This window comes from Cricetulus griseus, chromosome 5, assembly GCF_003668045.3.
Source record: "Cricetulus griseus strain 17A/GY chromosome 5, alternate assembly CriGri-PICRH-1.0, whole genome shotgun sequence".
NCBI classification, from domain to species: Eukaryota; Metazoa; Chordata; class Mammalia; order Rodentia; family Cricetidae; genus Cricetulus; species Cricetulus griseus.
This window is the reverse complement of record NC_048598.1, coordinates 45,050,114-45,194,292: the sequence shown is the minus strand read 5'-3', so window position 1 is coordinate 45,194,292 and position 144,179 is coordinate 45,050,114. Positions and strand designations below refer to the sequence as shown.

The following is a 144,179-nucleotide window of genomic DNA, read 5'->3' as shown; positions in this document are numbered from 1 at the left end:
AGAGGCCCAGGCTTTTTCTCCTGTAAGATAAGGCCATGCGAAAATACATGGATTATTAGAAAATGGGTGGATAATTAAGACTGAGCTATCCTATAAAAAACCTTAGCCAATGGCCAACAGTTTTATAACTATATAGTATCTGTGAGCTTCATTGGGGCAGAGAAGGGCGGCAGGACCAGCCAGGACAGAAGACCTCACATTACACATCTTGGTTGTTTTTATGTTTTGGCACTTGTAAATTAAACTACCATTAATATTTGTTAATGTGTGTGTGTAGATGTATGAAATGATGAAAGAACATAAATTTATTCAATTAAAAATAATTAAAGATAAAAATTAAAAAATATATACTAAACTGTGTTAGCTTCAGGAAAAAAGTAAAAGCATTTAACCAAGCCTAAAAAAAGTGTCCATTCGTGTATCTGTTTGCTTGTTCCAAGAACTGCATCTATATCATGGTGTTATATTAGCTGTTTCCTTCAAAGAAGGCTAAATGGTATGATATGCAGCATCCGTACATATCATAAGTGTGTGTGAGAGAGAAAGAGATAGATAGATAGATAGATAAATAGATAGATAGATAGATAGAATTATACTCCCCTGCTTAGTTAAATTTGTGTTTCACAATAATGAAATTTGTGATACACACAGAATAGCTTGTATCATTTGAATGCTAACTGCTATTCTAATTTTCATATGTCAACGGTACCTTTTTTTACAATTTTCTTCACAACATTCTTTCCTTTATGTTTCCTCTAAATCTCTGGATTCTCCGTGTAGTTTATGATCTTAATGGTAAGAATGTATATTTCTCCAGAACCAATTAAAGAAGATTCTTTGCATGGGTTCTTTGTTAATTATTTGTTGTCTCATGTCAGAATTTATCATGTATTTTTACTTTGCTATTTCTGAAATGAAATAAATCCTAAATGATGTGTTTCTTAGTGAAGACAGGATGAAGTATTGATGATAATTTCAAAAAAATTATCTAATAAATAAAGAAATGAACAAAATCATTTGATTCCATTAAAATAATGTAATTAACCTTCATGGAGATAACAAATATGTTAAATGATTCTGAGGAATTATATATCATAATTGTAAATTTATTATTGTTTATCAATAATGTAAAAATACCTGATTTATAAGAGACAATAATATTAGAATTTTTTAATTGAGTGAAGTTGTATTTACAATAACAATTTCCTTGCAGAGTTTGACTAAAGGAGTACTACAATACCAAATCCTGTAATCACAGTCCTCTCTGCTTTGCCATCATAGACTCTATTAAAATCCAATTGTTTTTAAAATGAATTGAATTGAATTTCAGTATTGTGCTAATGGGAAGCTACAGGGTGTCTGCTAATTGGATTTCAGATAATGTAGAATTTCTTTCACTGTCTACTTGCAACATTAGCTATGCACAATATTCCTTTCTTTGAGATCTATAAGATAAATCAGATTACAAAACATGCATCATCAGAGTAACCAAAATGTCTAATTTTTCTTTTCATTTCTTCATGTCATTTGTGAGACGTGAAATGAAAAGCACAGTGATCTTTTTAAAGTTCTTAAACATAATTGGCATGTTTAAAAACTGCAGCCTAAATGATGGCAAAGAACCACTTATGATTTTTGTAATATTCTTACCAATTTTACTTAAAATTTAAGGAGAAGTAAGGTAGAGAAGATAAATAAAAAATGTTTCATAAGAGTAACTTAAAAGTATTCTAGAGTAATAACAAAATTGAGGCAATCAGCTCTCTGTTTGCCCTCTTCTGAATCATGTGCAAATGATTTGGATATTCCCATAGCCCACACTAGATGCACCAGTTACCTTTTAGTTTTTTCTTTGTCATCTAGTTTTATTTTCAACAATAATTTGGAGAAGACAAGCCACAGGTCTCACTCCGAAGTGGAAAGAAATAGTATTCTGATTCTTATGTTTGTGAGCATGACCTGGGAATATAGATGAACATTATTTCATGTGACATGTTCTGGTGTGGACATGGTCGCATGAAACTTTATAGTCACTGACAAAAAGATGGTTATAAATCAATTCATTTACCAGATACCTTATTGGAGATTCCTGTTAGATAGGCTATAGGGAAATGTCTGGTAGGGATTCTACATGTTAAGTGATGTCATTCTTATTCTTTGCTGCTGGGTTGATGGAAGCCAGTGTTCTGCTTAGGGTACATTAAAAAACATGAAATTTACAGAGAAATGTTTTAGGTTAGATACAGAGGTAAGTAATAAATGCAATTAAGGAAAATAGACATAGTTTGAGATTTAACCAGGAACATCCATATTCTGCATGATTATAACCATGAAGTTCTAATTAATCCATAGTATGAAAAATCTACATCATAGGTATGAATTGTTTAGGGAACCTCAAAGATCAAGAGCATGGTCTAGGATGGGCATTGGTGGCTCATGCCTTTAATCCTAGAATCCGGGAGACAGAGCCAGGCAGAACTCTGTGAGTTTGAAGCCAGCCTGGTCTAACAAGAGAGTTCCAGGAAAAGGCTCCAAAACAATACAGAGAAACCGTGTCTCGAAAAAAACAAAAAGAGAAAAATAAAAAAATAAAAAAAATACATGGTCTGATTTTTTTTTTGGCCCTGTGTCTGTCATGGTTGTTACTGCAGATATGTAGGAGGAGTTTTATATCTGAATTTAAAAAAATCAAGAGTACAGGATGGGCTCGGGGAGCAAAAGTAGCACAGAAAGAAAACTCAAATTTTAATTGAACAGAAAAGCCTTGGTATGTTTCCTCATGCACTTTAAATACATATTTTAAATTTATCTTCATTAATAAACATTCTATTAAATATTTCAATATATGTTTGAAGTGTTTAAAATGAATTATTATCTTTGTTAAATATCCAGTTTTTTGCTTGTTTTTCTATCTGGGCAATTAAATTTCATTGTTAAATCTTATGTGAAGAGGATTTATTTTTAATTATATAAATCATCAAACTTGATATCTAGATTTTTATACATCTTATTTTAGACTAATAATTTAATTTTTGGTATTATTTTTTGCTACAAAAGCTTTTCTTTTGGATAATAAATTGCCATACATATTATGGAGAAAATAAGATACCATCATAGTATAATTTTGATTTTTTTTCTCAAAAAGGCATCCTTTCCTACATACAACTACTATCTGCAACAGAAATGCAAAAGGCTAGGTTTCTGTTAAATGAATGGTCTACAGGTTGTTGTGGGTTTAACTATACCTAACTCTTTGCTTTAAAATGAAAACAGGATTACAAGAGGTATTTCTTTTGTAGAATATTCATCTACTGTTCTTTGACAATATGAGTTATTTTGTATTTATAAATACCCTCCACCTATTTTGTAAGGTATCTTGACAATACATTGGCTAGGAAACATGGAATCCTAAGGTAATTTTTATTTTTTATATTTTACTTTATATATGTTCTTCATCAAAAATTACTGTATTTCATAGCTATGCCTTTTAAATTTATTTTAACAAATTCAGCCAATCCTAATATTTATTTTTGTTTGCTTGCTTGTTTGATTTGTTTTAGAGACAAGGTGTCTCTATGAAGCCTTGATTTTCTTCGAACTTGCTATGTAGACAGGAGTGGTCTTGACTCATTGATATCTGTCCAATTCTGACTTCCTGTTTTGGGGATATTCTTAGTTCAGTGCCAACACAATATATCTCCAGTGAGGTCTGCTTTTACTTGGTCAATACTTGACAAAGTTGGACGTCTCCTCCTCCCACAAGAAGAAGTATTGAATGCTGTCTCTACTAAAGACACTTATATGCAATTTGAGTAAATAGAGTTAACTGGAAAAAATTTGAATATCTGTAACAAGAGTCAATACACAGAGATTGCATAGTATTATGTATGCCATTTTAAATATGAGTTTACCAAGATGCCCCTATAAATTGGTGCTTTTATAGTTGACAGGTATGGCTAGGCCCTATTATTGAAAGTATCCAGCCAAAATAATAAAGCATATAGTTATCAGCACAAGTTAGGCTGTGAGAGAATAACCATATGCTTAGGAATTTGTTGAATCTTGAGATTTTAAATATCAACAGAAACATGGGAATCCAACTGGGTGAACCCAGTTAATAGTCTCATTTTTAGCAATTTCTTTATTTTAGTTAATATTCTTATTTTTGTTGTTTCTGCTTTAAATCTATATTGGAAATATTCTTAATACATAGTTCCCTTTGGAAGAGTTAAGACAGCACTCTTGTCAGTTTCAATGCTGACATTTTTAATTCCCATTTCACTCAATAATGAAAGGTTATTTATGAGAATGAATTAAAAAGGAATATTTTAAACATGGATTTTGGTCCAAATGGAGCAGTGTCCACAATAAGTAAATGGTCATATAATAGCATGGTGAAAGAGAGGACATGATATCATCCTTATTTGTGAATGCACTCAAACCAGGGTGAGAATTTCAAGTAACTGAGATATCAATGACAAAGTTTAAATATATGAATATAATAGTACATAAGAAATGATTTTGTAGCAAAGTAAGAGCACCAATGTTGCCATAGTTATATGGGTTCAGTTAATTGGGTTGATATTTACATTTGCATGTAAGATGAATATTAACTGTTCACAAGTCTTTATGGATCTTCTCTTCATACAAGCTTCATAGATATGTAACCTCATACAAGTGACACACAGTTGAGGTGAGAAATACAATCCAAAAGGTTTTATCATCTAATGTCTTGTAGCACATAACGAAGAACAACTTAGGATTTTTTGTATGCAGGCTTAAGATGGTCTTTTTCAGTTCACATTTTAAAGTAAAATTTAGTTACTTACTTCTTTTCCCTTTCCTCCCTCTAGCCCAACCCATGTCCCCTCCCTCATATCCTTCCCAGGCCTTGCCTCATTCACATTGATACCTTTACACACACACACACATACACACACACACACACACACACACACACACACACACACCTTTTACCAAGTCTGTTTCTTGTGTGTGTCATATGGTTTTAGAGCTGATAATTTTGCACAAGGAAATCAATATTAGAGGAAGTCCCAGAAATACAAATGCCACATGTTCTCTCTCAGGAATTCTACTAGATTTAAACTAGATTTAAACCTATAACTCTATACTACGAGGAAATGCATTTTCATTGGAGTTTTGTGCCTGGATTGATGTGCACCCATTTGCATTCTTTTACATGCAGTTACTTTGTTTGACTAGTACTATGTATTGAGGAGATTGCATATTTGCCAGTGAGTATTGTTTACTTCCTTCTCTAAAATGAAGTGTCAGTAGGTGTGTAGAATTATGTCTGTCTAAGAAGAATATAGTTAAATATTTAAATGGAAGTATAATTGCTTGCTAAGAGAAAGAAAAGAAAGAAGTAAATTTAAATGATTTATCAGAAAGACTGACAAAATATAGTTTGGTTCCTAAAAATCTCCTGAATCATAAATAGAAAACAAAATCTATTTCTTTTCATATTCTCTTTGTTGTAAAGATGACCAAATTTGGGATTAAGATAATACAGAAGTGTCATTCTGGAATATGTTCATAGTAACACATCATTTGTATTAAGTAGACGAGGCAATTTTAAAGAAAAATAGCCCTTGAGCTCCAAAATACCTCAAATCTGAACCAAGGAAGCATAATACAAATGACATAAAATTTGGCGTTCTCTGGCTCTTTGTGTGACACATGTCCAATGAATAGTCTCAGTTTCATATACCTGGAATGGTGATACTTACTGCCCTTAGAATAATTCAAAACATAAATGTATTCTACATTTTCTTTAAGTAAGTTAGCTACTCCTTTCATAAATTAAAGTGTAAAATTTGTCGCTATATTTTCCAAAGAATTATTCCAGAACCCTCAGCCAATCCATTAATACAATGATAAAAGGAATCAGAAACTCAAGCCCCAGCCTAGAAACAGCAAATAAAAATCTGAATGTTTGCAACATCTCTGGGGATTTATATGAGTATTGATTCTATAAGAAGTCATATTATGCTATTAAGTTATCAGATATTTTTCATTAAAATGATTCTAAATATTTAATTGATTTCAATAAAATTATTAATATTTAGTAAAATTCTTTGCAGACATTTTATTAACTTTCGAATTGAATTTTATTATATTTATTCACTGAATATTTATTGAAAAGTTTAAATTCTATGGGACAAGATTACAAATGGGTATAGCAAGAATGTCTTTCTTCCCTTAGTTCCACAATGTCTGAAAACTTGATGTGCAGGACAAAATTTAATTTTCTTTATGTTTCTCATAAATGATGATGACTATTAACTAAGAAATAGTTTAAACTCCATTTTGTTTAATTCTTTATACTTAGCATTTTATTCTTTAGGTTGTCTTTCAATTCCAAATGGAACTTCTATATTATTTAATTTTCCTAATATGCTTTTCATTTGCTTAAAAAAAGCATGGAAGTAATATTAACTTTCTTTATAAATTCCCTTTCAATGTTAATACTCTGACAATGTTAAGTTTACACCTTTGTTTCCTTTTATTAAGTATAGAGTTGCTATTATATTTGTAAAGTGAGTTTTGAGCAAGTAAGATAACAACAGAAGGCTGTTTAAATTCTCTTCTATCATTTGTTTAACTCCAATTGCATGTATAATAATGAGCAAGCCAATATCAATTTGTCAACATCATGCATCATTTTATTTCAACAAGATTATGTCATAAAAGATAAGGTTTGGAATACTTCCTAAAGTTCCCTTAATAATAATCAATTCCTACATCTTGTTCAAGTAGAAGATAACACAATACCCTTAATTATTTAGTGGAAAGAACTGCTTCTAAGATATATTTATTTTATTTAAATTGTAAAAACATGCTATTACCATTACTTTGTTTATTCCTGGAATATGATATTTTGTGTGTTTGCATGTGTTTCATTATTTTGTTTTAATTATTGAGACAGAGCCTCACTGTTAAGTTCAGGATACTTTCAAGCTCTGATGAAATGATTTTTGTGTGATTTGAGAAAGGGTTTCTTTGTTTAGCCTTGACCATCCTGGAAGAACTCTGTAGACCAACCTAGCCTGGACTGCCTTACAAGCACTGGAATTAAAGTTGTACACCACCACCTGGCTTATTTCAGCTTTATAGCCATCAGTTTATATGTGTGTTCTAACACAGCTGGCTCAAAATACTAGCTATATGGATAAAAACACCAAATTACAGATAAATTTTCCAAAGAGGAAGAGGCTGGTATTGTGGGAAAACAAAACTTTAAGGCAGGAAAATCTCAGCATAGAAGAGGAAAGAGAAACATCAGTTCCTGTAATGGATGTGATCCAGATAAACCTACCACACACCAAGAGAAGTCTCCATCCTGAAACCTGATGATCAACAAAAACTGGATAAATGGGCAAAGAAGAAAAGAGAAGAAAAGCTGAAATAATATCAAAGGAAAAGATGAAAGGGCTGAGAAATTGGCAAAGGGAGGAGTTGGGGAATATACTCATATATATTGTATGAAATTCTGAAATAATTAATAAAACTATCATGCAAAAACCAATGGAATCCCAGTATCATGCAACAATGAAAGATCTAAAAATCATTTCTGAATATAAATTTGAAAGTGAATAAATTTGCTCACTCATCAGATTCTGTATTCCTCTTCTACATTCTGTTTAGATACTAAGCCCAGTTAGCTTGACGGAAGTTAGCCATCATTCAAGCCTTCATTGGAACATGGTACATTCTGCAATCACTGTGCCCTTCTGCCACAACTCCAAAAACCTGGAATTGCATCAGTGGCTATGATTTTATGTGTCTGTTAATTAAGATAAAAAAAGAGCAACTTAATGAGTGCACTTGCAAGTGAATTTCTTCACACAGACCATGCATATGGCATTAGATAGAAGGAGACATAGCCCTCCCCTGCATAGAACATTTGCTAATACATCTTCTCTCTAGTGGCCCTTTATTAGCACTTTCATTTTTTGAATATTATTTCTCCTGTGTTGCTCATCTCCTTCCCACCACTAAGACTGATTGTTTTCCCACTCTGTCCCTGCTACGCTCCAATGTGTAAATGAGGCTTATGATATTTCCCATCTACTGGTGATATTTTCCATTGTGCAGGTTAACAAAAGAGTGTTGTTTGGTGTTCCTGATACCTTGCAGCAAGCTTAGCTGCTAATTTCTAATATTTCTTTATTATATAAAGGTGAGAAAGAAATTTGGCTGCCTCTATCTTCCCGTATTTAGCAAAGTTTGCTACTATAAAGTTGACCAGTTTCCTGGCCCTGGCTTGTTCACTTCAATCTTCTATTCCCTTAGAGTAGCTTCTTTCCCACTATGTTTATTAAAAACAGTGAAAATTAACTTCAGGCAGATTCAATTCACAAAGTATTTCAAATGTGAGGGGGATTTTGGAAAGGTTATGTCAGTCCTCCAGAAACTAAGACTTCTAAATGTAAATGACTACCAACTCATATATTCAATTGGAAATTTTATTTTAATTTACACTGCATTTTCTTATAACTAACATTGACAAAATGTTCCCCATTCATATCTGTGTCAATAATTTTCAGTTTAGTTTAAAAACAAGTTCCTCTATGATTGCTTTATTGTATATTTAGCAAATTTATTCTCCATATGATTCACTTTGTGGGTGAAATAAAAATTTGGAAAATAACTATATATATATAAGCTTGAGTATGTCAAAACATATATTTGTTTGCTTGCAGATTTATATAATGCATTCTGTTTATGTGATCTTTCTTATTCCTTCATGATCTGAGAGCAGAGTGAACTGCTCTATGTTGCTCAAGAATTCAGTTCAATTTGTTAGAACAAATATAATTTTTTTGTGATCTACCCTGACAAAGTAGAAAAAAATTTGTGAAAAAAGTAAAAAGTAATCAAAATCCAGCTAAACTAAATTATTCAAATTCTATTTAGAAAAACGTATTTAGCTTACATTGTAGCCCTGTGTCCATTTTAAACATACAAGTATTTTTTTTTTCATTTTCATGTACCTCATATGAGAGTTAGCGTAATGGAAGAATGATAGGGCTGATTTATTTGAAAAAATATAGAATAAAACATCTATCAGGAATTATCTCATATTTGGGATATTTTAAGTATAGAAAATACAAAAGGATTTTTTCTGTAATTCTAAGCTAACACACAAGCCGTTATACATAAGGTCCAAATTTCTTTTTTTTATTAGAAATAAAATTATTTTACATGTCATTCGCAGGTCTCTCTCCCTCCCCTCTTCCCCTGCCTCCCCAAACTAACACCCTACCTATCCCATACCCTTTCTGCTCCCCAGGGAGGGTGAGGACTTCCATTGGGGGGATCTTCAAAGTCTCTCATAGTCTTTGGGATAGGGCCTAAGACAACCCCCTTGTGTCTAGGCTCAGAGAGTATCCCTCCATGTTGGATGGGCTCCTAAAGTCCGTTCTTTTGGTAGTGATAAGTACTGATCCACTGCAATAGGCCCTGTAGATTTCCAAGGTCTCCTCACTGACACCCACATTCAGGGGGTCTGGATCAGTCCCATGCTGGTTTCCCAGCTATCATTCTGGGGACCAAGAGTTCTCACTTGTTCAGGTCAACTGCTTCTGTGGGTGATCTAGCCAAATTTTTTTTGTATTCTTGAATCCTCTGCTTAATCAGAGGACAGGGTCAGTACATGCATGTATGCAAAAACATGCATATGTACATGTGTGTTAATTTGAGATTTGATTTGGTTTTGTTTCTCACTCCCAATATTCTATCATCCATATCAGTCAGTAGCTGGTTTACCATATCCACTCTCTTTTACATCAAGTCCTTACCCACCCAACTTTTGGGCATGTTTTTTTTCTTTTCACCTTCTCATGTAGTCCAGTTTGTATGCTCAACTCCTCTTGGGAATGGGGCTTTGCCTAAAGTGTGGTCTAACTACTTGGGGTCAGATCTTTAGCTTTTATGTAAATCCATATTACTCCAAGTGTCAATTAGAATTACCCAAAATGTAATTAAATACTAATTTTGTTTTAACCAAAGAGAAATATTTCCTATAACAAGTTACCCTCAAGGAGCAGAAGCTTCCTATTATGTAGTTCGGGGGTTCAATATCTATCTTACTTATTTTGAAATCTCTTAACAGAAGAGTTTAACTGGGTTTCCTAATCAGAAGTCACTTACTCCACATAGTACAGCAAGCTGGTAGTGCAGACATATATATGGCAACATTGCTGCATTCTTTTTGATGGTCTTGGTATGTATTTCTCCATAGGTGCAGTTTCCATACATAGAGCAGGTACAGAAACTCATTTGGCTCTTAAGTGTTTCTCTTTTTGACCTTAGAGATGGGTTTTAAGTTTCAATGTCATCTTCAAAATGTCAAAGGTAAAATTTTGCTTTTGATTTAATATCTAAGAATAGCATTGTGACAGAAATACAAGCTACCTAATTATTTTCTTCAGTGTTCAGGACATCTAAAACTACTTTTTGTCCTAGTCATCAAAAAGAAATTTAAATAGAGAAAGAAAGTTTTTTAAAAATTATGCCTTTTATTCAAGTAATACTCTGAAGGGAAAAAAAAAGCATTGCTGAGATTAGCCTCTGAATTATTTCTGTATGGCAAATATAAGGATAATATATAAAATACAAACGAGATTGCTGAAATAGGAAGAGATTTTAGTTATTTTTTCGGTAATTGATAATATTTTTCCTTGATTGTTTTATTTAAATTAGAAACAATCTCATTTTACATATCCATCTCAGTTCCCTCTCCTTCCCATCCTCCAAGCTCCCCACCAAATCCCCCATCTCATCCCCCTTCTGCTGTCCAGGGTGGAAGAGTCTTTAGTTTTATTTTATCAGCAACCATCTGTACTAAGTTACACAGTGTTTCTTTATTTTAGACCTTGTTTATACTAACAAGAGATGGAATCTATGTTTTTACACTATAGTTCTTTGAAGAAAATGATGAAGCTATTGTAGTGGCATTGAAAGGTGACACAGATCCAGGTTGAGAAGACAAAATGCATCCTTACCCCCAATTTAAAGAGAACCATATATTATTTATGATCTTTGAAAACTACACTGAATGTTAAGAATGTAATTAGGAGTCATATAAAAATAATTGATTTATTTCACATGTACTTTAAGTGACAAACTTTAAGTTTCTAAGCATTGAAATAGGAAAATAGTTAATTACAAGAAAATTATCAGAAAAATCTAGTTAGCATAATGTTCCAAATAGAACAATAGTGGCAACAGGTATGTGCAATAAAAGTTAGTTTAAATACTCCTCAGGGATATAGGATTTCAAGATTACTAACAGTGTGGCAGACAATGCCTGTAATCTCAACAGTGTGAGTGATGATGAAGATTTCATATTTTAGTGCAGCATGGTGTACATGGCAAGACTTGTCTAACATTTCACCCTATCACCACCAGAGAAAATTGAATGACAATTCAACTTCTTACCTACTTTATAACTTTCATTATTTTTGGTTTCCCTGCTAGAGCTATAAGTACAACTATCGGTGGAAACAAGTATTCTCCTCCAGTTTCTTTTCTTATCATGCCAGCAGGATGAACTGTAGGGATGATTGACATCCCAGTTAGATTTTATATAGTTGTTCAGTACTATATTGTTAAAGCAATCTTCCAATCTATATATGTTTACTGTATTTTAAACATTGTGTGTGCATTTGGAACACTTAAATGTGTGCAAGTAGGAAGATTTCAAAGGCACTGTAAATCTTTAATACTTTATGAGACTATTGTTATGACTTGACATTTTTTATTTTGACTTTTATTGAAAATAGATTCATCATTGAAGTTGGATGGAAAAGATCTGTAAGAGCAGGTAGAAGAATCAGATACCCACTTGACCTCATACTCAGTAGTCCTAAAAACCACTAAGCTAAAAGTTAGTGTGTGTGTGTTGTGTTTTGTGTGTGTGTGTGTGTGTGTGTGTATGTGTGTGTGTGTGTTGTGTTTTGTGTGTGTGTGTGTGTGTGTGTGTGTGTGAGAGAGAGAGAGAGAGAGAGAGAGAGAGAGAGAGAGAGAGAGAGAGAGAGAGCGTGCACAAGTACACATGTGCGTGCGTGCATACAGAGGACCTGATGCAGAGCCATATAGGCCCTGTGCTTGCTGCTTCAATTTCTATGAATTCATATGTGCCTTACTTAATTGTTCCAGGGGAAATTGTCCTACTGGTGTCTTCCATTTATTCTGGCTTTTATATTCCTTCTGCCTCCTTTTCTGTGGGGTTCCCTGAGCTCTGGTGGAAGAAAATTGTTGGAGACATCCCATTTAGAGACTACATATAATGGCTATTGGTGGGTGTCTGAATCTGGTACCATCTGCTGCCAGAAGAAGCCTTTATGATCATGACTTGATAAGGCACTGAAGCATGAGTTTGGCAGAAGGAGCCATTTTGTTGATTCTTTTTAAAAATGTATTAAAAAAAATCAGACCAGTATTGTTTGATTTTACCCTATGTCTCTGTACTATCTAGACTCTGATTCTTGGTTACCAAAGCAGAGTTGGGTATGGGTTCCTACTTGCACCATGGGCCTTAAGTCAAGTCAAACACTGATTGGCTATTCCCACAAGTTTTGTGCCACTTTTGACCTAGCATGTTTCATAGCCAAATAGATTGTTGGTCAAAGGTTTTGTGGTTGGGTTGGTGTCCACATTTCATTTTTGGTAGCCTTCAAAGTACCTATCCACATCAAACACATTAGAATCTATAGGTGAAGGTTCTGCAAAAGTACCAGCTTGACTCCTCCATGTACAATGGGTTCCTTGTGTGTTGTTCTGTGCAATGGAACGCTGTTGCCATTTTTTATAGAGTACCCTATTATCTAAAGCAACTGCCTGGGTTGTTTGGAGATTTCTAAGTGAACCCTCCCTTGGCCAACAGCTCAACAGCATGCAACTCACTTCCTCTACTGGAAGCATGAAAAGAGATGACCACTTAAAGCTCTGTATCCCCCATTATTAGGAAAAATCATTAGGATCACCTTTATAGATCTTAGAATTTTTCCACTACACTAGGTATCCATTTCATCCCATGAATGCCCATCAATTCCAGCTGTCACCCCTCATTTTCTCCCCAAACCCTATCTCTTCTCCCATTCTCCACCTGATTTTCCAGTTTCCTAATTAGCCTCCAATCTTCCCTTAATATCTATTTTATTTTCTCCTCCTAGAGATATCTACGGGTTTCCCTTACACCATTATATACCTAACGTCGTTGGGTTTACAAATTGTATTTAAGAGCACTCTCTACTCTTCCAGAGGACCACAGTTCAATTCTCAGATCCCTTTTAGTTGCTCACAATTTTCTCAAGCTCCAGATCCAGGGCATATGTCTCCTTCACATAGACATACATGTAGGCAAAACAACAAAATGCATAAAAGTAAATTACTTGACTTTTAATGAATCTTATATAATCATTCAATTTTGACAGCTACTAAAATCAATTAAAGCAAGGAATTATATTCTTGAGTTTCGTTTTCTTGTGTTTTATGGTCTTCCAAACCCTAAAATTTATTGGTTTTGTTATGTTCTTTTTATTTATTTAAAAATATTTTTCATTTTACATACCAACTCCAGTTATCCCTCCCACCTCTTCTCCTGTACCCTCCAACTCCTCTGCTTTCCAGCAACCATCCACTCCTCAGAGGGGATAAGGCCTTCCTTGGGGAGTCAACAAAGTCTGCCATACAAAGTTGAGGGACCTCACCTCCCTCCATATCAAGATGGAGCAAGGTATCCCAACATAAGGAATGTGCTTTAAAAAGTAATTTAATAAACTAGTTTGGACTATTTAAAAGCAGGCTTAAACTATAAAAAAAAATACTATAAAGATCAGAAAAACTGAAACCAGGCATTTAAAGATACCCCATTGACAATCATGAAAGATAGATGATATTGATCCCATTTTCAGATGGAAACAACGATTCCTTTCAGATCACACAATAGGCACAAAGGATAGAATTTTAGCCTGCACAAGCTTCCCACAGAAATGGCTTCTTTTATTCTACAAAGTCCCTTCTGTGGACTCTTTTTAAAAAGCTTTATTATTCATTCATTAATTCATTTGACATAATGAAATCCTATTAAAGCCTCATGTAAACAAAAAATAGAACTTATTCTTAATGAAACATTTATATTTTTAAGTTATTAAAATTCCACAATTCAAAATAATCCTTGTCTTTAGCACTTCTTAATTTTTAGTACTCTAGATTATAAAGGCGATTTTTAATTAAATGAAATTATAATTACTATCTTATTTAAAAATTCAATTGATAAAGCTATCATTTCCAAATGAAATGTTATATAGTTCCATTATTTCATGCTCACGTAGATGAATGGCATGTTATAATGCCACATTTTCAGCATCTCTTCATCTTAACAGCGACAACATATTTATAACATAAACAGGTTAGAATTTTGACAGCTACATGGCAAATTAAGTATTATTATACACAAAATTAAACTGCTTTCCCACCTGTCATAATTAGATATTTATTTTTAAATTTTTTTTGAAATTACCAGTAATCAACGCTTATAAAATAAGCTTGGTATTCTCATCACTTTAATTTAATATAATTTATTGCAATAAAATCAAATATAGCTGAAACTGCACTAATTATTGGGAGTGATTCTACTTAAGATATTGACCAATCCATGCATGAATTAGAAAAAATGTAAATCTAGGCTTAGTTTGATTGTCAAATGTATTTTAACAAGTCTTCAATGGCACAGAATTTGATCTTCCTCCTGAACAATTTAAAGCTACTATTTCATTTGTTTCACCCTTACAACAATGACAAAGAATCAGAAAAACTTCCTAATTGCCACTTTTCTTCCATTCATCTTAAGTGGAGGTTGTAGGACATAAAAATAACTTCAAATCTAAGAGACAGAAGCTGCCAAAGAAAGCTGAGATTCAGGTAGTATTTTTCATTGTAAAACCTATAAATCCATGAGAGCATAGCCAAAAATGTGAATAATTGCTTAAGGCCACCTAAGTGTTAGTGTGAAAGTCTAAGGCATCAAATGCTCTTACTCTCTTCTCCACTGACCTCATCGACTTGTTAAAGAAAGGCTTCGACAGGACATTTTCCAGAGAAAGTCTTCAGTGAGTAAGCGGCCAGGGCATGGGGACACTTGCCACTCAGGGAAAAATGGTAAATAACCTGTCATACTTTTCCTTCCCAAACTTTATTTACCATTTTCACATTTAAACTTACCATGTACTTGAAACAATTGTTATGAAGTAAGATCTGGTTCAGTATCTGTGTTCCTTTGTTTGGTTTTCAATACAGATATCTCACCATCTTTAAATCAGTCACAGAAAAGCTATGCTATATCCATTCAATTGCCTTGGATATTTGAAAATCAATTCATCACACACATACACACCCCCACCCACACACCCCCACACACACCCCACACACAGACTTCACTATGTAAAGCTGTTCTACTTTACTTGTAAAGGGCAAAACAGCTTGTGCACACAGACAAGCACTGGAGCAGCCAGGACAGATAAACAAAATGCTTACCTCTTCAATGGAATGAGGTGTCTAGCTACTCCTCCTGGAATGCCAGGAATGATGTATCACAACCTGGTGATCCTTTACTATCTGATGCAACACTATCTGTTCTTATCTCCCCGAATTTATGTTCTTACTTATCCCAGAACCATTCCCTTAAAACCTTAAATATTACTTCTAGGCCATAAAACTTGTAGTTATGAGAGATATCATTTGTTCTTTACTATAGCATAAGTTATCTATGTTATCTTAGGGCCACACAGTATGTTTACCTCAGTCATTCTCTCTAGCCACTTATCATGAACATTGTTTCTAAGTCAACAAGAACCAATCTTACGGATGAAGCCATATGTACTTTGCTAAAAGTTTCCATGTATCTATGTCTTAAGCTTTGTTATACTTGTGGTTTTGAGTTAATTGGTATTGGAATACTCCCAGCCCCCAAATTGTGCTGTGCTTAATTATGACAAAAGTGAAATGATCCATGCCAGGCACTACAAGTCCTGGTCCAACACTGGTTACAATAAAATCAGGCTGAGTTTAGTTTCATGCTTGTCTCTTCTTGGAACTTTTTTCTCTGCCTATTGTGAAGCCAGGGGGAATCACCGTATTCACTGGTGTATATAGGTATCCTCCCATTTATTTTACGTTTTTTTTCATTTATTATTGCCTGATACTAAATCATAAAGTCAAGAAGCATCGAGTCTTCATGACTCCTTTTAAATAGTTTATTTTTATTCTTCTATGTCCTCTGTATTTCCTTATAAATTGTAGAATGAGTTTCTCAAGATTTATAAAAAACAATCTAACATGTATACTTAAATTTTAATTAGACTCACGATAAGCACATACGTTATATAAAGGATAATGGATACTTCTTTAGGATAGATTTACAATATAATAATTACAACCTTTTTATATGTATCTGGAATTTTTGGTGAATAAAAGCTAAAATCTTGTGAATAAAAGATAAAATCTTTATCATTTAATCATCTAGTTTACACTCCATTAACTTTTAAAATTTAATAAACCTAAATAATATAGAGTGTCCCCTTGACCACTTCATGTGTACAATTTAACACATTTTCAATCAACATCAAATTCCCTGACATGACTGTATAATTTTGCACACTGTCTATCTTGAGTGAGTGACATAGTATTTTTTAACAACAGCAAATATCTTTTCTTTCATCCATATGATCCTGGTTAATATTGTGTCTACAGCATGAGCTGGACTATTTTCTGTCCTGTTAGCAATAAACAAGGGTTCTGAATCTCTCATGTGCTTACAAAGATGCTAGCGTACACACACACACACACACACACACACACACACACACACACACACACAAACACACACACACAAACACACACACAAACACACGAACACTTCCTCCCTCCCTCCCTCCCTCTCCCCTCCCTCCCTCCCTGCCTCCCTCCCTCCCTCCCTTCTCCCTCCCTCTCCCTCCCCTCCTCTCTCTCCCTCCCTTCCTCTCCTTTTATCAAGACTGAGTTTCATTATGTTCTCCTGTAACACGTTGTGTACACCAGGCTGGCCTTGAACTCAGAGATCTGCCTCCTTCTGCCTCCAAAGAGACGTGATTAAAGGTATGAACCACCATTCCTCCTTATTTGGTTTCTTATTAGACACTTGCATAAGTGTTTCCACAAAACTCTATTTCTATCCTTTGCCCATTAGATAATGATAATTTTGTTTTATTTTTTAGTATAACAATCATTTATAATATAGGTCCTGTATTAGTTACTAGAAAACCTGTGAATATTAATAAAATATATGGTTTATATGGTTAAACCTCATATAAAATCTGGTGATATCTGTAAATAATTCCTATTCTCTTAAATATTTTATTTTTGGTTTGGTTGTTATTGTTTTGTTTCTTTGTTTGTCTGTTTTTTGGGGGGGGTTGTTTTTTTTTTTTTTTTGAGACAGGATTTCTTTTTGTAGTCCGGACTCTCTTGGAACTCACTCTTTAGAACAGACTGGCCTCAAACTCAAAGATCTGCCTACCTCTGCTTCCCACGTAATGGGATCAAAGGTATGGGTAATCCACTGTCTGACTTTCCTACACACTTTCAGTAATCTCTTAGTTCCTTATAAAACATAGTTAGGTATAGTCATAAGTAGTAATTACATTAAATGATTTAGGATATACTGCCCAAGAAAAAGTGTTTGTGTACTTTCTGCACAGATAATGTTTTTGACAATAACTTGATATCTCAGATTGAATGTATTCTTACTCAATTTACTGATAAATATAGATACTACAATATTTTGCAAGTCCTATTTTATCGGTTGACTTTTCATTCATTTGATACATCTCCAATTTAAAAATAATGTTATTGTGAGTAAAAGTTTAGCATTTTATTTTAAAAATACATGAAGTTTATTAAATCTTTGAAGATTTCTTATACATATATGGAAGTATTTTATTAACTTGACTCTCCACTCTTTATTTAATCCCTCCCATTCCTGATTCACCATGTTAACCTCCCAACATTTCTTTTTCAAAATGCTTATGATCATAATGCAGCATAGCTTTTTGTCTTATGAAAAGATATATTTTCTGTGTGTTGTTCTGGTTTATAAGTGGTGACAATGTTTTCAGATTGGAACTCATTATTTCTATAGGTAAATGTTCAGTGGTGACCTGCCCTTTATATTAAAACTATCATCATAGTCTGTTCTGTACTACAGCATATCTGTTTTTAAAACATAATAAAATAAACATATTTTTACCTTCATGGTCTTACCATGGATGCATGGTGATTTGATTAGATAAAGGAAGCTTCACAATTCTTCATTTAAAGTTCTATTCTTGTAGGTGACCTGAAGGTAGAAGCAGATAACCTTGAAGCTAATGAACATTAAGTTGCAAAGTTCCTCCATGGAACAGCGGTGGGTGATTGCTTGAAGCTCCTCTTGGCTGTAGCCTATTCTCTCAGAAGAAATGAAGACAGATTACAAATATGAAGCTTTTCCATGCAAGCCTTGGAAGTAAATTGCCTAAAGCAGTTTCATGAGAAACGGACCTTGAATTCTAAGACTGCAGCAATTATTTATGGTTTATTTTTTAATCATAAATAAATATTTGCATTTATTTCTAATTCTGTACTTAAAGTTTTGTGTTCCTTTGTAGACACACACACACACACACACACAACACACACACACACACACACACACACACACACACATATATATATATATATATATATATATATATATATATATACACGCTTCAATTCCCCATGCGTGGTGTATTTTGCATAGTATTTTTTGGTTGAGAGCCTTGCCAGTAGCAACTTATCCATCTCTCCAGACCAACATTTCAAACGGTAGGTCAATGGACAGTTGTGACAGTGGGGATAAGTGAGAAGGAAGACTTTATTTTTAATGTGAGTTAAGGATAACCAGACAGGAAAAAAATAAGGTAGACAAGGCATTCTCTCAGGACAAAAATATCCTTTAATAATACAGAATTTTCAATATAGATATGCTAGAGCATCCTTGCCTATTTATACAAAAGTCATCTATACTTTCAGTGAGTGTATACTCATATCCAATGTTTAGCCAATAGTATTGCCATCAAAATAGTCATAATCATTTCCAGGTGCTTATCATTGTGGTGTAATTAGTTAGTGTTACCCTAGTGTACATAGCACATATTGGTTTTCCTCTTATCACATGAAACTAGTTGGTGTTCATATGTGAGTATTTTGTATTGGTATTTGTTTTGCTGTTGGTGAACGGAAATATGTTTATTTCCTTTATATTTATTCACCTTTTTTATTTCCAAGTGAAAAATGTCTTGCATGACGTAAATGAGAAACTACTGATGCCGAGTGAAGCAAACCAAGTCTGTCATTAGTATCCACACTGTCCTATAGACCAAGTGAATAAATTGCCTGGGATCCGATTGCAGTTCTCAGGATCCTGGTGAAAGGCCTCCATTCATCCATGTTCACTTTATCTTGTGCTCCTGATTGCTACTGAGTCTGCAGAGTGGAAGAGATGCTTCTTTGTACTAAAAAGAAGCCACTTTCCTTTTCCTTTAAAATAATTTAAACATTTATCCCAGTGTCTTTTATGATTATGGCTAACTTTTAGAGCACAATAATTGTGTATATGATGGTATACTTTATGATATTATGATCCATATAATGATGTTCAATAATAAATTTTAATAATACTAATGTAAACTTCTTCAAATAGTAATCATTTCAAAGTGTGGAATGTAACCAGCCTTCTTGGACTGCAGCCCCCAAATCATGACACAGAGACTAAGTATTAATGTTCTGCCTTAGCTTAGGCTTGCTTCTAGACAGGGCGTAAAACTTACATTAACTCATTTCTATTAATCTACGTGCTTCTACAAAACTCCTTTACATCCTGCTTTCCTGCTTCCTCCATGTCTGTTTTGCTGACCCCTGGCTGGCTTGCTGTTCCCCTTTCCCTCTGTCTGGCACCCCCACCTACCCCTCCTCTGCCTAGCTACTGGACACTCAGCTTTGTATTTTGCCAGTAAGTGCCTAAACATGCAAGTTGAAACAGCAACACATTTTTATAAAGTTCAACGATTATTCTGCAAAACAAACATACAGAAAGAATCTTTGCTTAGTGAGACAAATATTCTATTCCACAACAGTAGAAATGTTTCCTTCCTTTGTAGTCTTTATGAAATACATGTTAGATATTTTTTAGTAGATATCTTATTGAATTATAAGGGAAAATAAAAAAACAGCAAAATAATTCCTTTTTTCTACCTCTTTCTCTACCTCTATTCATCAATGATTGACGGTGTTTTCACAAATGAGGGAGAATTTGTGGCACTTGTATCTCAGCATATGATTTATTTCACAAAGCACAATGTCTTCAAGTTCCACAAATTGCTTCAAATTACATGATTTATTTCTTAATATTGAGTTGTATCCCATTGTGTGTATATGACACTTTTACTTAAGCTCCTATCAGCTGATGGGTATCAAGGGTGGTTCCATAATTTAGCTGCAGATAAGTGTTGCAATAATTGGAGCAGTTCAGTCATTCTATTTGTATAAAATAATTTCATTTACTACACAATATAGCTAATTGTATGATTTCTGAATAAAATGATAATTATATTTTTATTGATTGAGAAAAAGCATTAGGTTTTTCATAATAGTTTGGTTAATTTATAGTAGTTTACAAGATTTTCCAGTTCTTCCTATCCTCCCCCTAATTATTAGTTTTTATTATTTCATAATAGCCATTACAACTTCAGTGAGATGCTAATTGTGTTTTTTATTTACTTCATATTAGTTATTTTAAGCATTTTTTCCACCCACATATTTATTTTGTTTACTTCTTGTTCTCATTTTGAATTGGTTTATTTGGTTTTGTTTTTTCAAATATTGTCTTCAATTATAGAGGCTGTTTTTTCATTGTGTTATTTCCTTTGCTATGCAGATATTTTTAATTTAACATAATCTCTTTCATTTATTTTGTTTGTTGTGCCTTCAATGTTGTACCTAAAATCAATCTTGTCTACACCAATATGTTAGAATTTTTCATATCTTTTAGTAATAATTTTATCATTTCAATTTGTAAATTAGGTCTTTGATCGATGTTGAATAGTTGATTGTGAAGTACAAATGACTTTAGTTTTACATTTCACCTATCCATATGTGGTTTTACCTGCATTGACCATTTGAAAGACTTTGCCTCAATATACTTTGTGACATCTTTTTTTAAAAAAATCAACTTTCTATCTTATGTTTGGTTATTTTATTGGTTATTCATTGAATTTGTAATGATATTAACAGACATTATTACCTTAAGGTGTGTAGAATTATCCACCATCTCATCTGAACCGTGAACATCTACAGACACAATCACTTTCAATTTTTTCTTCCTTATGACTAGTTACTATGTATTAAAAATTAGATATCTAAACACCATAACCTGACTAGCCTCTGATGATTTCAGTCTTCCAAATTCATTGGCTTCATATTTCTAATTTTCAAAATGAAATAAACTATTTATTCTCCAAAATTTTTTACTTTCATAAATCTCATTTGTAGTTTTCATCTTTCCCTTGATTTGATGTGGGTATTTTATGTTTTCCATTCTCTATTCTCATGTTATTTTGATTTCATTAAATAATAATCACAGTAATTGTTCTCAATCTATGATATTTATCCAGGGAATTCTTAAGTCCACAAGGTCATTCAGTTCATATATTTGTACCTGTGTGTAAAACTTTAAACTTCAGAAGGTGACATTAAGACCTTTGATAAATGTAAGCTTTCATTTTCCTCTTTTCCTGTGCCAAGAGGAGAAGGAAGTACTATGTTAGGATTGATGAAGCACCTAGTAATGGGCATTGATTTTTCTACAGGCTCTTTCCTGGCATGAGTAACTTGATGAGTAGCCCAGTGTCTATGACTTAAATGGCATCAGGAAGTGGGTAAAAGAATTCAACTTAATAACACAATATTCTGTATAATATAATTTTTATGGATTTAAGACTCTCAGTAAAGTGGAATTAAACATATAAAGCACAAATTTCTTATAAAATAGAAATAAATAAAGAAATGAATAAAGCACAGAACTCCTCCTCCCAGATTTCAGGTTATTAAGAGAAGAGCATGTAAAGATGATCTGTAGAATGTTTGTTTTAGATTACTAAAATAAATACTTATGTTGTCAGCTCAGATAAATACTTCAAAATAAATATTACATTTGGGGATTGAAATCACAACATCTTATAAAATTTCTTGCCAAATTGTTTCTGTATATGTTATAAAATCTTTAATGGGAAGATTGCCTGTCAACAGAAGCCTATTATAAAGAACTTTGAAAATTTTTGGAAAATGTCATGAATTTTGAGGCTCAAAACTCCACTTACCGCTGGACGTTGGTGACGCATGCCTTTGATTCCAGCACTCGGGAGGCAGAGGCAGGCGGATCTCTGTGAGTTCGAGGCCAGCCTGGTCTACAGAGCGAGTGCCAGGACAGGTCCCAAGCTACACAGAGAAACCCTGTCTCGAAAAACCAAAAAAAAAAAAAAAAAAAAAAACCTCCACTTACCATCTCAGAAAATTCCCACAATTCTGTTATGTACCATTTTCAGTATTACAAAATTATCCTTCAATAATATGAAATGTGTATCTACAAATGTGTAGCACAGAAAGAAAAATTAAGGTCTTATCTACAAATTTTCACAGAATAATAAATTGCTACATATTTTGTTACACCATTTAGTTATGAGAATACTTCAGAAATTATGTGAGCAATGCAAGCCAACTAGTAGAATTCATTAAAGACATTTAAATTCTGCACGTTGTTCATTCCACAAACTATAATCTGAATATGTGTTATGTAATAAAATCTGTTATTGTAATATGGGAGTTATTTCAAAAGCAAAGTAACATGCAAAACACTGATGAAGAGAATGGAGTGATCACTTACAGAATGATGACCATGAATAAATGATCAATTATAAAGCTACCGCTGATTTTAATGGACAGAAAGTACAATTCCATTATAGTTTTGATTGTGACTGTGGCATATTTCTTCCTTTATAGACATTCATCAGCATTAATGATTCCAATGGCACAAAGAGGTGTTTTAATGAATTGCCATTGAGTGTGTATGACAGTGTCATATATAGAAAATTTTAAGGTTCTATTTTGTTAGCAAGTTAAAATTTAATATTAAAGAATCAGAGTAACAATAACAAAAATAATTTGATACACTTTTATGTTTGATAATAGTAGTCAATGAACAAATTAATTTTTCTGAGGAAGACTTTCTGAAAATAAAAAGGACATTTTCATTTACTGCAAAATGCTTTTCTATTTGTACCACATGAAAAGGTTTACCTCTATGATACCTGGTTTCAAAAATTAAAACAACTATATAAATGAAAATAGGTACCAGAGCAGAATCTGAAGGGGGTATTCATGCTGTCACAAAATATAACTTAAACTTTCAAAATTGTAAAGAGTGATGACACAAAGACATCCTGATGAACGATTTTCTCTTGAAAGTCACAGAAATAATCAATTACTATTACCCCACCATCACAAACATTGGGTTGTATTTTATAATGTACAAGTTTAGGAAGACCTGGAAGATAATCAGTTGAGTTCCATACACTCCATACAGCAGGGACTAGAATTATTTCCCTCTGTAGTTACTGTATTGGACAACTTGAAAAATACCAACTATCGTCAGAAACAGCTGACAGTAGTTGGGTAATATTTCTAATTGAATACTTGCACCCCACAGCCTTGGTGTAAGGACTATGTGCAAATTTGTTCTGGAGATTCCCAAAATTACTTTGAATTAGACTGGCTTACATATACATACATACATATACATTACATTACATTACATATACATACATACATGCATACATACATACATACATAGATATGAGAAGATTATGTACACCATATAGTTATTTCAGTTCTCTAGAGTTTTTGGGTTTAATATTGTATTGTTGCCAATATTTCAAGAAGTCTGGGGCAGTTTTCTTTCATTTCACTAAAAACCTTTCTTCTCCTGGTAAGCCTGCAGAGCAGGGAGTGAGGGAGATGGAGTCACATTGTTAACTCTTACCAAGTTGTTAAACTCAGGGCTGTGATTTTCTGGTAGCCTTAACTCACTGGAGTCACAAGACTTCTTGGGGCACTGCTCTATGTAGGTCTCTATCTGGGTTACTTCCTGGAGTAAAATATGTTGCTCTAAGTCCTTCAGTTTCCCAATCTGATGCTTGTCACATGATCATATGGTGACAAGAAGTAAAAGGCATCTAATGGATGCCTTGTGTGTCCCCAGTCTTCAGATATTTTGACTTGGTTTTTCAAGGTGAATCTGGAATGACAGCCCCAGGTTGGAGCCTGAGAGCTACTGGAGTTCAACTATGTGGAACTGACTATTAGTGCCTTTCTGACACTCAGTTTCCCTGTATTGATGTTGGAATACTCAGCACAGGGAGTAAATCCCATGTGAGGTTTGGCTTTAACTAGTCTCTTAAATATTTAGAGATAAAATGTGTTAACAGGATCATGAAAGAGGGTACCCAAGAAGAACATGGAATATACATAAATTATTCCAGTTCTTAAAAAAAACTCAGAACATGAAGTAGCACTATTTCTCTTAACTCTATCGCCTAATAGGAAGTACTTTGGACGTTTAGGAATGGTAAGAAGCCATGTTGATGCCTGTAAACACATTAAAGTAGTATTACTCTGAGAATAGAAGGTTTCAGTGAATAGACTTGTGCTAAAGTCAAAAGGAATTAAGGCTGTGCTTTTATGAGAGATTCTTCAATGGTAGAGAATCTTGTTTTTTGAGACAAGAGTCTCTCTGCATGGCTTTGGAGCCAGTGTTGGCACTCACTCTGTAGACTAGGCTGGCCTGAACTCAAAAGTGCTGGGATTAAAGGCGTTTACCACCTCCACCCACCAGCCATGTTAGAGACTCTTAAGAGAACCTGAAGACCACATAAAGAGAAAGCAAACATTGTTTTCATGTAGCTGGCAAATGAAGCACGAATTATCTGTAAATTGGAAGGATAGGCCTATATTGAGTACTAATGATTTATCATTTCCTGTTTTCTGAGCTAATTGTAGAGATGTCAGTTGTTAAACAGACAATGGATGATGAGAAGAAAATGTTTGAAATTGGGATCTGCACAGACACCCTTTGCAAATATACAATGTCAGTACTGATGGTTTGAAAAGCAAAATCTTTGCAAATGAATTTCTAAATTTTGCTTATTTAATTCTTATATATGCTTGAGATACTATATGGATACAGTATAATATACATATTTTAAATTTACATATGGTTAATCTGTGATAAAAGCATTTGTTCTCAGTATTTATTTTCCAATAAAAACAAGACATGTCTAATACAAAAAAGTTATTTTAAAATATTTATTTTAGAAGCACTCTTATTTAATTATGCATCCCTCCATTCCCTTACCCTCCCATCCTCCCATGCCCCCCACCAACCACCAACCCACCACCACCCACTACCCAGGGATAATGAGGTCCTCCATAGGGGATCATCAAATTCCTTCATATCATTTCAGGGAGGGCTCAGGCCCTCCTTCCCCTATCTGGGCTGCAATAGTATCCCTCCACAGGGAATGGCCTCCAAAATCCATTTCTGTTCTAGGGATAAACACTGGCTCCACTATTAGAGGTCCCATAGATTGCCTAGCTGGCACACCACATTCTGAGGTCTTGGTTCAGTCCAATGCTCCTTCCCTAGCTTTAGGACTAGGGTATCTGTGCTCTCACTAGAGCAGGTCAACTTTTCTGTGGGTTTTTCCAGCATAGTCTTGCCTCCTTTGCTCATCCCTCCTCCCTCTCAACAACTGGATTCCTGGAGTAGGGCTCAGAGTTTAGCTGGGGGTGCCTGTTTCTGCTTAGAACAGCTACTGGGTGAAGGCTATAAGAATGGTAACCAAGGGATTCTTTAATCTCATTATAGGGGAAGGACATCAAAGGCAGCCTCTTCACCACTGCCTACATTTTTAGTTGGGGTTATCCCTGTGCATCCCCAAACATTTATCCTGTGCCAGACCTCTCTCCAAACCTGTACTGTCTCTCTTTTTCAAGGCATCTCCTTTCTTGACTTCCTCTATTCCTCCCCTTTCTCAGTCTTCCTGTTCACCTCCCCCTCTCACCTCCCTCCTCTTCTCCCCCTCCCAATTTGCTCAGGGGTTCTTTGTCCCCTCCCTTTCTTCATGGGACGCTGTGCTCTTCTCATGGAGTCCTGCTTATTTCCTAACTCCTCTGGCGGTGTGGATTGTAGGCTTGTAATTCTTTGCTCTATATCTAAAATCCACATATGAGTGAGTATATACCATGTTTGTCTTTTGTGACTGGTTTACTCACTCAGGACGCCTGTGAATTTCAAGATTCCATTGTTTTGTTTTTTTTCCCCACTGAGTAGTAGTCCATTGTTTAAATGTACCACATTTTCTCTCTCCTTTCTTCATTTGAGGGGCATCTAGGTTCTGGCTATTACAAGCAATAATGCTATGAACATAGTTGAACATATGTCCTTATTGTATGAGTGTGCATTCTTTGGGTATATGCCCAAGAGAAGGAATGCTGGATCTTGAGTTAGACTGATTTCCATTTTCCTGAGAAACTGCCATACTAATTTTCAAAGTGGTCATATAAGTTTTCACTCCCACCAGCAATGAAGGAGTGTTCCTCTTTCTCCACATCCTCTCTAGCATAGACTGTCATTGGTGTTTTGATCATTCTGGCTGGTGTAAGATGGTATCTCAGAGTGGTTTTGAGTTGCATTTCAGTGATGACTAAGGATGTTGGGCACTTTCTTAAGTGTCTTTCAGCCATTTTAGATTACTCTATTGAGAATTGTCTATATAGTTATGCACCCCACTTTTTAATTGAATTATTTGGTGTTTTGGAAAAGAGATTCTTGAGTTCATTGTATATTTATGAAATCAGCCCTCTGTCAAATATCGGGTTGTTGAAGATCTTTTCCCATTCTGTGGGCTGCCTTTTTATCTTGTTGACTGTGTCCTCTACCTTACAGAAGCTTCTCAATTTCAGGAGGTTCCGTTTATTAATTGTTTATCTCAATAACTGTGCTCCTGGTGTTATGTTCAGGCAGGTGTACCTGTACCAATTTATTCAAGGGTACCTCCCACTTTCTTTTCTAGTTGTTCATTGTGGCTGGATTTGTGTTGAGGTCTTTGATCCATTTGGACTTATGTTTTTGCATGGCTATAAAAATGTTTCCTAAGTCTTTGTAGTTGTCAATACCCTTTTACATATGTACACATTCTGTTTCAGGCAATTAATCTATATTTTAATACTCTGAGTGGATTTTTCACTTTTCAACAGTAACCAAAAATGGGATCATCATACAAGTCCATTTTTGGTCAGTATATTATTCTTAATATGATTTTCCCTTTGTTATGTCTGGTTTATCCTTACTTTCTCCTTCACTTAAATGATTTGCTACTTACTGTTCATTCAGTCACTTTTAGTAAATATGTTGGTGTTTTGCTAGAGTTGGATAGCCTTTAATACTGCTCTTAAAAAAGGATCTCTAAGTTATTTTGTAAACTTAAGTTCCACTTCCTTTGATTAAATGCCTTTTAAGTGAATTAATGGGGCATATAATAAATGAATATGATAATACTTCAAAATGATTTCCAAATGTTGCAATCTGGAAAGCAATGAAGAGGTGTTATGTGGTTCTCTGTACTCATAAATCTTATGACATCAGTCTGTTTAACTTGGCCATTTCAATATGCTTAACAGTATGTCCATATGGATTTCCAATTTTCTAAAGAATAGAAATAAAGAGAAGCATTTCAAACAATCATTAATTACTTATGTTTATTTTCAATAATATTTTTTCTCAGACTCTTCTTTTTTGGAGTTGGTTGTCTCAATACTGAAAATATTCCTGGATTGGTTGATATCCAGTGGAGGCATGACCTTTTTTGAATAGAAAAGGAGGAAGAGTTGTTGGGTGGGGGACAGAAGGGAGGCAGAGGAGAGAACCTGGAAGGAGAGGAGGGAGGGAAAACTGCAGTCAGGATTTACACAATCATCATCATCATCATCATCATCATCATCATCATCATCTTATTATTATTATTATTATTATTATTATTATTATTATTATTATTAAAATAAACACATAAATAAGTAAATTAAAAAGTAACTTTAAAAACCAAGAAAATAAATTTTTTCTTATATTTGTATTGTATATGACATTCATGCTTATGAAAATGTATAATAGTTAGAAAGGTATATTTGTTTTTAAGTTTGGGCTCTTTAAAAATTATTGTGTTTAAGTTTTTTGGAGTCCATTTTCTCTTTTTATAAGTTGTATATTTGAGACACTATTTAAACACATTTTTTTCAATCTAAAAGTTTCTCCTCTGACTTCTAGAATTTTCACATTTTGAAGGTTATACAATATTTTTTTAGAGTTTTTTAAAATTTAATTTAGAAAGGATCTTACTTTACATATTAATCCCAGTTCCCTCTCCCTCCCATTCTCTCCTTCCTCCTAACCACTCCCCAGGGAGTGTGAGGCCTTCATTGGGTGATCACTAAAGTCTGTCAAATCATTTGGTGGAGGGCCTAGACGCCCCCCCACCATGTAGCTAGGCTGAGAGAGTAACCCTCCATGGGAATTGGCTCCCAAAGTCCATTTGTGCACTAGGGATAATTCCTGATTCTGCTAATAATTATACTTCAAAAAATGTTGAGTGGTAATTCTTCTAAATTTGCCTATAGTTGTTTCACAATAGTTTTGTAAAGGTAATTCTTCAGTATGAATTGCAATGATACTATTGTTAAAAATGGATAAAAATTCTCAATTCCATATTTAGTTGTCCATTCTATAATATTCTCAATAATAGCAAAAGTCTCTACTTGTAGGAGAATAGCACACCTGAAAATAAGCCCATTCAGGAATGATGGGCACATTCCCTCCTCACATGATATGGATACATCTGGCACATTGAGAGCCATATTAATTTTGTACTAACCTCTATAAAGAAGCAATAAACCGATTTGATTACGAAACCTGTTTGCCTTTATAAATACATATACAGAAAACCTTTTTGGTTATGATTGTTATTGCATTAAATTATATGTTAACTTGTAGAATATTAAAATCTTAACACTGATCTTACATTTCCTGAAATATATCTAAATATTTTCCTGCCTCTTTTAATTTTCTTGAATCTGCTTTGTAATTTTCAGCCATGAGCAGTTGATAAAATTTATAATAGGAGACATGAATCCTTTCTGTGAAGTAGGTCTCACATTGGTAAATTTAGTCTGAAATATTTTATATATTATGATAGAAAATAAATTGTTTTATTTATCCAATTTTCCTATTTGACTCGGTGCACGCAAACACAAGGTAGTGAGTGCTTTCTGCCTTATGTGCTTTGTAAACTTATTTATTGGGTCAAATGGTTTATAAATGTGTCAGTGTTCTCTAAGGAAGTAATTGTGTATAACAGTTGTTCTATTCTCAGAATTTATTCAGACATTTCCGTGCATCCACTGAAAAAGAGAGACTTCCTTCTGTGGCATTAACATGCTGAATGCAAATAGGAGAGACAGTTTGGGCAGTGGTGGTGCATAACTTTGATACCAGCACTCCGGAGGCAGAGGCAGGCAGATCTCTGTGAGTTCAAGAACAGACTGGTCTACAAGAGCTAGTTCCTAGACAACCTCCGAAGCCACAGAGAAACCCTGCCTCAAACCAACCCCCCCAAAATATAGGAGAGAATGTAGATATTATTCCCTATTACCCTTTTAGACTTTTCCTCCATTAGTTAAAGTTGAAAGCAACTTGCTAGGCAAAAGCAATGCCAGCTGAAAGTCACATTTTTGTAGACATTTTCTTTGATATACTCCAAAAAAGTTACTTTCCTTTCACTGTACTAGAGATTATTATAAAATGTCTTCTTTTTGCCAGCCTTATTTTGGTACATCCCATAGGCCTAAAGGGCTGTATGTGGCTGTTTTGATATCCCAATCTCTCCACTGGTTGTCTTGCTTGGTCATAGTTGAGGCTATATCTCCTTTTGTTAGAAGTCTTAGCTCTTCTCATCCTTGTAGATTCTTGGAAGTTTCCCTGCAGCAGTTCTCAAGTGACCCTATAATGGCCCCTTTCCAGCTGTCTCTTTCAGGTTGTGGGAGTGGCCTACTGATGTTTGGTGTAACCTGAGACTCATGTCACAAGAGTGAACACAACCCCTCATACTTCCTAGAGTTCCAGGACCCAGAGGTTCGATAGCCCAGATACCTAGAAATAGAACCAAACATGACTGGAGGAAAATAAAAAAAAATGTCAATGTAATGATTCCTAAAGATATTCTGTTATAATAATAGATTGGTACCTAGCCCAACAGTCACCAGAGAGGACTTATCAAGCAAATCCATGTAGCAGATGCAGAAACATAGTCAAACATTCCCATAGGAGTGCTCAGGGAATCCTGCTGAAAAGAGGGTGAAGGTATGAGCCAGGTGGGTCAATGACATCACAAGAAAACCCACAGAAAAAAACTGACCTGGGCTCATAGGAGCTCACAGAGTCTGAACTGAGTGACAATCAGGGATTCTACATGGGACTACCCTAGGCTCTCTGCATATATGTGACAGTTGTGTAGCTTTGGTCTTTGGTTGAGTTTCTTAGAATGGGAACAAGGGCTGTCTCATACTTTTGCTGGCTTTTGGGACACTAGTTCTCATGATTGCCATGCCCAGCCTTAATACAAGGACAGGTGTTTAGCCTTACTACAATTTGATAAGCTACATTTTGTCATTATTCATGAGAGGTTTGCCCTTTTCAGAATAGAAACATGGTTGGGGGTAGGAGGTAATGGGGAATGAGGCAGAAGTGTGTTATGGGGAGGAAGCAGAATGAGAGGAGGGAAGAAAAATGGTAGACACAATGTAAAATAAATAAATAAGAAAATTTCTATCATAGGGTAATTTTGAAAACAAATGTTGAAAAACAAAATCTGCCAGGTGGTGGTGGCTCACACCTTTAATGCCACCACTCCACTCTGGAGGCAGAGGGAGGCAGATCTCTGTGAGTTTGAGGCCAGTCTGGTCTAGGAAGCAAGTTCCAGGACAGGCCCCAAAGTTCAAAGCTACACAGAGAAACTTTGTCTCAAAAAAAAAAAAAATCTAAAAAACAATAAATAACAAAACAAAAAGAAGTGTTTTCCTGCTTCTTTTCCAAGAAACTACTTCTTTGAAACAAGTTCCCTCTCTGTTCTGATACATTTTTTGTTTATTGGTGTCTCATGACACTTCATGGCCTACCTTAGCGGAGGAGGGGGGTGAGGGGTGGGGAGGGGTGGAGGGTGGGGGCGGTGGGGTGGGGTGGGGTGGTCATTACTTTAGCATGACAGTGTAGCCATCATTGATACTGAGGATACTGAGGAATATGATGCCTCCTTTCCCAGCAACTGTTATCTCCCTGCTTAGGTAGGCTTTATGAGTACCACCCTCTCCCTCCCCATCCTTCACCCCAACTGTGCTCCAGAACAGGCTGCTGCTAGGCCAAAACTTGTGCAATCTTACACACATAGCCACTGCTGCTGTGTGATCATAGATGCAGAAGACAGCTTTTGCGAGCCCTCTTTCCCATCATCCAGCTCTTAGATTATTTCTGTTCCCTCTTCCACCATGCTCTTTGAGAACTGGAGGGGAGTTGAGGATGTTCTGCTTAGGCTTGAGCAGTTAAGTCAATTATTCCCAGTACTGTATTTCCTGTGAGAAGTCACTGTATTAACCTTTGCTCCCTGAAAGTAGAAGCTTCTCTGTCCAATGTTGCCAGTCATTCTGACCTATGGCTATAAATATAGAAGTTTACAAGACAGTTTGACATCTTTTCCACATAGCGAAATTTCAGCTAATGTTAGTAATGGACACTATATTAGTGCCTCTGACCTACCAGCCATGAGTGTTTGACCAATTTGTAGTACCCACATGCCTTTGTTCTGAAGTCCAATCCAATGGCACTAGTTGGCATATCCTGTTGGACAGCCAGGTATCAACAGTCCGCAGGACTCATAATCAGTTCAGACAGTTGATGACTTTTCTTCCTCAGCATCTTCCATAGTATATTTCCATGCTGTGAAACTGTGGATGCTAGCCAGCAGGCACAAAGCTTCCAGATTAGTTCTTGCTTGCTTCCTCTAATCTTATATCCAAAGTGTGTGATGCCTTCAGGAACAGGTCTTATCATCTAATTTTAGTGGGAAACTAAGAACAATAACCATAGTTTCTATTGTTTTGAGGTTTACTTGACCATAACTCATAAGAAAGTATGCCGAACTCAGCAGTAGGGTTTTTGTTTGAAACCCTGTCTTGTGGGATGAGCATATCCTACCCATGCAGTGTATGTATCCTCCAAATCATTTAAAAAATCTGTTTTTAAATTAATTAACGACATCATTATTTTTAGTTAACCCTCCCCTTATCTGGTGTCTCTCGTCCTTTTGCCCTTACTTGATTTCCTAGCTGTGCAGTCACCTCTTCTATTTTTATAACACTCATGTTCTATTATCCTCCCTCTCCTTAAATCATTTCTCTGCTGTGCAGTGGCCTCTTTCTAGCTCCCTGGCCCCTACAGATGCTCCCAGGTAAACAAGGAATTCTGAAACATCAAACCTAAAATCGGAATTTGAGGGTAGCAGGCATCATTTATGTTGCTGGGACCAGGTAAGCACACTAAAAATATATTTTCCATCTGTGTCCTTTTTGCTTGAAAAATCATATAATTTAATTTCCCCCCTCTATGTAGAGGTTTGCATACCCATGCCCATTGCTGTTTTATTCACAATTCCTAAGTAATATCATGTAGATGTTACCAGCTTATACATAGAAAACAAAACTGTACTATATACACACAGTGGAATTCAGCTATATCTGATTTTATGTCAGGAAGACATAAAACAATGACATACTTTGTGCTAGCAATTATTTTAAACATCACTCACTTTCCTCATTTTGATAGCAGGAAAGTGAAAGAAAAGTAAAATTAAACTCTTGCTTAAATATACAATTAATCATTCATAGACAACAGTACAATTTAATCTTTTTCATATGCAAATGTTTGCTAATATATGTTTCGTACTCAGTCTTTTTTAGATCACTGTAGCTCATTCATTCTCACCACGCTATATTTTATAGTACGCATTTGTTCTGTAGCCAGCTTCAGCTATTCAGGAGCCACAGCTTATTGATTTGATTATACAATAAAATAAAGTGGCTGTGGTGCTTCACATACTGTTACATATTAAAAATCTGTAGCATGAAAGACTTGAAATAAAATTGATTTGTGATTACAATAATCATATCATTTTTTACCACTTTATTCAAGTGTGTAGGCATTTCCAGATAAAAAAAGATAAATTATGTATACGTTTCAGGTTTGCCTGGAAATCACAAATAAAATTGTTCTGCTATTTACATCATTATCCACAAAACAAACCAAGGAAAAATCTCCTAACTCCATATTTGAGTCCTTGTTGCTTCATTATCGGTCTTAGTGACAATTCTTGTCGTGCTTTTGATAGAATGTTTGCTGGGTGAATGGATTTCTTTTACTTACTATTAACTGATTTACCCTTAAGGATGTGGTGTATTGATTTAGTGTCTACACTTACATATATTGAATTTTAAGCAGTATAAATATATTGAGTTTTTTATAGGCAATGTTAATTAAACTTCCTTCTAGAAATACATTAAAATACTTAAACTAAGCAGCATTTGGAATCTTAGAAAAGCTTAATTTTCAATTACCAATTTATATAAATGTGTATGTATGTTTATGTATGTGATATATATCTATGCAACATTGAGAGAAATTTGCTTATTCACTTAAAACCATTTAAAATGATATACATTAATTGATCTTTATGATTTTAATGAATATTATTTTTTCAAATTCCTTTTTGTATGATATCAACATATATTAATTATGACAAAAATAAACTATGTGAACAAGGAATGACACATAGAAGAATGGCATAATATTAAGTGTGCACACAAAAATGTATAGATTCACAACACAATCCCTACAAACTGATAATGCATGCATTCTTCATTCACAGATTCCTCTGGTCCCTTAATTCCTTCCACTACTCACCAGAAACGACCTCTTCTCTAGAGATTACATAGTCTCCTTCTAAGTTGTATGTGAATAATGCTGTGTGTTGCAAATAGCTTTTGTTCAGTTTCCTTTGCAAAAGAAAATCTCAGGAATCTCCTACATTTTTTTGTCCATTTCAACAGTTGTTCTTTTCTTGTTTTGTGTGTAATATGAATAAAATACCGATAAATGCCACATAATATTTGTCCTATTTGGATGTTGAAGGGCTACATTTGATCCGTAGCTATTTTAAGATACTATATACAAAGCTACTGAACACCAGTTTGAATATGCTCTGCTTTATTCATTAATTCACTGATTGTTCAGGAATGCATTTTATCTTTTATTTTTCTTTTAATAATTTTTAATTGATTCTTTGGAAATTTAACAACATGCACTCCAAATCCCACTCATATCCCAGTCCTTCCATGTCTGCTCTCCAACCATGCAGCCCTATCATGAAGAAAATAAGAAATAAAATGAAATTAAAATAAAAAATTATTTCACTGTTCCATCTTTCCTTCCTCTCTGTCATATGTTCATTTGTCATCATAGTGACCTTGGCAGTAGCAGTGTGTCACATAGTATACCCTTGTGCTGAAACAACTTTACTTGTAAATGTTCGTTGCAATGGGTTGTTGGTCAGTTTCAAGGCCTTCTGGCTTCTGCTACATAAATACTGGACCCTCACTGAAACTTCTCTCAGACCTCTTGCTGTTACCCCAATAATAGAGATCCTGATATTATGGTTCTGCAGGCCAAGTCTCTTCTCAAACCCCAGCCCGTCATAGATGAGATAGAAGTTGGGTGGACTAACTAAAATCCTTGGATGTGGGCCTAGGTACCTGAGTTGGTCATTCCGGGCCTTCACTGGAACCATTCCCCTCAGGCAAGGGTCAGGGCCACATCTACCACTGCCATGGCCAGTGAGGGGCAGAACCATATCTCTGGTGTCTAAGCTATTAGGGCCAGCTGCTCCATGGCCCCTGGTAGTAATAAGATCTATGAACATCAATACAAACCACTGAAGTAGTAGAACCACAGACATAGACATGGCAATAGGCCACAGCTTGATCCCAGACATCACCATGGCCTCACGAGGCAGCTCAGGCCACTCAGATAAATATGGCCCCAGCATATGGCCCTTGCACATCACCATGGCCTCAGGTGGCAGCCAAGATACCATGTTTCCTGACTGCTTTAGTTTGTAACATGGGCCACAGACATTGACACAGAATCTGGCAGTGGTTGGGTCGTGGATCCAGACATGACCCTCAGTTGTATCATAAGCCCGAATATCAGCTTGTTCTTCAAAATCTTTGTGTCTTCAGTTCTAGTTCTCTCCACAGTTCAGGAACCACACCGCTTCTCCTTCCCTCTGACTTCTACACCATGTACCTGTTCGTCATTCTTGCCAGGATACCTGGCAATGGGTGGGGCTGTCCAAAAATGCATTGTAAAATTTCCATTTAATTGTTTTTATTATTAACTGTTTTTCCTTTATTTTGCATCTTGACTGCACTTTCTCCTCTCTCCTCTCCTCCTGCTTCCCCACCCTCCCCTTTGGCCCTTCCCTCTGACCCTCCTGTTTCTGGACAGGCCTCTCTTGGGTGTCAGCAAAACAAGGCATATATAGTTGTGATAGGACTAAGCTCCTTGCTTTTATTAAGGCTGGGCAAGTCAACCCAGTATGAGTAATAGGCTCCCAAAAGCCAGCAAAAGTGTTAGTATCATTTCCAGGTTTTTCCTGTTACAGGCTTGAGTGTAATGAAATAATTTTCATTAATAATTAATGAATAATTAATTAAATTAAATCAATAATTTTTAATAATTAATAAAAAATTTATAATTTTTCCTGTTACAGGCTTGAGTGTAATGAAATAATTTTCATTATTGTGAGAAAAGGTATTATTTCAATTTTTAAAAACTGATGTCATGTACTTTAGGATCTCCTTAAATATATAATGTGTTTACATGTAATATGCTTCCTTAAAATATGTTTCATATTTCCTTCTAACCTTTCTAGAATTTTCAATGAATTCATAGCGATGCGCAATTGTATCTATCTGGATAGAAGATTCTGTAGCCATCTAGATTCATTTCATTTGGATTAATTTCTCTTTAGAAAATGAATAGCAAATGTATTGGCATGTGGTTCACATGGGAATCTGATTAAAATGAGAATGTTGGTTTGCTTGCTTTATGATGAGTCCTGAACATTTGCATTTCTTATAGTCTCTCCCATGTGCTGCTGCATCGTTCCACTGTTGAATAGCTAGATTTCAATCCATACTGCCCAAAATGGTAGCTCTAATCCAAAATGGTTCTTTACCTTAAATCACATTTTAACTTAAAACCATCTTTCATGGACACATTTGCCCCTTGTTAGCAGTGACTAGTCCCCACTAAGTAATAGCACAGAGATAGGGCATTGTCATCATTATAGATGTTTTCATCCAACAGTATGTTCACTAGAACGGGATTTTTCAAAAGTTTCTGTAGATTGTTTATTGAATCAAAATCTGTAGGGACAAGACACTTGATATTTCTGAATCAGTTCAAGTTAGAGGAATGTTTCAACAAGTATAGAAAATCTGGTGCCCTTTTGTAAGTTTGATATAGGAATAGGCATGGAAATAGATATGTCACAGAAAGACAAAGTATGATTCAGCTTATGCTCTTCCAGTCATCCATTGAAATCAAGTTCAGTTGTTTATAGGTCCTGAGGGTTTTAGGGAGAGCTGGACAGTAACACAAAACTATATAGAATGATTGTAGGCTAAGTTTTCAAGTTAAAGGCATTCTGCAGGTTTGCAGTTGGCACAGGTGTATTCTCTAGTCTTTGGAGGTACATTTGCTTCTTGTTTTTTTCTCTGGATTAACTGTATATTGTACAGAGTAGGGGTCTAATGTCTCATACTATTTGTGTTACTGTAGTCTGTATTTTCCCATAGACCAAAAATTTTGTCTTTATTTACCATATATTATAATCAGGCATATGTGCATATACATACACATAATTTCTTCTCATTGCATTTACTTCTGTATATAATCTCCCTTATTTTTACTGATCTTGATTAATCATATATATATATATATATATATATATATATATATATATGTTTATTTCTTAACTCCTTGTTTTCTGTTTAGTGAAATCTCATATTTTATATTTTCAATTTAGTTTAGATATGTATGAAAATAGAATTTGTTCCTTAAAAACAAAATTCAGCATATAGACGTCCATTTTATAAATCTATGGATTCAATAACATTTAATGCAATGATATAGTTTTCGATCATAATGTAATAACTGATGAATATTTTGCCATTGCCATTTTCATTCTTCTAGTTTAACTGCAGTTCCTTTCCTTTATTAAGATATCTTACAATCCTCATCTATAGCTAAGTGATTTAATTGCCATGTGATTTGATTTCTTGCTTAATGTTGATGTATTTCCTACAGAGTTTCATTCCGTGATTAATTTTTCATGAAGTGTTTGCCCATACTGTGCTTTGAAGAACACAGGTGGACTTACAAAATAATCTCATAATAATTAACTCTTTTAGTATAATATCGATATAACTGATATTTTACAACCTAAAAACAAAAAATAATATAATAAAATTAAATAATTGATTTATTCATCCTCTCATTTTGAGTACTTGTCATTCCATGTCACATTTTTCCTATGGATTGCAGATTAGTATAATTAGGATAGTATTATCTACCTTACAATTGAAGCTACAGATGGTTGTGACTCACCATGCTGGTGCTGGGAATGGAACTCAGATCCTCTACCATAAGAAGTGGTTTATGACTATGCTTTTATTTCATTTTAATGATAACTACACCAACGAATGCATGAAAATATGCAGTACTTAATATAATGTAATGATGCTACCAGAGGGAAAGATTTACAGAAAGAATACTGTGTGCAATGGTGTTCATGTTACAAATGTTATACCAAAGGCATGTGCTATAAGTCTGAGGAGGCAAGGATGGCTGAAAAGGGAAAAATAAAATAACTCATCTAAGTGACTAAAAAGGCTTTATAAATGTATTAACATGCATGTTTAGCTTTAAAAATAGAAAAAACTTGTATCAATTGATACAAATGTGAGGGGAATATTAAGGAATAAAAGGATAAAAAAAATGAGAACAGAAAAAACTAACATAAAGGCCTATAGCAGTATATGAAGCTGTCAAAAGTGTTGTAATCTTACAAAGTAAATAAATTATAAATGAAATCTGGAGGTTACAAAAACCCTTATTTAATGATACCAAGCCAAGCTAAGAGCTTGGATGGTCAATGTTCGTGTTTGGATCTCACATATGTTTGAAATGAAGATTACTACAATTGATACAATATGTTTATTTCAAAGAACAATTTACATAGAAAAATAAGTACCATGTTTTCTTTCATAATGATTTAAATTGCCTTTAGAATTCAATTCCTACATGCTGTATTTGTTTATGCATGTAATATGTACTTTTTCACTGAAAAAACCTATCATTTCTTGTATTTATACTTGACACTTTGGTAGTATCTGTTACTAATTATTGATTTACCACTTTGTAGTATAAAGTTAGTAGCTTGAGTTATTCTTATATCCCTAAAAATATGATGACCAGGGGAGAAAACATACAAAAAAAAGTCAAAAACCACATTAGCAGCTGGCAGGTCATGTGTGGGACAGAAAGAGGGACTTGGAGTCAGGGCAATTCTCAGAATTTGTTGGCTTGCCAGGCAAGCCAGTCAATAAACACTGTGTTCAGTCAGATAATGTTTTTTTTTAATCTTATCTATCTACAACTATCATATATATACCATTTTTATTTTCCAGTACCTTACCTCAGAAGAAAATTTATAGAGAGCATTAGAAGAAGACAACCATTGACCTCTGGAAAGGTTTGTGCAATATCACATAAATACATGTGTACCTACACACACAAAGAATACATAAATGTACTACACAAACTAAAAAAATGTTTAATAACTAAGTAGATTTATAAATAAATACAATAATTTGACAGCCAGATAGAGGTTCCTTCAAATTAAGTAACTGCCTTTATTGTGACTGATATTGAAACCAATCTCAAATCTATTCCAGATGATTTACATTTCCCAGTTGTTCCAAGAGCCTCTTAAGTCATTATGTTGGGAAATACCATTGTACTGTTCAAAGATTTGATAAGATGTGAATTCAGAAAATCTAGTCATTAAACTATGTACATTAAGTTGTTTTATGACTTTAAACAAATAACCTATATTCTTCTGACTTTATTCTGCTCAGGTCTAAAATTATATGCTAAATTTTCTCAGAAACTATTCCAGAAAATAAGTCATATGATCTATGAAAATTGAAGTATTTTCTTTACTGCAATAATTCTTTTTAAAATCCAAAACCTTATCAATTTCATTAATAGTATCAAAATGAACATTGCATATACCTATTTACAGAGTTTTTGATTGACTTCTAGATGAATGTAAGGATAAATTACCCATACTTGACTGTAGGATTGCTATCATTTCAAACATAGAAAATAAAATCAAATTCAGTAGGATAAGTGATTTTAACTCTTCTTAATAAGAGGGAATCTTCATTGTCCCAAGGACAGCAAATTTAGCTATCACATAGGCATGAAAAATGCTCAATAATTTCATTCATTCTATGGGAATGTTCATTAAGAATGAATCATTCTTCATGCAAATATATGACTAAATATTATATGAGTCTTCAATAGTTACTACTTTACAATTGGCATTCCTCAAAAGTCTTGCAATAATAGATTATTATGAGTACAAGTTCTATATGCAAACACAATGCCATTGTGCTGGAACCAAGTTATAGGATAATAAAAAATGCACTGTGGACTATTTCCTGAATTGCTTCAATTTAATTTTCTTATGATCAGATTCTTAGAATTACATTGTCCAAATCAATACATCAAGGGAAGTTAATTTTTAAAAGGAATCTTCTGTTCTAGAATTTTATGAACCGCACTAAGCTGAAGCCGACAGTCTTAAAGCAGATGGAGCTCTGCAGCACTCCTGAGACTGCACTGTTTGTAGACATTTCCTCCACAAAGTTATCGCTGTACAGCTCTGAAACCAGCTTGGGATGAGACTAAGTCACAGGAGATTTTCCACTATTAAAACCCAAGATTTTAAGGTGAGCTATCAAACTAATGTTTTAATGTTTACAGAGAAAGAGAAATGCATTTCTTCTCAGTCACAAAAGACCTTACATTTATTTTTCTTGTAAAAAAAAATAGAAGCACACCATATTTTTTAAATTGTAAATGTTTCCTCAATTTTTTGCTTTACAATAATCTAGCATGAAAATAGTATAAGCATGTAAAAAAATCCTAAAATAAATTTAGGAATAGGCCTGTCTTTTTCTGAAGGGACATGGAAGCAGTAGATCTGGGGAAAAGAGAATATAGAGGAGGAGACCTCAGAGGAGTGGAGAAAGGGATGCTGCGGTTGCATGTATTACTTGAGAGATGAAAAATAAGTAAATAAATAAAAAGATTAAGCAAAAAACAAAAACAAGAGAAAGACAGAGAACCTTTCCACAAAGGAAATAATAACCTTCTTTCTAAGAATGAACATTTGGATAAAAGCATAAAATAAAACAAAGATCTGCAACTCGGGCAGCCAAGATATTTACATGGCACTGGAATAAAATTCAGACTCAATCCTCACAGTAATTAAAGGAACTTGAGAGGATCATGTCACAATGTGAGCAAGTCCTGAGCTTTTCCATATACTTCCTAAACTCATTTGCATATGTAATTGCAGCAAAGTATCCCAATATCAAGCTGGACAATTTCCAAATTGTGTGCTGCATGTATATCTAAATAATTTCCAGAGGATGTGTTTTTATGCTTAATTAGTACAAATAACTGAAGATGTTTAAAGGGGTGAAATCATATATGCCCCTAAAATCACAATTTTTAAGCATTCTGTCTCTCAAAAAATACTTCAGATTTACCCCAGATCTGTGCAAAATAGTGGAAGTGACACAAAGTAATAATATCTTTGATTTTTTTTTATAAGTTTACCATCACTTAACATGTAAGTGTTTAATAGAATTTCTTTTATTTTAAAAGCAATGATACAAAATAACTTGGACTTGAACTTAAGTACTGCATCTGAGTATTCAGTTTAAGTTCTGATGATCCTGCCTCCACTCCTCAAGCTTTTATGTAACAGGTGTGTGGTACTGTTTATGAGCTGCTGAAGATAAAAGGCAGGACTGTGTATATTTTATGCAATCAATCAGCCAACTTAGTTACAGCAACAACATTTATATGGTGATTTTTCAAATGTTTACCATACAACGTTAGTAAGAAAATTTACTTCTAATTCTACATATTTTAAACAAGCATGAGGAAAAAGCAATTTAATAAAATGCATTAGGCCGTATGTCAAATATAATTAAGCTTTCTTTCTATGTTGTAAAAGATTGGTGCACAAATTTAGAATTTTCTCATTGATTTAGAAACATTTTATGTATCAATCATCTCTCCTTTCCCTCTCCCTCCCATCCTCCTATGCCCCCATCCAACACCCCAACCGATCCCCACCTGGCCCCCAAGGAGGCGAGGCCTTCCATGGGGGATCATAAAAGTCTGTCACATCGTTTGGGGGAGGGCCTACGCCCATCTCTGTGTATCTGGGCTGAAATAGTATCCCTCCATAGGAAATGGGCTACCAAAGTCCATTTGTGCACTAGGGAGAAATACTGGTTCCACTGTTACAGGTTCCATAGTCTGCCCAGGCCTCCTAACTGGCACCCACATGCAGAGTTTGGTTCAGGCCAATGCTGGTTCCCCAGATTTACGACTGGGATCCATGTGCTCTCACTCTGTCAGTTTCTCACTCTGTAGGTTTCTCCTGCAAGGTCTTGATTGTTTTGCTCATTTCTCCTCCCTGTCTAAAACTGGATTCCAGGAGTATGGCTCAGTGCTTAGCTGTGAATGCCTGCTTTTGCTTCCATCAGCTACTGTGTGAAGCCGTTCATGGTGCCTGGTTTGATCCTATGCTGGTTCCCCAGGTGTCATACTGTGGTCCATGAGTTCCCATTTACTCGGGTCAGCTGTTTCTGCAGGTATTCACAGTATGGTCTTGACCCCTTTGTTGCTCACTCTGCCCTCTCTGAAACTGGATTTCTGGAGTTGGCTCTCGATCTCTGTTTCTGCTTCCATCAGCTACTGGATGAAGGCTCTAGGATGGCATTGAGGGTAGTCATCATTCTCATTATAGGGGAAGGGCATTTAAGGTAGCCTCTCTACTATTGCTTAGATTATTAGTTGGTATCATCCTTGTGGATCTCTGTACAATTTCCTAGTGCCAGATTTAAAACCTATAGTGGCTCCCTCTATTGATGTGTCCCTTTTCTTGTTCTCTATTCCTCTCCATACTCAATTCCTCAACTCCATATTCCATTCCTCTTCCTGATCCCTCATGTTGTCCTTCCCCCTCCTCTCCTCCTTTCCTCTTTCTCCTACCACCCTTCTTCCTCTGCCCATGTTCCCAATTTGTTCAGGAGTTCTTGTCTTTGCTTCACCGGGGTACTATGTATCTCTGTCTTACAGTCCTTGTTTCCTTGCTTCTCTGGAGTTGTGGATTGTAGGCTGGTAATTCTTTCCTCTAAGTCTAATATCTATATATGAATGAGAATATATCATATTTGTCTTTCTGTGACTGGGTTTCTTCACTTAGGATTGTTTTTTCTAGTTCCATCCATTTGCCTGCAAACTTCAAGATGCCATTGTTTTCTTCTGCTGAGTAGTGCTCCATTGTGTAAATGTACCACATTTTATGTATTTATTCCTTGGTTGAGGGATATTTAGGTTGCTTCCAGGTTCTGGCTGTTACAAAAAATAAATGCTGCTATGAACATAATTGAATAGTTGTCCTTATTGTATGAATGTGCATCCTTTGGGTATATGCCTAAGCGAGTGGAATTGCTGGATCTTGAGATAGACTGGTTCCCATTTTCCCTAGAAACTGCCATACTGATTTCCAAAGTGGCTGTACAAGTTTGCACTCCCACCAGCAATGGAGTAGCATTCCCCTTTCTCCACATCCTCTCCAGAATAAACTGCCATGGGTGTTTTTTATTTTAGCCATTCATTGTTTTGTTTTGTTCTTTTTTTTTTTTTTTTTTTTTTTTTTTTGAGACAGGGTTTCTCCGTGTAGCTTTGGAGCCTATCCTGGCACTCTCTCTGGAGACCAGGCTGCCTCTAACTCACAGAGATCCGCCTGCCTCTGCCTCCCGAGATCTGGGATTAAAGGCGTGCATCACCAACGCCCGGCTTGATTTTAGCCATTCTAACTGGTGTAAGATGGTATCTCAGAGTTGTTGTCACCAAAGATTTTTTTGAGTATTCTGGTCATTTTTTCCTTTGAGTAACTATTAACTAAAAGACAGAGAACAAACATGTGATCTGATGGGGGAAACTACTCTCTGTGCTTTTATCTGTAGAAATTTGGTAGATGTCTTTAGGAAAGTTATCTTCTATTCCTGCTTTGTTTAAAATTTTATCTAAAAATAGGCTAATGTGGAATTTCTTTACAAGAATTTTGTGCACTGATCAAATGGATTGTGTATTTTGATCCTTATTCTGTTAATGTGGTGAGATATTTTGATTGATCACAAAATGTTGATATGTCAATTAAATGAATAAATCTCATTTATATTTTTTTCAGCTTTTGTATTGTTTAATTTAATTTATTGTTTGTGGCAGAAACATTTTTTTAAATTTAATTCATGTCTGTCTTTGTCAGTTTTAAAAGATATAGAAATGATTTCAAACAAGTTTCATTACACTCATGTAATGTTATTCTTATTTAAATTAGTAACAATCTTCTTTTGCATGTCAATCTCAGTTCCCTCTCTCTCCCCTCCTCCCCTGTCCCCCACTGAGCCCCTATCCCAACCACTTTCTGCTTCCTTATTTGAATATTTTTATCATCTTCATAATTAGTCAAAACTCAGTGTTGCATGTATTTGTCTGGTTTGTTAGCATATTTTGTGTATGAATCTAAATATAAACGTAATCTAGCAACATTACCTGTGTTTAGTCATAATTTTTTACCAACTTTTTTCCTCCTCTTCAGGATTTTTGTTGCCCAATGATCATATTAGAAATGTGAGAGGTCTCAGTGAGCTCCATCATAGGTGCTTGGTTTATTTGGAACCAATTTGGTTTTATAGATTTTAGTAATGTTGAAGTATTCTAGGGATTTATCAGTGTGACCTTCCTGATGAAATTAAAATTTTCTGTGTTCTCAAAAAAGAAAAGGAAGAAAACTGGAATAAAACTAGGATTTGCATATAGAAGAAGAGCACCTAGCATTTTTGGTTGTTCCAGTGATTTTTTTAATGTACTTTTCAATGACTTGTTGTGAAAGGTACATAATTATGTACAATTGTTTGCATGTTAAACGAAGTCCCATGCATTCTTTATTTGGTTCGATCCTATAAATGTTGGCAAATCATATACATATATGTGTGTGTTGATTTTAATAAATGATAATTTTTAAGCTGAAAAACATTGGATTTTCAATAATTTGTTGTTAATCAGGTTGTAAAATTAGTTGTTATATATGAGTATATATCTGTATGGTGGCTGAATTTTCAGGAAAATGAATAGCAATGTTATTTTCAGCATAAAGGTAGCATGTGTTTTGAAAGGGGAAGATGATTATAATTACAAAGGCATTTACTAGGTGGTGTTAAATAGGGAAAACTGTAAAGACAAAAGCTGCAAAAGAACCATAAGGCCAGAAGGATACATGTAGGGTTTCAAATGTGTCAGATTTCAGGCCCTTGATGCACAGGAAAGAACATGCCATCCAGATTTTGGAAATCTTGATTAGTCTGTAATTTTATCTAAAAGAAAATGAAGAACAGCCATTTTGTTAGGGAAACAGAGGCAAACTGATGCAAATATGTATTTGTAAATTACAAATATTATTGTAATATCAATAAATTCAATCCCATTGGCAATCTATAATAACTATAAGTGCTTTTAATGTGGAGATAAACAGTTAAAACTGCAAGTCTGTAACTTAGACTACCAACATGTTTACATTTGAATTTTCACTGTAACTTTTCAAAGTATTTTTTATTTGTTCTTTGGGAATTTCATACATGTATACAATGTACTTGTCATATAAATCCTTAGTGTTCTCTCCAGCTCCTCCTACTCTGCCTCTACACTAATCTCATGACCCTCTCAAAGTAATTATTTTTCTGTTATTCTCAAAAATGAATTCTTTTATTTTAGTGGATTTTGTGTGTGTGTGTGTGTGTGTATGTGTGTGTGTGTGTGTGTGTGTGTGTCTGTCTGTCTGTCTGTCTGTCTGTCTTTCTGTCTGTCTGTCTGTCTGTCATGTATAGGTACACCCAAACCAGAAAAGATATCAGATCACATGCAGATGGAGTAAGGTTTGTAAAATGCCTGATGTGAGGGTTAGGTACAAAACTCAGGTTGTAAGAGCAATAGATACTATTAACCCCTGGGCCATCTCTCATTCTCTTCCCTTTCCTCTTCATTCTACTTCTCTTCCTCCTCTTTCCTCACTTCCTCCTCTTCCCATTCCTCCTCTTATTTTTCTCATTATTTTTGAAGAAGCCTGTATGTCTAATTAATATTTCATACACATGTGCATGCATGTGGTGTTATTGCCCTAAGTGTGGGTAATCTATGTGCAACTATACACAGGGGAGGGCCTAGGCTCTGCCCCAAATGAAGTGACATACTTTGATGACCCCCCAAGGGAGGAGTGGATGGGGGTGGAATGGGGGTTGGTTGTTGGGGGCTTTTGGGGGCACTGGCAGACAGGAGGGGGAGGGAACTGGGATTGTTATGTAAAATAAGATATATATATATATATATATATATATATATATATATATAACAACATTCCCTTTTGTAAGAAATCACAAACTGTGAAAAAGCTACTCAATTAAGTGCACAGAATCTTTTGACAACACAAAGGCTCCTTACCTCGTCTCCTGTTGGAACATTGAATGGTATAATCTTGAGGTTCTTTTCGAAAGTTCCTGTCATGCCCAAAGACAACTTGTTACTTCCTGACATTGGATTCTTTACAATCTTTCTCTCTTCTGTGATGTTCCCCTACTCTTTTTTGGGAGGGAGGGGGAGTACAAGATGCAGATATATGGCTGAGACCGCCTTATACTCTTCCTCTGGACTCTCACCAGTTGTGAGTTGTGCAGAAAGCAGATTCTCTGATGAGGACTGAGAGTTGCATTAAACTATGTGTATAGAAATTAATGTGTAAAAGGCAGCATGATTGGCTATTTGAAGCCCATTCCTTATAGTGGGATACCTTGCTCAACCTTGATTCTGGGGTGTGGGGTGGAGTGGGTGCTTGGTCCTGACTCAAATGGATGTATCAGGATTTGTTGAGTCCCCATGGGAGGCCTTATTCTTTCTGAGGAGTGGATTGGGGTTTGTTGCAGGGATGTAAGAAGGACGGAGAGGAGGAAGAATTGTTTACATGTAAAATGAACAATAAAATAAAATACAGGAAAGCCACCTTGATATTATGTCTATTTAGCACATTTTCAACATTTATAGGCTGATTCATTTTTATTTTTAATCTACCTGGAAAAAATTATTCTGCCTTCAAAAATAGACTTTAAACTATTGTATATTGATTTCTGTCTAAAATTGTATTTGTCTTCAGAGAAACAGATGTATTCTGTCTTTTGAGATGTGTGTGTGTGTGTGTGTGTGTGTGTGTGTGTGTGTGTGTGTGTGTGTATGTTTGTATGTGAATGTGAAATGTATTTGTGTATGGGTGACATCCTCTATCATGGTATACCTTATTGCCTTGAGCTAGGGTTGTTCACTGAACTTGAAACCATTGTGTTTTGGGTAAACTGATAGACAGCCACCAAGCCCAACATGATTCCTTCTATCTTCTCCCAAATTTGAGTGGTGGAATGGTAGGAATTAGTGGTCACACTTGGTTTTTCACATGTAACCAGGATATACCAACTCTGATCACCAAGGTTATACAGCAGTTATTCTTGCCCATTGAGTCATCTCCATATCCAGCTCTGCATGGTTTTAAAAATGCAAGTGTTCAGGCTGGCAGTGTAACTCAGTTGTTCATCACATGCCTGCCTTGTGTTAGGCCATTGGTCGTACATCAACAGCATTACCATAAAACCAACAACAAAAGAAAGAGCAGAAGAAATTATAACTTGGTTTTCACCGAGTAAACTCTATTATGATTATTTTTCATTGTCAACATATATATATATTAAAATATATAAGGAGGTACCTCAAAAGATATTTTTAATCCTTTTGTATAATAATTCATTTAAAAATGGATTTATTTTTACTACACTTCCACTGATTTGTAAACAAAAATCATGAGCAAAAACCTACTGATCTGTTACATGGTAAAATTTAAGTAAAGGTTCAGTAAATAAAATAAAAGCTAAACTAAGTTATTTTTTAAAAAGTACCCTAAATATTGTAAATGTGCATTAAAATGCAGCACACCAAAATGGTTTTGTAGACAATACCCCTAGAATGGTGACTAAGTAAAAATAAATGACTATAATTACTTTAGAAGCAGAAAATATATTTGTTTACATTAATAAAAAACATACAATTTTATGTTCACAAACATCTAAAACTTGTATACAAATACCCAGAGTGTTTCATAAATTAGAAGGAAGTAAAATTCCAATTATTTGTTTAATTTAATTTAGCATTTTAACAGGGTTAATGAAGACCTTCAGTAATTAATTTCACATTTTTATTAATAAATTTAGCAAACACAATTTTGCTATTTATTTGTCAAAATTTCATCAAAATTTCCTTAGAGGAACCTGGCATGCTCCCATAGCATTCAACCTACAAGTTTAATGCTTCAGGAACCATAAGTGTGTTCTGATGAGAAAGAAACCACCACGAAAATGAGATGGCTATCATTTTCATAATTTTACAGGTATTTTGATGTTAATTAAAATAGATTTAACATCACAAATAGTTGTGTCGCTTCTTTTACGAAACAGGTACTCTACAATAATCTACTTCAGAACAAAGCACTTAAAATGACATTAGTGTTGTTTCCCTAATACTGATTGAACACATTGTACATATTATATGGCCTGTAATGGAACTGTTGTCACACATCCAGAAAATATTTCCATTCTATAAAGCTCAAATTATTTTGTGTGTTTACTACTTTCTTCTTTCACACTCCTGGATAATATAAGAAGTATGGCATAAAATCAAGCTGCTATTCCTGAATATATACATGAAACTGGAGCCTTTCGAAGCCCTCCATAAATGTTTATTAATTAAAATAAATAATTGTGAATTAATAAATACTGCTTACCTTCATTTATAGTGATTGGAGATTTGTACAGAGCCTCCTGGGTTAGCTCATATTGACTCTTGGTCAATGAGGATTTGGGCCACAGAAGGATAATGAAAGTTGCAAAACCAGTAAGCATATGTGATATTTAAATATGAAAGGTTAGATCACCATGTTACAAAAATATATAACAGGTAAAATTCTCAGTCACTTCTAGAATTTTTACTTTTGAGTATCCAAACTGACACTATTAAAGTGCATGTTATTTTTTCTCCTTCCCCCTGCCCCTCACTGTCCCCCCATCCAATTCCTCTCTCTGCTTCCCAGGGTGGGTGAGGCCTTCCATGAAGGATCTTCAAAGTCTGTCATGATTTGTAGCCAGGCCTAGGCCCTCCCTCGTGTTTCTAGGCTGAGAGGGTATCCCTCTATGTGGAATGGGATCCCCAAATCCCTTCATACATTAGGGATAAATACTGATCCTCTACCAGAGGCCCCATAAACTACTCAGGCCTCTTAACTGACACTGACATTCAGAGGATCTGGGTTGGTCCTATGCTGGTTTAGAAGCTATCAGTCTGGGGTCCATGAGCTTCTGGTTGTTCAGGTCAACTGTTTCTGTGGGTTTTCCACCCTGACCTTGACCCCTTTGCTCATAACTCCTCCCTCTCTGCAACTGGATTCCAAGAGTTTGGCTCAGCATTTAGCCTTAGGTGTCTGCTTCTGCTTTCATCAGCTACTGGATGAAGGCTCTAGGATGGCATATAAGGTAGTCATCAATCTCATCATAGGAGAAGGGCATTTAAGGTAACCTCTCGACCATTGCTTAGATTCTTAGTTGGGGTAATCATTGTAGATCTCTGGACATTTCCCTAGTGCCAGATTTCTCTTTTAAATTGTAATGGCTCCCTTTATTATGGTATCTCTTTTCTTGCTCTCCTTTATTCATCCCCTGGCTCAATCTTCCTGTTCCCTCATGTCCTCTTCTGCCCTCCTCTTCTCCTCCTCTCTTTCTCCTTTCTCCCTCTCCCCTCTGACCATCCTCCCAATTTGTTCAGGAGATCTTGTCCCTTTGCCCTTCTCCAGGGGACCATGTATGTCTCTCTTAGGGTTCTCCTTGCTTACTAGCTACTCTTGAGGTATGGATTGTAGGCTGGTAATCCTTTTACTATATTTCTAATAGTCATATATGAGTGAGTGCCTAACATATTTGTCTTTTTGTGACTGGGTTACCTGATTCAGGATTTTTTTTTTTCTTTCTAGTTCCCTCTATTTGGCTGCGAATTTCAAGATTACATTGTTTACTCCATTGTGTAAATGTACCACATTTTCTTTATCCTTTCTTCAGTTGAGAATCATCTAGGTTGCTTCCATGTTTTGGCTATTACAAATAATGCTTCTATGAACAGAATTGAAAAGGGGACACTCCTCTACTGCATGTGTGATTGCAAACTTTTACAGCACTTTGGAAATCAGTATGGTGATTCCTCAGGAAAATGGAAATCAGTCTACCTCAAGATCCAGCATTTCCACTCTGCATATACCCAAAAGTTACATATTCTGACTACATGGATGTTATTTTATATTGATACTAATTTTGAATATTGAGAGTTATGTCCACTAAACAGAATAGTCCATTGAATCATACACTTAAATGACAAATGAGGTTATCATTTTTTTCTTTATTTCAGAGCATTTGGATAACATTACAGCGCTACCCATAGTGTCTTTATATGAGTGTCTTGCCTTTTGACAGAGATACTGTGACCTACTCAGGTGGTAATTCTGCAGCCCCATAGTGTACTGTTTGAAAGACCAGGGACTGGAGCTGTTAAACTCACCTTCTACTGTTTGGTCCCTTCATTTTTGTAATATTGGAGCCCGAACTTTTCAGGTCTTCAGCCAGTATTTATACAGAAGACAGCTCAGTTCAACAGGAAGTGGACAAGAAGAATCAAAGAGCCCCCAAAATATTCTCTTTAATTGATATTTGAGTATTTGACATTAAAATGCTGGAAAGTACAAATAATTAAATATTGGTACTTTAGAAAATATAGCAGCAACACTATTAAAATAAGTTTTAAAATCTTAAAACATTTTTAAAAGGTGATAAGCTCATTTCTTTGTTAAACGTTCTAAAATCTACCAAGTTATAAATAGTATAATTATTTGGAAATCGAGACATAGCAATTTACGATATGAATTACTTGTTATATATTTCCATGTCTTTGGTTAACTTTGTACAGCTTATTTTTAATAAGATATGCAATGGTTCACCTCATATTGATTCATCATTAGCCACTGTTAGTGGTATTTTCATCAGAAGATTAGTATTTATAAAACCAATTATAGCTTAATTAATATCTATTAATAGCAACAGTAAAAAAACCCAAGCTACTGTGATTACACATAATTTTGAATCTTTATTAACAATGAAAGACTTTGTCTACTTCATTAAGATAGCATTCTAAAATATTTCACCTTACATTTTATAAAATTAAGTTCAAATCCATGAATATTTTCAGAGTTTTAGAGTAATAAAATGATTAAAATATAGTGTGATATAAGAAATTTGGATAATTATTGGGGTTTGGAACTAAGAAATATTTGATCTTATCAATAACACATGAAGCAGTAGAAAAGATGGCAGAATAGATTATTTGTATCTGTGTGTTCACCAATGTTTTATTATAATAAGGATTACATGGATAAAAATATTTTAACATTTTTAAAATTAAAAAATATTCATTTTATTGAAAACAGATTTATTTTAAAAGGCTCATGTGAACTCCCACACACTGAGACATCAGCCACAGAGAATACATGGGTCTTCACCAGGTCCTCAGAATATATATTATGGCATTCAATTTAGTGTTTTTATGGGCCTCCTAAGTATATGAATGAGTGGATCTCTAATTGTTGTATCTGCTCTGGGCAGCTTTCCTTCTGCTTGTTTTGACTAATTCTGATGTGAAACTTTTTGTTTTAATCTTATTTTATTATTTTATAATTTATTATTATCATTCAGAAGGCTTGTTTGTTTTCCAGTGAGAGACAGAAAGGGAGTGGATCTGAATGGATGGGGAGATGGAGAAAATAGAGAGGAATAGAGGAAAATTGGAATCATGGTGTTTTATGGGAGAGAACAAAATCTGTTTTTAATTCTTTTTATACACAGTGTCAAGCAATGCTTCTGTTTAATAATGCTGTACAAAAGAAACTTATGTTATTATATAAAATATGCATATTTATTTGGTTTAATATATCAGTGAGGTATATTTTGTATTTGAATACAGAAGCTTGATATTCACTAAATTGCTACTGATAACAAAGCTTGATTTTGAATGCTTATCATGACAGCTCCAAGGCCCATAGAGCTTTGGCTCAACTGAAAGACTTTTAAATTGGATATACAAAAATTATGAGTTTTATTATATTTAATTTTAATTTTCATTTCAGTTGTGTTGGCCACTGGCTGCCATGCTGTATATCATAGCTCATAAAATTATAATCTGATCATCTTACGCATAATATTCCTGACTACACATATTTCATTTTCTATGAAATAACTAATTAAAATGTCTTTTTAATGCTCCTATTGCAATGAGAACTATGAAAGTTATAAGGAAAGAGATTTAATAGTACAACTCTGGCAAAAAACTAACATGATCTGGACAATGTGTTTGAGTGAGTGTGTGTGTGTGTGTGTGTGTGTGTGTGTGTGTGTGTGTGTGTGTAGAAATATATCAAAATTTTAGTTATTTCCAAAGTCTCCAAGAATAGGTGCTTTCTGTTTAATTTTAACATAAATAGCAAACACGAATCATCTGATGTTTTCATGTAACTTAAAATACCATAATTTCGATAATACAATTTAGTAAGTGCTATTTGTGGTTAGAATACATGGTTGAAACCACTATTGTACAATGAATGGAAATATACTTTGTACATAATCAAGCTTAGCAAGGTATAACACATAAACAATTACAAAATGTCCAATGCAAAAGAAGTAGAATAAGCAATAATAAATACAGAACACATCCAATATTTTATCTTAGATATATAACATTTGTCTAGTAAAGTCTTTATAAAAATTCATATGAATATTTCAATTAATGAAATCCATGAGATTAAGACTTGGGCAATAGAATAAAATCCTTTTTGTACTATAGAACTTTCACATGGGTACTTGGTAAACATTTTCAAATCAATAACTCTGCCATATAAGTATTATTGGGCTGTGTTTGAAATCCAAGGGAGAAAATAATGTACACATGAAGGAACATTAGGTTTTGTGCTTTCTCTCTAAGGCATTTCCATGTGATATTTAGTATGGTGAGTATAAATTTAATCAGCATTCAGCTCCTTGATTTTGACTCCATGCAAGGCTTTGCTCTTACCTCAAAACAAACAAAAACACCCAAACACAGTCAAAATTAAAACAATTTTACCCTATCACATAATGCTTTAGAATCAGGCAACCATCGGAGATTGCAATGGAACTGCAATATCATTTCCATTCAATAATGAAAAGGAACTTTCACTAAAAGAAAATCATGAAAACAAAGTCTTCATTAATTTAATTAACAGAAAATATCAGTAAATGATCAAGCAAAGCAGAAAACAAAACAACAACAAAGGGGAATCCACTTATTCATTCCTTTAGCTACACTAACTGCTTACACTCTGTGGTTACATCATGCCCTCCTTAGCATTCATATCACATACCCCTTGAAATGTTGAGCTAACCCGAGAAAGTATGAAATCATATGCTTTTCATGAATGTAAATAAATATCCTGCTCTAAATGTAATACAGTCTTCCCCATGGATGCCTGCATAGAGCTCTGGAAAGTTCATTCAACTTTATACTTTCTTTGTATCTATTTCCTACACTTGGGTTGGGATTTCCAGTGTAGCGCCACTTGATTATTTTCTGAGGATTTTGACTAGGCGCTTTCATGAGATGTTTCTAAAGCGATCTATGGAAAATTATCTCTTCTTTACTAGACACATTTCTTTTCTCCTCTCTCTCTCTCTCTCTCTCTCTCTCTCTCTCTCTCTCTCTCTCTCTCTCTCTCTCTTGATTTTTTGGTATCTTGAGACAGGGTTTCTCTCTGGCTGCCCTGGAACTTGCTTCATAGAACAGGCAGAAGATCCCTTTGCCTCTGCCTCCAGAAAGCTGAAACTGAAGGCTTGCACTACCCCTCCCTGCCTGGCCTTGACACATATATTACTCATCCTTTGCAATGTGCTTATTCCTTTTCTACAATAACTCCTGTGAATAATTTATTTGAGTTTTATTAAAACATTCACTAAAATATATGTTATATTTACTATTTCTCTGACACTTTTTCAATTGCTTTCTTAAAAAAATAGTACATATGCATGACAGTTTTACCTACATGTATGTCTGTGTGTCCCATGTATGCTTGGTGCTGAGAGAGACAAGATGGGGATACTAGGTATCTGCAAGTGAAGTTTCAGATGGTTGTGAGCCTGCATGAGGGTGATAGGAATCAGTTTCTTCAGATGATTAGTCAGTGCTCATAATGGCTGAACCTTTTCTCAAGTCATTGTGATTTGTTTGTAATCCATTGATTATTTGTTTAAAATTTAAAATAATTGCTTGATTTTGTTTTCCTTGTTTAATTTTATGATATTGTGTTTCATTAAAATGTTATTTCACTACTCTCTTTGTGATATTGCTTAGGGATATACTATTCTACTACATCATTTTGATGTAATTTCACATTGTCAGTTAAAGTTTACCTTTCAGTTAAAACTGGTGAAAGAAAATAGATTTAAAGCTTCAATATTTTGGAATGGCAAATGAGGAAAACAAGGAGCTTGTGGGTTGTGCATGAATAACTAAAAGAACACATGTGAATGATAATATCATAGTAATCATGCAATTAAGTGTACACATGAATAAATAAATAATAAAAATAATGCTAGGAAAAAGCAAAGCAGAAATAAAGATCAATACATAGATACATAAATGTACAGATACTTCCCTCACAAAAAATAATATGAACCAAGTACTTTAAACATTCTTGCTTCATTTTATCCTCCAACCAATTTTGCATTTAATGGGCAATTTAATGAATAATTGGCATTTAGTACATACGTAGAAAATGGTTATTTCCTTTTCCTTTTTCTGTGTTTGCTATTAATTACCCTTTTCTGTTTTAGTCAATATTTTGCATATTTTATCAAGTTGCTATTTAATCATGTGTTCTCATTATTAATCTGGGAGTTCCATCCTAATTCACCGCTTTTCATGTTAATTTCCCTTGACTGCATTCATAATAAAAACACTTCTTCCAACAAATGCATAAAAGCTGATTTAGTTATCAACAACTTTGGTATTTTACCTGATCTTTGTAATTCTGCCTCAAATAATATCTTTAAAAATCATTATTTATTGTTTTACATTTATAATTAGTGAAATTTCTTTATATTTTCTTTAAAATTGGTATGTAATAATATGTCAATCTATTTCTTATTCTTAATTTAAAAAATAATGAAAAATAGCTCATGCATCACCAGAGAGGTACATCAATACATAAGAATACTTGATACTAATCTTCAGTGTTTGCAGTGTTTGATTCCCAGGTTTCACTGGGCGGTTTTCAACTTCTTTAACTTCAATTCCATGGCATCTAATGTCTTCTCTGGCTTGATACACCTATAGTGAACAGATACATCCTGGAATTACTCATGCACATAATATAAAATTATTCATCCATGTTTATTGCTTTTTAAGTCAGAATAGGTGGAAAGTAGAAACAGCCAAGATGTTCATCAATTAAAAAATAAAAATTAAAATGTAGAATATTTAAGCAATGGAATATTATTCAGTTATTAAGCAAAATGAAATTGTGAGAAGAGCAGGTAAATGGATAGAATTGGATACAGTCTTTCTGAATGAGAGCACCTGCACATAAATTAAATGTTACATTTGCTCCCATTTGCAGGTGTTAGTTTGTAATCTTTAAATATGTGTGTTTGGTTTAGAATACCCTTAGAGGTTAGTAAATTACTAAAGACCTTGTAGAGAGTCTTTCAAAACAGTCAAGGCAAAATGCACTAGACTATATGAATAATATGAATTCTGGAAAGGAAGGTATAAACAAGGATAGAGAGGAGGCCAGAATAGGAAAAAGGTACTGGAAGGGTTACATAAGACTGTTATATAGAAACCAAATACTGTGGTAACTTCCTGAAATACATCTATAAAAATCAATAAAACTCTTAAATGGAGATATCTTGTAATGGTGCATCAATCTCCTACTAGACAGTATAGGTTAACTAATATAAAGCCCATTCCCAGGAATGGGTAATTTATTTTGAGGTTGTTGGTCTGTGTGGTCCCATAGACCAACAAGAATTAAACGCTACTGATAGTTTGTGTTGACCAAATACCATTAAATATGTGCTTTTCCACTTTAGCATGGTAGACTTCCCAGGGGCTATACTCTTAGAAAAACTGTCTCCCTTTTCTTGCAATAACAATTGTCAATAGCTCCATATCAACAGCTGTGATTTAATGACAAACTCTCCACTCCATACTCGGATTTGGTCTTGCTTGAGCTTGCATGGTTCTTGACCACCCTGTCCCAACAGCTGTTAGTTCATATGTGAAGCTATCTTTCTCTGTGTCCAGATGATATTGTTTCCTTATATTCAACTAGTGCCTTATGTTCTACATTATTTCTGCATGCTATGTCTTCCACAATAGTCCTTGAAACTGTGAAGGACAGCCTACAATGTACACCTTCCATTTAGGGGTAAACATTTTGATATCTCTTACTCTCTGTGCTTTTGTGAGTTGTGTGACTCTGCTCATAGTGACTAAGAAACAGGTTCTGGAATATTGTATATAGATGACAGCTAACTTCCTGGAATTTAGAAAAGTGTGCCTTCTACAAAGAGATATGCAAATCTCTTTTAGCTATAGTTCTGTCTATAATAGAATGTGATCCAGCAGGACTCCCTAATGGCTCTTATGAGTCTGCAATTCTTCTGCATGACAAACGGTTATTGTGGTAAATTAATTTTTACATACACAACTGTTCAAATATATCTAGGAAGTGGAACTGATTATCCTGTGGGTTTGTATACTACAGTTTCTTTTTTCAATTCATTTCTTTCTTCTTTCATCTGAAAAATTGTTGTTGATTTGGTTCTAGATTATTGAATAGTGTATCATTCTGGATATAGAAAATAGATTGGCTTCTTTTGTTCTGACAAGGTTTGAGAATGTCCCCAAACCTTTACACGCAGATAATCAGTGTGATGATATTAAGATGTATTGTACCCTTTGGTAAGTGGGAATATTGGCATGTGAATGTGTTATTGAGACCTCTGCTCTGTAAAGGAATTAGTTACATTAGCACTCTCGTAACTTTTGTGTGAGTAAGTTTATATGAAAAGAATCTCTGTTTCTCTGGCTTCCTGTCATGCTATGTGATATTTCCCAGTAGCTGTTAACAAACAATGAAGAACCAAACTAATAAATAAGCAAACAAGCTAAAGTCATTTTCAGATTTTTGCTATCAATTCTAAGTTGACTCATCTCACACAGGACACTGACCTTTATTTGTGGTTCAGGTTTGATGTTGGTAACTTATTTGTTTCCTGTTAGATTTCTCTCCCATTTGGCAACTTATCATACATAGTTTTGAATATGGGTATAACAAGTTTGTAATGTAAGCTGAAGAGAATGATGGCAGCATATAATCCATTCACCTATGAAATCTTTCATCTTAACACATAAATTGGTTAAAACTTGTTCATATTTAGGAAGTAAATCCAAACATAACTTAAGCATATTTTCGTGGTAATAACACCAAATAAACATGCACTTATAGTACCTCCACAGCAATAAATCAGTACTTTAATGTATTCTACTAAATATGGTTTACTCTTGAGCAATTGCTATTCTTCTTTATAGTTATATATCTTTTTTAAATAAAATAGTATAATACAATTTTCCTTTTCACTACATTGTATCCCCTTCTTTTCAGTTGTTTTCATCCATTTCCATTAAATAAAAAACTATCCAAAGTTTCTAGATTTTATCAAAATATCAAAACTACTCACAAAAATAATCTTACAGATTGCTAATATAGTCAAATTGCCTTTTAAAAGTATTACAGCTCTGCTGCATGGAACCCAGACTGCTGTCTGGAAGGCCAGCATGTGAAAGATCCAGACTCCTGAATGTGGATGTCAATGAGGAGGCCTTGGCACTCTATGGGCCTCCTGGTAGTGGATAAGTATCTTTGAGAGCCCATCCCACATGAAGAGATTCTCTCTTGGCCTGGACACATGGGGGAGGCCCAAGCCCGGCCCAGGATGATGTGGTGAACTTTGGGGAGCCCCCATGGAGGGCCCTACCCTCCATGGGGAGCAGAGGGGGGAGTTTAGGGGGCTGGTGGTGGGCTTGGGGGAGGGGATGGAAAGGGAAAAGGGATTCACATGTGAAGCAAGCTTGTTCCTAATTTGAACTAATAAAAATAAATATAAAAAATTATATCTATGCTGAAAATTTATCTGAGCAACATAAATCCTAACAATGGAAAGGTATAGCACTTTCCCCAAAGTTTATAAGGATAATAAAATATATTCATATGTATTTAATATCTGAGTTTTTTAAGTCTTCTGACTTCATAACCAAAATACTGAAAATTACTTGAAAAAACTAATTATTTTGTCCAGTGTTTCATTGGCTTTAAGAGGACGTATTATTTGCTTAAGATTGTTATTTTCCCAGAAGGAGAGAAAAGGTTGCAATCATTTCAATCCAATTATGTGTGTTTTACATCTAATTTATCTTCAAAGTAAAATCAGTAAATTAGAGGCTTTATTATAACAAGATAGAGGTTTCTCAGTCAGCAAGGGAAGCAGATTCCATTACCCAGGTAGAAATATCAAGCACTACTTTTAAGTAATAGATCGGCATCTTTTATATCGATTTGGCTCCAACTTGACCTTACTTTCATACCCATGTGGTTTAAGTCAAAATCTCATTTCTTCTGGAAAGAGATGTGAATTTAGTTTATGGGTAATGTTAAAATAAAATGTCACAAAGAAGGAAATACTGTTTTGAGAAATAGCATGGCAGGTATCTTTGCTATTTTATCACTAAAATAATGAGATACCCAATAGTTTACATAAAGATGAAGATTTCAAATGGTTATCTTATTAAAAATTAATAGTAGATGTTATTGCAATTATTGCCATAGAATCTATATATAATGATTTAAAGAAACACACACACATACACATAATGTATTGGTGACATATTTAGACATATGCTGATAGTTTGCTAAGCAAAAGCAGAACAATGTTGTGAATTTCACTGTCATAGTAATATCATTAATTTGAGTGGAAGTTGTGTCAGATTTTGTGTATGCAAGGCAGAGTCAAAGCTCTACAGAGAGAATAAAGAAAAAGAACGACAAAACCAAAAGCTTTTAGCTGTCTATGTAGTGGATATGACACCATTAAAGCAGTCACATTTTTTCACCATAAAATATTTTTTTTCATTAGTGCACCATTTTTACCCTAGGAAGGAAAGGTGATACTTAGAGTATCATGGCAGAAGAGAAAATTTGTCCACACAATTATCTGCCTGAAAGATTTATGTTTTGTATATGAAGCCAATAAAGCCTGTCAAGTCATTCTCTGTAATTCAAGAAAGTAGCAGAGGAAAAGAAGCAGTCTATGGAAATGAGATCACATGAATCCATATGTCATAGGATTCTATTACAGAAGGAATATCATTACTCCCATTATTATGCTCATTAAAAATTACAAATCTGAGTTCTTGAGATCCCAGAACCTTGTGAAATGCATCATATAAGACAAAGTGTCCTATTAACACCACTGCACTATATAATAGATCAGGTTACTGCCTTCTTTTTACAGGTAAGTAAAATGAACCTCTGAAAGATTCAGTCATTTATCATGGTCTCATGGCTAATAAATGTCCTTTTGGACCCCACCTAATTCCAGACTTACTCCCTCAATACTGAGAAATCAAAATCCGAGGAGTAAATGAATAGTGAACCATTGTGGTTATCTATGTGAGTTATGGCAGAAGCCTATTCAGCCTGATATGGACTTACATACCCACAGTGTTGAATTGAAATGGCTGTGTTCCATCCATAAAATCTGAGGGAGAAGATTTCAAACATACAGTTCTGATATGTCTCTTTTAGGCCCAAACAACATGTCATTCTCCCTAGGATTCTTCTGACTCACTATTGCATAATCCAAATTACTCTTTTATATTCTATCTTAATACAGACTATATCAATAAATATTTCTGGAAAGATATAGTTAGCTCAAATTAGCAATTGACATATATTTTTTGCTTTTGACCTCTTATCACCTGCTTCATTTATATTTAGCTTATTACTATTTACTTTATGTATTTATGAGACTTTTGGATAAAATGTACAACTGGTATACTTTTGGTTGTGTTTGTTTATTAAATAATCTATAGCATGTTTAATATTAACTAAATCTTAGAAGGGTCACTTAAGCATTGGTGGCACATGCCTTTAATCCCAGCACTTAGGGGACAGAGGCAGATGGTTCTCTGTGAGTTCAAGGCCAGCCTGGTCTAGAGAACAAGTGCCAGGATAGGCTCCAAAGCTATACAGAGAAATCCTGTCTTGAAAAACCAAAAACTAAAAAATAAAAACAGAACAGTCACTTAATGTACTTAGTTGTAAATATGTGAAACATGTGTCTATCGCTTCTATTGGAGTATAATTCTCAGTCAGGAAATGATCATATAAACCTTGCATATAAGCCTTTAACTTCATCAAATAATGATATTTTTTCAAACTGAATTTTTTAGTAAAATTCCTCACATACCTTTGGTGATCCAAGGGTTAAACTTTTTCTGCATTGTCATTCTCAGAATAAGGACAGAATGTACTATAAATTCAAAGTCATGAGGCAAAGAGAAACAGAATAATAGTGCAACCTAAATTGTGTTTCCAGACTTCTAGAAAAAATATGAACTTGCAGTGCTTTTTATGCAAGATTAAGTTTTCCTTCGTGGTGTGAGACCCTCTTCTTTGTGGTTCTGACAGTGACATGACAACGAAAGGCATGTGCAGAGAAGGCTCTGTCTGCAGTCTCATAAAGAATCTTAGAATCTTAGTCGCATATTGTTTCTTGTTGCCTATCTGTGCCTAGTAGAATTGCTTTTGTCAACTTCTATGATTGCCACTAAAGTGTATTTACTGTGGTGTGCATGGCTGATGTATTTAGAATCTTCCCTGGGTTTCTACGTATGCTCAGTTATAGTAGTAAATTACCAATACAGAGTCAGGTAGAAATATAAGGGTATTTAATAGGGAAAAGCCTTACTTACAGAGCGGACCAGCCAGCCGGTGGTAGTCTGTACAGCAAGACGCAAAGAGAGACCGAAACCGAAAACGCAGTCCCCCTACTCACTCTGACCACGCCCTCACAAGCCCTCAGGTACTCTTGTAGCCAGCCCCTAAGAAGGCGTGGCTACAGCTTCCCCTACACTCAGTGAACCTGCTTAATAAAACTTTTTCTCTTTTGTCTGTGAACACGAAAAATATAGCTAAGAGAGTAAATCATCTAAATCTATGTGTTCCTGAAGTATTTGTTCATTTAAACATTGCTTGGTTGCAACAGGGATCTTAACACTTTTAAAAGTAAGAACTTTCTCTTTACTGTCATTATAAATGATTCATTGTTTATACTTTTTCTTTTTTCATTTAAAAAATTTAGCTTTCATTTTCCATACCAACTCCAGTTCCCCATCCTTCCTCTTCTCTGTCTCCCACCTCTGCTCTTTTCAACCTCATCCATTCTTCAGAGGGGTCACGACCTTCCTTGGGGAGTCAAAACAGTCTGGCAATCCAAACTGAGGCAGGACCAAGCCCTTTCTCCTGTATCATGGCCTACCAAGGTATCCATCCATAGGGATTGGGCTCCAAAACATCCAGTTTGTGCACCTGGGATAGGTCCTGGTACTACAGTCAGTGGTACCCAGTTGTCAGTTCATAGTCCATGAACTCCCACTAGCTCTGGTCTGCTGTCTCTGTGGTTTTTCCCACAATGATCTTGACCCATCTTGTTCATACGATCTCTTCTTCTCTTCAACTGGACTGCAGGGGCTCAACCTAGTCAGTGTTTGGCTGTGGATCACTGCATCTGCTTCAGCCAGTTACTGTGGATGTAGATTCTATGATAACAATTAGGGATTTCACTAATCTGATTAAAGGGAAGCCCCATTTAGACATTTTCTCTGTTACTGTTAGCAGTCTATCTGGGTTGATATTTTGGATTCCTGAGAATTTCTATAGCACCAGGTTTCTCCCTAACCCCATAATGGCTCCCTCTATCAAGATACTAATTTCATTGTTCTCCCCCTTCATCCCTTCCCCAACTTGGTCTTGATCCCTCATGATCCCATTCTGCCTTCCTTCTACCTCCACCCCAAGTTTACCCAGGAGATCTTAAAATATTTTCCCTTCATGAGGCCCTCCTACTGTGTTCCTCTTAGGGTTCCCCTTTTTACATAGTTTCTCTGGGGTTGTGGATTGTGTCCTGGATATCCTTTGCTTTATATGTGCTATCTACTTATGATTGAATATATACTGTGTTTGTCTTTCTGGGTTTGGATTACCTCAGGAAGGATGATTTCTTCTACTTCCATTCATTTGCATGTAAATTTCAAGATGTCATTGTTTTGGTTTGTTTTTGTTTTTGTTTTTTTCTACTGAGTGATACTCCAGGTGTAAAATGCACCACATTTTCCTTATCCATTCTTCAGTTGATGGGCACTCCTTCATTGCTGTTGGGAGTGTAAATTTATACAGTCACTCTGGAAATCAGTATGGCAGTTTCTCAGAAAATTTGGAATCAATCTACCTCAATGACCAGCAACCACTCTTAGGAATATACCCAAAGGATGCTCAATTGTACCACAAGGACCTTTGTCCAATAGGGGTATTATTTGTAATACCTAAACCTGTAAACAACCTATTGCAATTTCTTAAGGTGACACCAGAAAACCAAAACCATTTTGTTCAGGTGCCTAGCTTTTTATTACCTATAACTATTTTCTTATCCAGAAATTATTAAATCCAATATTACTTTTTCAGTGGAAGTGAGGAGGTTAAGTAGCTTTTCATGGTTAGGCTTATTTCAGGTGGCAGATAGGAAACTGAGACTTGTCATCTGATTTAATTAGCTGTTCTTTCACCTGCCCTGTGAATTCCTACAATAACAAAAAGTACACCTCATTAAATACATATACAAAAGTTCTGACTATACATATTTACAACTAAAGATCTTTTGAGTTGTTCAGTGCTTCCTCCTTCCTCTTACCAATGTCTTCTCTGTCCCCAGAGAGGCTTGGTGAGCAAACTTAACTTTGATTTATTTTCTCTGTCTTCTGGATTTCTCATCTCTTCAACTTCTCTATCTGTTTTTAATTGAATCTAGTAGAAAGCACTCTCTGATTTTGCCATTTTCACTCATCTACCATCTAAATGGCCAGCTTTGCAGCATAACATTTTATCAGTAAACTGCCAGTTAGTATTTACAGCCCTTAGTCCAAATTTTTGTTATGCAAATTTGATGATAAAACCTGATAGTGATAACATTTTTATTTTTATATTATCCACCATCAACTAACTGTATGAGAATTAGACTTTTAGGCACATATAGGTACATGTAATTTGTAACCAATTACAAATAATTGGTTATTTCTTAAAGTCACCATTGTAGTATAAAATATGTATGTCTTGGAGGATTCATAATCATATACTACATTATCATATTTTATGTGTGTATATTATATAGATGTAATATTTATTTGGATATTATAATAAATATCAAATAAATGTAAAACATCTTCAGAGTTTACTGATTTTAGTTAAAACATTTGTTATGTTTTGCAAAGTTCAAGTTTATTCGAAATGAATCTCCCTTTCTTATTTTATTTTTTAAATCATTTCTTAAGTACCCACTCATTCTAAAGGAATGTCTCAGTCCATCTTGAAGCACTGTGAATCATTTGACAAGGAAACTCTTAATAAACTGTGTTCTGACCCAGTGGTCAGGAGTTAATTGCTTTTCAAATGTTTCTTACTTGTTCATCTACCAAGAAAAATAATCATCATTTTGCCCCTCCTCTTGAGTAGGGAACATGATGTTTAATGATTCTTCCAATTAATTATTCTCCACATCCTTAGTTTTTGTTCAGACCCCAAAAAATGTAGCAGTTCATTTTCTATGAGTGCAATGGGATGAAAATTGTCATTGTGATTTTCTGCCAATTAATTAAAAACCTCCTTTGACTTTAACATTAACCTTTTTATTTCTCTTCAGGCTCGGTTCATACCTACTATTTTCCTTTAGTAATATAGATAAAACTAGAATTGTTCAAATGGCATATATTAGAAATCATTTATTAAATTGAAAACTGGATGAAATGAAAGTAAATTTAATAAGAGTCAAGCTAATTCTGCTGTGTGTCTCACAATTTGGAAAATGCCCTCAGAAAAAGAATCCTGCAGCTCATTTTCCCTTGCCACCCTTCTTCTCCAGAGCATTAGCCACATTAACGTTGATTCTTTCACAAACTCTAGACTGTTTTGAATAGTTTTACATTTTATGTAGTATTTATAGTTTATTTTGGCCGGATTTCTGCTCTACTATTTCAGTCCACTCATTCTTGGTATACTTCAATTTTTAAAGGATGATCAGAAGGAAGTAAGTTATTACTGCTATTCCAGTGGAAATATACTAAAAGCTCTTAAAAAGAAAATAAAGCTGTTTTAAAATGACTAATTTTAATGTTTCTTGTTATGTTGTGAACAGATTATTTCAAATCCCTCCCCCTAAAATGATTCTCTGAACATAGCTGTAGAATTGGAAGAGGAAGTAGTAATTCTCAGGCACTCTGCTGTAGTTTTAAAAGTAATAAGGAATTAAACATTGTGGTGTATATTTCCTTATTGGAAATTAGTTTTTAAAAAACCCACAGAAGTTAAAAAACAGGTTATTGCATCTGAAACTGCAGCAATATACTATAAACAGTGGAAAACATTTTTGCGAGATGGAATCAGCTGTGATGATGAATTATAAATACAAATAAGACATTAACATGCACAACATTTGCTAAGACCTAAAATCATCATGTTACATGTACTATACTATTATGATTTCTCAATGAAGTAGATTTTCTGTTTATTCTCATTTCATCAGGAAGATACTTTTCACTACATCATGTAAATTCTTCAGGGTTAACAGCCTATACAGAAAGAACTAGAATGTAAAACCCAGAACTCAATCCAAACCATATATAAATTCAGATACATTATTAGATGCACACACAAACAAAAATGTGTATATGGATATGTCATATTTTTACAAGGACATTCAATGCTTAGATTATATTCATTTATATTTCCATTTTCATTTTTAGGAGGGTGGGAGCATATTTCAAGATAGGGTTTCTCTGTGTAACTTGGCATGTTCTGGAACTTCTGTGTAAATCAGACTGAATTTGAACTCAGAGATTTGCCTATCTTCTAACTGATGAGATTAAAGGTATGCAACACCACTGCCCAGCTTTTTCCTTCTTTCGTTGGAGCCCATTCCATAGGGCGGGATGCCATGCTCAGTGGCAGTAGGAACTAGCTTGTTGGAGACTGTTCCCTATGATGGGATGCCATGATCAGCATTAATGCATGGAAGAGGGGGTCTAGCCCTGCCCCAACCTATTGTGCCAGACTATGTTGACTCTTCATGTGAACACTTACCTGAGAGGAGTGGTGGACTGGGGTAGAGTAATAGGGAGGTGAAGGGGTAGGAGGAGGCAGGGAGTTGGGAAAAGGGGTGGGAGGGAGATATGTGATTGGAAAGTGAAATGAAATAAAAAAAATTTTAAAATGGGAAGAAGAGAACTAAGATACATGGACTGTAAGAACTTAATTCTAGTCCTATAATACATGCTAAAATGACATTGCTTTTGTAATTTTGCCTATTTCTCAAAAGCAGAGATTGTCTTGTGTATAACTGAATGTTTAACAAACATGTAATGTCTATTCATATGAAATAAAAAAGTAAAAGGCAAAAAATTTGCAGGATATTTTAACACAAACTCCCTGTATTTAAATGTCATAGGTATATGAATATATTTGTGTGTGTGTGTGTGTGTGTGTGTGTGTGTGTGTGTGTGTGTGTGTGTGTTGCACTATCCAAACAACTAGTTTAATTGTTCTTTCTCTTCATTAACTGTTCTTTCTGGTTTCCCTACCCTACTTTATCACCAGGAAATAGTTTATTTGCTTTCCCTCAATATAAATTTACTTGCAGCGTTTAGAAGTCAGGGCAAATAAAATGTTGTGATCATGTGATCATTTTGATCTACTATCTTTTATTCTATTTGTTAGATTTGCTAGCATAGCTGTCATCTGAAAAGCACATATGAATAAGACCCCTTAAATGGTTTCAACAGACTGCTTATATATTAGTATAAGATGTTTAAAATGTATTTCTTTAAAATGCACATTAGTTATAATTTTAGAGAGGTAGAGGGAGTAGTGGACACAAAATTTTGGAAATATGAGTGAAAAAATGAAGTAAATAAAGTACACACATAAAAATACATTTAAAAATATTATTATTCCCTTATTATTTGTTACTTGTTTATTCTTGCATAGATACCACAACATTTATGTGGTATTCACATAAATAGACTTTAGGTACCTCTTAATCATTGATTATTGAATATAGTTTTCATGCTCATTTGCATGCTTTGTATAATATTTTAGTGAATTTTTAAAAATCACATACATGCATATAATGTCTTTTGTTTACAGATTCCCATAATTTCTTCCAGACCCACCACTCTCTACTACCTTCAAAGTTCATGTTTTGTTTTATTGCCTATTGAGTCTAATTTATGATGACTATGTAATTTTGTTTGCTGTTCTACAAAGAGTTTATTGAAAACTGACTCTTCCTCTCAGCATCCATCAACAATTTGTGAGTCTTCCCTATTCCATGCTCTAGTATTGACTGGCTTGATTTTGAGCAGGGGTTGAACAGGCAACCAGAGCTACCATGAGTTTATGTAAGCACTGGTCTTTTACTTCCCAGAAGATATGGTTTTCCAGGACCTCTGGCTCTTAAAATATTTCTGATGCATTTGGGCAATGGTCTTTAAATTTTGTGGAAAAGGAAATGTAATATAATAGACTCATGTTTGTATGGCTGAGAATTAGACAGAATTTTGTCATGTGAAATTCTACATTAACTTCTATCCATTGGACAAAGAAACCTCTATAACCTCTATGGTAAATTGTGAGAGCAGTACTAAGGTAAGAATATAAAAATACAAATCTGGCTGGGCATTGGTAGTAGTTAAGGTCCTTTATTTTGCAAGTAATTTCTATAACATTGTGGCTTTCATTTTCATCTAACCATAATATTATTAATATTTTAATTATAATCATCTGAGAAATGTTTACCTACAATATAATATTTTTGTATAGTAATCAGCTTCTTAAGTTTCCAAATCAGACTTCTATACAGTTACTAATATAAGTTTAATAATATTTCAAATTTGCTTTTCAAATCTGCTTCACATTAGTAAGTAGTATAGTTAAGTCTGTAATACACCAAATAGTGTGACATGAAAGGCAAAATTGTTTTGTATGGCTCTCATTTCCCATTTCCAATTAAACTTTTGTATTTGTTTAAAAACAGGAGGTCATAACAGGCACAAATCTGTTGAAATTTTTCTTCTCTTTTTGTCTTTCTGTTGTTTTCCAATGGCAAGACACTCACTTGTCTTATAATGAATGTACTATTATAATTAGTCTAGGTACTCTGATTTTGTTTTATTTTATTCTGTTTTAGGTATATATGTCACATATTTTGTCACATAAACTTTATGCTCATGAAGTTATCTTTTGGTGAGATTAATTTGATTTCATAAACAAGATAGGGAAATTGAATATTCAAATATGCAAAAAGGATTCTCTAGTGTTGCCAAATTTGTGACAGTAATATAGTCTTCAACTTCAAGACTATGTATGTAAGTTGTCATTTTCATGCCTATTTGTTATCTTTTATTTGATTTAAGCCATATTTATTCATGACATTTTAATTGTGTAATAAAATTTGTATGCCAGAATTTTGTCAACATTTGTAATATTTATAATTAACCCAATTAGCTTTCATATACAACTTATTGTGCTATATATGAACACTGGTAGTTTTAGTTTCATAATCTAAATAAAATGTCATTTGTTTTTCTTCTCCTAGAAACTAACATGTTGAATGAAATGTTTAATATCTGACAATTAGGGAAACATTTTTTAGTTTTTCTGAACTTAGATAAAAATTGCAGTCTTTTTAACATAGATGCTTTTTGTGATGCTGAAGGATATACCTTAATTTTACTTACTGATTATCTCATTTTCAAAATGACTTATCTATAATATGTGTATCAGTGACTTCTGTGAATTGATGAAAGGATGAAAACCATACTTAAGATATTACACTCAAATTCCTAAGTTTACAAATAAAACTTTGTCAGCATTTGTACAGTATTTTTGCCATTGTTTTATAGTGATATGATATATTTCACAAGTTTTGATACAGGGGGAGTTTGGCCTAACAGGAAAAAATACTTAGTCTCCCCTTTGTTCAGGTTTCTGACTTATTTAATAGAGAACAGCAAGAAGCATATCATTTTATTAAGTAGCAGTCACTGACAAAGGAAACACAATAAACTTTATCTGTTTGATTATTATAATTCAAGATTTTACAAACTAATTTGATTAAATTGCCTTAGTTTTTGTCACTCAAGGTTCTCTATTTGCCCTAGGTGGTTGAACTAAAATAAAACTATCAATGAAATTTCTTTATACTTTATTAACTGTAGAGTATACTGTGATTAGTACCTTGTTATTTACATTTTAAGTTGCATTTTTTGTTTCTCCTGTTGGCAGTTAAAAATATATCCCCATATAACTGACTATTCATTAATAATTTTATTAATGTTTAGTATAACAGTAGTATTTGGTTTCTCCATATGTCCCTGACCTATTTAGTCTCATATTCTTGGCTGTTAGAACAGTGCGAGGCAGAGATTCCATCTCATAGTGTGGTCCTTAACTTCACTCATATAGATAATTTATTACTCCAAAATATTTGTGCCCTTTATTGCACCAGTGTAGCATGCAAACAGGTCATCATTACAGATTGAAGTATTTGTAGTAGTGATGGTATTTACCTTTCTCCTCTGGTAGTGCACCCAATACCTTCTAGTACCATGAACACTAGTCAGTAGAGTGGAAGGCATGAGCTCTATCTACTTCTCTGTGTTCAGTGACTTAAGTAGGTATTTCTTGAGAAATAGGACCTTATAATCAGTTTGTTAAGAGGAACAAATAGTCTTGGCAAGAGCCAGAATTGTTTAAGGTTTTCTAAGGGGCCACATTGGCCAATAACCTTATGAGAAGTTTCATTTTGTGACTAGAGATGTCTATTTAGGGCTCACTCCTTCCCATTATTTGGTAACTGATTTAGAATCCTTTCATATATGTATATATTATAAGTAAGTTCTACTGTATTATCTTGCCATATAAGACCTTAATAGATTTTAGTTTTTTTTTTTTTTAAATTTTATTTTATTTTATTAGTTCTAGTTAGGGAACAAGCTTATTTCAAGTCCCTTCTCCCTCTCCCTCCCCTCACCCCCAAACTTTCTCCCCCACCCCCAGCCCATCCCCCCAACCCCATCCACCCACTACTCCCCAGGCAGGGTAGGGCCCTCAACGGGAGCTCAGCAAAGTCCACCAAGTCTTCCTATGCTGATCCTGGGCCCTTCCCCATGTGTCCAGGGCCAGAGTGTAACCCTTCATATGGGATGGGCTCTCAAAGTCCCTTCTTGCACCAGGGAAAAATACTAATCCACTACCAGAGGCTCCCTGGAGTGCAGAGGCCTCCTTATTGACATCTATGTTCTGGGGTCTGGATCAGTCTTGTACAGGCCTCCTGGACAGCATCTGGGGTCGATGTGCTCTCCCTTGTTCAGGCCAACAGTTCCTGTGGGTTTCTCCATCCTAGTACAGACCCCTTCGTTCTTCATTCCTCCCTCTCTTCAACTAAATTCCCGATTTCGGCTCATTGTATATCTGTGGATGTCTGTCTCTGTTTCCATCAGCCACTGGGTGAGGGCTCTAGGATGGCATAAAGAGAAGTCATCAATCTCATTTTAGGGGGAGGGTTTTTAGGTTATCCTCTCCACCATTGCCTGGATTGTCAGATCATGTCATCCTTGTAGGTCTCTGGAGATCTCCCTGGTTCCTGATCCCTTCTCGGGCCTACAGTGGCTCCCTCTGATATCGTTTCTCTCATCTTGCTCTCTTTCCTCTATTCTTCCCCCAACTCAATGTTTCTGCCCCTCCATTTCCTCTCCTCTTCTCCTCTTCTCTTGCTCTTATTGTAGCAGCTCCTTCCCCCCCACCCTCATGCCCCCAATTAGTTCGGGAGTTCATGCCACTTCCATTCCTGGGGACCATTTAACCCTTAGAGTCCTTCATGTTTCCTAGTTTCTTTGGTGAAGAGCATTATATACTGGTAGTCTTTTGTTCTATGTCTAAAATTCATATATCAGTGAGTACATACCTTGCTTGTCTTTTTGTGACTGGGTTACCTCACTCAGGATGGTTTCCTCTAGTTCCATCCATTTGCCTGCGAATTTCAAGATTCCATTGCTTTTTTCTGCTGAGTAGTACTCCATTGTATAAATGTACCACATTTTCTCAATCCATTCTTCAATAGAGGGGCATCTAGGTTGTTTCCAGGTTCTGGCTATTACAAACAATGCTGCTATGAACATGGTTGAACATATGTCCTTGTTGTAAGTACATGCCCTATTTGGGTATATACCCAAGAGAGGAATGGCTGGATCTTGAGGTACACTGATTCCCATTTTTCTGAGCAACCGCCATACTGATTTCCAGAGTGGTCTTACAAGATCGCACTCCCACCAGCAATGGAGGAGTGTTCCTTTTTCTCCACATCCTCTCCAGCATAGATTGTCATTGGTGTTTTTTATTTTAGCCATTCTGACAGGCGTGAGATGGTATCTCAGAGTTGTTTTGAGTTGCATTTCTCTGATGGCCAATGATTTTGAGCACTTTTTTAAGTGTCTTTCAGCCATTTCAGATTCCTCTGTTGAGAATTCCCTATTTAGTTCTGCACCCCACTTTTTAATTTCGTTGTTTGGTGTTTTGGTGGCTAGCTTCTTGAGCTCCTTATATATTTTGGAAATCAGTCCTCTGTCAGATGTGGGATCGGTGAAGATCTTTTCCCATTCTGTGGGTGGTCGTTTTATCCTACTGACTGTTTCCTTTGCCTTGCAGAAGCTTCTCAGTTTCAGGAGGTCCCATTTATTAATTGCAGACCTCAATGTCTGTGCTTCTGGCGTAATGTTCAGGAAGTGGTCTCCTGTGCCAATTTGTTCAAGGGTAGTTCCCACTTTCTCTTCTAGAAGATTCAGTGTGGTTGGATTTATGCTGAGATCTTTGATCCATTTGCACTTAAGTTTTGTGCATGGTGACAGGTATGGATCTATCTGTAATTTTCTGCATGTCCGAATCCAATTGTACCAGCACCATTTGTTGAAGATGCTGTCTTTTTTCCATTGTATAGATTTAGCACCTTTGTCAAAAATAAGGTATCCATAGGTGCGTGGGTCGATATCAGGGTTTTCAATTCGATTCCATTGGTCTATCAGTCTATTTTTGTGCCAATACCAAGCTGTTTTCAGAACTATGGCTCTATAGTAGAGCTTGAAGTCGGGGATGGTGATGCCTCCAGAAGATCCTTTATTGTAAAGAGTTGTTTTGGCTATCCTGGGCTTTTTATTTTTCCATATAAAGTTGAGTATTGTTCTTTCAATGTCTGTGAAAAACTGTGTTGGGATTTTGATGGGGATTGCATTGAATCTGTAGATTGCTTTTGGCAGGATTGCCATTTTTACTATGTTAATTCTACCTATCCATGAGCATGGGAGATCTTTCCATTTTCTGGTATCTTCTTTAATTTCTTTCTTTAAAGTCTCAAAGTTCTTATTGTACAGGTCTTTCACTTTTTTGGTTAGTGTTACCCCCAGATATTTTATGTTGCTTGTGGATATTGTGAAAGGTGATGTTTCCCTGATTTCTTTCTCATTGGATTTATCATCTGTGTATAGTAGGGCTACTGATTTTTTTGAGTTAATTTTGTATCCTGCTACCTTGCTGAAGGTGTTTATCAGCCATAGGAGTTCCCTGGTAGAGTTTTTCGGGTCACTAATGTAGACTATCATGTCGTCTGCAAATAGTGAAAGTTTTACTTCATCCTTTCCAATTTGTATCCCTTTGATCCCCTTTTCTTGTCTTATTGCTATAGCCAGAACTTCAAGTACAATATTGAAGAGATATGGAGAGAGTGGACAGCCTTGTCTTGTTCCTGATTTTAGAGGAAAAGCTTTGAGTTTCTCTCCATTTACTTTAATGTTGGCTATTGGTTTGGTATATATTGCCTTGATCATGTTTAGATATGTTCCTGTTATTTCTGTTCTCTCTAAGATTTTTATCATGAAGGGATGTTGGATTTTGTTAAAGGCTTTTTCAGCATCTAGTGAGATGATCATGTGGTTTTTCTTTTTAAGTTTGTTTATATAGTGGATTACATTGATGGATTTTCGTATGTTGAACCATCCTTGCATCCCTGGGATAAAGCCTACTTGATCATGGTGGATGATTTTTCTGATATGTTCTTGTATTCGGTTGGCCAATATTTTATTGAGTATTTTAGCATCGATGTTCATGAGGGATATCGGTCTGTAGTTCTCTTTCTTAGTCATATCTTTGTGAGGCTTGGGTATCAAAGTGATTGTAGCCTCATAGAAAGAGTTTGGCAATATCCCATCTGCTTCTATTGTGTGGAACAGTTTGAGGAGTACTGGAATTAGCTCTTGTTTGAATTTCTGGTAGAATTCTGCAGTGAAGCCATCTGGCCCTGGGCTTTTTTTGGTTGGGAGGCTTTTGATTACTGCTTCTATCTCATTAGGGGTTATAGTTCGATTTAAACTGTCTATCTGATCTTGATTTAATTTTGGTAAGTGATATTTATCCAGAAAGTTGTCCATTTCCTTTAGGTTTTCCAATTTTGTGGAATACAGGTTTTCAAAGTATGACCTAAAGATTCTCTGGATTTCCTCAGTGTCCGTTGTTATGTCTCCCTTTTCATTTCTGATTTTGTTAATTAGCATGCTCTCTCTCTGCCTTTTGGTTAGTTTGGCTAGAGGCTTGTCTATCTTGTTGATCTTCTCAAAGAACCAACTCTTTGTTTCATTGATTCTTTGTACTGTTTTCCTAGTTTCTACTTTGTTGATTTCGGCTCTCAGGTTGATTATTTCCTGGCGTCTACTCCTCCTTGGTGAGTTTGCTTCCTCTTGCTCTAAAGCTTTCAGTTGTTCTGTCAATTCTCTAATGTGACTTTCCTCCAGTTTCTTCATGTGAGCACTTAGTGCTATGAACTTCCCTCTTAGCACTGCTTTCAGGGTGTCCCATAAGTTCGGGTATGTTGTGTCTACATTCTCATTAAATTCTAGAAAGTCTTTGATTTCTTTTTTTATTTCTTCCTCAACCAAGGAATGGTGCAATTGGGAGTTATTCATTTTCCACGTAAATGTAGGTTTTCTGCAATTCGTATTGCTGTTGAATTCTAGCTTTAATGCATGGTGGTCTGATAAGATACAGGGGGTTATTTCAATACTTTTGTACCTGTGGAGGTTTGCTTTGCTGCCAACTATGTGGTCAATTTTTGAGAAGGTTCCATGTGGCGCTGAGAAGAAGGTATATTCTTTTGTGTTTGGATGGAATGTTCTATAGATATCTGTTAAACCCAGTTGTGTCATAACTTCTTTCAGATCCTTTGTTTCTTTGTTAAGTTTCTGTCTAGTAGTTCTGTCCAGTGGTATAAGGGGGGTGTTGAAGTCTCCTACTATAAGTGTGTGTGGTTTTATGTGTGGTTTGAGCTTTAGTAATGTTTCTTTTACAAAAGTGGATGCTTTTGTATTAGGGGCATAGATGTTCAGGATTGAGACTTCGTCTTGATGGACTTTTCCTGTGATGAGTATGAAATGCCCTTCTTTATCTCTTTTGATTGCTTTCAGTTTAAAGTCTAATTTGTTAGATATTAGTATTGCTACCCCAGCTTGTTTCTTGAGCCCATTTGATTGGAAAATCTTTTCCCATCCTTTTACTCTGAGGTATCGCCTGTCTTTGAATTTGAGGTGTGTTTCTTGTAAACAGCAGAAGGATGGATTCTGTCTTCGTATCCATTCTGTTAGCCTGTATCTTTTTATGGGTAAGTTAAGACCATTGACATTCAGGGATATTAACGTCCATTGTTCATTGGTTCTTCTTAGTTTTGGATTTATTGTTGGTGGTATCATTGCGTGTGGATTTTGCCCTTCTGTTTCTTTTTGTGTTTGGTGAAATTCGATTAACTACTGACAGTGTTTTTGTGAGTGTAGTTATGTTCGTTGGGTTGGAGTTTTCCTTCCAGAGCCTTCTGTAGTGCTGGATTTGTTGATATGTATTGTTTAAATCTGTTTTTGTCGTGGAATATCTTGTTTTCTCCATCTATAGTGATTGAAAGTTTTGCTGGGTACAGTAGTCTGGGTTGACATCCATGCTCCCTTAGTGCTTGTAGGGTATCTATCCAAGACCTTCTGGCTTTCAGAGTTTCCATTGAGAAGTCGGGTGTGATTCTGATTGGTTTGCCTTTATATGTTACTTGGCCTTTTTCCTTTGCTGCTCTTAATATTTTCTCTTTATTCTGTAGATTTGGTGTTTTGATTATTATGTGTCGGGGCGACTTCTTTTTGTGGTCCAGTCTGTTTGGTGTCCTGTAAGCTTCTTGTACTTTCATAGGCATATCCTTCTGTAGGTTGGGGAAGTTTTCTTCTATGATTTTGTTGAATATGTTTTCTGTACCTTTGAGCAGTATTTCTTCACCTTCTTCTACACCTATTATTCTTAGGTTTGGCCTTTTTACGGTGTCCCATATTTCCTGGATATTTTGTGTTAGGGTTTTGTTGGACTTGAGGTTCTCTTTGGTGGATGAATGTATATCCTCTAGCGAGTCTTCAGTGGCTGAGATTCTCTCTTCCATCTCTTGAATCCTGTTGGATACACTTACATCTTTAGTTCCTGATCGTTTATCCAACCTTTCCATTTCCAACATGGTCTCATTCTGTGTTTTCTTTATTGTGTGTATTTCAGCTTTCATGTTTTGAACTATTTCAAGAGCTTCCTTCACTTGCTTGGATGTTTTTTCTTGGCTTTCTTTGGATTCTTTAAGAGATTTATTTATTTCTTGAATTTTTTGGTTTGTCTTTTCCTCCAATTCATTTAATTTTTTGTTTGTTTTCTCTTCTATTTCTTTAAGGGATTTTCTTGTTTCCTCTTTAAAGGTCTCTATCAACTTGCTGAGATAATTTTTGAGGTCCATCTCATCTTCATGCTCTGTGTTGGGCTTTTCAGCTCTTGCCGGAGTGGAGTCCCTAGGTTCTGGTGGTGTCATGTTGGTCTTTGTGTTGTTGAGTGAAATCTTATTCTGTCTTCTCCCCATATCCTTTTAGTGGGTGCGGGTGGGTTCTCTCTATCTCCTCTTGTGGCCCAGTGGTGTGTGGGGGCTAGGAATTCGATGTCCACAACTCTAGATGATCTCGACGCTCCTGGTGGTCTCCTCGCTAGTTCCTAGTTTCTTGGTCGTTCGGCGGAATGGAAGAGTGGGGTGCTACCAGATTTGGGGCACAGGGAGCTCCTCCCTGCCTGGGCTTGTCTGGCCCAAGCCGGCAGGCACAGGCGGGGGTGGTGGGATGGGGGTGGTGGGGTGTTCTGGTCTGGGGTCGGGAGCGGGCAGGAGCTCACTCACCTAGTTCCAGGTCAGTCTGCGGCGGCGGAATGTAAGAATGGGGTGCTAGCAGATTGGTGGGGCAGGGGGCTCCTCCCTCTCTGGGCGTGTCTGGCCCAAGCCGGCAGGCTCAGGAGGGGGTGGTGGGATGGGGGTGGTGGGGTGTTCTGGTCTGGGGTCGGGAGCGGGCAGGAGCTCACTCACCTAGTTCCAGGTCAGTCTGCGGCGGCGGAATGTAAGAATGGGGTGCTAGCAGATTGGTGGGGCAGGGGGCTCCTCCCTCTCTGGGCGTGTCTGGCCCAAGCCGGCAGGCTCAGGAGGGGGTGGTGGGATGGGGGTGGTGGGGTGTTCTGGTCTGGGGTCGGGAGCGGGCAGGAGCTCACTCACCTAGTTCCAGGTCAGTCTGCGGCGGCGGAATGTAAGAATGGGGTGCTAGCAGATTGGTGGGGCAGGGGGCTCCTCCCTCTCTGGGCGTGTCTGGCCCAAGCCGGCAGGCTCAGGCGGGGGTGGTGGGATGGGGGTGGTGGGGTGTTCTGGTCTGGGGTCGGGAGCGGGCAGGAGCTCACTCACCTAGTTCCAGGTCAGTCTGCGGCGGCGGAATGTAAGAATGGGGTGCTAGCAGATTGGTGGGGCAGGGGGCTCCTCCCTGTCTGGGCGTGTCTGGCCCAAGCCAGCAGGCTCAGGCGGGGGTGGTGGGATGGGGGTGGTGGGGTGTTCTGGTCTGGGGTCGGGAGCGGGCAGGAGCTCACTCACCTAGTTCCAGGTCAGTCTGCGGCGGCGGAATGTAAGAATGGGGTGCTAGCAGATTGGTGGGGCAGGGGGCTCCTCCCTCTCTGGGCGTGTCTGGCCCAAGCCGGCAGGCTCAGGCGGGGGTGGTGGGATGGGGGTGGTGGGGTGTTCTGGTCTGGGGTCGGGAGCGGGCAGGAGCTCACTCACCTAGTTCCAGGTCAGTCTGCGGCGGCGGAATGTAAGAATGGGGTGCTAGCAGATTGGTGGGGCAGGGGGCTCCTCCCTGTCTGGGCGTGTCTGGCCCAAGCCGGCAGGCTCAGGCGGGGGTGGTGGGATGGGGGTGGTGGGGTGTTCTGGTCTGGGGTCGGGAGCGGGCAGGAGCTCACTCACCTAGTTCCAGGTCAGTCTGCGGAGGCCTAGATTTTAGTTTTAACTTTTACTTCCCGTATTCCCATCCTTTTCCTTTTCACATCTCCATTTAAACCTTCCATTGCACTCTCACCATTTCTCTCTAAATACATCTCTATTTTCCTTTTGGGGGAGAGATCCTATCTTCCCCAATAATTCTTTACTCTATATCTAAACTCTGTAGTTATTCAGGAGATGGAGAATATGGATTTCTGTGAATTTAAGGCTACCCAGGTCTACAAGAAGGTGTATTAGACTAAAGAGAATCAGAATTCACATATTTAATTCCAACACTAGGAATTCAGTGTCTCATGCTGTATTCTGGCACTTAGTCTCAAGCCTTGCTGAGGATTTGTGGAGCCAGGATCACCCTTTCAATATGAGGTAGAAACAAGTAATTGACTGCTTTGCTTCTCTGATCTTCAGTTGAAATCCAATATCTGTCTCTGGAATTTTATTATTCCTGCTACAATGGATGTAAGACCTAGTAGCTGTATGCATTGCTTCTTTGATCTATCAGCCTTCCTCCTTAATATATATATATATATATATATATATATATATATATACATATATATATATATACATATATATATATATATATGTATATATATATATATATCTGTTGTTTATTATTAAGACCTATTAGAATTCGTGCTACTTATACCATGTTTATCTTTTGGGGATTGTATGTCATCATTCAGGAGTAATTTTAGTTTCATCCATTTACCTGCAAATTTCTTGATTCCATTTTCTTTTATAAAAGCTGAGTAATATTCTGTTGTAGAAATGCACCTAATTTTCTGTGTTAATTGACATCTAGGCTATTTCTGGTAATTAATAATAGAGCATCAAGAAACATGAATGAGTAATTTTCACTATAGTGGGATGAAGTTTCATTTAGTAATATGCCCAAGAGAGGTATAACTGAGTCAGGAGATAGATCTATCTCCAGCTTTGAGAACCTACCTCAAAGATTTCCATAAAGGCTGTAAAACTTTGTATTGTTAACAGCACTAGATGGCTGTTTCCTTTGCTCTGTGTTCTCCCCAGCATGAGCTGTCATTTGTTTTATTGATCTTAGTTATTCTGACAGGTGTAAGATGAAATCTCAAAATAGTTTTGATTTGCATTTCTCTGATGATTAAATGTTAAACATTTCTTTAAGTAGTCCTCTACCATTTTTGTTTCACTTTTGAGAACTCTCTGTTTAGACCTATACCCCATTTATAGATTGGGTTATTTGATTTCTTGAAGTCAAACATTTAGTATTTTATATATTTTAAATATTAAACCTCTATTAGATGAGTACTGAGTAAAGCTGTTTTTTCATTCTGTATACTGCTAGACTGTCTAAATGATAGTGTGATCTGCTGTGCAGAAACTTTTCATTTTTATGATATCCCATTTTTTAATTGTTGATCTTAAAGCTTGTGCTAATGGTGTACTGTTCAAAATTCTCTTAATGTTCCAATGAGTTCAAGACAATTCCTTACCTTCCATCCTATCAGATCCAGGGAATCATATGTTATGTTTTGATGACTTATTCATTTGGAATTGAATTTGGGGAAGAATGAAAGGTATGAATATGTTTCTATTTGTATCTTTTTACATGATCCCACACAGTTTAACCAGAATAATTTGTTGAAAATGATGTCTTTGTATCAGTGTGTATTTATTACTCCTTTGGCAAATGCATTTTCTATAGGTGAGTGGATTTAAGTATGGCCTGCAATTTGATTTCAACACTCAGTGTTAATGTTTTTATGCTGATATGATACTGGTTTCATTACTATAGCCATGTAGTACAAAAGGAGATAGATAATGGTCGTACCTCCGGCAGTTTTTTAAAAGTTCAAGACAGTTTTGGTTGCCCTAGATTATTTTTTCTTTGTCTTTTTAGATTGGTTCCATGTTAAGATGAAAATTGTCCTTTACTTTTCTGTAAAGTATTGTGTTAGGATTTTAATGGTTATTGCAACTAATCTCAGATGTAGAAGGTACCACAGAATAAATTAATACATTGGTCAAAGAAATTGATACATTGGTCAAAGAAAACAAAATTCCTGACACAAAATACCCTGTAAATGTGGAATGCTATAATAACTACCAAACCTAAGGATAATAGGAATAGAAGTAGAAGAATCCCAGCTCATTGGAAAAGAACACATTTTTAGCAAAACCAGAGAAGAAAACTTTACTACCCTAAAGAAAGACATGATGATAAAAGTACTAGAAGCTTACAGAAGATCAAAGAGTTTGGATGAGAAAAGAAAGAAGACTTGCCATACAATAATCAAAACATTAACATAAAGAAAATAAAAGGATATGAAGAGCTTAAAGGGGAAAAGGCCAAGTAACAAAAAAAAAAATCAAATGTGCTAGAATTACATCCGATTTCTCAAAGGAAACTGTAAAAGCCAAAAGGGCCTGTGAATTTGTCCTGAAGAGCCTGTGAATTTGTCCTGAAGACTAAGAAAATACAGATGCCAACCTAGACAACTATAATCACAGAAACTTTTAACCATCATAGATGGAAAAAGATATTTCATACTTGTAGTGTTTTGAAAGAAAAAGGCTCCCATAGGCAGTGTCACTACTAAGATGTGTGGCTTTGCTGGAGTAGGGATGGTCTTCTTGGAGGAAGTGTGTCACTGTGGGGGATGACTTGATGTGTCATATGTTCTGAGTACACTCAGTGTGGTACTCCTCGGGGATCAGGATGTAGAACTCTATGCAGAAACAGATATCGGGGTTAAAACTGAAAATTAGAGAAGAATATCAGTCAGCTAACAGAGAGTTCTCAACTCTACTAATGCTCAGACCAAATAGGTAATCCACCAAACCTGAGTGACTGGAGAATGCACTGCTCCTCAGACTGCAAAGAGCTTCTGTTTCCTCCAGCCTTGTATTCCTCTGTAGTGCTGGGATTAAAGACATGTCATTCCAGTGTTGGGACCAGTGTTTCTCTTTTAGACTAGAACAATTTTGTGTAGTTCAGGGTGACCTTGAACTAACAGAGATGTGTCTGCCTCTGTCTCCTGAGTGATATCATTAGTTATGTGTTACCACTGCCTGGCTCTATGTCTAACTTGTGTATCTGCTAGGATTAAAGGTGTGTGCCACCACAGCCTGGTTTCTATGGCTAGCTAGTGTGGCTAGCCTTGCTCTCTTATCTTTAGGCAAGCTTTATTTGTTATATCATAAATAAAATATCACCATACTCATCTCTTTCTCCAACACCATGTATGCCACCATGAAGATAATAGACTAAACTTCTGAAACTCTAATCCAACCTGAGTGAAGTGCTTTCTTATTAAGAATTTTCTTAGTCGTGCTGTCTCTTCACAACAATAGAAACCCTAATTAAGGCAGAATTTGATATCAGGGTATTGTTGTGATAGACCAGACTATGTTTTAATTTGGAGAAATGTGGACATTGGAATGATGGATTTCAAAATCAGTTGGATGTTTTAAGTGGGGCTTAATGGGCAATCCTGTTAGGAACATGGCAAACAATGGTGCTGAGGGTGATTTGAACCATGGTGGCCTGGCTCAAGAGGTTTAAGATGAGAAGAATGTTAGTATGTGGCTTAGAAACCATTCTTCTGATGATATTTTGATGAAAAATGTTGCTGATTTTTGCCCTTGTCCAAAGAGTCTGCCCGAGATTAAAATGAAGAGTGTTGGAATAATTCTATGGCAGAGGAAATAACAAAAATGTATATTTGATAATGTGTAGATTAGTGTTAACTATAATGAACCTTTATAATAAAAAGGAGCAAACTTGCAGAGAAAAATAGAAAATGTCAATTCTGAGGAAAAAATCAGCACCAGGAAATTAAATGGAGCTAAATCCTGTGTTCAAGTTGAAATTGTGTCGTTATGATTATCTAGAATTCTTCAGGGTCTGCTGTAATGCCACCTTTCACCTTTGGTTTTATTAATTTTAATCTTCTGCATCCCATCTTTTCATTAGTTTTGCTAAGATTTAATGAAATCATTGAATATATAAGGGAAGACGGGAAGAATAGTGTGATTCAATTACTGGTGTCTCTTCCACTTGTGACAATAGGGGATTCCACTGTTTCTAGTTATAGAGGGCTAACATTCAGAATAGAAGAGGGGAGCTAGGTTGGCTCTACCTCAGGGACTGGCCAGCTTCAGAGGGAATGAAGATAAATATGGTGGAACAGCTTCTGAAAGCATCCTGATAAAAGATGCAGGGGAGACTGAAATGGCAGAGAGGAAGTAGAGTGAAAATCACCTTAGTCAAAGTTAGGTGTGGTCACTGGGCTCCAAAGTTGTAAATCTTTTCAGTACTTCTTAAATCATCTGATACTGACCTTTCCTGTGAAGTCTTTTTGGCCTGTAAATGAGAATTACTCATTGCATCCATTCACAGGACTCCCTTAACAGAGTCTGAAAAGATGATCTGTTGCCGAAGTCCAATGTGATAACTTTGAACCCCCCCTTATAACAAAGGACAATCTCCATTTCAAAATAATTATACTTACAAAATAAGTATAGATGCAAATCTCTGTACCATGTCATATGTTGCAGTCATAAAAATCCAGAAATTAATGTATGAATATTAATGGATAACCATGGTAAATTTATCATATTTGATACCTCTGTTTTTGCCTACTATAAGTCGAAGGAGCAGGTTATATTTGTCTACATACACATAAAAAGTTTTGTTTTTTATTTGTTCACGTTTAAGTGTGTGTGTGTGTGTGTGTGTGTGTGTGTGTGTGTGTGTGTGTGTGTGTGTGTTTATGTGCAAATGAGTGTCAAGGAAGCCAAAAAGAGTCATCAAATTCCATGGAGATGAAGTTACAAAAAATCATGAGCCACCATGCATAGAGCTTGTGTCCTCTGAAAGGGCAATGTATGTCCTTAATAGCTGAACACACTGCTTTCTTTTTAATTTTAGAAGCACTCTTATTTACATATCAATGCCCCCATTCCCCCAGCCCCCATCCTCCCATGCTCCACACCAACCCCCTTACCACCCACCCACTCACCAAGGATAGTGAGGCCCTCCATGGGGGATCATCAAAGTCTGTCACATCATTTGTAGAAGGGCCTGGGCCCTATTTCCTGTATCTTGGCTGCAATAGTATCCTTCCACAGGGAATGTGCTCCCAAAGTTCATTTGTGCTCTAGGGATAAACACTGGATCCACTCTTAGAGGTCCTATAAACTGCCCTGGCCTCCTAGCTGGCACCCACATACAGAGGGCTGGGTTCTGTCCAATGCAGGTTCACCAGCTCAATGACTATTGTCTCTATGACTTCACTTGGTGAAGACAACTGTATCTGCAGGTTTCTCCAGCACAGTCTTAACTCCTTTGCTCATCCCTCCTACTTTTTGCCAAATGGATTCCAGGAGTATGGCTCAGGGTTTAACTGTGGGTGCCTGTTTCTGCTTTGATCAGCTCTAGGAATGGCAACCAAGCTAGTCATCAATCACATTACAGGGGAAGGACATTAAAGGCAGCCTCTCCACCACTTCCTACATTCTTAGTTGGGGTTATCCCTTTCTCTCCCTCTCCCCTTCCTACCCCTGTCTTCTCCCCCTCCCATGCTCCCAATTTGCTCAGGAGGACTGCAACAGGGGAGGAATGAGGAGGGCATGAAGGAGATGCCTTGATAGAGGGAGCCAGTAAATGTATGGAGAGAGGTCTGGCACAAGGGAAATTGTAGGGGAAGAAGACAGGGATAGGAAGGGGAGAGGGAGAGAAAGGGAGGAGGGAGAACAGGAGGGAAGAGGAGAAAAATCTGCTTTTAATTCAAAATAAATTTAAATTCCTTTTTAAGGTGTTAAAGGAAAATCAATCTTGAGTGAGGCAGTTGCAATTTCTTGGAATGTTTCTAGATACTGAGTGTTGATACAGAGTATTTTATAGGGTTGCTAAAATTGTTTGTCACTGGTGCATTGGTTGTCTTATTGAAGTTGGAAATAATAGTGTTAAGGGATGAAAAGTAAAGCCATTATCCATGAATGCATCAGATGGAGCTATCTGAAGAATAGATTTGGAAATAGCTTACTAATTAGCTTCTGTCTCAGTGATGACAGTGTTATCTTTAGTCCACCATGTGATACTGTCATTTTAAAAAGAGATAAATTGGAAAACATGTAGATCCAGGTGAATAACCATATGAGACCTTAGAGAAGACAGTCACATTCAGGTCATAGAGAAAATCCTTAGGAGAAATTGAAACTGACATTTTTAACTTGCCTTCAAACATCTTGAACTGGAGATGAACCAATTTTCATAGCAACATGGGCTCTGATATTTTGTTTTAGCTGCTATTGGAAAGTAGTGCAGGTGTGAAGTAAAATGAGAATGTGTTTGGAGTATAACTTTTTGACAAATTTTTAAAATGAGTCTAGTTTGTGATAATTCTGTGCTAATATTTGCTTCTCCACATGCGTGACTTGTAGAGATAGATGGCATGTACAATGATGGGAAGATTGATGGACTCTTTATACCATCCAGGTCTCAGTTCCAAAGTCATACTTTCAACCTGCTATTATGAAATAAGAATGGTATTCCTGTAAAAATTAGCTTTTTGCAATATAAAATATATGTAAATATATGCTAACTGTATTTACTTATACCTAGATTGCTGATGAAGAATAGTTTTCTGTGTGCATCTACTAGGGTGCTTCTGCAAGAGATTAACAACTAAATCAGTAACTGAGAGAAGAGGATTCATCCATACTGCTCTGAAGAGGGACAGAATGAAACAAAATTGAAGGCGGGACATCCTTCAATTCCCATGTTCAGATGGTGAAACTTTTCATTTCCATGCATTGTGACGTTGGATGAAATACACAGATGAGTTTCTTGTTCATAATATTTCAGATGATGGTTCATGGCATTGCTTAGCAATCATTAATCATACATGCAAATTCACACATTTAACCTCTTATATTACTATATATCCCACACTTTCTGTTCCTTTATAGATCCAGTACTAGGGCATTAGCTTTCTCAATATACCCTTATTATAAAGAAAGAGACTGTGTGGCATGTCCAATTTCTGCCTCATTGTTAAAATAACTCAGAAAGTGATAATGAATTGTATGAATTACTTGAGTAAGAATTGACATATATAAAAAGTAAATAATGAAGTTTTTCAAGAGATGTCTCAGTGGTTATGAGAACTTGGTGCTCTTTCAGAGGATCTGAGTTTCTTTTACAGAACCCATAGTGGGTAGTAATAAAAGCCTATAACTCGTGCTACAGGCAATATAACCTCTTTTGAACTCATAAGATACCTGTAACTAGATGACCATATATACACATATAGAAAGCCACCCAGACACACAGGCACACACACACACACCTGAAAATAAGATAAATCTGAAAAGGAAAACATGACCAAGATTCATGTTATAATTCACTTGCATAGCATGCACAAGTTTCTTTATTTGATCACCAAATATTAAAAACAAAAGATAATCCAATAATTAATATCACAGTGAAGAGAAACTGAACCATTTTGTTGAATCAAATTGTCAAACACAGAAAACACTAAGAATGATCATAAACCATATTTTGATTGATAAGCATTATCTTGTAATGCTTAAGGGGATGAAAATCACTGCAGCCAGTTATAAATTGAGCTGACAGTATTATTGAAACTGGAAATACAAATGTTATAATATTTGGCAATTCTATGCAGCTATTTCTTTTAGGTAAAATTTGACTGTGTTAATTGACACAATAAAGACTGTTATCCCTTCAAACTAACTAGGAAGCAGTTAGAAAACTAATTTTAAAAATCCAATATTTCTATAGGTAAAATGTATAATAACATAGGGGATTATGGTAGATCCATTTGAAAAATATAGTTTCTGGGTAGACATTATTGGTAAGAGAAAAATAAGTTTGAAAGTGGTAACTAAACATAATATTGATATGGAAACTAAGAACCTTTTTGCATATATTTTATATGCACATTAAACTTACAAAAGCAAGAGCACAAAACAACCAAAGTTATCCCCAATGGGATAATGGGGAGAACTGTATCAGAAATTCCTTTTGTTTACATGTAGTAACTATTATGATATGTAGAATTCTTTGTAGTTTCTAGATTATCTTCATCTACTATTTTCTATACCCTACCAACTTATTATATCTATGGATATCTGTGTCTTCTTTTATTTTTCTCATTGTGTTTGACCAACACAAATCTTTGGCAAAATACTTGACTTGCCCACAGTTATTTTTCAAAAAAATCACTTCAGAAATCTTTAATAGTCTTATTTTTCTCTGCCTAGAAGTCTCTTCTTTTAATTTGATCAAGTTATATTTTTCTGTGCCCTGTGATATAGGGAAGTTACCCTTTAGCAGCAGCATTTTCTGTTGAACTTTCAGGTGTAGAATTGCTACAGAAAATATCCACTGGTGTTAAATTCTTCAAATACATGGTATTATCAGCCCTAAATAAAATGAATGTATTTTTAGAAAAACTATATATGGCAGTAACCTATTCATATGAAATGTCATGTTGCCCATTTTAGCTTTAATTGTCAGCTTGATATTGTTTGGAGTTAGCTGAGAAGAAAGTATCAACTGAAGAATTGCCTATATCTGATTGGCCCTGTGGACATGTCTGTGAGACACTGTTTTCATTATTAGTTGATTCAGCAAGATCCATCCTACTATATGCACTTGTCCCTGGACAGGTAGTCCTGTGACATATTTAAAAACAAAACAAACTCAGCATGAGACAGTGATGGGCAGGTAGTCCTGTGACATATTTAAAAACAAAACAAACCAAGCATGAGACAGTGAGAAAGGAAAGGAAGTAAGGTATCCCACCATGGTTTCTACTTCAATTTTCAATTCCCTCAGTGATGAACTATAATCTGGATGTGTAAGCAAAATAAATAATTTCTTCCCTTAGATTTTTTTTTGTCAGAGTGTTCTATGATATCAGCAGAAAGAGGCTATAACAAGAATATAGATTTATCTGTGGAGATAGAAAATTATGGGCAGTCAAGGGATCAAGGAAGATATGTAAAGGGTGATTGGTAATGAGCAAAGGTTGCTGTTGTGATAGAAAATGATCTGAAAATTACATAATCTTCCAAGTAGGCACAGTATTGACTCCAACCTCAGAATCAACATTCTAAAGTACTTAAGGCTGTGCTATTTAAATTCTATATCAGGATTACATTTTTAAGTTAGGAGAAAACACATGTTTCCATGACTTGAGTGTCAAGTAGCATCCTAATAAGCAGTGAATCTGAATGTCAGACTCATGTCCCTTCACAGGAATGAACACAGTAAAGTAATTCTTCTGAGTTTCAAATGCCTAAGGCTTGGTGTGACAACTGACCTGACTTCTTTGACTTCAACTTCCTATATTCTTTTTCCTTTGTCATAGTAATATAAATGCTTCTGTGGTTATCAAAGACTTGTCTCCCACTCTAGTATGTCTCACCTATCTCAGCCACTCAATCCTTGTATACTCATGTATGTTAAATTAACTCACATGCTCCTCTATGTATGCTATAATTAACTTCATTAGACCCACCTAGAATTGTTCTTGATTGAAAAACTCATTAGAATTTTTTGATCTGGTCTCATTCCATTTAAAAGAAAAGTATCTTAATGCATCTGGCAAATGAAAGATAGGATGTGATGGTTCTACCCATTGAATAAGGGCCGTTCATGTGAAACCTCCTGTAGTATTTATATATGTCACTTATCTAAGTCTTAGTAATAATAAGAATCCATTGAATCATTGATGACATCTTATGCTATCTGTAAATAAATACTTATTTCTCTATCAATATAAATAGAGTCGTGGCCTTACAGAAATCAAATATAAAGATAAATTGTAGTTGGGGACTGATATTTTGATACATAGGTTCTCTGATAAATTTGAGTCCTTTACTTAATAATACATTGTCAACAGAGAAAATAGCAACATCTTAAGCAGCTGCAAACTATGATTTTATTAACAATTCATTAGCCATGCCTGATGAGGTATTAAAATGATTTATAATGTGACTTAAGCAGAGAACCGAGAAAATTGATAAAAGTGTCAAATTTAGCAGGGAATCGAAGAACATGCTTGTAAAAATAGCATTAATGATTGGAAGACTGACATTTAAAGGTAGAGGTGGACCTGGGGGAAATAATGAGATTCTATGTTTAGAAAAAAGTATGCATGTACAATGTTGTGCCTAAAATAAATATTTTTTGGCAGTAAACTATTTGGACTCACAAGAACTGAAAAGAAACTTAAAAAAACTACTATAATATTAGGGAATTTCAGAATGCACTGCTCTAAGATTCCTTGTAATTGCTGCAATTTTAAATATGAGATATTATATGCATATGTATATCACTGGAATAAAGGAAAATTATTAGATGTATTTAAAGTAAACTATCAATTTACTTTGACATTTTCAAATGGAAAACTATGCACAAAAAGAAAAAGAATTAAGCAGCACAGCACAGTATTTTCCCTTTTTAGTCTCAACTATGACATAGTTGGTAATTACACACTGTAATGCTAAAATATCCTGTTTAAAAGTAGTTAATACCACCAGGCGTTGGTGGTGCGTGCCATAATTCAAGCACTCAGGATGTAGACCTAAGGATATATCTGTGAGTTTGAGACCAGTCTGGTCTACAGAGTGAGTTCCAGGACACCCAGTACTACATAGTAAAACACTATCTTCAGAAACAAACAAACAAATAATCAAAAAATTTCATATCATTTGAGTCAACTTCTAGCCAGTGTTGTTTTTTAATTAACCATAAAATGAATGTAGTTAGAAATTACTGAAATGAATGAAGTGCATATTATTTGTGAGCTTTGAAGTTAATTTTTTTAAGTTCATGTTTCAATTAGCCCAAATTATAACTTTGTTTGTAGTATTCAATTATATAAACTATCATATCTATTGGGGGTGGGACTTGCAGGCCAAGGCAAGCATGTGGAGGTTAAAGAACAACCTGCAGAAGTTGATTTTTCCCTTCCACCATTTGTATCCTAAAGGTCTATTTCGGATTCTCAAGTTTGGTGGCAAACAACCTTTTCCATGAAGGCATATTACTGAGCTCTTCATTTACTCTTGCATATCACTCAGATTAGTGACATTAGTAGAGTCAAACTTTATTGATGGACATCTGCAGTTTGATAGTGTTCTTATACCTCAAATTGCATATAGTGGGGTTTTGTGTTTTGACAAGCATTTTCTTCTATAATACATGCATTATAACTTTGCTTTTAAGTGTTGCTCTCACTACAGCCTCATGTCTTACATTCATTTACTATGTAGTAAGGAAGGTGGGAATGGGCACATGAGGAGGTCAGAGTACATTGTGTGGGTCAGTACTCTTCTTCCATTATGCTGGTTCTATGCAATAAACACAGGTACCTACTGTGATATCTGCATGAGCTAATCCTAATTCTTTTCACTTAAAAATACAAAACAACCAAACAAACTAAAAAAAAAAAAAGAAAAAGAAAAGAGAGAAAAAAGAAAATCCTCTGATCCTCCTGTCCTCATCTCAGGAATATTGAAATAGTTTATAGCTTATCTAAAGCTCACTATTTGTTCATTATCAGAGATTTGTGCATTGCTAGGGAAGCACTACCATTTGTGCTACATCTTCAATATATAAACATTTCTTTGCTTTCCTTATATATGTAGACTATGTGGAAACTTGCCCTTCAGTATCCTAAGATTTAAAATTCTCCAGTTATGTTTTTAGCATTTTGTTTCCTTTTTATTTATTCTTTAATTAGTAATCTTATTTACATATCCATCCACCTATTCCCTTGCCCTCCCATCCTCCCATGTTCCCCACCACCCCCCCAACACACCCCCAACTCCTCCCCAGGGATAGTGAGGCCCTCCATGGGGATCCTTCAAAGTCTGTTATATCATTTTGGGGAAGGCCTAGGCCCTCCTTGCTGTATATGGGATGCAATAGTATCATCCATAGGGAATGGGCTCCCAAAGTCCATTTGTGCTCTGGTGATAAAGACTGGCTCCACTCTTAGAGGTCCCATAGACTGCCTTGGCCTCCTAACTGGCACCCACATTCAAAAGGCTTATTTTTGGTTCAATGCTCTTTCCCCAGCTTTATGGCTATGATCTCCATGTTATCAGTAGGTCAAGTCCACTGTTTCTGTAGGTTTCTCCAGCCACATCTTGGCTCATTGGCTCATCCTAATGTGGTAAAACACCAATACAGAGCCAGATAGAAATACAAGGGATTTCAATAGGGAAAAAGCCTTACTTACAGAGCGTCCTAGCCAGCAAGCGGGCAGCTGTCTGTACAGCAAGCCAAAAATGAAACAGAAACTGAAACCGGCCCCCTGACTGCCTCTCACTCTACATCATCCTGACCACACCTGCAAGGGAGGCATGGTCAGGAACACCTGTAGCCATCCCCTATGCCGGCCTGGCTGCTGCTTCCCATACATCATGCCTCCTCCCTCTCCACAACTGGATTCTTGAAATTTGCAGGCAAATGGATGGAACTAAAAGAAACATCCTGAGTGAGGTAACCCAATCACAAAATTATACATGGTATGTACTCAGTCATTTTCGATATTTAGATGTAGAACAAAGGATTACCAGTTTATAATCCACACTGCCAGAGAAGCTAGGAAACAAGGAGGACCCCAAGAGAAGATTGCATAGTCCCTCGAAGAAGAGGATGGGGACAAGAACCCCTGACCAATGTGGGAGCTGGGGGGGGGGTGGATGTGGGAAAGGAATAAGGGGAGGGGTAGGAGGACTGAGACAGGGGAGGAATAGAGGAGGACAAGCAAGGAGATGCCTTGATAGAGGGAGATAGTACAGGTTTGGAGAGAGGTCTAGCACAGGGAAAATGTTAGGGGATTCACAGAGATGTCCCAACTACAAAACCAGGCAGTGGTGTAGAGGATGTGCCATTGATGCCCTACCCCTATAATGAGATTGGTGTCTACCTTGGTTACCATTCCTAGAGCCTTTATCCAGTAGCTGTTCGAAACAGAAACAGGCACCCCCAGCTAAGCACTGAACTATACTACTGGAATCCAGTTGTAGCATTTTGTTTCTTTTTTCATTTATTGTGCCCAAGTTCTGAAACCTCAAAATCACCAAGAGGCCCATTTTAATGAAAAAGCAGAGTCTTTTATTGTTGTTGTTTAACAAGCTAACCCCAATAGTTTGGGCCCTTCATCCATTCACCAAAATGGGTTGCTGGAGAAAAGACCCTGAGAAACAATGAGGTGGGGAATATATCAGTATCAGCGTCGCGTCTATGGGTATGCAACAGTCTCAGGTTTGGTGTGCTTCCTGGCTTGTGTGACCTGTCCTGTGTTAACTGGTCAACTGGTTGTTATGACCTATAGGTGCTCCCATGGTGGTTGCTATGGTCTGCACCTCACTGTGGTGCACTTGTGCATAAAGCACCCCCAAAGCCATAAAGCAAAGCCCCACCAGGTAACTTCTGATTGCTTCCTTGTCATGAAGAATGCATCTGACCTCCTAGTGACCAGCACAGGAGGGACAAGGTCAGGTGACCATATGTTAGCCTGTCATGGGGCTTGTTCCTTCAGGAGGTTGAATAATTTCTAGTGTATCTAATCCTTTAGACAGTGTTTTATACCCTTAGAAAGTGCTCAACTGTATAATCATTTTCATGGGATTATATTGTGCTAATACTGGGTTGAGTATTCAATAAATTTCAGAGAAATCAGGTGAATTGGAGGTACATTTCAGGCAAAATGTATCCTCATTGATTTGTCTGCTTAACCATACATACAGAGAAATGAAAACTAATCTCTCATTGTGGTCATGGATTTCATTACTAGCTGTCTTATTAGTCCCCAATTCTTTGGATATGGCATGAATAGATGCAACATTTTATGCAGTTATACCCTAAAAAGTATCTTCTCTATCATTTTTAAGACAATTCTTACCCCTAACAATTTTTATTTCAATGGCATGCTGTTTTCTAAATTAGGATTTCAGTTTCTGTTCATTGTTATTGATGTTTATTACCTCCATGTTTAAATTTAGAGTCAATGCTTGCTCTTAAAATTTTGAAATAAGAACTTCAAAATTTTCTTTAATCTTTTGTCATAATGTTTCATCTAATTAGAGGATGTTGGAAGAAAAAATAATCTTTTTTTCTAACTCAGGAAAGAACAAGATTCCCATTTTATATATAGTTTACCTAGCACCAAATTTTTTTGCTTTATTTTTTTCAAAATATGCTATTTAGTCAAGTCAAATGCTTATATACCACCCAACTCATGGAAACAGAATCCAAAAGTTACCTGGCTTCTTATATGGTTTGATGGGACCTTCAACACAATTACCTTTCCAGAACTGACAATTTACCAAAGCAACTTTTCTGTCAGACAATGAACCTCCACTATCCAAATCCACATAACCTGGCTTAATGTTAGAATTGAGGAAGGCATATTATTCTAGGAATTTTATAACATAGGTAATTGGATTGTGCCTACCCTTTATGATTTCTATATACTTTGGAGTTTGCTTCATGTTGTAAATATTATTCTCTAGATATTCCAGCCTCCTTACATTACCAAATTATGTTGACAGTGGCCTATTCAAATTACTCCATGGTTTCTGTCTTCTTGTGCAACATGAATAGCTGACTTGCTCTTTTCCTTTATTCTTATCTCTATTTGCCTCACTGTTTAGAAAGTTATGGAGTTTCATTTCAAATGTGATTGTCATATTCCTGCTGCATATGCTACTACTAAATATTTACATTGTTGTTTTATCTAGACCTTATTGTTTTAATTAGAAAGGATGAAAGCTTTTGTGAGCTCCATTTCATTCATGAATGACGGTCTTGCATACAGCAGGAAATCATTTTCCTGGTAGATTTGATCTTCTTTCATTTCTATTTGCAGTGTCACATCCAGAAGCAGAGGTTGTGACACTATCATTCGGAGTCATCCAGAACAGATGTATGCATTTAAACAAATTGTCCCAAACCTCAACAAAGTGATTTATGCTTCAGAAATTCAGATAAGAAGGAATTCATATCACTTAAAGCAGCTTCAAACTTCATATTAGTCATTGCAGTTTTAACAATTTTTTTCTGCTGTAATGTCTTTTCCTGTAATTTTTTTTTAAGTTTGGAAATGTTGATAAATGGATTATAGCCATAGAATTCTTTATTCAATTCACTAATCTAAGATTCACAGTTAGGATTTGCACATACCATTATACATTACATGGCATATATTTCCAACTATCTTTCCTCACTGAACATGTTTTCTATCTGCAGTTAATTACTTAATGTATTTAGCCATTAGTTCCACAAATGCACCCTAATGACAGTGTAATATTTTTTCTCTTTGAAACTTATCCCTCACAGCTGAAATTAACAATGATAAGTCCTCATTCAAGCCCTCAAACTAGGAACTGTCTTTGGCAGCATGCCCATAGCTAACCACACAACTACACATTTTACACAGTCTTTGTACCTTACATATTGACTATAATTACCCTGTCACTACAGATTTAATGGATATTCTCATGAGAGCTAATTGAACTGCTAGTTTCTTACCAGTTGGAGGGGTAATTTGCAACTGTAAATGTGACCCTGCAATTTTTCCTATCCCTAGATTTATTGGAGGAAAATTTATTGTTCTCAACAAATCAAATCAATTATGATTCTTAATAACTGTTACCTTCTCAACAATTGCAGTTGTGCTTCCTTTCTTTTAGCATACTAAGAGTGTTTTTTTAAATGAAATTATACTAGAATTTCTCAACCACCTAATTATTCTACATGCACAGTCTGATGCAATAGCCTTTTGAACCTACTGAGTATTTTAAATTCAGCTCTTTTAGATTTTACTTAATGCTGTATCAATCTCCAATTCCTTTCCAGCTGCTCAGTTTTTTGGCATTTTATCTTTAGTTTGTATCTTAAATACATAATAACACCTACTGATGAGTCCATTGAGAAACTTATCAAAATGAATGAATTGCATTTTTTCTATTTAAATATTTCTTCTCTCTTCATGATTTTTCAAGACATCCTTTGAATAGACTTTGCCATGCTTCATTTAGCAAAATATACTCCACCTACAGATTCATGTTTTAAAATAATCCTTTGATAAATCATCTAAAAGGTTTACAGGCACACTAGCATAATATGACATAGCAAATGTATAGTAATATTTTCATCCTATACAACAAAATAACTAGAACTCTGTTTAATGTGTCCTAATACATGCCCTCTGCTATATTTAGTCACTATTAAACAGCCAGACTTTAAAATAATCCTCCATAGAAAAGATAAATAGGACAGTGGAAGACTCCTGTAGGGCACTAAGGTGCCATAAAATAGATTAAATGGGGAAAAAACTTTCAAAGACCATAGAAGGTGAAGGACAGTATGAAGTTTTGAAAAGAAAAAGGACCTGTTTGTTTATTTCTCACAATATGTCCCCTGGAGACTAAAATCTCAAGTTTGATCTATGTATCAAGGAGAAAGGAATAGAAGCAGCATGCTCAGGGGAATTTAGCTATAAACAAATAAATTGGTGATGTCTATTTTAAAACACATTTTCTATCTATTTGGTGGGTTTTTGATTCCCACTATGATATTACAACTGGTAGTTTACAACTTTGCAGCAGGCAACCTCAAATTGCATGGCTCATGAGTATAAGAGCAGAAAAAAATAAAATGTCTTGCTAGTTATAGCCTGGTACTAAATATAAACAAATATGTAAATCAGTAAAACAAATATTTTTCTTTGCATTTTTTCTTGGCTCACTGTGCTTGCTTGTATGCCCCATATCCTAGATAATAGGGAGTTAAGCTAATTTTAGACCAACCATTTTAAAATCAGTGGAGACAAATACAATCATTGAAAATGATTCCCATATTCTGTAGGGTTATACTTAGCTATGAAAATAAACAAAACACAATAAATGTTTTCTAAGACAAGAACAAGGCAGGGTTTTTTTTCCTATAACAGGTTAGAAAGCTAGCACCCAGATGTCTGCAGTACTGCTGGAATGCTGTCAGCATCAACAGCTCCCATTCCAGTGGTTCTTATCCTTCAAAATTTTGTAACCTTTTAAAAGAGTTCCTCATGTTGTGGTGACCCAGCCCATAAAATTATTGCAATGCTACTTCATAACTGTAATGTAGGGGAAGCTATAGCCACGCCTACTTAGGGGCTAGCTACAGGTGTGCCCGACCACGCTTGCAAGGGCGTGGTCAGGGTGATGTAGCGTGACTGTGTTTCTCTTTCGGTTTCACCTTTTGGGCTTGCTTACAGACTGCTGCCACACCGGCTGGCTAGGTTGCTCTGTAAGTAAGGCTTTTCCCTATTAAATGCCGTCATATTTCTACCTGCTCCGTATTGGTAATTTCCCACTATACTGTAATTTTGCTACTGTTATAAATTGTATGGTTAATATCTGCTAAGCAGAATATCTGACACACAACTTTTATTGGGTCCCGACCCACACACAGGTTAAGAACCACTCTCCTATACAGTTTCTCATATTTTCATATGGGAACTTATTGAGTAGAACCTGGAATTGGCAGGGAATTACAAAAAGAAATATGGTTAACTTTGTGATTTGCTTTCAATCTCTTTTTCCTTTTTGTTTAACAGAAAATCAGAACATATTTTCATATAATCCTAATCAGTTTCCCATCCACTAGTTCATCCTTCACAGTTCCCACGTACCCAAATTCACATCACCTGTTCCTCCTTCTCATTAGAAAACAGACAACAACAAAGACATGCAAACCAGAACAGAACAAAACAAACAGAAAAAAATGAGGCAAAGAGCAAGTACAAGAATAAAAACAGACATAGAAATGCACAATCACTCACTCAGAAATGCCACAAAAACAGAAAATCTGAAACTATAATATGTAAGTAACTTCCATTTCAGGTTTAAAATGTCCAGAGAAAACAGTATAAGACAATAAACCTTCTAAATACCACTGCTTTTGTTTAGTGTTGGACGTCTAATACTGGGCAAGGGCCCTGCATTTAACAGGTGTTTGTATACCTGGTGAGATGCTCTTGAAGAAAAACATTAACTAAATATGATATTAAAAACCATATTTTGTTTATACTGATATATTATGTCATCTTAAATTCTTATCTCTTTTGTTTTTTTAGAAAATGACTATTCATGTTGGTGCATTAAGAGTAATCTGATTTGTGTTACCTCCTAAAGGAGAGGAAGTTTCTGTGTGATTAAATATATGTATGTTAATGTGATTTTGCTGAACGTTTTTTTTTTTTCATGAAATTCTTGAGCTGGTCATTGTTGCCTTACAGACATATTTTGTTGGTTATTTTGCCAGCTGTGATAGTCCATTAGGTTTGAATCTGGTACATGATGGGGGACGTCCTTCTGTGTATATCTTTGTCTTATTGGTTGATAAATAAAGTACTGTTGGCCAATAGGAAAGCAAGATAGGTGGGACTAGGAATTGAGGAAGATTCTGGAAAATGTAGTAAGAGAAATCTTGTGATCCATGCAGGAATTGCCATAGCAGGCAGGCTCAGAATATAAGCAGGGCACTTCTTTTTCCTCTTCCTACTTCTCTCTGATCTGGAGCCTCCATGTGACCACCAGGAAGACAGGACAAAAGGCCAGCATCCTCTATAAGTTTTATAAATATTCAGATTCATAGTTATGGTTGATACTTAAGACTGAGCTAGCAATTGAGAAATCCTAGTCCTTGGCCAGCAGCATTGTACCTAATATATGTCTGTGTGTTATTTCGGGCACCCATGAGGCATCAGGGGTCCAGCAGCTTGGGGAAAAGTTTTATCGTTACAGGTACCAGTGTGCACCGAGTTCTTACAGAACTCCTTAGACCCTGAGTTTACATTACTCCTAATCTTTCTAAATACTCCCTCTGGTTAGAGGGACATGGGCTGCTCCTCTTTCCTTCTCTGATTTGATCCATGCTGTAAAAATAAACATGCACATTAACTATGGAATTACAAGCTTCTTTTTTCAGTGACTACCCTGCTCCCAAGTGTTGAAACAGAGACTGCTTATTAGTTATTGATGATTGACCTTATGTTACGCTGGTGCCACTAGCTCTTTTTGGGGGGCGGGTTTCGAGACAGGGTTTCTCTGTGTAGCTTTGGAGCCTATTCTGGCACTCACTCTGGAGACCAGGTTGTCCTTGAACTCACAGAGATCCACCTGCCTCTTCCTCCTGAGTCCTGGGATTAAAGGCGTGAGACACTAATGCCCGGCTTGTCCCAATAGCTCTTATAACTTAATCTATTTTCTTCTTCTACATTTGCCACAGGTATTTTTACCTTTCTTTCCTTCTGCAGATCTTATTTCTCCTGCTTCTTGTGTTTGGCTAACTGCAGGCTTCTACCCTGTGCACATCCCTCTCTCTTTTCCTTGTTCAATCCTCCTCCCTCTCTATGGAGCCTAGACTTCTCCTATTTATTCTCTCTGCCTGCCAGCTGTGCCTATCCCTCCCCTGCCTAGCTAATGGCTGTTCAGCTTTTTATTAGACCAATAAATTATCTTAGGCAAATAAGGAGAAAAAATGCAATACATCTTTACATAAATAAACAAATGCAGCATAAACTAATACAACAATCTTTGCTTCCTTAAAACAATATTCCACAACAATACTGTGTCTCACATGTACTTCTAAGAAGATGTGTGTAAAACAGATCATTTTTTGGTATTTTACTATTCTATTTTTAAAAATGATTGCCATGTTGACATAACTGTACTTAAAAAACAAATATTGATTTAGAAATTGAGGAAACATATAAGTTACTCATCAATCTCATTACTGGGGGAGGGCATTTAAGGTAGCCTCTCCACTGTTGATTACATGGTTAGTTGATGTCATCCTTGTAGGTCTCTGGACATTTCCCTAGTGCCTGATTTCTCTTCAAATTTATAATTGCTCCCTCTCCGATGTTATATCTTATTTTGCTCTCCTCTATTCTTCCCCCTACAAAACCTTCCTTCTACCTTATGTCCTGCTCACACCTCCTCTTTTCCCCTTCTCATTCTCCTAGCTTCCTGACCACCCTGCCATGCTCCCAACTTGCTGAGGAGATCGTGTCCCTTTCCCCTTCTCTGGGGACCATGTATGTCTCTCTTAGAGTCCTTCTTGTTTCCTAGCTTCTCTGGTGGTGTGGATTGTAGACTGGTAATCCTTCGCTCTATGTGTAAAATCCATATATGAATGTGTATATACCATGTTTGTCTTTTTGTGAATGGGTTATGTTGCTCAAAATGGTTTCTTCTAGTTCCATCCATTTCCCTGTGAATGCCAAGATTCCATTGTTTTCCACCCCTGCTGAGTAGTATTCCATTGTGTCAATGTACCACATTTTATTATCCATTCTTCAGTTGAGGGGCATCTAGGTTGCTTCCAGGTTATGGCTATTACAAATTGTGCTGCTATGAACATAGTTGAACAGATGTGCTTGTTGTATGAATGTGCTTCCTTTGGGCATATGCCTAAGAGTGGAATTGTTGGGTATTGTGATAGATTGATTGACATTTTCCTGAGGAATCGCCATCCTGATTTGCAAAGTGGCTATACGAGTTGGCACTCATCCAGCAGCTGATGGAAGTAGAAGCAGATACCAGCAACTAAACACTGAACTGAAAGGGAGTCCAGTTGCATAGAAGGAGGAGTGATAAGCAAAGGGGTCCAGACCAGGCTGGTGAAACCCACAGAAACAGATGACCTGAATAAGAGGGTGCTCTTGGTCCCCAGACTTATCACTGGGAAACTATCATAGAACTGATTCAGACCCCATGAATGTGGGTGTCATTGAGGTGGCCTGGGGTATCTATGGGGCCTCTTGTAGTAGATCAGTACTTATCCCTAGCATAGGAATGGGACTTTGGGAGCTCATTTCACATAGATGGATACTCTGTCAGCCTAGACACAAGTGAGAGGGCCTAGGCCCTATTACAAAGGATAAGGCACACTGTGAAGATCCTCCCATGGAAGGCTTCACCCTCCCTGAGCAGAAATGGTATGGGATATGTAGGTTGCTAGTGGGGGCAGGGGAGGAAGGGAGGGACAGGGAAACTAGGATTGGCATGTAAAACAATGTTGTTTCTAATTTAAATAAAAAGTGGAAAAATGCATGGACCCCAGAATGGAAAGGGGCAAGAACTCCTGAGCTAATTGGGAGCATGAGGATAGGGGAGAGGGGGCTGCTAGAATGAGAGGAGGAGAAGAGGAGGGGAGAGGAGGAAATGGAGGAGCAGAAATATTGGTTTGAGGGAAGAATAGAGGAGAGCAGGATGAGAAATACCATATTAGAGGGAGCCACTATAGGTCTGAGGAGAGATCCTGACACTAGGGAGATTTCCAGGGACCTACAAGGAAGACACAAACTGACAATCTAGGCAATGGTGGAGAGGATAAACTAAATGCCCTTCCCCTATAATGAGACTGATGTCTACTTTTTATGCCATCCTAGAGCCCTCATCCAGCATCTGATGGATGCAGAGGCAGACACCTACAGATATACACTGAATTGAACTCTGGAATTTAGTTGCAGAGAGGGAGAAATGAAGATCAAAGGGGTGGGTACCTGGCTGGTGAAAGCTACAGAAACAGCTGGCCTGTACAAGGGGGGAGCTCATGGATCCCAGACTGTTGTGTGGGAGCCCAGTACAGTACTGATCCAGACTCCTGAATATGGATGTCAGTTAGGAGGCCTCTGCACCCTAGGAGACCCCTGGCAGTGGATTAGTATTTTTCCCTGTTGTAAGAAGGGACTTTGAGAGCCCATCCTACATGAAGGGATGCACTCTCAGCCTGGACACATGGGGGAGGGCCTATGTGCGGCCCAGGATGATGTGGTAGACTTTGGGGAGCCCTTGTAGAGGGCCCTACCCTGCCTGGGGAGTGGAGGGTGGATGGGGTGGGGGTAGGTCAGAGTTGGGGAGAGCGGTGGGGGAAGGGGAAGGAGAAGGAGAAGGGATTGAGATGTGAACCAATTTGTTCCTAATTTGAACTAATAAAAAAATTACAAAAAAAAGTGGAGAGAAAGAAGAAAGAGGCATAGAGATAGATGTATCAGGTGGAAATGGGATGGACTAGAAATGGGTCAACAAGCACTATGCTGGCTGTGTCTGTGTGGGAGTGTCTGCAGGAAATGACCACTTGATTCTATGGGCTGGATGAAGCCGAGCATATTATAGTCTGTCCAATTACCAGCAGATCTGAACTGAGCACACACTTGAGTACGAGGCCCTCTTACTGGGGGTCTGCTTTAACTAAAGCACAGTTGTGTGCAGCATTAAAACTCAGATTGTAACACTGGCTCTTCTTATGTTTCAAGCTTGCTGAGTGTGAGCAGCTCTAAGGCCCTGGTCTATTAGCTTTAGTCTGGAACTCCATATCAGCACTCATGGCTCTCCAGCTCACCAACTGAAAGATTTGAGAATTTTCTGTAATTTCCAGTTTTACAGTTTCATGAGCTTATAATAAATGAATTATCCATATTATTTAATAATCCATATTATTAAATATTTAAGTGACACACTGGACAGTGACAGTATATTGCCATTAAAAATATTTAAGTTACACAAATGTCACACAATTTCAATTTTATGTGTAACTTAGAAATGATCAACTTATGGGAGCAGAGAGAAGAACTGTGGTTATTAGGCTTCAATGTGGGTCTTTTAACAATGGGGAAATGATTGGTTTAAGGATATAAAACTGCAGTTGGAAAAGAGGCATGGACTATGTGATGTCTTGAGGTCTATTGAGAGCATGATAAATACGGTTGATAACAATATGCTATACTTTAAAAGTTGTGAGGTAGTATACTTTAAGTGTTCTCAAAACAAAAATGATGTATATGTGTGATATAACATGTTAATTGGTTTAATTTAGCCATGCCATTGTGAACATACTGTATTATGTATGTGCATGACTTTATTTATGAGCTAAGTAAATGAATGGAAAAAACAAATAAAAAATATAAAAAAAGAAAAATATTTAGAATAGAGATTTTATTTGAATAAAAGTGTCATGTTGAGTATAATAATATACAATATAAAATATGAAATATATTATAAATAATATGTCAAAAAGAATTATAATGAAATATAATGATAATAATAACATATCCTATAAATATAACCTTCATAAAATAAAGTCACATCTGAAGCTGACTTAGTTAAATTTTACAATGTAATAAAATTAGGGCAATTAATAACTATTTCTATTTGATAGTCTTAATTAAAAAAAAACTAATATGTTTACCTTACAATTCATGAGACCTTTTATAAGATACTTCTATATCTTTTAGCTTTTCAATAGTGTAATAATCTTAGCTACCACCAAACATTACAGTTATGTTATTATATATAATATTTAGTGACCTGGAAGCTGTGCTAATACATGCTACAGTTTTCTATGATGACAATAATAATGGTTATCTATTGATTTTTGTGCATTATTGTCGGAAACATTATTTCAGCTTCTCTCCATGACTTCTAAGTTTAATTTCATTTTTGTAGAATATATTATTTTTCATGATTTGATTTTTATTCTATCATTTATGAATCTTTATGTCTCATTTTGCATATTATCTCTATATTATTTCAATATTTATTTTTATCATTATAATTCTCCAAAAAACCATGGTTGAATCAGTATTTACTTAAGTCAAAGAAATTAATTATCATTTTGATTCTATCTTCCTCACACACGGATTATTTTGTGACATCTCCAATGTGTAATTTGACTTTTAGAACAAAACTGAAACATTTAATGAAAATAATGTTATTTTCACTTCGTAGTCATCTTTTTGTTGAAATATATACTCACAAAGTCACTGATAAAGATGAGTATGGTTTCTCTTAAACCATATATATTATAAAATAATAAATGTGAGTTCACAGATATGAGAATACTGGAGAAAATGTATGAGTGTCTGATAGAATCTCCATTTTTTTTGTGTGTTGATGCAGTTAGCAAGAAAGGCTGCCTCCAAGGTTTGCTGCCATCCTCTCTGGAGCAGGGTTCTAGACTTCAACTAAGCCATCAGAAACACAAAATGGAAAAGCCATGGTGGAGTGCAGTAATGAAAGAAAAAAAAGGCAGAGACTTGAAGTGATCTATAGAAGTGAGAGGGAAGGTCAAAATCCTGCCGATGTGCTCTCATTGGAAAAATGTTTTGAAGACATTGGCCCTCTTGATTTTTGATGAGAAAAGTAGTCCAATTGCTACATAATTTAAACTGTATCTAATAAAAATAAGGTATTTCACAGGAGCATGATTCATAATTTTTCTTGTTTATCTGAAAGTGTCCATGTCATTTCAGTATTAGATTTTGCTTATTCATATAAATAGGTTTATTTTTAAATGAGTTACATCATTGTGTTTTTACTATTGTTAGATTTGTCTTCTTGGGAAGATTTTATGTCAAGGAGAAAATGAAAAGAGGTAACCAATGGAGTACAAGAATCCTAAAGGGCAAAGGTTTTGGGGGACTTCTAACAGTAAGAGTAGGGGCATATCTGACTCTTTTCTCTGATCATAGGACTCTTTTCTTATACTGAGTTACGGTGTTCAACCTTGATGTGAGGATTTATGCCTACTCTTATTGCATCTTGTTATGCTATGTTCAACTGATATAACAGGGAAGTCTCCATTTTTTCTGAAAGGAGTCAAGATCAGTGAGAGATGCTGGGATGAGGCGAAGGAGGAGAGGATAGAGCTGGGATGCATTCTATGAGAGAAGAGTAAAGAAAAGAATGTAAAAATACAATAGCTTTACTTTCCTTATTCCTCCCACTAAGTAGACATAATACATGAAAAAAATTAAAGATTCTCTTGATATGTAGTGTAGTCTCTAGCCTTTGTCAGGTATCTTGCCCAAATTTTGGTGCATTTTTTTTTTTACTTCATATGCTTTAGACCAGTTAAAGAAAATGTTGACAATAATAACAGGAAGGTGAATTTCACTGGGAAACATTGACTAACAGTAGAAAACATAATTCGAATTCAGAGTTTGAGTTTGTTCATACAGTTCAGGCTAATCTTGAACTAAAGGCTATTCAAAAATTGTTCAACCACTGCCTCCAAGCAGAAAACCACTGTTGCCTCATCTCTATAAACAAAAACATTTTTTGGTAAGGAGTAGATATTTCTGCTCTAAATGGCTTCCATGAAACTGGGATGTTCTAGAGGGCACAAAATAACCAATTTTATTCATTTTGCAAGTCACTGAGGGAATTTCATACTCATCCATCACCAGAGGTCACATGTCAAGCTAGAAAATCCCAACCATGTAGTAGAAATAGAGTGGCACTCTATGTACAAAGGTCAGTTGTACTAAATGAGCCTGGGCTGCTCATTTTGAGCATTGACCAACAAAGCATCACTCAGCCCTTCTCTACCCTTCCCACTTTTAAGTATCAGAGAATCCAGCCAAAATAAATGATTAAATGAGATCCATGACTCATAACATAATGATTCACATTTCAATTTTCCATGAAAATGAAATTTTATACTACAGCCAGTGAATAAAAAGACTGACAACAATGACAGCATCAAGTTACTAGAATAACCAGGAAAGATTTTAGAATCATCTGATAAATATTTAAAGCAGTCATCCTAAAAATATTTCAAAATAACATTTACAAGTTATCTTTCAAAAATGAAGAAAGTATTAGCGAATACCTCTCATCAAAGAAACTGAGATTTGAAAAAGAGAATAATGAGGAAGAAAGCTATATGGACTGGAATGACAACTCACTGAGCAGTATACAGGTTTGGATTAGGATATCCGAAAGTAGAACAATAGAAATTACAAGATCAGCAGCTTTGTTTTGTTAAAGCAAAAGTTGTATGGAGGAGAAATTGGAGAGACCAGAAAAAGTATGAAGAGAATTTTGAAAATGTAAATTCATAAAATGATAAGAAGCAAAATATTTAAAAATGTATTTAAATCCCAAGTATAGACAGGCCATGGATTTATTCATGACAAAACAACAGCGACCAGATTATCCACAAATTCATCACTCTTTCAGAGTGCATACTGATCTGTCAGAGCCTCCACATTCAAATCCCACCATCTATAACTCCAGTTCTTGGGGAACTGATGTTCACTTCTGTTCTTGCCATGTACAGTTTAGTATATGGCACCACACACTCACACACACAGAAACACACACACACACACACACACACACACACACACACACACACACACACAGAAACACACACACACACACACACACACACAAATGCAGATGAATAAAGAAAGTCAAATGATTGATTTTTTTAAGAAAGCAAATGTGTGAAAAGAGAAAATGTTTATATATATATAATATATATATATTATATATATAATATATATATATATCCAAAAAAGATAGACATAATCTAAACATTCTTGTGGTTATTAATGAAATCTACTTTATGAATATGAAATTGATATTGGCAGGTATCTATGTCCAGAAGGTTTCATTATAAAATACTCCTAATTATTTGAGAAAAAGCTACCAGCAATTTTGTTATCTTCCTGAAAATTCAATAGGAAATACTACCCAATTGACATCATGATGTTATGAATCTGATACTATAGTGAGATAAATAAAAATATCAAATAGATTCCAGAAATATATTGAATGAATTATGCATTTTAATCATATAAGATTTATTCTAGGAATGCAAAACTGTTTCATGATGTCTAAGTCAATAATTATAATGAGAAAACAAATAAAAAAACAGCACAGAGAAAGAAAATCATATGTGCAAATAATCACATGCAAAAGCAGCAGGTGGGAAAATGTTAGGTCCATTCTTAATAAATCTTTTAAGACGTGGAAGTAGCTAGGAAAAATTCAATAAAAAACACAGTGAAATTCTTATATTCACTTAATAATAATTTATTAAAAGAATGCCATGAATGTGAAGAGGACAGGGAATGGCATATGGGAAAATTTGGAGGGAGGTATGGGAGGGAAGGGAGAAATTTAGCACTTTCATTATAATCTCATAAAAGAAAAACAATGTAAGAACGAATACTAGCCAAACCTAACTAATACAACATGGAATTCCAAAGACTGGTACTCTTTCCCTAATAATGTGACCAAAATCAGGATGCCTATATAATTACTTTTCTTCAAAAAAGACACATAGGCAAGGCAAGCTGATAAAAGTAGAGGAAAAAAATTAAAATATTCATATTTGTGAGTAGCATATGCCTAACTAGGAAAAAAAGGTAATAGAAAATGAGACTAAGATAAAGACATTGTAGAACTAATAAGTACTTTTTATTAGGTGACAAAGTATAGTATAAACATGTTTACATAAATTTTATGTATGTATTGACAAATTTTTATTTTGACAATTGTGCCAAAGCTGTTGTAGAAAAGCTGAGGTTGCTCAATGAGTAGTGCTTCAGTAGATTGAACATCCAAAAGGTAAAACTAAAAGCATAGTAAAACAGAGAAAGATGAATGAAAAAGAAAAGAAAGGTAGAAACAAACAAAGAAAGAAAAAGAATGGAAGTAGGAGGCAGAGATAGAAGGGATGAGGAGAGAGAGAAAAATGAACTACAGACCACTTATTAATTTCACAAGGTACCTGATGACAAACCTTACCTATGGTGTAAAGTAGAATAAATCAGAGATAGTGATATTGATAAACACAATGAATATCATCAATGGACTTCCTGTGACTGACACATGTGAGTTGTGTATAGGGAAAATATGTGAGGCATATAGCTTGTATCTATCTTAGTATCTAGAATAAATAACATTTCCAAGTGCACTATTAGAAATCAAACTATGATGGGTATGCCCTTATGTATATATGTTTCTCTTATTGGTTGATGAATAAAACACTGTATGGCCAGTAACCAACAGAGGCAGGAAGATAGGTAGGGCTAGGAGAGAAGGCTGGCAGAGAGGCACTGTGGGGAGACACCATGTAGAGACTGGGAATATAGGATGCACCAGTTTTTCTCTGGCAAGATAAGGCCATGTAAAAATACATAGATTAATAATTACTCATTAATACTTAAGACAGAGCTAGCCAATAAGAAGGCCTAGTCATTGGACAATAGTTTAATAACTAATATAATTCTCTATGTGCTTATTTGGGGCTGAAGGGCTAGGTGCGACCTGGTAGAACAAGGAAATTCCAGCAACAAAATTACTTATTTAGAACATAGGTTAAGGCTATATGTAACATTTAACAAATAAAATATATAGAAGGCATTTAAATACATAAGATCATGCCAAGTGCAATTAACTGTTCTGGGAATATTAATTGATATCCCAGTGAACTCTTATTTATTTAACTAAAAGTTTACAAAGTTCTTAATTCATGATCAAAATTTAACATAAAATGGTCTTTCTGATTATGGAAATGTTACATATGGGTATTGAACAAATATAATATAATATAATATAATATAATATAATATAACATGAGTTTATATGCACAAGGATACATGTGTTAAGGATTAAGAGGGAAGAGTTGGAGCTAAATTACCTGGGATGTGTAGTAAGAAGAAAGGAAGGAGAAAATGATATGATTCTATTTCAATTGAAAATATGTTTTAAAATATAGTTTTCTCTATGTTATATTTCTGATTTAAAAATTATTGTCATTGGAGGAGGCTGATTAAGACATAGGCAGGATATTTATTAAAATTGTGCATTGATACAGGTATCCATTATGGGGTTTGCAAGATACCTGGAAAGGGAAATTCCCAGGAATCCACAATGATGAGCCAACTAACACTATAAGCAACAGTGGACAGAGTGGCTTAACTGCCCTTCCCCTGTAATCAGATTGATGACTACTTTAATTGCTCCCATAGAACCTTCATCCAATAACTGATGGAAACACATGCAGAGATCCACAACTAAGCACTGAGCCAATCTCCTAAAGTCACAGAGAGGGAAGAGCCATAAATTGAGCAAAAGGGGTCAATGCCATATTGGGAAAACCCATACAAACAGCTGACCCTCAAAAGTGGGAGCTCACTGATTTCAGACTGACAGTCAGAACCTCCATAATACTGAACTAGGCTCTCTGAATGTGGGTGACATTTTGGTGACTTGGGCAGGCTGTGGGGCCACTAGCAGAGGAACTAGTAGTTTTAAATTAATTTTTAATTAAATTAAAACAATCTTGTTCTACATACCAACCCTAGTTCCCTGTCCTTCCTATCCTCCAATTCTCCCTAGCAACCCCCCACACTATCCCCCCATCCACTCCTCAGAGAGCATTAGGCCTCCCATGGGGGAATCATCAAAGTCTGTCACATCATTTTGGGCAGGACCTAGGCCCGCCCCCATGTATCTAGGCTGAGAGAGTATCCTTCCATAGGGAATGGACTCCCAAAGCCCATTTGTGCACTAGGGATAAATACTGGTTCCACTGCCAGAGGCCTCATAGACTGCCCAGGCCTCCCCATAGACACCCACGTTCAGGGGGCCTTGTTTTGTCTTATGCAGGTTCCCCAGTTGTCAGTCTGGGATTCTTGAGCTCCCACTTGCTCAGGTTATCTGTTTCTGTGGGTTTCCCTAGCATGATCTTGACCCATTTGCTCATCATTTCTCCCTCTCTATAACTGGATTCCATGAGTTCAGCTCAGTGCTTGGCTGTGAATCTCTTCTGCTTCCATCAGCTACTGGATGAAGGCTCTAGGACAGCATTTAAGTTAGTCATCAATCTTATAGGGGAAGGGCATTTAAGATAGCCTGTCCACTATTGTTTAGATTCTTAGTTGGAGTGATCCTTGTGGATTCCTGGAGATTACTTTAGTGCCAGATTTTTCCTTAAGCCCATATAAGGTCCCTCTATTAAGGTATCTCTTTTCTTGCTGTCTTTCTCTGTTCTTCCCCCAAGCCGACATTCCTGACCCTTCAAGTTCTCCCTGTTTCCCTTCCCTCTTCTTTCTCCTACCTCCCTTCCCCCAATGAAATCTTGAAATTCCTATGCAAATGGATGGAACTAGAAAAACTATCCTGAGTGTGGTATCCCAGAGACAGAAAGAAAAACATGGCATGTACTCTCTCATAAGTGGATATTAGACACAGAGCAAAGGATGACCAGCCACAACCCCAGAGAAGTTAGGAAACAAGGAGGAACCTAAAAGAGACATTCACTGGAACCAGTGTTTATCCCTAGAGCATGAAATGGCTTTTTGCAGCCCATTTCCTATGGAAAGATAACTTGCTCATCCTAGATAGTGGAGGAGGATGGACCTGCTTCAAGTGATGTGACTGACTTTGGTTATTTCCCAAGGAGGTCTCACCCTCTCTGAGGAGTGTATGGAATTTGGGCTGGAGAGAAGGTGGGGCAGTGGGAGGAAAGGAGGGAAAGGGAACTGGGAATAAGACTTTTTTAGCCAGGCAGTGGTGGCACATGCCTTTACTCCCAGCACTTGGGAGGCAGAGGCAGGCAGATCTCTGTCTTGGGAGGCGGGGGAAGAGAAAAAAAAGAATTTTTAGATAAAAAATAATAAGATAGAAAAAAACCCGAAAAAGAAAAAAACAAAAAAACAAAAACAAAACAAAACAAACAAACAAAAAAAGGTTTGCACATGTCAAGTTATTTTAAAGTACAGGACTTAATAAATTGACCAAAGAAACAAGAATATACTAAACCATGAGAAAATTACAATCAACTATATCAGATGTTGTTAATAGTGACTCTGATACAAATATTTAAAAATAATTTTGTCAACATATTCTTTACACATACACAAGGTGTTCTGGCTAGGTGTTATTCAAGGTGATAGAAGCTAGTGTCATCTGCCATGAGACCACCCCAACTGAGTAAATGCTACCATCACATGGACCTGTGAAGCATTTTCTTGGCTAATGATTAATGGGGTAGTGTCTAGCTCATTAACATATATGATCTTTATGTTTACCACAGCAATAGAAATCTAGCTAGTATATGGACAAGCAGCTGGGAAAGTCCTAGAGAAGTATAGGTATGACAAAGGATACAATGGTTAAAAAGAATTGATTTTAAGGTTCTAGTTGATTTAGCAATATTAACATAGATTAAAGATTGTATGGGAAAGTTGAGGAAGGAAAAAGGTGGCATGCAATATCATTTAGGAGACAAAGTTGAAATGGAAGTGCAAAAATGATTAAAATTTTTAATATCAATATAATATTCTGAGATTCTCTTTTAACAATTTTCATAAATATCAGTTCTTATCACCCTGAGATTATCTCCTTTTTAGTGTGCCCAATTTTCTCAAATAGTTAATGATTTTTTTTGATTATTCAAAGAAATTACCTTGTAGACAATCTTCTTATGGCAAAAATCTTGTATGCACAGTAACCTTACCAGATACCCTCTGGAGATAAGCCTTGGATCTTCATAAACTACTAGAAATTATGTGAAATATAGTGTCACACTGTCATGATTGATAAAACAGTACATGCTCTTCATGATGAAAAGATATTTCATGTTACTAGAAAACAGGTGACTCTCTGCCAATGTCAACTGGGTAAATAAAAGAAACACTGATTTAATTATTCAGGCAAATTGCTTACTCAGCTTCAAGTGTTCTGAAAAATAGGTGAATCTTATGGGTAGAAAGGAATATTGAGACAAAATCTACAGAAAATTTTAACCTTATTTTCTTCATGGAAAAGTAAATGGTATAAACTCTTAGGCAGAGACTTCAAAAACATTATGGAATCTTCAATTTGCATTATGTTTCATGTCTGTATTTCTAATAAATGTTAAATGCTTTAATCTCTATCTTAAGTAACATCATAATATTTTGGAATCATGGCTTATGCTATGATTTCTGGTAATCTCAGATGAAAGTGATTTAGAGATTATTCAACCTTACCCTTTAAGCTTAATGAAAAAGGAAAGAAATGATAAGACTATGTTTTTTATAACAATTTAACAAGCTGCTAGTGGAAAGGTGGAGAAACTTCTAAGAAATTAAGTGTTATCTCCACTGTTACAGTACGATTGAACTCAACTCATGCAGAAGAAATGAAACAAAAGTGTTGAGCAGAGAAATCAAGATTTCTCCTTGTTTTTGCTCCACTTATTGAAGGAATCATCTTTCCAGGTTTCAAGTTACACTTTAGAGGTATAATAAAAAAGGCAGCACAGTTCTGTGGTAAAAACAGAGACTTTGGTCAATGAAATAGAATTATGGAGCCACATATAATCACACACTGCTGTAGCAACTTGATTTCTAAAAAGAAGCAGAAAACACCCAGTGGAGAAAAGATACCATCTTCACCAGATGGCTTTGGTCAAACTGCAAAGTTACATGTGGAAGACAGACTGGACTCTCACCTCACCCTGCATAAAGTTCAATTCTATGTGGATTAAAGACCTCAGCATAAGACCTGTCCCACTGAATCTGATGCAGGAGAATGTAAAGAATGCACTTCAACTAATATGCACATGCATCACAACAAAAAATTAGTAAAGTGCACCTCACAAAAAGTAAAAAAGCTTCCAAACACCAAGGGACACCATCATCTGGGCGAGGAAGCAGCCCTAAAATGGGGAAAGAGTTAACAACTACACATTTGTAAAAGGTTACTATCCAGAATTTACAAAAATCTCATAACTGACATGGTCAAGAATTCTTTTTCTGATTTGGAATTATGTTTCAAATTTAGACTTTAGCAAATTGATTATCCCCAGAACAAAGCCAAAGGCTCTGAGTATGTTTTATAGTGACTTACCTCTCCACCCCTTTTCATGTTGAAGCCATAATACATCACATAATCCCATGCAAACATGCAGGAACACACATGCACATGTATGTACACACACACACACACACACACACACACACACCATCTTTTATTCCACACAGAAATAAAGCCTGATGGCAGTCTTCAAGGTTAAGACTACCGTCTTCCTCATCTAGTCTCCTATGTTTCTCTGCTTGTTTGCACCGAGGCTAGAGGTATTTTACCACTTATGAATGCCATGCCCATTACTCCATGAGCAGATCTCAGTGGCTGTACTCTGAATGTATTATGATCTTTAGGTGTGTGTGTGGGGGGGGGGATGCCTATATTTCCTGCAACTTCAATTCTAAGAAAACTCTAAGTTTCATCATTAATTTTGCTTGTGTACTGGTGTTGTTTATTAGAAAATATTTTACCTCTTACCTTTCTTTTGTCCATTTATTCTACCAATATCGAACCTATTTGGTAATGGGTAGTAAAATGCTATCCTTACAGCTTTGTTTGTCTTCAGTACAATTCCCTTGTCTGTCTAACCATCTTTCAGAGACAATGTTTAATGCTACTATCATGTCAATGTTCCCTTGCTATTGTATCTAACAAAGCATTTCCCTCTCAAACCTGTCAACTGTGTTACAGGACTTTTGTCAAATCTTAAATGTTTGTTTGGTTTAAAATTTCCTCTATAAATAAAATTTTTGAAAATCACAAATATGTATAATCCTTAAATTCATAATGTCCATTATGGATTTTGACATATTTTATGACTAAATAATATTTATTTACAAAATAATTTTGAATAAGTATTTGAATGGCAGCAACCAGTGTAAGGAGTCAGATTTATTTCAGACATTTTAAACTGTGGTGTTAAATAATTTTATCATAAATGCAGAAAAAATACAGGTTTTGAAATGAATCATTACTTTTTTTTTCTAAAAATCACACTTTCTCTAAGTTTTTATGATGTGATACTACTGACCCTCCAACATTCCATTGTCACAAATATTGTCCTGTTTCAACTTGTTGTGAATTTTAGTTGCTATATCAGAAGAGCAAGTACTGGTAATTTATATTAAACTCATTTCTCACAAAAATGAAAGTTTGAAATCCAATATCAAGGTGATAAAAATCTTGTTGCTTATCATAACATAGCTGAAGGTATCATATGATCAGAGTTCAAAGGGAATGGAGGAAAAATACAGAGATACAAGAGAGTTCATGTTTCTAACATAGCTACTGCCAAAAGAACTCACCAGCTTCTATGACAGTGGCACATATCCATTATGTATTTACATATGCAGCATTTGTCTATGTAGTTATTATGTATCAATTCATACATACAAATATGTATGTATTTAGCACTTATCCGGTATCTATATGTCACATAACTTCATATATCTGATCTGGCAATCTCATACCAAATTATGTATGCTATCATTTGAAAAGCAACTAATATGTTTGTCTACATATTAAGTCAACTAACTAGTAAATGATATAATGTGATTATAAGAGGAATGATTTTTCCAACATGAAAATTTTCTTTTATCAATAATAAATATTAAAAATTCTATATAAACTCAAGACTTATTTAAAATACATTTATATATTGATCTTGCTGACAAATGTTGGAGTTACACAATTATTCTTGTAATTAAATATATTTTATCTTGTCAAAAATAACTTTACAATTACTACTATGACTTAAGAATAATGAGTCAACATGCAAGGCAGAGATAAAGTGTACTAGCCTATAAACAGTTACCTTTTCACGATTTGCACATACTTACATTAAAAGTGGGATGCGAAAGGAATTATTAAATGCTGCACAAATTAATCCTTCCCATACACAAAATAACGAGGATTGATTTAAAATAGATCATGGATTGTTTCATTTGAAGTGGATAGTGATTTTCCTAGTTAATCAGAAAGACATGGAAAATGAGCTTCAAATTTTAGAGTCTTAAACACACCTATTCAAACACTAACACAAAATAATTTGATATAAAACTAGGAGAGGAGGAACTCTCTTTGGCTAATAAGCATCATGTTTGAATTTTTATAGAGAGATGAAAAAATTAAATGGTAGTATACTTAGCTTGTTTAACATGAAATCCAAATGCACATTTCCAAATGGCTTTGAATAAATCACATTTACCATGTAATGGCCTAATAATAAATGAAATGCTTTTTGCTAACCCACTTAAGGGTCATTAGAGAGTCTTACTAAGTATATATGCACTTCCCACATCACAGTTCTCTCATGGAATTGTTAAGCTCCTCCTCCATTTTCCTCTTTGTCATCTCTTTCTCTCCTTCTTTTCCTCTCTCTGCCTCCCCTCTTTGTTTTTTTTCCTTACTTGGGTTTTTACTTTTGCTCACCTTCTTACATGTTCTGAAGGATTAAAATAATCCTAGTGAAAAAAATGAAGCATATGGTGGACACTATCCTTTAAAATTCAGCTTACAATAGGGTAGAAACAGAAAAGTGACTTACCATTGAAAACTTCTAAAAATTAATAACTATGAAATATAACCATATGACTCCATCTTTCAAAAAACTAATGAATTTGATCCTGTACACTAGAGTAGTCTGTTGTTAAATGAGCCTGAAGAACAGATGTGTATTATCCGTGCCTAGGGTAAAATTCCAATTTTGCAACTATAGATTTGGCTAAAATTCATCTTAATATTCTTAGTCACTGAAAAGTTGTCTTTAATGGTGCCCTAAAATGCCTTCAAGAAAATAATGTATGAATATTTATTTATTAAATATATTCATAGCATTGCTATTTGACTATATTTTCAGTAATTTTGTGTCATCCCACAGATATTTTACCTTATATCTATAACATGTGTGTCTGTGCATGCATGTCCACCATTCTTCTTTTAGTTATGATAAAAAAAACTGTATCAATCAGTACAAATAGAATGTGGATTCTATGGTACTTAGAAAGCAGGCTCTCATAATATCTTGTAGGTGTTAAACAGTCTTCCACTATAATCATGATTAATTGCTAGCCAACTAGCAGAGAGAGCCTGAGATGCATTTAAGTACGTATTTCAGCTTAGCACTTTGTATGAATTGAAGGCTCTCATCTTTCTTATTAGGGTATCTATTAAAATATCTTACTTTGCCTATTAAAAGGCAGAGTGTACTTTCAGGGATTCAGAAGCAAGCTTAATCTCATTAATATAGTGTTTGTTTATTTCAAGATCTCTAGTTTGCTAAATGAACTTTGTTGCTTGTCTGCTGTGTTAAAGTACTGTTACAATGAGAAACAAATTGATTTCTATACTGTATACTCCTTATTAAATAAAAATGAGAACCATTTCCTTCCTCAATAAAAGGCTTTCAATAGATGTCATTCACACACTAAAGTAACAGTTTCTTTTCTAACATGTTGCAGTCCTATTTAAAATTTATAAATATTTATTTAGGGACCGCTTATTTGACAATGTTAAAATTTAGCTTTACGTGCAGAAATGAAGAGACTCTCTCTTACATTACTAGAGGAATCCTCATACAAATGGCATGAAAGTTACAACACAGTCAGGAATGCTCTACAAGATGATGAAAACAAACTAAAACTCCTATGAACATATGGAAATAAATATTTGTGCCATGGGACACAGTCCTGTGTCTTTTTTATTCTAACAACTCAATCTCTAAGTCAAAGGTACCCCCACCAGAAACAGAACATGTAACTGTTAGTTTTGTGAACAAGCTGATGTGTTCCAGGTAACATATGTACTGCCCAGCATCTATGGGCAAAAACCTTCTCCCATTGTTTCTGCCAGATATATAGACCTGCAAAAGAGTACAATATGCAATCACATATTGTGAACTATGGTAGTTCTTTAATAGTACAGAAAACTAGAACTTATTTCTGTTAACTGCTTTGATACCTGTTGCCCTATAACTACTCCTGCTTTGTTTCCTCCTACTTTACAACATATACTTACTCTTTTAAAGAGTAAGTATACTTACAACATATACTTACTCTTTACAACATTCATACTGACTTGCCAAAATGAGTAATTGATTTAAAAGGAAGGAAACTTAGGAAAATTAACTGTGGTACATAATGTGAAATGTAATTCTATACTGTATATTTGGGGTCAACATATGTGACAACATTCCAATTAAATCAGGGATTAGTTCAAAAATTTAAAGAATATTGAAAATTATCATCAACAAAAATGATATTTTGCATTTATTATATATTTATGGATTTATAGGGGATGGAATGTCTGGTAAAAAAGGGAGGGCCAGACATCTATTTTACTGAACCAAAAGAAAATGAAAATTTACTGCCTAAGGAGATTCCTCATTACAGTGGAAGGGCATTTTCAGTAGCCTCTCTATTATTTCTTAGAATCTTAGTTGAGGTCATCCTTGTGGATTCATAGAAATTTCCCTAAGGCCAGGTTTCTTGTAAAACCCACAAGTGCTCCCTCTATGAAGATATCTCTTTTGTTGCTCTCCTTCTCTGTCCTTCCCCTGATCCCTCATGTTCTCCTCGCCCCTCCACTTGTCCCTGCTAGTTCTCTTTCCCCTTTCCCCATGCTCCCAATTTACTCAATAGATCTTGTCCCTTTCACCTTCTTGGGGGTTCATGTATGTCTCCTTAGGGTTCTTTTTGTTTCCTAGATAGTCTGGGGTTGTGAATTGTAGGCTGGTTATCCTTTGCTCTAATCTAATATTCACTTATGAGTGGGTATATTCCATGTTTGTATTTCTGTGTCTCAGATGCCTCACTTAGAATGATTTCTTCTAGTTCCATCTATTTGTCTGCAGATTTCAAGATTCTATTGGTTTTTTACTGCTGATTTGTAATCCATTGTATATATGTACCACATTTTCTTTATTCATTCTTTGGTTCATTGAGGGGCATCTATGTTGCTTCAAGATTCTGGCTATTATAAATACTGCTACTATGACCATAGTTGATCAGATGTCCATTTGTTATGAATGCACCTACATTGGGTGTATACCTAAGAGTGGAATTGATGTGTCTTGAGGTAGAGAAGAACAAGAAAAGAGATACATTATTAGAGTTACCTAAAATGCCATCACAGAGCCTTCATTCAGTAGCTGGTGGTAGCAGAAGCAGAGATTCACAGCCAAGCACTGAGATAGACTCCAGGAATACTGCTGTAGAGGAGGAGTGATGAGCAAAGGGGTCAAGACCATGTTGGAGAACACACAGAAAGAGCTGACCTGAGCAAGTGGGAGTTCATGGACTTGAGACTAACAGCTAGGGAACCTGCATTAGATTAAATCAAGCCCCCTCAATGTGGTGTCATTTGTGTGTAGTGGTTGTGCTTGGGCAGTCTATGGGGCTTCTGTCAATGGTTCCAGTATTTATTCCTAGTTCATGAAATGGGTCTCTGGAGCCCATTCCCTACAGAGGGATATTCTCTGAGACGAGATACTTGGGGAGAGCAATAATCCTCCCCCAAATCATGTGACAGATTTGATGTTCCCCCATGGGAGGCATCATCCTCTCTGAGGAGTGCATGTAGGGTTGGATGGGAAGATTGTGGGGGGAGTGGGATGAAGTGACACAGAACTGAATTTTTATGTAAAATAAGATTGTTTCTAATTTACATAAAATTAGTTTAAAAAGGAGAGTCTTGTAATATCAAATATTATACACACACACACACACACACACACACACACACACACACACCCCTACCTTTTGAAATGCATTTAACCAACAACTGGACTAGTGTTGGAAACACTTTTGACTCTATCTACAGATTCAGTCTCCTATAGAAAACCATGCTGGACTCCCTGTCTTCCTAGCATTACAGAATTCCAAATGTTGCCTAAGACATAGCCAAAGGCTGACAGAAATTTATGTTGACAACAACCATAAATTGTGATTTCAAAACTGGAAAGAAATGTGAAAATATTATCATCTGATATACTAATTTTTTAACAGTCTGGAATTCTTTCTGCTTGTTTAGAAATGAAATTTTGATTTAGATACTATTGCCAGATACAATATTAAACTCTGTGCAGAAAAGATGTTAAAAGAAAAATGGTTTCTTATAAGTCAATCCATCAGTCAAAAAATTGTGGTTTTATAATGATGTTAGTTTGAGTAAGAATGGCCTCCATAAGCTCACATATTTTAATTTTAATCATTAACGGGTGGCACCATTTCAGCTAAGAAGACCTGGTGTCCAGCTGTAAATTGCAAATCCTGGATTGCTGTCTTACATTGTTGTTTAATCACTCTGATTAAGATTAAAAATTATTTATTTATAATACAGTATGGATGGTGTTAAATATTTCTCTTTTTCTTTGATTTTTGTTTTGTTTTGTTTTGGTTTTTATGAGTCAGGGTCTCAGTATGTAATTCTGGCTGTCCTGGAACTCACTATATAAATCAGACTGGCCTTAAACTTACAGAGATTTACCTGCCACTACTGAGTGCTGGGAATAAAGATGCATGCCTCTCTACCTGGATTTTGTTAAGCATTTCTAACAATGATGTCCCTGTAAGTAGCTTTTTTTAGCATGGAATTGAGTGAGAAACAAAGCGTGTTCAGATCATTGGTCAGTGGGGCAAATGCCCATTAGTAGTAGTATTTGCATTGTTTCATACTAAACAAAGAGAGTGAAGTTAATGTTGACTACTTAATATCTTTCCAACAGAAAAAAATGAGAAACATTTATCTCATCATTTCAGAACTGAAATGTTAAAAGGATAACAACAGCAATAAAATGGGAAAACCAGGCTGTCACCTTTTTGTGGTAACAATAGCTTCACTCAATAATCATTCATTTTTATTTAAAACAAACTCAGATTTAGGTTACTTTTTGAATCCCCTTACTAGAGAATTTGAGTATTTGAAACAAAGATCGATTTCTGTGAGGTGTGGGGAAGCTATAGGCAGAAACTTGGTCCTAGATCCAGGAAAAGCAGAAAGCTCAGGACAACTATTTACTGTTTAATGGAGGTATCAATTATAGTTTGTAAATGAAGCTTCCTCTGAGAAATCTTCTCTAGATATTTACAGTTCCCCCCCCACTACATAAATTGCTATATTGTGTTTATCAGGTAGTAATGGCATGAATATTTGTATATATTCAGTCTAGGTGCAATATTTTTATACATGATAAGAATGAGGAACCTGTAAAATGCCAAATGTTGACAGTGATTTTATTTGGAATGTTGAAAGAAGCCAGAACCATGGAAAGACTGTGTTATAGAGAAATGGGTTTTTGGATTGAGTATGATATTACTCACGATATGAAAACATAAGGAGGGTGTTATACATGCTTTTTAGGGAAATTACATAACTTAAGTTGTTATATTTTCTTCTTGTCACTGTACAACATGTCACACTTAGGATAGTTTATGATAGTGTGGGCGTAATAATTAACAATGACAGAATATGACACCAATGCTTGCCAAACTGGAGGAAAACCCATTGGTCTCAACCCTACAAAATAAATATAAAACCTGAGGAAAGCTAGGAAGAGGAAAGTTGTCCATCTCCAGGAAAGAATGTACCAATTAGTTGTCTAGTGCTAAAAAGTACATCCTGAAAAACTGCACACAGGTATTTTACAGACTTAACAATTTTTAAGGCATATTCATGAAAATATACATGCATGTAAAAAAAAAGCCTCATATTTGAAAGTTCTCAAGGAGTGGTGTATGGGAGGATATTGTGGAAGGAAAGTGAGAGAGAAATAGGGTAATCAAGTTATAGTTTCAACAGTAAAAATAAATGAAAAGGAGCTAAAGAATTTGGCAGAAAGCACTTCAGCATGATATTTCTGACTTTAAATTCAGCTCATTCATTCACACTCTTCATAAAGTAATCCATGACTTTGAAAGACATCTGTAAGTCTCAGGGTATGGCGTTCCTTGAAAATGGAAGGCACAAAGTGTATGTGCACAGAGTGTAAAACTGTTAATGGTTATAAACTCCTGAAATCAGATTTGACCAAATTAGGATCTATTGTCTATTTAGTAATGATATGCATTATTTACTTTGACTGAAGTAACAATGAGTAGTGAATTTATAAATTTGGAGTGGCAACAGTTATACCTAAACATTTGTTGGCCAATGTTTTTTAACACAACTTTTTGTTATAGCACAAATCTGTTATTACAGATCTTATGAAAGGTATTGAGCAACTATCTTCTGGCTTTTGGACTGCAAAAAAATGTGACCGTGTCTGTGCATGTTTGTATGTGTTATTTTTCCTGTTTGTTTGTTATTTTATTCTGTAATTGGTATACATGGATTTAGAGAAGTCTTGGGATCTATCACTGGAAAGCTTCATTACCAGGGCAGTCCAAGGTATAAGGTAGTCTTTTATGAATACGTTATACCTTGTTTTTAAGATATAATTCACACTTTAAAATGTATCTAGTTAGAAAATATCTCCTTTGTTCTGCATCTTAAAATGTACCCACTGTATGTGCTTAGTAAAAATTCCATTCTGACTCCTTGATGTTTATGAGTAAATAAAGTGACCTCATTTGCTGATCTCAGAGCACTTATTTTTTATTTTATGCTTCCAAGAAGACTTAACAGTTTGAAAGAATGAAATCATCACAGAAGAATTTAAAAAACAATACATTATAGAAAAAGATTGTGACCTCTGGAGATGATGTTTTCCCTTAAGGTGAGGTCTAGTTTTTTCTACATTTTTCAGATACTGATTTTTTGAAGAAGTTGGAGAAAACAAATTATCAAATATTGGTATTATAAGTTATCATATAGTATTTTGAAGTTTGCAGTCTTTGGAAATAAGAAGCATGAAGGTGAAAACGTCGAAAGTATTTTTAAATGTCTAATACTGTCTCCTATGGTTATAAATGTTGAGGTTCTTAACTGCAGAAGTGTGATGAGTACCCTTTCAGATGCTGTTTTAATCACAACTGCTGAGAATTGCTAACAGTTTTTAAACTATTTTAAAAATCACTTTCTGGTTTATTTCTTTAGTGTTTTTTTTTCCTGCATGTGTGTTATGCATCATTTCTGTTACCTGTTCCCGAGGAAGACAAAAGAGAGTATTGTCTACACTGGAACCAGTATTAGAGATAGATATAAGCTACCATACAGAGACTAAGAAAGAAGCTCGGTTCATCTGCAATAGCAAGGAATGATATTAAGTACTGAAAAATCTGTCCAGCAACCAAAACACTTGGTTATTATTAAGAACATACACAGTGTTATTTTGGTAGAATACCAATTAAACCACAAAACATTCTGTATTAATGTGATTGAACTTTCCAGGAGCCTTTCAATAGGAAAGCTCTTACTGTAAGTTTAGTCTGTGTTTTCCAGAGGAGTTCTCAATTAATGCAGGGAGCATAAAACAAAATGGTTCACTATGACCAAACATACTTTCTGTTCTGTTTATTGTATGAAAATATCAGAGCTTATTTTAAGATTATCAACTGAGACTGGTTTTAAGATCCACAAAAGTCATCATTTGTGGAAATCAAGAGTTTGACTTTGAAAATGTCACTTTATATTATGATGATATAAGATTTCATTTAATCATGTTTTCCTTAACATACACAGAAAGTTTCTTGCTTATTGAAATGTATATTAAAGTCACTATTATTTTTGCAAAATTTTCATACTGAAGGATCATGACATAAGAACTACTCTGAATAACATCTAGGCTACATGGATATGCAAATCATTCATATAGATTAATTTAAGAATAAAATGTATAGTAAATGTAGGCAGATACCTTGAATTATAGAAGAAATAAATAAGAAGTTGGGATGGTAGTAATGTCAGAAAGCAGGTAATTCAACGTTATACTTATAGAGGTTGCTTAGAATTTAGTTATTGTGCTGAAAGCACTGGAGAAGATAAGTAAGTATGTATGTAAGATCTGAGGTGAGAAAAATTATTAAAGGTGGCACCGGATTTTGAAACTATACATGAAACTGAAGAATACCGTTACATAAAATTGAAGAATACAGGCATAGACTAAGTTATGCCTTAAAGATTATGCAAATAACTTTGGAGAATGAGTTGGTAGTGCATGTCTAGAAACCCAGCATTCAGGGTGCAAAGGAAAAGTGACAGTACATGTGTGTGTGTGGGGGGAGTGGTAAGTTGACCAGCAAAGGGAGTTCAAGCCTACTCTGGGACACGAAAGTAATCTTCCTTCACCACATACATCCACACAAAAAGTGGGCAAAAGGAGCTCATTTTCTGTGGAGAGATACATTGCTCAGCCTAGACACAGGGCGGAGGACCTTGGTCCTGTCTCAACATGGTGATGGTGCAGACTCTGTTGACTCCTATTAGAGGCCTTGCCCTCTGTGAAGAGCAGGTGGCAGGTGGGGTGAGTGAAAGAGAGAATGGGAGGAGTGGAGGGAATGGGAACTGGCATTGGTATGTAAAAAATAGTTAAAATTAAAAAATAACAAAAATTGATTAAAAAAGGAAAAAAGTGTCTTGTAGTGTGTTCTGTTTGGTTGTTCTACATGAAATTGTTAATATTTCATCACATTTATATTTATAGCTAAGCTAATAAATGGCTAAAGGAGACACTAGAAACAATTCTGAACTATACAGACTTATTTCTAAAGATGCTACTTATATTTATTAGAAATATCATCTAGGGCAAGATAGAAGTAACAAAAGAATTTTCAAGATGTTAAAGTAGCTTATGAGAAAAATAGTGAGGAGTTACACTAATTTCAGATGTAAAACATAAGTACCATGACTTTATTCTCAGCTTTCATAAAACAGAAAGATCAATGTGTATTTAATATTTTGAGCATGTATGTGTTAAGATGTTTACAAAATTACTTAAACATTGGTGACCCTAGTTCAGAAACACAAGAAGTCTAACCACCAAAACTAAGTCAATCTCAAATCCCTAAAATACTAGACATGATTATACATAAAACACAGAATGTAAGCTTCTTTTGTCAGTGTGATTCAGGAGCATTAAAACAATCAGTTGTAGAAGAATCAGTTGAGAGTGTTCAAAGGCTGTAAAAATGGTAATGTATTATAAATAGGAGTGAAAGTACAGACCTCCCTTCTTAAACTTTAAGCATTGTCTGATTATGGCTGACAACTTTTCCATTATCATCTTTGTGTTTTCTGAACTGTTCTTTTGATTTTATCATAAACTTCTAACAGTATTTTTGTATTACAATTTAGTTTTTGACAAGACTTTTCAAAATATTTAAAGTGAAACAATGATAATGTATTAGCTACTTTACTGTTGCTGTGATACAAAATCATGACCACAGGCAATTCGGCATATGGTTCCACATAGCTAGATGTCCATTATGATTTGAAAGAGACAGGTTCCAAGAGATGGAATCTCAACTGCCCTCAAGATACAGAGACCATATATCTGAACCAACTGATATTATACTCTATTTTCAATTTGTCATGTAAATACAACTTAAAATATACACAAGTAAAATATAATAATGATTAGTGGTAATCATGCATATATTGTTGTTTTAAACTAAACTATTCGCCAGTGGTGAATAATACCTTAGTGTTTAAGAGCACATACTCCTCTGGGGAAAGTTCTGAGCTCAGTTCTCAACACATGTAACTCCAGTTCCAATGTACTTGAAGCTCTCTTCTGGCTTTCCAGAAGCCATGTGCACTATACCCCTATCTCCTCCATTACCAATGCATACACACACACACACACACACACACACACACACACACACACACACACACACACACACACACACACTCACACACACACACACACACACACACACACACACACATATATATATATTACTTTTTTAAAATTTCAGGAAATTGTTGATAGGGTAAGTTGAGAACTTCTCTTATTCAAAATATACATATGAAAACAATAAAGAAAAATCAGAGGCTATGGGTAAATCTGCAAAACATTCAAATTCAATATACTAATATGCAACTTTATTATAACCAAAAATAAGTATTTAAATAACATAAAACATATTAATGTGCAAATACTAATAATTCTCAAATTAATAATAAGATATAGTAATTAACAAATATATCAAAAGTATACATGTTTGCTCCAGGTTTTTACCTGACCATGAAATGTCCCTCCCCCTTTTCCAGTGGTATCTTTCAATATTCTTCCTCTCTGCTCCACTAACTTGATGTCTTATGTTTAGTTCCTCACACCCTCTGATCTACTTTCAAAAATCTCTTCTATTTCTATTTCCAAGGAAGCTACAAGGATGACCCCAGAAAAGACACTTAGCAATGACAGATATGTAGCCTGAACAAGCTATCTCCTATAACTAGGCAAGACTTCAAGTGGATGGAGTGAGAAAACAGTCCAGCCACATAACCTTTAACTCACACTCCGTCCTGTCTATGGGATGTGTTTGGTTAATGATGGCCTAGAGATTGAGGGAGTGGCCAAACAAAGAGTGTCTAACCTAAAACCTTTGCCAGGAGAACAAGTCTATCTGAGACACTTCCTGGAGCACCGGGACCCTCAGGCTAGACTACCCAGAGATCCAGGATAGAACAAAACACAACTGGAAGTGAAGAAATGTCAATGTAATAATGTATAATGATATTCTACTATATACAGGGTACCTACAACTGATGAAAACAGATGCATTTGGTGGAGGTCGGGGAATCCTGCAGAAGAGGGTGAAATAAGATTTCAGGAATCAGGGGGTGAAGAATACCACAATAAAACTCACAGGATCCACATCAACTAACCTGGGCACAGAGGGACTCACGGAGACTGAACTGACAACCACCGGAGCCTGCATGGACTGACCTAGGCACTCTGTGTATATGTTGCTGTTGTTTAGCTTGGTCCTCTAGCTATTAGAGATAGCTATTAGATATAGCTAATAGCTATTAGATAACTATTAGAAGGCTATTAGAGATAGCCTCCTAATAGTGGACCAGAGTCTATCTCTGATTCTTCTATAAGCTTTTAGGACATTCCTTCTCATAATGGTTTGCCCTGGTCAGCCTTCATGCACGGGAAGGTTGTTAGTATTATGGCAAGTTGTTGTGCCATGTTCTGTTGATATCTGTGGTAGACTTAATCTTTGCCCAACAGAAAAGGAGGAGTGAATTCAGGGTGGGGATGAAAACACAGGAAAGGAAGGACTGGGAGAAGAGGATGGAGGGGAAACTTCAGCCTGGATGTAAAATAAAGAAATAAAAATAAAATAAATATCTGCAATTTGATTAAGCAAACTGTATAAATGATAAAAACTTGAAATGGTACTCATTATCATATATCATCCAAAGAAATAAGTAAAATATTAAGATTTGGAAATAAGGAGTGGAGAACTACGTAGAGTGACACAATTATTATATATAATTCTGTAATGATGGCAATGCTTGCTGCTATCATTAAGTCAAAATACATAGATATGGCATACAAATGGCAGGCCCTATGTAAACCATGGATTTTTGTTGTTAATGATATATTAATATTAATCCATAAATAACCAAAAATGAGTTTCAGCAAGCTATTGAGTTAGTACTCTAAAATGAGGTGCTAATAGAAAAACTGATATAACACATAGGAATTCACTGTACTTTCCATTTAAATATATTTAAAGATGCTTAAAATGTAAAGTCTGTTCATTTTCAAAAATCAAAATCAGCATTTTAAGGTATTTCATAGTTTTCTCTGTTGGCATTCATAATTTGTCTTTGAAAATTTTGACTGTAATGTAATTAAAAATTATCAAAACATACATTTTATACCTTCAATACAAACAATTTTTAGATCCTAAACCAATAAACACTTTTTCACAATACACTGCCATTTCATGGGTTCACCTTGTTTAATTCAGGTTATGAAATGTGTTCTTCCCATAACTTTGATCTGTGCTTTGATGCAGAATCCTGGAGCTTGCTCAAAGGATTTGACTAATTAGTAAAGGAAAAAATGAAGCCTGTAAGTGCTGAAATTCCCATTTTTTGGTCTAGATATACAAGCAGCTTCCTGAAGTAGTAAATATACCTAGATGAAAATGTATGTATTTTGTAGAATAAATACATTTCTGTATATGTGTGCATATATGCATGTATGTGTTTATGTACATATTCTTATGTATATGTGTATCTATGTATCTCTCTCTGTTACTGTATTTGTGCACAATTCTACCTTGTTTCTACAAACTAGTAATGAAATATCAAGTATTTATTGTTTGCTTCTCAATAAGCTTTTTTTTTACTATTTATATTACCACCTTCATAAAATTAATCACTGGTACTGAAAATGTATAAATATTATTGAGCATTTCATATTTAAAGATAATAAAAAAAATACCAGTCTTGGTCAAAGGATATGTCTATGTAGTAATACAATGGACTGGCTAGTAAGAGGCTACAAATTCAAGCCATGTCCTGCAAGAAATAAACAAAAACAACCAAAACTTTTAGCTACTTTAATTAGATGAACCCATGCATTTATATTCTGTAATCAAAAAATGAAGTGTAAGTGTGATGTGTCAGTTTTAAAAAATAATTCTACAAAGATTGATTTAATGAAATGTTCTATCACTTACCTTTAAAGCTTAAAATATAATAATTCCTAATATTCCTAAAATTATGCTTTTTATTGCAAATTACTAGACAAAAATATGAAGATCCCTTGTTGTTGGGAACGACACATGGGTCCTCTAGAAGACCAGCAAGCACTCCAATGGGCTGAGTCTCCTCTTCAGTTTGTATGTATTCATTGTTCAAAATAAAACTATTCAATATATTTAAGAATGATTCTATATTTCACATACAAAACCAGTAATTGGAATTAGCATTAGATTTTATAGATTTTTATGATCAAAATAAGAGTCTAACGCCCCCAATTCTTTCCTCATTCTTTGAAATAATTCCCCAGATGTAAGAAATTTTCATTGTTTTAGTACACCCTATATGGCTATTTTTTTCTTTTAGAAAAGGCATTGTATTGCTAAATTAAGCATTTTCTAATTTCTCTCTAATATATATGTTTGGTTTTAGACAGTATTTTATAAAACTGTGCTTAATGGATATATTCATGTGGTTCATTCATGTTAAATCACTTGGCTATTTTTACTCTATAGAGTATCTAAAAAAAAAACAGTGTGCTGTTTTACATTCTACTGAGAATAGCCATTTGAGTTCCTTTCAGTTATTTCTATTTTTTCCTCTTCTAGTATCATTTCTGTGAATATTTTGAATACATTCAGTAGAAAATATGTAGTAGTGGTCTGTTAAATACGCAGCCAGCAATATGATATCTCATGTCCCGAGTTCCACCTCATATTTTAAGTCTCAGAATTATGGAGTAAGATTCCTTAGTTCACATCTTCATACACACTGGATATGATACATGTGCTTCTTAATTTATTCATGTACTCCATTGTTTTTGAACTCATAGTTCATGAACTGAAAATCATTGTAAACTCTTTTTAAAGTTAATTGGTCACTGTCATTATTCTTCAAATTGTATGCATGTGATTTTGATTTATTATTTTACATTCAGTTATTTCAGTAAAAATCTCTTTGCTTTTAAGTGTCTAATACACACACACACACACACATATATACACGTGTGTGTGTGTGTGTGTGTGTGTGTGTGTGTGTGTGTGTGTGTGTGTGTGTGTGTGTGTGTGTTTTCCTGCATGTATATCTGTATGAATTGCCCAGGTTTCAAAAGGTCAGAAGAGTGTCTCAGATCCCCCTTTAATTTAATTACATTATTCTGGAAGCTGCCATGTAGCCTAACCCAGATATTTTCCGAGAGCAAAGGTATTCTTAACACATAAATCATTTTATCCTACTCCAGTTTCCATATATTTTGGTTTGCTTTTCTATTGTTGTGTATTCAAATGACTAAGACTATGGGGAAACATCTTACTCAAACTACCAAACATTATAAAGAATTTCTAAAAATGTGAAATGACAAACTACTATTGTAGAAGCTTTCTAAAGTATAAAAATATTCACATATAACAACAGTTTAAATGGGGCTATTGTATAGTGCAATAAAAAGAACTCTCCTAGATAATAACAAGTGTCGGAAATTGGTTACTTCTGTGGTGATATTTTGTTTGTACTTTAACAAATAAAGCTTGCCTGAAGATCAGAGTGTGGAGCTAGCCACTAGTTAGCCAAAGAGGACTGGCAGTGGTGGCACATACCTTTAATTCCAGCCCTGGGGAAGCAGAGGAAGGCAGATTTCTGTGATTTTGTAGCTCCCTGAGCTACAAAAGATTAAGCCAGTTTAAAGGGGGAACAGAGGAATATGGTGGTGGCTCACATCTTCAGTCCCAGTACTTGGGAGTCACATGCCTTTAATCCCAACAATAAAGAGGTAGAAGCAGGAAGGGATATGGGTGACAGAGAGAAGAATATAAAGAGGAAGTAGACAGGAGCTCAGAGCATTCAGTCTAAAGTTTTGTAAAAACTGGATTGCCCCTTTAGTCTGAGGATTCAGTAAAGGTAAGAACTAGTTTCTGGCTGCTCTGCTTCACTGATCTTTCCGTATTAAACCTTATATCTGAGTTCTGGTTTTTATTATTATGACCAATTCGAATTCATTCTACATACTTTTGCTACATTTGCTGTTCAGGGATGTCCTATATACCTATGGTTATTATCCACTATTTCAAATTCTCTTAGAATTTGACAGAACACATTGCTGTTGGCCAACATCTGCTCATGGGGTCTGCCCAAAGTTATGGTTAATATACCCAGTGACACTTCATCAAGGAAAAAATCATTTCCCTTTCTTGAGAGGTATTATTGACAAATAGTTTCTTGAACCAGAGCTATGATTTGACATATCCCATCATGCACCCCATCTATGATCTGCTAGAGTATGGGAAAGGGCTGGTTCTGCAGACCCAAAGTTATATAATCGTCAAGACACAGGACAACAGAATATCCAGGAAGAGCCCCAGTGAGGACACAGTAGATGCACCAACAGCCATAGATCTCAAGCCAGACCAACAACTCAAACAATAACGCTTGCAAGTAACAATATATGGACTAAAGGACTATGTGACCAATTAAGTCGCATTACAACTTCCACAGTGAGACTTTTGCTTATTTTCTTTCTTTTTTTAATTAGAAAGAAAATTATTTTATATGCCAATTCCAGCTCCCTTTCCCTCCCCTCCTCCCATGCCCCCCCTAACTAACACCCTACCTATCCCATACATACCTTTTCTGCTCCCAAGGAGGGTGAGGCCTTCCATAGGGGGTATTCAAAGTCTGTCTTAGTCTTTGTGATAGGGCCTAGGCAAACACCCTTGTGTCTAGGCTCATGGAGTATCCCTCCATGTGGCATGATCTCTCAAAGTCCATTACTATGCTAGGGATAAGTACTGAACCACTACAAGAGGTCCCATAGATTTCCAAGGTCTCCTCACTGACACCCACATTCAGGGGTTCTGGATCAGTCCATCTATGCCCCAAATACAAAGGCACCAACATTCATAAAAGAAATATTATTAAAACTCAAATCACAAAGAAGACCTCAAACAGTTATATTGGGAGACTTCAAAACCCCACTCTCATCACTGGACAGGACAACCAGACAGAAACTTAACAAAAAGACAAAGTAACTAACAGAAGTTATGACCCAATTGGGGTTATCAGACATCTATAGAACTTTCCATTCAAACACAAAAGAATATAACTTCTTTTCAGCATCACATGGAACCTTCTCTAAAATCAACCACATACTCTCCAACATAGAAAACTCAACAGGTACAAAAAAATTGGAATAATCCTGTGGCTTATCAGACCACCATGCCTTAAAGTTAGAATTCAAAAACAACACAAATTGCAAAATACTTATGAACTCATGGAAATTGAACAACATGCAATTGCACCATTCCTTGGGTTAAGGAAGAAATAAAGCAAGAAATTAAAGACTTCCTTGAATTCAATGAAAGTGACAACACAACAGACCCAAACTTATGGGACACTTTGAAAACAGTACTAAGAGGAAAGTTCATAGCTCTAAGTGCTCACATGAAGAAACTAGAAGAACAGTCACACCAGAGATTGACATCACAATTGAAAGCTCTAGAACAAATGGAAGCAAATTCACTCCAGAAGAGTAGATTCCAGGAATAATCAAACTGAGGGCAGAAATCAATAAAGTTGAAACAAAGAAAACAACTCAAAGAATCAATGTAACAAAATGTTGGTTCTTCCAGAAAATCAACAGGATAGACAAACCTTTATCCAAACTAACCAAAAGGCAGAAACAGAACATGCAAGTTGACAAAATCAGAAATGAAAAGGGGGACATAACAAGGAACACTGAGGAAATCCAGAGAAACTTCAGGTCATACTTTGAAAACCTGTACTCCACAAAATTGGAAAATTTAAAGGAAATGGACAATTTTCTGGACAGATATCACTTATCAAAATTGAATTAAGAACAGATAAGCAACTTAAACAGAGCTATAAACTCTAAGGAAATAGAAGCAGTCATCAAAAGTCTTCCAACCAAAAAAAAGCCCAGGGCCAGATGGCTTCAGTTTGGAATTCTACCAGAAATTCAAAGAAGAGCTAACACCAATACTCCTCAAATTGTTCCATACAATAGAAGCAGAAGGTTCATTGCCAAACTATTTTTACAAGGCTACAATTACCTTGTTACCCACGCCACATAAAAACACAACTAAGAAAGAGATCTACAGAGTTTTGCTTATTTTTTCTCTCTTTTTTCTTTTAAAATTTATCTTCTTTTATCCTGGGAGGGGTGTAGGTTTCAAGGGTAGAGGGCAGATTGGAAGGGACAGGAGTGGGATCAATATGCATGGTGTGAAATCTACAAAGAATCAATAAACAAGTTAAATTTGAAAACAAAATGAAACAAATGGATTCTTGGTTAGAGGTGGGAATTTTTGCATCTACTTCCCTTTTCAGTTTTGGGCTTCTGTTTGCCTGGAACCTAAGCAGGTCTAGTGAATGCTCCTTTTGGTTCCTTTATTTTTGTTTGTTTTGTCATCTTATTTGATTTTTGTTAGCACTGATTTTTGTTTTTTATCTTTTTGGTTACTTATTTGTTTTAGAGAGAGAGAAAGAGTGAATAGTTTGTTGTGCTGGGAGGTAAGATGAGGTAAGAGTATTTGTGAGACTAATCAAAATAAGTTTTACAAAAAAATAACAAAGTGAAAAATAAATAAAACATATTGCTGAAGACACTGAAGACAAGTCATAAGACATGAAGGAATCAATTTGGTACTAAGGTTGCTTTCATAGTACTGGAAGGTTCTATGAATGTTACTGGGGAGAAAGGTGATATGCAATCTTACCCATGTATGTACTTTGTTATCTACCATTATGATTTCCCTCACAAAATATGCATACTAATGCAGCAATAGGAAAACTTTCAATGAAATTAGCCACAATTTCCTGATTGGTTATGAATAACCAATAACAAGACAGAAATCACAGCAGGAACTGTTAACTGCCCTAAAAACCATTGGCTGATGTGTAGCAACAAACTATTCCTTAGTTACATTTATATATTTATATTAGTGCATTTCCCAACCCTTGTTAGATAAGTATATTTTGGAGTAGAAGGTGACTAATACAGTGATCCACAAGCAGTAAACATGCAGAAAAGGACAGTCGGTAGAGTCATATGTTATAAAAGAGATATCTGTATTGCACAACTCACTCCAAGGCTCAGGCATCATCTTGGAAGAGGGGAGAAAAACCTTGAAAATCAGGAGATAGATGGATATAGCAAAACAATATTTTCCAGTCATAGCAGTGCTCCACATGCATGAACTCATAGAAGCTAAGACTCTATTCAGAAATCTGCATGAATTCAAACTATCTATAATTGCAGCATGGATTGAGAGGGACTCATGAAGTTCCATTACTAGCTTTTAGCAATGATGGCTGCTGGAGGAAGCAGGCAGAGATTCAGTTTACATCATATCAAGGCCCATGATAGGCTATCCATACCCCAATAAAGTATTCTACAGTCATGAACATTCTAGCAACACTAGCTGGACTTAGTATGCTTAAGAAAACAAAGAAAAAGGACACATAAATTTTGGATAGAAAAGTGATTTAGAATAGGGAAGGAATTGGAGGGCAGAGAATTGCAAGTAGATTTGATCAAAACATATTACATGGGTTATGGAATTCTCAAATATTATGAAAGACTAAAGAAAGAGAAAATAGACAATCTGAAGATAATGTTAGCACTATATTTGAAATTCTAAAAAAAAGTAATAAATCAAAGACAAAGTAAAAGATCAAACAACAAAGCAAAAATAAAAAAATCAAGAATAGGAAAATTGTTTAAAAGCTAAATGGGTATCTAACATCAATTAGCGTTTAGGGAATTAAAACTACAGAGGAGAATAAAGCTGAAAAATTAAAGTACAATTTTTGATTTTGCACATGATAGTATTTTGTAAAAAACTCTTCAAATTTCAGTAATTTCAAATAATCACAATATATTTCCTTTTTCGAAATAAGCTTGCTGAGTTCCTATTGCTGCTTTTAAAGTAAGTTGTTACACCCACTCACGTGAACATTTTTAAGAGGCAGTGTCAAACAGATAAATATACAATGAGTAAAGAGACAAATGGGAAATTGGACAGTGGGTCAATAGACAATGAGCTGTAGATGCCATGTTTTCTTTTGGTCTTCTTCCAGAATAGAAAGACGTCTTGGATAAACTACTTAAAATATTGAATTCCTGATTCTCTCCATAAATATATTGTCTACTACACTGCTTATAAATATTTAAGCTGATACTGTAACCACAGAAATAATTACCACCACTGATAAAATTAAGCAAATATAACTACTAGTTCAGATTAATATCACTATGTTTAAAGCCTTAGATTGGTTTACATCCAGTCAAAATTATCATACACACTTATAAAATAGATAATTATGTATATACAGAAAATATAAATAAAGCCCTAATATAAGGGAAATAAAGCAAAAATATTTTATTCTAAAAATTGACATTCTAAATAACTAGTTCAGGTTTATCTTAGTACAATTAGGTTCTCAAATCATCAAATAAATCTTTGTTTGAGTCAATTGCCCATCACAATATTAAATACCTGAGTCACATAGCTTGGAAATAGTGTTGTTATTTAAGAAAAGCTGCTTGAGAAAGAAAGACACCATGCAACAGAGTTCAAGCAGAGGGGCTTTTCCTTAAGGGAAATGACTGTGAAAGGAGGAGCAGATCTCCAGGGACAGGGAAAGGGACAGAAAGGGGAAAGAAGATCAAAGAGAGAGGGGGGGGGAGAGGGAGGAGGGAGGGAGGGAGGGAGGGAGGGAGGAGTATGCGAGGTGGGCAGGGCCCTTTAAAAAGGAAACATAGTGACTATACACAGGTGGTGTTATGATAAATCTTTTTGCCAAAAGCCGCCTGAGCCCCATCCCCACGTGCGAGCTTTACACCAGCCGCCAGCCCAAGTTATGTCCAAATGAATACACAGAGAGACTTGTATTAGTTCCAAAGCTGCTTGGCCAATGACTAGGATTCTCATCTGTTAGCTCACTATCAATTACCATACATCTATATATTTTATGGGACTTATCTTATCGGACACCTTATTGGCGTCCCTCCTTGCTGGTGGATCACATCGTGCTGCTGGAGCAGGAGCCGAGGGGAATGAGAGAGTGACACTTCCTTTTTCCTCTTCTTAAATATGAGTCTCTTTGCTATGTCACTTCCTGTCTGGAACACCACTTCTCTACTACATTTCCCAGAATCCTCTTTGACTCCTAGTCCAGCCTAACCTGCTGTCTCATTGGCCAAGCAAGTACATTATTTATAAACATACACAGAAGTATTTCCCCCATCACAGGTGGTGCTCTTAGTGGCTGAAACTGAGTGCATATCCTGTCAGAACCTCAAGGACATGCCAGTGCAGATGTCTGGACACCAGCAAGTAGCAAAGGCCTACTTGGTATTCAAGAATCTGTTGGCACTGGTTTTTATGTGCACTATGTATCTCAGTACCTCATTCTGGTGAGTAGTTGTGTGTGAATAATTCTTATATCATGGCATTGGAGAAAATGAGAGGAAGAAATTGAAGGGCTGGTTTATTACTCTCCCCTTTATAAAAGCAACCTAATAATCGAGTGTCTTCAACTATAGTCTATACTGAAATCCTTACCATTTGCTGGTACCATGTCAAAAGTTGTGACATATGTCTTTTACTATATATATATATATATATGTATACTATATTATATATTATATATAATATATATATATTAATTATTTTGTAGTTATTTTGTAATTATATATACATGATCATATATATTTATAATATCAATATCTTTGATACATGTCCAACACTTGATTCAAGTTTTTGAATTTAAATTATGTGTAATCAAGTCCTCTCTCTTCCTTCCCTTCAAGGACACGTGGTTTCATTTCAAATATGACTTTCAAAGCTATAATTTGATAGCTTTGCTTCAAATTCAAAAGTCAAAGAAGCTGAATAATAAACATCTGACAATAAATGATAAGCAAAGACGTAAACATGAAACATACAAAGGCCTAAGTGGAGATATGGGAGATATTCTATCCCAAAACTACTGCACCGTGTTCCTTGTCACAGACTCTTTTATTTCCACTGTACAGATGTGGAACAAAAGTATTGCAGATACATGGTATAACACCTGAATTTGCTTTTAAATTTGACTTAAGACATGCCTATGAAGTAAGGACAGTCTCCTCCACTGTTCTGTGAGGGAAGTAAAGGAGTGCTCATGAGACTAAAGCACTGATTCAGCTAACCATGGGTTAAGCACTCTGACAAAGTCAGTCAATCCTTCACTGACTCATCCAGTGGTTTTTATACACTTCTAAGAAAATATTTTAGAACTAGAAAAATCATATGCATTAAATTTTTATAACTGCCATTTTTAAGGGAAGAATAATCTGATATGCGTGAGTAGAAACTCAAGACTCGAACTTGCACATGAAGCTACATACGACATTGGATCACTGAAATTGATTTCTACTATTTGACTACCCTCAAAGACAGTTTCGATGTTATCTTCAATAAAAAAAAGAAGCAGAAATGAAAACGCAGTCGATTACAAGAACTAAGACAAGATTTCATTCATCTCTGGTTTTCTGACTTTAGTTTTCTTTGCAAATTTTCAGCACCTGTTAAATATTAGTGTATGAAATAACCCAGAAGCTATGAACTTCTATTCAAACATGTATCAACCCTACCTAGATGACTTTTAAGGGCATTCTGAGACCTCATAGCATCTAACTTTTTTTTCCAGTCACAGCTAGGAGAATGTGCTTTGAGGTACATTTTCCTCAAGGGATTTATAATCACTGGTTGGTTCCAGAATGTCAGAGCTGGCATAGGTAGGTCTCCAGATATTATTGTCAGAGTTTAATTGGACATGTGTTTTCAGCTGGAATATAAAAGTGTTTCCAGAATATTTTGATAATATTTTAAGGGCTCAGTAGACATTTTTCTCTGTGACTAGATTCTTGCTATTAATGCAAATTCTAGTGAAAGATATTTTCTTTTGATAAATGATTTTCCACACCTTTGGATTTTTGTTTTCTTGTGTAAAAAGGTTATTGTTTCCCTGGAGTTTTAAACTGTATGATATAGAAACTTATTATTATTATTATTATTATTATTATTATTATTATTATTTATTTTACTAATTCACTATTTCTTTCTCTTTTTTTTGGTTATTCAAGACCTGCTATCCTGTGTCCTGGCACTCACTGTGGAGACCAGGCTGGCCTTGAACTCACAGCGATCCTCCTGCCTCTGCCTCCCGAGTGCTGTGATTAAAGGTGTGCGCCACCAACACCCAGCCTAATTTACTATTTCTATTAAAAGTACACATGAATGATCAGTGATTAAAGATACTTTAGCTTCATTGATTTTTTTTCTTCTTAAGAGAAAGTTCAGGTAAAGTAGAAGATAAAATATTAGCAGTAACTTAAGTGCATTTATACTTCAGAGGTTGACCTTTTAGATAATGTCTACTTAAGCAATAAAATATCATTTTATTCAGAAGGCACACATTTTTATGGATTCTGGATATCTAACTTTATATATCTGGGAACAAAAGTAGAACCCTCAGAGATTATACTTCGATTAAAAAATGGAGTGCCTCTCACACTTAGGTTAAAAAAATGAAGTTCTTATCAAACAATGATAGGTAGTAATTATACTTACTTTATCACATTGGATTTTAAACACAAAATATCTTTGAAATTACAAAGTATAAGAAAACAATATCTTTCTACTTGTAAATTTTAAGTCAATATGGTTCACTATGCACAGATTCATTGTGAGAATAACTGCCATTTTAAAAGCAAGAGTTCCAGTCATTTATTTTATTGAGTGCATTTTGTCTGGGTAGTTTCATTTGGAGATTTCCATTCAATTTCACCTTTATCTTTATATTGCTGTATATAGCACTATATAAAAATCCAACTTTAGAAAGTTACCATTGAAATTATCCAAGTAAAAAATAATGATTAGCCTTAGTTATCCATTGAATTAAGCAATATGCAAAACAGTTTCTGGTGTAACAATATAAAAATTTAGACTTTGCCAATTAAACAAACAGGCAAATGTTTAATTTGCTTTTTCATGAACATAGAGCATCACAGAAAATATTAATTCACAATGGGGTTAGTATTATTGATAATATAAATAGATGATCAATTCTGAAATAAGAATTCCCTGACACTCCACTTCTTTTTTGCTCCTTAGGAATTTTTGTGAATAGGATTCATGTTCCAGAAAAGAACTGCACAGTAACATATCTAGGCATTCTTGAGTAGTTTTGCTATAGTAATCTAGAAAGGACTAGTTACAATAATGACAGTTAATATAATAATAAGCAAAATATTATTTTTGATAGTTACATAGCAACATATGCCCTACATAATGGTCTTAGTTTGCCTGGTGGGCTAATGGAGTATTCACTGTGAAAACATTCATTTTAAGAAATTGAAACTAATCAATGAGGAAGTCACAATTATCAAATTACTTATTGAGTTATGCATAGATTCCAAACACATGAAAATCAGTAATATTTTGCTGATTACATATTAAGCTACAAATTATCACATTTTTCATAAATTATTTAAAATCATTTTTCACAAATGAAAGAAGACTATCATCTTACAAATATTATGTAAAATTTTTATACATAAATCTCACTATTTTATACTTTTTATTCTAAAGAGTATAAAATTTTAATGCATTTATATATGTATATGTTTGTTCACATGTATATACATATATATACATATGTATTTAAAACCACATGGCACACACATATATGAATAAATGCCATGCTACTTTCTAATAATCATACATTATATGTGTCATATTTGTAGCATTTTGTTTTCTTTAACTATTCACCATAATCATCAATAAATTACAGAACATCAAATCTCAATGCACTTATGGAAAATATGGTATATTGACAAAGGAAATGGTTAAATTGTTATAATTTTTCATTGGAAACAAGAATGTACACATGAACATGACTTTGTATAGATGTTTTTGTAGACCAACATTCCATAATATTTTAATAGATATATTGAAAACCAGTGGATAAAATATTTAATGGGAGAAAGCAAATACATAGCCATCACAATGAATTAGTATTTCCAATATTTGTTGGGAAGATTTATCCATAAATGTAAAATTAAGGCAAAAGAATATGAAAGGAAGGAATAGGTAAAATAAGACAGGGTATTTACAGAATGTGATAGGATTGAATAGCATAACTCTTACTAAAGTAGACAACCTATTGAAAATTTCTTAGTATCGCATAGTTATTTCAAAATATTGAAATTTAGCTAGTTTTGGAAACACGAAAATTCTTTACTCAGTTATTTCTGAATGGCAGATTGATAATTAAGAAGAAGATTTCCAGGTAAATTTGCCCATGTTTTTTTTTTTCTTTTGCATCATCATTTGCTTCTCCAAACTGGTTTTTGGCATCTGAGTTGTCCATCAGACAATTCAATTCAATTCTCTTTGTCTGCTTATTTGTTTTTCTTTTTGAAAAACCCAATCAGGAGTGCTCTGCTATATTTTAACTCTCTTATAATTTGTTTTGCTTAAGTTTCTTTAAAAATATTTTAAAGGCCAAGATTTTCATTGGAGATTATAGAAAAGATGTTAGCTTTTTAAATACAATGTATGAATAACCCTTAAAAATTGCAAAGCTTCATGTTGAGTGATGTTATTCACTTAAGTCTACTTAAGTTAGTAAATATACAGAGAAATGGTTATGATTTTTTATATGTGGAACCTTAATTAAGTAATAAGAAGGACAATATATATCCATCTATTTATTTGCTATGAGATCTGCAAAAACTCCTATGACAGCTAAAGGAAAAAACATATATATATATATATATATATATATATATATATATATATATCAGGATGTTTATGTGTTCAGATGGATTTATTTCTTTAAAGTTAAGTTTGTGCAATGTAACTTCAATATGTAAAACCAAACAAATTAATAATAATAACAATAGCAATAACAATGAAATGCAATTAAAGATAAAAAGTAAACATGAAACATAAATAACCATTATTCATGTTTTATATGTTTCCTGTCAGTCCATATATGTATGCAACAAGTTCCTGTGTGTGTGTGCATGTGTGTGTGTGTGTACATGTTTGCTAAGCTACACATTAGTTAATTAATGTTACATCTATAAACACTATACACTTCAGAATTCAGTTTGGATTTAGCTTACCTCAAGAAGCTATCTCTATGTTTTCATTCTGGTTTGTTTAAGATAAGGTCAGAAGATCCTATCTACCCATGGAAAAGGCAGAAGCACCAAAACCAGGCCCACAATGTTTTAAGATGAAAACACTCACCTTAAACTTCATAAACTTTTATAAACTTGACATTTGTTTACAAAAAGAAATATAGATCAGTATTTTTTGTTCATGTGAGAAACTTAGGAAGAGACAATAAACCCCTATCTTTGTAAACATCACATTACTCCTTTAAGGTGCTGCTAGAGCTCAATATATAAACTGAACATGAAAATGAATAGGCATATTCCCTTCTTGACAAAAAGAGGCTAATGGAACTTACCCAGCTAAAACTTTTCACATTAAATTGAAATTATATCTCTAAATCTCGGAGGTAGTGAAAGGTAGGCATATCTCTTCCATGTTAAGACACAGCAAATATATTGGCCAAAGCAAAGATTTATAAGATGTCATTGAAAGCATTCACTCTAACAATAAAGGAGACAGCAGCATGGTGAAATGATGGTCGAGATTCATAATAAATCATATGGTTCCATAATAATTCCATTGCAGTTGGATGCCCTGTATCACACTGCATCAGGTATCCCATCATGTTGTATTTTAAGACAATAATTGTTCATCATAGGTATTGCTGTTTAATCACCATGGTTTGAAGTTACAAATAAATATAAAGAAAACAAAGTTTACTGAAAGAGAGGAAAACTGCAGTGAAGTAAGTATACTTGTATGTTTTAGAGATAGCTTTCCCCCACATACTATTTAAAAATATAGAGACATAGAAAATCATAGAGACCATATTTTTGGTTTATTTTCTTTTTGGTTTATGAAAACTAACAACTGTATAATCTAGGAGTCATTCATAGCAAATAATTATCAGTTACTACTCTATTTTATTCAAGTATCTTGAGATTGCTTGTTATTATTTATGTTATTTTCCATTGTTTAAAAAATAAAGACATTGCATTGATAATGACTTGTTTCTCTCCATCAGGGATGCATCTATCTTTTACATTTTCATATTCTCTTACTCAATTATCCATTACTGTCCTTTGTGAAGTTTCATGGCAAATGGAGATAATGTAAAATAACAATAATCATTTTAGAAAATTATCTCTTTATTTTCAGTAGATTTTAACTATGAAAACAGTCTTTGTATTCTAGCTTTTGACATTACCTATTGTGCCAGTGAACTGAATAATCTCACTCCGAAATGGATGTCTACCTTGCAACTCAAACTGTGATTTTTTGAAAGCATAGCTTTTGTAGCTATATTTAACAAGAGATTTTATCCATTGAAACAATTACTCATGCATTCAGCTTGACTTCCAACTTGCTATGTAATGGATGACCTTCCTTCCCCTATCTCTTAAGTTATAGACAGGCCTTGTATCTGTACTCCTATGCATAGTATGCTAGTATCATGCATGCTAGACAAATATTCTTCCAACTAAGCTACATCCCAATTTAGTTATTCACCTTGGATTTAAGTGGTCTCCAGATTGGATTATTCATGTTCTTACCTAAATATAAAACTAAGAAACTCACTTATAAGACCAAATCAATACATCTACAGGATGTATCTACAAAGGAAAAGTCACCATGAATTGTCCAAAGAAAAGAGACTGCTGGAGGGATACATTCTTCTTCAGAAACTTCAAAATGATATCCTTATCTCCCAAATCTGGCATCTGGTACTGCATACATAGACACACTCTTTCTCCAATCTAAAGTAAATATAAAGTGTTTAAAGAGAAAGAGAAAATAGACCATGTCTAACAAAGGTGGCTGAACTGTTTCTTCTCACTTGACTTCAATATATATATATATATATATATATATATATATATATATGTATATGTATATGTATATACATTTATGTAGATATATATTCTTACATCTAATGAGTTTTCTATTTGTAGTGACGTTCTGGATAGTTTTATGTCAACTTGATTCTAGTTCTGGTTATTTAAACAGAGGTAATGTGAACTAAGAAAATATCTCCTTAATATTGGGCTGTAGGCAAGTCTGTATGCATTTTCACAATTAGTGATTGATGGGGTATGATCTAGCCCATATCCCTGGATCCATGGTCCTGAGTTCTATAAGAAAGCAGTCTGAGCAAGCCATGAGGAGCAAAGAAGTAAGCACCATCCCTCCATGATCTCTGCCATATCTACTGCCTTAGGGTCTATGTACTGTTTTTCGTTCTTGTCCTTACTTCCTTAGATGATTAAGAGTGATGTAGAAGTGTACGCCATTTCCTCACCTTGCTTTTGGTCATGGTGTTTCATCAAATCAACTGAAACACTCACTTACACAAGTTGTATTGATCAATCTTTCCTTTCTTTTTCCTAAATCTAAGATCTTCAAATATTTAGGATGGAATCTGTCAAGGCAAATAGAGTCTTTTTCATTACTGCATGCTTCCCTCCCCATTTTTTAATAATAAAACTTCCAGAATTCCACAGTGGAAGATGGTGTGCTTAAGAGCTTAGTCAGGAGAGTCCCTTTAGACTACTGCAGTGGACATTAACCAAACAAAACAAGCCAACAAACCAAAAATCACTCCTGCCATAGAGCAAGTCCTCTTAAAACACTCTGTTTGAGAAACAAAGTATATGAAATTAGCATAAGGCCTTGATAATAATATTATCAGGGGAAACAACAAAATTTGCTGCTCTTAAGTTTTCCAGAATCTCATTGAAAAACATTGGAACTTTTATATTTTGATTATGGAATTTGTGTTTTTGCCTCTGATAATGAAATGCAAACTTGAAACTATTCAGTTTTTTAGAGTCTATTTTACATTTTTCACAAGTGGAATAAGCATATTCTTCCTATATATTGTTTAATTCCTCCCTCCTTGGTGAGTAGATGGGGGTGGGATGGGGGAATCTGTGGGGGGTATGGGAGGATGGTAGGGAGAACGATCTGGGATTCATAATAGAAATTAAGATCATTCTAAATTAAATAAAAATATATACAAGAAGAGCTTATTGATGTTATGTATAAATGTATATAGGTGGTATGTATATAGGTGGTAAATATACACTTTGTTGAATCACACATCCCACCACAAAATTTATTTGAACTTATTTAAATTTAAAACAAAATAGCACATAAAAACTTAAAGTCTGCCATCTTGTACTTTTAAGTTTATTTAAACAGACACTAAGCTCTCCAAATATATTTGGGGTCTGTACTATTTTGAAATGTTCATGCTCTTTGTAATGTTTAAATCAAGTTAAATAGAACAACTACTCTCTTTGTAAAACAGAATCCTTCAGTACATATTTTTAATTACCCAGTGCATATTATTACCTATATCCATCCCAGTACCTATTACAACAACAGAACTTCCCTTGTGTATTTCCATGTGACTTAGTACATAGTGATGTTTCTTTTTCTTTGCCACAGCATGGTGTTTCTCTGTTTCTTGGTAACTCACATTCTTCTCTGAGCTTCTATGATGCCAATTTTTTTAGATTTCACATATATTTTCATGTGTGTATATGTAATATTATTAAGCATATGTCCTTCCTCTACACCTAAAAAATATCCACCTACATTGTAGTGTTGAGAGTTGAACCTATTTGTGCCATATAAACATGATTCCCTTATTAAACCTCATCATGTCTTTTCTTCCTCTCAGATTAAGTTTTAAGTAAAATTGAGAACAATTAATTCTATTTTCTGAATAATTTGAGTAGAGTATTTGCATAAGTTCAAAACAGTTATAAAGCATATCACTGAATCATATTTAACACATGAAGATAATTTCCATGTCATAAAAGAGGGGCAAGAATCTATTGGCTCATTTTTTGGAAATAAAAATTCAGATACTGATAACTCATTAGGAATGAAGCTTTGGTTAAATGAAGCTATGCATTGTTAATAGCCTGTGGTGCAATAAGATGAACAGCGAACAGGTGATGATTACAGTACTTAGCACTTCTAGGGAATAAAAGTATAGTAACTATAATCATTCTAAAATTTACTTCATAAGTGTCACACTGCTAATTACAGTTCAAAGAATTAGCATCTGGCTGAAGTTATAGGTGTAGCTTTGAGCAGTTGGTATTACAGGAAATGCATGTAAAGAACCTTTAATCAAAACATAAAATGTTTTTGTCTGGCTATGGATACTCTTATACAGTAAGTCACACCTGGTGTTTACTAAAAGTGCCGAAGTACAAGAAAAAAATAAAGTATTAACACAATTTTTTCTTTTTAGTAGAAAAAAATAATATTATTTTATCATTTAAACATTGTGATTCCTAAAAGAAACAAAATAGGGAGACATATAGATTAAGCATAGGTAGCATCAAAAGTACAGCTTGCTTATAATAGTTTGATCTGATTAACAATAAATATGTAGATATGATAAAATTAATAATAACAATCAAATGAAATTCACTGTTTTGTTATATAACATAAATTTTTATGAGGTAGCTTTCTGAGAACCATTTTATGTATCATTCTCCCTTGAAGAGAAAATATTCTATGAAATATTCTTAATATGGCATGATTTCTTTTGTAAATTCTAAGCTTGTGTTTGAACATATCAATGGATAGAATGGGTATAAACACACTCACAGATTCCGGTAGCATTCCATCCATCCATCATCCAATATCATTAAGACAAAGAAATAGTGTTCCTGAAAATAATCTATAGGCTAATGTTTCCAAAGAAAGGCATAGTCAGACATATTGCAAATCTTTAATTATATAAAAACAATATAATCATAAACCATTCCGTAAGTGGTGAGTTTTAAAATTAAAATTATCAGTGCATGTGAAAGTCAAAGAGAATTACTAAGGATGTGATCAGAAAATCAGGAGAGGAGTAAGAATATAGAGCAGGAAGCTAATGATCAAAGAACACTAAATGTACATGTGGAAAAGTCATGAGTAAATCATATACTTTATATAAACAATGGATTATAATAAAGCAAAAAAAGAGAAAGACTATGAAATGCTATCCAATATAATACTAATATGTATAATACTGTAACAGCATGCGATCTAATATTTATATTTCATAATTGTATCATACAAATGAACTTGTAGAATGAAAACACCATGTGTAAGGTCCTATATAACTTATAACCATTAGAATATACCTAAATTATAAAATGTCAAACAAGAGATCTGAGCACCTAATACAGTCTTGACACTGGGAGAAACTGATTGTGGCCTGTGTGGTTCTTTCCTAGTAGTTCTCAGTAGTTGCTGTGAATGATAGCTATGGGTGGTGACAAAGACCAGCAGAGCACTTAGAAATTTAAATTTGTTGTTATTAGTGCATAGTACAACTACACATGAGAAAGAAGAAGATGCTTCTGATATTGTATTGATTCCACCCATAAGACCAGTACAAAGTAGAAGTCTCTATCCAACCATGTGGTCCTCAGATGGCCTCAAGAGGACTTCATAGCAAAGCTTGGATCAGTTATGCTTCTAGATGGGCTGCAACAGGCCTACACAACTTCCACTGAAAGTTGTCATAGTTTGCTTCCTTTTAGTATAATAAAGATTGTGTGACCAAATTCAAGTTGGAGAGGAAAGAGTTTGCTTTGCTTACACATCAGCTTGTACTCCATCCACTGAGGGAATTCAAGGCAGGAATTCAAGCAAGCAAAGAGCTTGAGTGTAGAAGGTGAAGCAGAGTCCATGCTGGAATGCTGCTTTGGACTGCTCTTCATTAGAATCAGGACCACCTACCCAAGGATGGCACAGTAGGCTTGGCACTCCCACACCAATCATTAACTAAGAAAATGCACAACAGGCCAACCTGACAGAAGTAATTTCTCTATTGTGGGTCCCTTTTCTCAGATGACCCTAGCTTGTGACAAGTTGACAAAATTAGATAAACTGATAGACAGACAGACAGACAGATAAATAGATGGCAATAGAAAATAAATAAACAACATGTGTATTAAACTAAATTTTACCTTAAAATCCCAGGAAATATCCAAGTGTCTTAGAAAATTGCCAAAATGAGAGATTCCAGGGAATAGAGCAAATAAAAAAATAAACAAATATTAAGAACACATGACAAAAGCTGAAGAATTTTGAGAGGATGTAGCAAATTCAGTCATAAATTGAATAATGTGTGGGAAATTATGAAATTAGTCATTAACACTTCTCCTTTGGCTTTCACAGCAGAAGTATTTAATTTTGTGAATACATGGGAGGATTAGATCAGTCCTGGCCTTGTCAATTTTGGAAAATTTTAAGGTTAGTTGTAAATTATGATATTATCTGTTTAGTATAGTAAATTAGAACATATTATGCTATACATTTTTAATGCTTGACAAAATTACTTAAAATTTCCTGTTTGTACACTGAATTATAAAATGTTATTGGAGAAAATGTGTGCTATTGTAGACGAAGTTCAGATGGGAGTGAGCTCTGCATCATCGGTTTATCTCTGAATTGTGTCCAGTTGTAGTTTTCTGTGTTGGTTCCCATATACTGTAAAGAGAATCTTCTTTGATGAGAGGGAGGTGTAGCTATACTATGTGTGGGTACGAGGATATGATTTAGAATATAATAACGAATTATGAAGGTTTACATAGTTGTGCTATTAGGTAAGGTCCATAACCCAGGAATCTGCCCAGGTTTTCATTAATTTGCATGATTTCCTTCTTGTTGAGTGGGCCCTAACCCTAACTAGGCTGCTATTGTTTGCCACCAAAATATGAGTGCCACTTCTTCCACCCTCATGCATATCTTGCCTGCTGAGTATTGCTGTCTTTCATAGGTGGTGCAGCTGAATAGTCTGCTTCACCAGCCCTTTCCCTTAACAAATTGCCAAGTATTATCTGAAACCACAGAAGCTAGAACTCTGAAAAGAGGCTTTCAGGTCAGAAGCAGCTTAAGTCATGTGCCCTAAGTGTACAGTGTCTTCAACAATAATGCCATTCCAGACAGGCAAACAAAGGCTACATCACCAATCTCTGTTGATTTGCGAGTCAGTTGGATTACAACCTGCAGTACCCTGAGCAACCCTTTGCAAAGAAGCTTCTTTTTTTTCTGGTAGTGAACTGAGTTTGTTACTATATGACCCTCATGGAAAGCCCATGTGACTGCACTGTATGTGTGGGTGTGTGTATAATATTTTTTGTGTGTGAATACAACATTGAATTGTATGTATTGTATAAAATTAAATCATGAAATTTGCAAGTAAATGAAGAACATAGAAAGATTGCATAGAGTGAGTAGCCCAGAAAATCAAACACTACATTTTCTCTCTCTTATACCATCCCCATCTTCAAATCCTTGGATATGAGTATCCAATATGCACTAAACACCCTGAAACCAGGAAAGAATGAGAGAATTACAGGTGGAGAGGGGAGAATGTCAGAAGGAAATAGCAGGGTATAGGTGATATGAAGTGGGAAATTGAATAAAGAGGAGGGGAGCCCAGTTTGGGCATGGGAAGGGAGGTCAATAAAAAGAGAGGAAGGACAAATAATGCTGAGATCATTTGATAAAGCCCCAAGGTAGCATATTCCATATTGACATAAAATTAAATACAATAGCTATAAATGTATGTCATTTATTTTCTAATAAACAGAATTTAAATAAAAAATTAAATATTTAATATACCTTGGAAAGAGTAAAGTCACATATCACAAAAGGTAAAAAGAAATGTTAAAATTTGAAGAAAATGATTTGAACATACAAATATATTTAAAATATAAAAGGAAGTTTGGGGCCCAAATAAGCATGTGTTCCTATGTGCTCTAAAGAGCTAAATAGTTACATTATTTAAGCAGTATGATTAGGATATATCACTATAAGGCATGGTATCTTGAATACACTATTTAGCATTTTTTGCATTGTCAATATTTAATGGTATACTCA

The 144,179-nt window shown here is 35.2% G+C and overlaps 2 long non-coding RNA genes across 3 annotated transcripts; both read right to left on the bottom strand.

Moving 5' to 3' along the window:
- Positions 1–44,298: 44,298 nt before the first annotated feature.
- Positions 44,299–52,786, bottom strand: LOC113835900. The gene is made up of 3 exons (XR_003485689.2): positions 50,483–52,786; positions 46,289–46,344; positions 44,299–45,168 (listed from the first exon to the last, which is right to left on the bottom strand). It is a non-coding gene; the product is annotated as an uncharacterized LOC113835900 (long non-coding RNA).
- Positions 52,787–54,882: 2,096 nt separating this feature from the next.
- Positions 54,883–131,155, bottom strand: LOC113835899. Of its 2 annotated transcripts, XR_004770090.1 has the most exons (3): positions 131,097–131,155; positions 111,321–114,688; positions 54,883–55,330 (listed from the first exon to the last, which is right to left on the bottom strand). It is a non-coding gene; the product is annotated as an uncharacterized LOC113835899 (long non-coding RNA). The 2 variants fall into 2 exon arrangements; XR_003485688.2 differs by lacking the exon at positions 131,097–131,155 and having other exon boundaries at positions 111,321–125,126.
- Positions 131,156–144,179: the final 13,024 nt, after the last annotated feature.